The sequence below is a fragment of the Solanum lycopersicum genome, chromosome 11, assembly GCF_036512215.1.
Source record: "Solanum lycopersicum chromosome 11, SLM_r2.1".
Taxonomy (NCBI): domain Eukaryota; kingdom Viridiplantae; phylum Streptophyta; class Magnoliopsida; order Solanales; family Solanaceae; genus Solanum; species Solanum lycopersicum.
The window spans coordinates 58,823,305-58,929,926 of NC_090810.1; the positions used below are offsets into that span (position 1 = coordinate 58,823,305).

The 106,622-nt window shown below is 31.2% G+C and overlaps 18 protein-coding genes across 29 annotated transcripts; 6 read left to right on the forward strand and 12 right to left on the reverse strand.

Moving 5' to 3' along the window:
• The first annotated feature begins 3,485 nt into the window (after positions 1-3,485).
• LOC101268737 (probable CCR4-associated factor 1 homolog 11) lies at positions 3,486-4,922 on the forward strand. Its single transcript, XM_004251037.5, has one exon. The coding sequence runs from the start codon at positions 3,992-3,994 to the stop codon at positions 4,847-4,849; it is 858 nt and encodes a 285-aa protein (XP_004251085.1). The 5' UTR covers positions 3,486-3,991; the 3' UTR covers positions 4,850-4,922.
• A 4,568-nt stretch (positions 4,923-9,490) lies between these two features.
• On the reverse strand, positions 9,491-9,904 carry OFP30 (OVATE family protein OFP30). The gene has a single exon (XM_019210971.3). The coding sequence runs from the start codon at positions 9,902-9,904 to the stop codon at positions 9,491-9,493; it is 414 nt and encodes a 137-aa protein (XP_019066516.1).
• A 4,649-nt stretch (positions 9,905-14,553) lies between these two features.
• LOC101243761 (uncharacterized) lies at positions 14,554-16,876 on the forward strand. The gene is made up of 3 exons (XM_004251038.5): positions 14,554-14,926; positions 15,756-15,947; positions 16,546-16,876. The coding sequence occupies exons 1-3, from the start codon at positions 14,702-14,704 to the stop codon at positions 16,702-16,704; spliced, it is 576 nt and encodes a 191-aa protein (XP_004251086.1). The 5' UTR covers positions 14,554-14,701; the 3' UTR covers positions 16,705-16,876.
• Positions 16,877-17,075: 199 nt separating this feature from the next.
• On the reverse strand, positions 17,076-22,541 carry LOC101244053 (transcription factor E2FB). Its single transcript, XM_004251039.5, has 14 exons — positions 22,074-22,541; positions 20,469-20,652; positions 20,164-20,223; positions 19,893-19,978; positions 19,697-19,785; positions 19,514-19,568; positions 19,172-19,224; positions 19,036-19,086; positions 18,867-18,915; positions 18,700-18,765; positions 18,529-18,605; positions 18,172-18,394; positions 17,859-17,925; positions 17,076-17,669 (listed from the first exon to the last, which is right to left on the reverse strand). The coding sequence occupies exons 1-14, from the start codon at positions 22,227-22,229 to the stop codon at positions 17,536-17,538; spliced, it is 1,350 nt and encodes a 449-aa protein (XP_004251087.1). The 5' UTR covers positions 22,230-22,541; the 3' UTR covers positions 17,076-17,535.
• An 811-nt stretch (positions 22,542-23,352) lies between these two features.
• Positions 23,353-26,444, reverse strand: LOC101244341 (uncharacterized). Its single transcript, NM_001320345.1, has 2 exons — positions 26,312-26,444; positions 23,353-23,760 (listed from the first exon to the last, which is right to left on the reverse strand). The coding sequence occupies exon 2, from the start codon at positions 23,731-23,733 to the stop codon at positions 23,500-23,502; it is 234 nt and encodes a 77-aa protein (NP_001307274.1). The 5' UTR covers positions 23,734-23,760; positions 26,312-26,444; the 3' UTR covers positions 23,353-23,499.
• Positions 26,445-27,088: 644 nt separating this feature from the next.
• Positions 27,089-29,910, reverse strand: LOC101244639 (50S ribosomal protein L27). The gene is made up of 4 exons (NM_001329388.1): positions 29,864-29,910; positions 28,351-28,624; positions 27,569-27,670; positions 27,089-27,497 (listed from the first exon to the last, which is right to left on the reverse strand). The coding sequence occupies exons 2-4, from the start codon at positions 28,615-28,617 to the stop codon at positions 27,312-27,314; spliced, it is 555 nt and encodes a 184-aa protein (NP_001316317.1). The 5' UTR covers positions 28,618-28,624; positions 29,864-29,910; the 3' UTR covers positions 27,089-27,311.
• Positions 29,911-32,945: 3,035 nt separating this feature from the next.
• LOC101244927 (bi-functional orotate phosphoribosyltransferase/orotidine-5'-phosphate decarboxylase-like protein) lies at positions 32,946-38,288 on the forward strand. Its single transcript, NM_001346181.1, has 7 exons — positions 32,946-33,531; positions 35,105-35,444; positions 35,894-35,977; positions 36,583-36,665; positions 36,745-36,832; positions 36,920-37,174; positions 37,664-38,288. Exons 1-7 carry the CDS (start codon positions 33,077-33,079, stop codon positions 37,790-37,792), a joined length of 1,434 nt encoding a protein of 477 aa, NP_001333110.1. The 5' UTR covers positions 32,946-33,076; the 3' UTR covers positions 37,793-38,288.
• Positions 38,289-43,046: 4,758 nt separating this feature from the next.
• On the reverse strand, positions 43,047-44,373 carry LOC101247102 (uncharacterized). Its single transcript, XM_069291089.1, has 2 exons — positions 43,981-44,373; positions 43,047-43,883 (listed from the first exon to the last, which is right to left on the reverse strand). Exons 1-2 carry the CDS (start codon positions 44,371-44,373, stop codon positions 43,047-43,049), a joined length of 1,230 nt encoding a protein of 409 aa, XP_069147190.1.
• Positions 44,374-46,727: 2,354 nt separating this feature from the next.
• On the forward strand, positions 46,728-54,223 carry LOC101245227 (uncharacterized). 4 transcript variants are annotated; one of them, XR_002026169.3, is made up of 7 exons: positions 46,747-47,098; positions 47,193-47,394; positions 48,175-48,297; positions 49,444-49,662; positions 50,550-50,979; positions 51,139-51,247; positions 53,383-54,223. XR_002026169.3 is itself a non-coding variant. In XM_004251044.5 (6 exons), the coding sequence occupies exons 2-5, from the start codon at positions 47,224-47,226 to the stop codon at positions 50,976-50,978; spliced, it is 942 nt and encodes a 313-aa protein (XP_004251092.1). In that variant the 5' UTR covers positions 46,728-47,098; positions 47,193-47,223; the 3' UTR covers position 50,979; positions 51,139-51,493. The 4 variants fall into 4 exon arrangements, 2 of the variants coding, with proteins under 2 accessions (XP_004251092.1, XP_004251091.1); XR_002026168.3 differs by having other exon boundaries at positions 51,139-51,252; positions 53,383-53,515; XM_004251044.5 differs by lacking the exon at positions 53,383-54,223 and having other exon boundaries at positions 46,728-47,098; positions 51,139-51,493.
• LOC112940023 (probable aspartyl protease At4g16563) lies at positions 52,048-54,223 on the forward strand. Of its 2 annotated transcripts, XM_026028088.2 has the most exons (3): positions 52,048-53,561; positions 53,632-53,702; positions 53,820-54,223. In XM_026028088.2, exons 1-2 carry the CDS (start codon positions 52,521-52,523, stop codon positions 53,659-53,661), a joined length of 1,071 nt encoding a protein of 356 aa, XP_025883873.1. In that variant the 5' UTR covers positions 52,048-52,520; the 3' UTR covers positions 53,662-53,702; positions 53,820-54,223. The 2 variants fall into 2 exon arrangements, with proteins under 2 accessions (XP_025883873.1, XP_025883871.1); XM_026028086.2 differs by having other exon boundaries at positions 52,048-53,702.
• A 3,391-nt stretch (positions 54,224-57,614) lies between these two features.
• On the reverse strand, positions 57,615-58,340 carry LOC101245724 (NDR1/HIN1-like protein 1). Its single transcript, XM_004251045.4, has one exon. The coding sequence runs from the start codon at positions 58,266-58,268 to the stop codon at positions 57,639-57,641; it is 630 nt and encodes a 209-aa protein (XP_004251093.1). The 5' UTR covers positions 58,269-58,340; the 3' UTR covers positions 57,615-57,638.
• Positions 58,341-60,656: 2,316 nt separating this feature from the next.
• LOC104644810 (NDR1/HIN1-like protein 10) lies at positions 60,657-69,195 on the reverse strand. Of its 7 annotated transcripts, none has more exons than XR_011212612.1 (6): positions 69,148-69,195; positions 68,871-68,963; positions 68,704-68,797; positions 63,524-64,300; positions 62,177-62,467; positions 60,657-60,988 (listed from the first exon to the last, which is right to left on the reverse strand). XR_011212612.1 is itself a non-coding variant. In XM_069291775.1 (5 exons), the coding sequence occupies exons 3-4, from the start codon at positions 68,709-68,711 to the stop codon at positions 63,547-63,549; spliced, it is 762 nt and encodes a 253-aa protein (XP_069147876.1). In that variant the 5' UTR covers positions 68,712-68,797; positions 68,871-68,963; positions 69,148-69,195; the 3' UTR covers positions 60,657-60,988; positions 63,524-63,546. The 7 variants fall into 7 exon arrangements, 2 of the variants coding, with proteins under 2 accessions (XP_069147876.1, XP_010313380.1); XR_011212611.1 differs by having other exon boundaries at positions 62,177-62,955; XR_011212610.1 differs by having other exon boundaries at positions 62,177-64,300.
• Positions 60,870-62,731, reverse strand: LOC104644809 (uncharacterized). The gene is made up of 2 exons (XM_026028064.2): positions 62,341-62,731; positions 60,870-60,988 (listed from the first exon to the last, which is right to left on the reverse strand). The coding sequence occupies exons 1-2, from the start codon at positions 62,729-62,731 to the stop codon at positions 60,870-60,872; spliced, it is 510 nt and encodes a 169-aa protein (XP_025883849.2).
• Positions 68,999-72,442, reverse strand: LOC101247695 (methyl-CpG-binding domain-containing protein 11-like). The gene is made up of 3 exons (XM_004251346.5): positions 71,965-72,442; positions 70,456-70,606; positions 68,999-70,287 (listed from the first exon to the last, which is right to left on the reverse strand). Exons 1-3 carry the CDS (start codon positions 72,043-72,045, stop codon positions 69,212-69,214), a joined length of 1,308 nt encoding a protein of 435 aa, XP_004251394.1. The 5' UTR covers positions 72,046-72,442; the 3' UTR covers positions 68,999-69,211.
• A 7,258-nt stretch (positions 72,443-79,700) lies between these two features.
• Positions 79,701-81,125, forward strand: LOC101246503 (E3 ubiquitin-protein ligase PUB23-like). The gene has a single exon (XM_004251047.5). The coding sequence runs from the start codon at positions 79,807-79,809 to the stop codon at positions 81,019-81,021; it is 1,215 nt and encodes a 404-aa protein (XP_004251095.1). The 5' UTR covers positions 79,701-79,806; the 3' UTR covers positions 81,022-81,125.
• A 2,112-nt stretch (positions 81,126-83,237) lies between these two features.
• Positions 83,238-88,455, reverse strand: LOC101246793 (ubiquitin-like modifier-activating enzyme atg7). The gene is made up of 14 exons (XM_004251048.5): positions 88,098-88,455; positions 87,055-87,272; positions 86,524-86,715; positions 86,386-86,440; positions 86,204-86,298; positions 85,875-86,064; positions 85,671-85,776; positions 85,449-85,593; positions 85,198-85,356; positions 84,908-85,096; positions 84,574-84,774; positions 84,378-84,493; positions 84,132-84,291; positions 83,238-83,628 (listed from the first exon to the last, which is right to left on the reverse strand). The coding sequence occupies exons 1-14, from the start codon at positions 88,231-88,233 to the stop codon at positions 83,443-83,445; spliced, it is 2,148 nt and encodes a 715-aa protein (XP_004251096.1). The 5' UTR covers positions 88,234-88,455; the 3' UTR covers positions 83,238-83,442.
• Positions 88,456-89,820: 1,365 nt separating this feature from the next.
• Positions 89,821-91,345, reverse strand: LOC101247100 (E3 ubiquitin-protein ligase PUB23). Its single transcript, XM_004251049.5, has one exon. It carries the CDS (start codon positions 91,189-91,191, stop codon positions 89,920-89,922), a length of 1,272 nt encoding a protein of 423 aa, XP_004251097.1. The 5' UTR covers positions 91,192-91,345; the 3' UTR covers positions 89,821-89,919.
• Positions 91,346-96,274: 4,929 nt separating this feature from the next.
• LOC101247398 (BEL1-like homeodomain protein 1) lies at positions 96,275-102,372 on the reverse strand. Of its 2 annotated transcripts, XM_010315079.3 has the most exons (6): positions 101,730-102,003; positions 100,506-101,572; positions 98,807-99,180; positions 98,673-98,733; positions 97,785-98,073; positions 96,275-97,029 (listed from the first exon to the last, which is right to left on the reverse strand). In XM_010315079.3, exons 2-6 carry the CDS (start codon positions 101,439-101,441, stop codon positions 96,578-96,580), a joined length of 2,112 nt encoding a protein of 703 aa, XP_010313381.1. In that variant the 5' UTR covers positions 101,442-101,572; positions 101,730-102,003; the 3' UTR covers positions 96,275-96,577. The 2 variants fall into 2 exon arrangements, with proteins under 2 accessions (XP_010313381.1, XP_025884077.1); XM_026028292.2 differs by having other exon boundaries at positions 100,506-102,372.
• Positions 102,373-106,622: the final 4,250 nt, after the last annotated feature.

Sequence of the window (106,622 nt, forward strand, 5' to 3'; positions counted from 1 at the left end):
TCCTATTACCTCCCTGAAGTTATTTTATTAATAATTTTATGTCCCTTTTCGACCTACGTGGCAGTATTTTGTGGGTTCAACGCTGATTGATTTTTTTTTCAAGCTAGTTCCACGTCGACTTAAAAGGGATAGAAAATTACTTATAAAATAGTTTCAGGGACGTAATAGAACCTTAATATAATATAAATGTGTCTCTAAAATTTCAGACATAGGTTAAGACATTTTCCTGACATTAAAACTTTGTTTGGACTTTTTGAATCCACTTCACATCAACAATTAGACCCCTACCACTTATATGTAATTTTCAAACAAATTTCTCTTGAAGAAAATATATACATAAATATCAAATTGTACAATATCTGATTAATAATAATAATATTACATTAATAGCTAGCCATTAGTAGAGGGCTCATATCAAGTGTACAATTTCTGGGAATATGAGTCACATGACCCAAATAGAATTAACCTTCTATGGTTGGTATTAAAGAATTCATTCAATATTTTATTGTTAAGAGATTTACAAATATTTACTTTCTCCCTTTTTTTTATAATTGTTATGATTTTTTTAGAATAAAATTATATGAATTTAGATTAATATCTTAACGATTTATTTTATTTTCATTGTATTGATATGTTAAAAAAAATTAGACATGTATTCAGGAGCTGAATAATAAAATTTAATTTGTCGTTTGGAGATTGGATTATTAAATAACATTGTTAACTTTGAGCACTTTGAGATTATGTTGTTCAAACTCTTAAAGAAAAGGAAATAAGTCGATGAGTGTGTGCCTAATTTTTCAAAAATAATGCATTTTTAATATAGGCGTGATAGTATTTTTTACAAATAGGCCTTAAATTGTGCAAAGCCCATATGTGTTTTTGGCCTATGAATATTAACAATATAATGCAAGGACCAAAAAAACTCCAACTTTAACGGATCAAGTTTTCTCTATCAATGATGTCTCATTTCCTAAAATTCGAACTTGAAACAACTGGTTAAAGAAGGATATATACTTACTATCATATCTATCACAAACTTTGGTGATGATTTTACCCTAGTTGTACAAGGTGATACTCGTTACTTTTAAGTAAAACACGTGAAAACAAAAAAAAAGTGTTTACTTGAACTAAATTGATATTTAACGCAACTGTTGCTAATCAGTTTGATTTGTCTCAACTTAAACTCGATATTATATCGAATTTGATTGAGATTGACTCAGATTCTACTCGTCATCCAGCCTACATACACTTGCTTGAGCTCAACTGATCTTCATTCTATTGTAATTTAAATTTTATTTAATTTGATTTGAACTCAACCTTATAATAAATCAATTTGATCGAGTTCAACTCAAGTTCAACACCAAAGCCTATGGACAATGTGGTTATATATATAGTATATATACTTCAACAAAAACAAAATTGACATAATTTGCACAAGAAAACTATATTGAATATTTATTTTAATGAATAAATTAAATGTAAATGGAAAATTAAGTGATAATTGTATTAAAAATAAATAAATAAGAGTTTTACTTGGTCTCCATGAGTACACAGAATTGACCAGAAATCGACTTAAAGTCAACTAATCTAGTTGAGTCAAAATAAATGGGAAGGATAATATAGTAAATTTATATTTTTTCTGTCTCAATTTATATGATATTGTTTGAATTTCAAAAATTAAAAGATTATTTTTACTTTAAATTTAAGCATGAATTTTTTAAATTTTCAGACATAAAATTTATATATTTATAATTATTATATTAATTATTAAAATTAACAATATAAAATCTTGTGATTAAATAATAATTTATTAAAATATTAAAATTTGAAAAATGATAAATAAATTGAGACTAAAGGAATATTAATTTATCTCCATAATAAAAGAATGTGTATTCAACATATGCCAACTTGTTGACTTCTCTTTCTTCTTCACTTAATTATTTTAGTTTTTAGTCACGTTTGCAATAATATCAATGAATTATTAAACTTTAAAGGGGTCATATTTTTTTAATTAATATATTATAATTTATAAATATCATATTAAGAAATTCATTTCACGTGTGGTAAAAAAAAAAAACTTAGAGTCGGCCTTTTTATATTAATTTCTTAGACGACATGCCTTGGTATAATTTTAGGAAAAATTATATTTTAATAAATAATTACTGATTTTAGTAATGTTTTTTATTTATTATTATTTTAGTAATATTCTGTTAAATATGCTATATGAATTAAAAGTGAATTATATACAATATATATGAATTATAATTGTTTTTAAAAATATATTATGTTTGTTTGGTAAAAATATTGAAACATTGCATTATAAATATACTATCTATCATTAAAATTTGTATTATATGTGAATAATAAATTATTCTTTGTAATATGTATTAAACTTATATTATAAATAAATTAAAACTGATAAAGTGAAAGAAATTATTGTTATAAATGGTAAATATTTTTTTATTATAATATATTCATGTAAGTTTCTCAAAATTTTATGCATATATTAATTATTTAACGGATATTTATTATTTTTTATCAATATAATATCAAATAATTCTATTTATTAAAGCTTGAATAGATAAAAATAGCAATTGAATGAAGCGTGTTCCTATTAAAATTTATTCCATTTTAATTCGAATATTTGAAATAATAAACATTGGGAAATGTGTATATAATAAGGTATTTACATATTTCTTAAACCTTAGGCCTTGTCTCATAAAGTAATTTTGTTGTAGATTTTAGTACGTAATTGTTATTTTTTTTTTCTTATTTAAATGTCTTCTTCTTTTAGAGAATTTTTCAACTAATAGAATAATATATATATATCGAAATATAACATGAAAAACATATATTAATTTGAGTAGAAGCACTATATGTAATAATAACCAATAATATGTGTTACAAAATGTGCATAAAATTAAATAATCACTTTGATAGATTTAATAAATATTTAATTTAATAATATAAGATTCAAAAAGATTTATGTAATATTGTCTCATATTTTTTTAATCTTTTATGTAAAGAATGATATTTTTTATAATCGGGAATAATTTAACTTTAAAATTACTCTTTTACCCCTAACGAAATGAATCACAACCATATAAATACCTAAGAAAGTAAAAATTACATTTTACATCAAATCAAACTATACATAATTTAGACGACGTGAGTAGTATCTTTAATTAAACTTCAATTTTACATACATTTAATTTCATATCACATGTTCAAACGATCACATACACCAAAAAAGCACAAACAAGAGCACCCAAATTATTGACTTTTTATCATTAATCAAAAATCTCGAATTCAATTCCCGAATCTAGAATTAGTAGTACCCAAGCTATACACACCTTATGTCAACTCTGTACCATACTTACAACAGAATCTGGTCACTTCCAATAACAACACACTTATCACACGCAACAAACAATTTGTAGCGTAACTCATACATAAAGCCGTCTTGATGATGGTACGGAACAATAAATATTCTTTTATAAAGTCTCAAATTCAAGTTTTTATGATTATGTAATTATTATTGTTTAAAAACGTTTGAATTTTTAATGTAAATTTTTTTAATACGAGTCAAATTTTTAATGTGAATATCGATAATGTCGACTTGTTGATTTAAATAAACAATCTAGACGCGTTGAACTTAGACATAAAAAAGAAAAACAAGAATCCTTCTTTAATTCTTTTTCCTTTAGCTAAAAAACAAATCTTTTTTTAGAAAAAGAAAATAAAACTGAATTAAAAACTCTACTTTGGCCCATTAAATGAATCTTTTTTATTAACTTTTTCTTTATTTATTTTGTTTTCTGTTCTTTTTCTTGTACTTTTTCTCTTTTTTTTCTATAAAACAACCAATTCTCTTCAACATCAAGGCAAAAAAGCAAAATTTTTTGGATTCAGATCTGGAATTCACTGGAAACCCATAATTTATTTAAGTTTTTACGACGACCCATCTGAAAATCTTGCTGAATTTTGAGTTATGGCTGTTGAAATTGTTGATTCGGATGAAAACCCGATTAAGATCCGGGAAGTTTGGTCGGATAATCTGGAATCGGAGTTTGAGCTTATACGAAGAGTAATTGATCACTACCCATTCATCTCAATGGATACAGAGTTTCCGGGAGTCATTTTTAAGCCGGAGGTTGTTTCATCCCGGAAAAATCGCCGGCGATATGTGCCGCTGTTACCATCGGAGCATTACAAGATGTTAAAATCAAACGTCGACGTTCTGAACATAATTCAAGTAGGACTTACATTGTCCGACTCCGACGGGAACTTACCGGATCTGGGTACCGCCGGTGTGAATCGATACATCTGGCAGTTCAACTTCTCCGATTTCGACGTGGAGCGTGATAGACACGCGCCGGACTCAATCGAGCTACTCCGGCGTCACGGCATCGATTTCGAGAAGAACAAGGTGAACGGAATCGACTCTTATCGCTTCGCCGAGCTGATGATGTCGTCGGGGCTTGTATGCAACGAAACCGTAAGCTGGGTTACGTTCCACAGCGCTTACGATTTCGCATACCTCTTAAAAATCCTCACCCGCCGGGAACTTCCCGGCGAGTTAGATGATTTTCTGGAGATTTTCAGGGTGTTCTTCGGTGACAATGTTTATGATGTGAAGCATTTGATGAGGTTTTGTGAGAAACTTTACGGCGGTTTAGACCGGATTGCGGCGGTTTTAGAGGTGAACCGGGCGGTCGGAAAGTGTCATCAGGCCGGTTCAGATAGTTTATTGACTTGGCACGCATTTCAAAAAATGAGAGACGTGTATTTTGTAAATGACGGACCGGAGAAATACGCCGGCGTTTTGTTTGGATTAGAAGTGTATTAATTAGGAATTAGTGTATACTAATTTTTTTTTAAAATGTTAGTTAAATAAAATTTGTTTGATTAAATTTACTAAATTGTGATATCTAATATTTTGATAATCTTAAGATTTAAAGACATAATAACGACACCAAATAGTTATATCGAATTAATGCAAAGAAATTTGTTTAAAGTCAAAATATGAATTAATTATCTATGGTTAATATAGTAGGGTTTTTTTTTTTTTGCTCAATATCTAATTAATAGATTAAATTTAAATTTGATATTTTAAATTCGATTAAATTTTAATTCATGTAGAAAAAACACATATATCAAAAATAAACATGATACTATGAATTCGATTAAATTTAGAGAGGTAAAAAGCGCTTCACGTTTGTTAGTACTTATAGATCATATATTACCAGCCACCAATATTGTTGGTATTATTAATCATTTTTTGTCTCGAATTATATGTCGTAATTTTTTAAAAATAATTTATATTTATCTAAGAAGCATATAAGAGAAAAATACAATAAATAATTTAAAATTGAGCGAGTATAATTATCAATCAACTCCAATTAGAACAAAGTTCAAGGAACTAAAATTATTGTTAAACAAAAGTAAAAGTTTGGGAGACTTCAACTTTCTTTGAGTTGTTGAGAATAGTGCAAGTGGTGCTTGATTTTGTCTTTCCTTTTCGCACCACGCAATAGATTTTCGAGTTTAAATTATATATATCGTTAATTTAATATTTTTTTAAGTGATCAAATTAAATATCGTGATATTTAATATTTTAAAATTATAATTTCTATTTTGAAAATATTATCTTTAAGTAATGTGACAAAATAAACAATTGGAATTAAATTTATAATAAAATCATGAGATGTCTAGTCGTATAGATATATTCGATGAATAATTAAACTTATTGATATGATTTGACATAAATATTAATTGAAACGGGGACATTTAGTTAAAATTCCATGATACTCACATGAATAAATTAGATTGACAATGACATGCACTATAGTCTATAGCCCATGGATAAGGTAAAATATACTTGTTCCGTTTTAATTTATTTGTTTTAATTATTATGTGGCTTCAAAGGATAAATTATTTTTTTGAAAAAAATCTCAAATTATTAATTATTTTGACGCAATACTATTATCATATTACTGTAGTATATAAATATGTGGATTTTATGTTTGAATTTATAAAGAACATCAATTAGTTTGATACTTATACTTCGAATTACGTCAAACAAATTGAAACGATTATCTCCTTGTTAAATGCCATCAAATGAATTTTTTTAACCGAAAAAAAAATTAAAAAGAAAAAATAAACTGGGCTTGGTTGGGCCATCCCCGGGTCGGACTTTTTATAAATGGGCTTTTTAGCTTCTATTAGTATGAGGTTTGGGCTTGATAGGCTCCTTAGGAAAAGCCCAATATTTTGTGGTCATAAAGAAGCCCAGTATAGCACATCGGTCTACGAAAAGAAAAATAGAAATAACGTTTACAGGTCACTACGAGAAGCTGTCTTCTATTGCGAAGGAGACCTTCCAACCTAAATTCTCAATCATGTAGAGCCAGATGTAATCGCGATACTACAATTTAGGCGACATTTTGCAAAATTGAATCGAGATTGTTTGGTTACATTTATAACTAACATTATAAATAGATTTTCAATTTTACCTGAAAAAAAATACCTTCACATTATTAATTATTACTCACTTCGTTTCATTTTAATTGATATTTTTTAGTAAAGTAATTTTTTTCTTATTTACTTTTTTATTTTAGCAATTAGAGAAATTCTTACGGTATTACCCTTATGGTTTAATAACACTAGTAATTAAAATTTGTTTTCCAAAGCATGGTATTAATAAGGATAATTTTTTTTTTTTTAAAAGAAACTAATAAATAATTTCTTAAGAATTGTGTCAAGTAAAACAAACAAAAAGTAGTATAAATGTTTTGTTTTTTTTATAATATGCATTTAAGGAAAGCTCTTGATGTTTTGATTTTGTTCGATAAGATAACGAATTTCATAAAAAAATATTTTTTTTTCTAATAGAAGTATGTAAACAAGTTCTATAAATGACATTTCAATTTTATTATCTTCTCCTCAATCTCACTGCTATAATATTTTGATACACTATATATAAATATTCTAAAACTAATATTTTATTTATATTCTTACTAATTTTTTTTATGAAAAAAAAAATCCTAAAAAACACACCCTTTTATGGGTAAAAAAGAATTAAACCCAATGTCCCACATTTTTTCATGGTTAATGTAAGTGACAGTTCAGAAGGAATATGATGCATATGAAAATGAAACATAACAGCAAAATAAATGAAGAAATAAATTATGAAACTTAGGGCCCGTTTGGATGGGCCTAATAAAAGCAGCTTTAAAAAAGTACTTTTGAAAGTGCTGAAACTTATTTTTAAAATAAGCAGTTATGCGTTTGGATAAAAGTGCTAAAGTTGTTATGCCAAACGTGAAAAGGGAAAAATAGAAGAAAGAGATGTTAGGGTTATATGGGTAATTTGAAGATTGTATAAAAATATTAAGGGAAAAAACATAAAAATGTGGTCAACTTAAAACAGCTTATAAGCTAAAAAAAAAAAAACACCCCTACCCCAACTTTTAACTTTTGGCTTAAAATAAGTTTTTTTTAACTTAAAATAAGCTATTTTGAGTATTGCCAAACAATTAAATAAGTCAAAAATCAGCTTTTAAGTCAGTTTGACCAACTTTTAAGCTGAGCCAAACAGGCTCTTAGACATACAACTACTATTTATTAATTTGAAAAAATTAGGACCACGGTCTTCACAACAAATGTACACCATATATATAGAAAAGATAATTTTTTTTAAAAAAAAATCAACAAAAAATATTGGTATATTTGGAGATTTGGAGCGTATAAAAGTCGAATCGACTAATTAATTAAATATATAAAAATTATCATTGAGTTATTGAGTTAATTGTTTTAATTGTTTTATATATATATATAAAAAGAATTTTCTAGGTATTGATTCGATATTGATTTTTTGATGTTGGGTTATTGACAAATCAAAATTCGTCAAGATAATAGTAATTTACTATTTTACCCCTACGTAAATATTACTATATATTAATATCAATACCTTATTAATTACTACGTTTGTCCTTTAGTCTTCAATTCATATTTCCTTTTTTAAAGTCAGACTATAAGAATTTTGACTAATATTTTACTATATATTTTTTATTTAAAATATAGAATTGATGTAATCTAACTTAACTTTGAAAATTAGTCAATTGACTTTCGAAAAAAGCATAACATGATAAATAAAATTGGACGGGTGAAGTATTGTTCTAGCTCTTTTATTTGTGTTACACTTAAATAATTCTTTTCATTTTAGTTACTATTGTTTATATTTTATGAGCATTCTGTAAAGTAATATAATTGTTATTAGAGAAGTCATATATTATTTTATATCTATTTTTTTATTGATTGAATCGAAAATCAAATCGTTAAAAATAAAAAATGAATAAAAAAACATCTCATTAGTTTATTTATTAATATAGATATTAAATTAAAAATCAAAACAATAACACATAAAATCAAATTGATCCATAGTATATTACTTATTTACCTCAAAATATTAGGAAAATTTTATATATATATAAATATACACTCTGTTTAATACAATTTTATTTGGTTTTTTAATAGAACAACTTTCACCTATACCAAACACAAAATTCATATTTGTATATTATAACAAAGCTTGCATAATTGTATTTCACAGCAAACATGTTATGATTAGGCTATTTCCCTATACATATATACAAGAGAAGCAATTGTATAATTCGCTGGTTCCTCTTTCAGATTTATATAATTTCGCTGGCAGATCTTTCGTATAAATGGTTGTCAGTCTCTCGTTTGTATAAATCGTTGGCATCTTTTCAATTCAATTTCATGTGTTTGTATATATGTATAAAATTTGAATTTGTATACAATTGAATCGAAATAAAATATTTGTATATCAAATATCACTCTCTCTCTCTCGCGCGCTTTATACAAACACAATTATAAATTGTACGAGGAAGAGAAAAAGGCAAAAGAAAACTGGACAGGAAACTACTTGTATTGTATAATTATAAGTGTATAGAACGAAGATATATATGTATAATTATAAGTGTATAGAACGAAGATATATATATTTGCATGTGTATATACAATTTTATTTCGCTTTATACAAACAGAAATACAATTTATATATTTCTAATTGTATAGAACGAGAGAGACAGCGACAGAGGGAGCGAGCGACATAGGGATGGTGGCGAGCGAGAATTTGAGGGAGAATAATTCATCATTATTTTTTTGAGAAAAAAAAATATAGCTTTTTAATTTATCATTATATATAATTTTCCCTTTTCAATATAGCTTTTTTAATTATTTTTTTGCGAAAAAAAAACATATAAAAGTTCATCGTAATTAAAGATCTATCAAACAAAAAAAAAACATATTATTTATAATAATTATTGAATACTAATTTTTCGGAAATGAGATTTTTAAAGAATTCGACTAACTTAAAATATAAAGCATATATAAGTCATATAACATTCTACTATCCCAACCTGTTATCGTCTAAACATTTTCGAAGAATTCGAGCAATTGAGCATCAATTTGCGATATAATTTTTGCCATTATTCCAGATCTCCATGAAAGCTTGAAGAATAATATCATGATGAGAAGGCGAATTCAGCTGTAAAAAACAATTCAAAAGCTCATTCAAATCATCGTAGGAGTAAATCTCCTTCTCCATTATCATCTGCAACATCGATCGCCGGAAATCCCCAAACGGATCGTCGGAATCCTTCACCACCGCCACACTTCCGACGATCTTCGCCGGCATAATCGTCGGAGATGGTGAATCTGAATTAGAGGTTGAAGATGAGTGCGCATTGGGCTCGGGTTCGGGCCTGGGCTTGGGCTTGGGCTGAATGATTTCTGATAATTTGGGCTTGCTGCAACCACAACCTGCTGTTCCATTGGAAGTAATGCAATTCCAAATTTTTTTATTTTTTGAAGACATTTTTGAATATATTTTTGAAGAAGAAGAAGTTTAATATATATATATAGAAGGAAATAAATGAGTTAACGTGTGATATAATGTTCCAATTTTTATTTGGTCAAATTAATTAATATTTTAGAAAATATTATGGTCAAAGATTTTATTTTTTTCTGACTGTTTAATAATAATTGACCAGAAAAAAAGAAAGAGATAAAATATGTCATATTTTAATGTTTTTAAACATAAAATATATAGTGCTAAAAGTTAATTACTTTTAATATTTGGTTTTTTCGGTATTATAAAAATTCTTTTAATTTGGTGAAATTTAGACACATTCAAAACGTCTCAGTTTAAGATTGTATCAATCAACGGTATCGGTACATAGCATATGTCTTTATACATTCCATAAAGTGATATATATGATCGATATATCGCTGTAAAGTAGTATATTCAAGAATAAAAGAATGGGAGTTTTTGTAACTTTAAAATTAGAGGAAATTTTAAGGAATTTTGTTAAGTAAATTGTGTATTTAGATAATTTTTTTATATTCTATATCTGATTTATTGTTGATGGTCAATTTTGATTTTCTTTGAACTAAGAATTTTTTGAGAACTGTCTTTCTACCGTAAGATAGGAGTAAGAATACGTAATATTGTACTCTCACCCGGGGGCGGACCTACCTTCATACAATGATGTTTATCCGAACCCCCTTCGGCGGAAAATTATATTATTTATACATGATTAAAATAAATTTATAGGTATATATAATAGATGTCGAACCCCCTTCGACTATCTATTTTTACAAATTTTCGACCTTCTTATTAAAAATTTTAACGCCGCTTCTGCTCTCACCAGAGTTTAATTATAAGATTATGTATATTTGTCATTTTCATTTATTTATTTGATCCATATTGGAGGAAAAAGAGGGATTATATTGAGGATTTTTTTGCTTTTTTTCTGGTCTCTTTCGTTTACGTTTTGTCAAGTATAAAATATTGTTTGAATTTTCAAGTACTTAAATATTATCTGATGTTTTTTTTAATTATCATATTATTTGTTGTTATTTATATTCTCCTTTATATTGATTTAAACGCATCATTTTTTTAGATTTTATTTTGGATAAATTCTCAATTTTAAAAGAAAAAATTATTTCGACAAAATATATTTACTGAAATAATTTTTATTATAATTAAATTAAATCTAATATAAATTATTTTTGATAAATTTGTGTCAATTTTATTTAAAAAAATTAGATTATCCAATTAATTTGCCGTAGATAACAAGGAAGATAGACGTGTATAATAATTGTGTAGAGCTAGGTAGTTGACTCTTTAAAGGTAAGATGGAAAATACATATTTAGCTAAGCTTATTTATTTATACTCTCAATAAATATTAAAGTGCTTATGATAATAACTTATTTTGAAGTAATTTTAAAAAATAAAGGTTGGAAAAAAAAAACAGAATATATCTTATATGAAATAAAGTCGATTTCGATATACATTTGATTTAAGAAAAATATAACTTTAAAATTTTTAACGAGTCAACCCTGAATGCTCATATTAATTATATAGTATATTTTTGTCACATATATGTGTAAACACAATTTTTTTTTTAGGTTAGGCATGTAAATGGTATTTGATTATACACACGCAATTTTCAACTATCCAGTATTTAAAATTTTGAAATTTTGAGATTAGTATAAAATTTTAAGATAATGATTGATTATTTTTTATTGTATGGATTGAAATGTGGTTATTTGTGAACTAGGAGAAGGACTAAAAATTTTTTGAACAATTTTAAATAGGTCAATTTTATTTTTCGTTATATTTTTTGATAATATATAAGTCTTGTTATTAGTTAACTAGCTTAAAAATATCATTTAGTTAATTAGTCAAGTAACTCAAAAAAAAAAGAAGAAACTTTCTAACGTATAGCTGGTTTCAAAATAAAATTTAAAAAATTAATCTGTTGCCTCCTTAAACTATTTGAAATTGGATTTTTTTTAAAAGACATCATCGAAATATCAATAAACGTCATACAGTATAAAAAGAAAAATATGAAGAGCAGTGGCGAAGTCAATATTTTCAATAAGAAAGCTCAATCTGAAGAAATAAACACAGCAAGTAGCTTAAGGGGGTTCGGTATCCATTATATATACTTAAAAAATTATTTTAATCATGTATAAATAATATAGTTTTTTATCAAAGAAGATTCGAATAAACCCCGTAATAAGCTAGCTCCGCCCCAATGAAGAGTGAAGTAAATTACAAGTAATACATGATTTGAAGAGCCCACTGATAGGTCTTTTTATTATTCTATCGAAATGTGCATTTTTTATAGGAATATATATATATATATATATATATATATAAATATATAAAATGAGAATAGGGGAGTGTTTGGTGAGGGGAAATATTTTTTGAAAAATGCTTTCTAATATATTTTTTCAATTGTTTCTGTTTATCAAATTATATTATACCTTTTTTTAAAAAAAAAAACTTAAAAATGAGAAAAATGATTTACATAATTAAAATTGTGAAAAAAATTCATTACTGACCTTTTAAGTTTAGTGTTTCGTCTCTCTTTTGCTGTCTTTGAATTTGTACTTTATCTTATTTCATCCTTATAATATTTTATTCGATTATATATAATTGTTGTTGAGATAATATTGTTATACTTACTTATAAACATAAATTTTTTTCTTTAAAAAAAAAAACATTTTTCTACATTTTCATGTCCATATATCATTAATTAGTTGGTGAATGAGCTTAACCTATTACCAAAATTTTGCTACAAGGAACAACAACTATTGAACGTTTATTTTAAGATTCAATTAATTTAAATTCACGTCGAAAAGTTTCAGGTAAAACGCTTCTAATAAAGATGACCGACTCCATACTCACCATTCAAATTCGATCGAGATTTCTAATTAAAAATTGAAAAGTACTTGCTATTGCACTATAATCTTTGGAATATTTTCAAGATTTGTTTTCTTTCTTAATAGTTAATTTACTTCTGTTTTAGAAATTTTTAGATTAGTTTTCATTTTCAATTTCAAGTAATGCATCAATTAAGAGCTAAGTTGTCTTCCAAATTGCTATCAATTTATTCATTTAATTGTATAAAATAAAAGAGCATAATAAAAATAATATAGAGTAATTTAGTCACTCTAAAATTTTCACTTCAAGAAAATAGCAAAATGTAGTTCCCTTCATTACTAAGCAATGTTTGATATTTATTAAAAGAAAAAAAAAACAATTCAAAATTATCAGGTCCACTGATAATTATGAAAAATAAATTAGTAAGTTATAATAATGAAGGTATAACTAACTATTCAAAAAGTTTATATGTTTATGTAAGTTCAAAACCAAAAAAGAGGTTTAAAATTCGAAGAGTTAAGCATACGAATTAATTGAAGGCGGATTGATATTTATTATATATACATAAAAAAAATAATTAATTATGTATAAATAATAATATCTTTCATCGAATGAACCCCTAACAGAATGCTGACTCCGCCCCCTACCACCTGATTATTTGAGAAAATTTTATAAACTAACGGTAATTTAAAGAGGTAATTACGAACATAATTATAATTAGCAACAATCATTGTATATTAGTTGAATATTATTCGTATCAGGCGAAAGAATTGTATTTTGACATCAAGTATCAATTTTATGTATATTATGTATTTACTACATAATCCAAAACATAGCTATTGTTCATAATTTTTTAAAATTATAACTAGTTATCATAAATACAATAAACATTTGCCACGTCCAATATTTTTTTAAAAATTTGAGTAACTTTTACATATAGCAAACACAAAATTCATATTTGTATGTTATAGTAAAGTTTATAAAATTGCACTTCATACCAAACACAAATATGTATATTTCACTGTACATATACAAAAAACAATTGTATAATCTGTGTATGTATAAAACGAGAAAGAGAGAAAGACAAAAGAAAATCGGGCAGAAAAATATTTGTATCGTATAATTATGAGTGCATAGGACGAAGATATATATATTTGCATGGTGAATATACAATTTTCTCTCGCTTTATACAAACAGAAACACAATTTATACATTTTTGTTTCTGTTTGTATAAGCGAGAGAGGCGAGCAAGATTAGGAAGAGTAGCGAGCGAGATCTGAGAGAGGAGAACGAAAATATATGTATTTATACAATTTTCTCTTACTTTATACAAACACAGACGCATTTTATACATTTGTGTTGTGTATAAAAAGCGAGAGAGGCGAGCGAAACTGCCACCAAACGAGAGTGGCGAGCAAGATTAGGGAGTGTGACGAGCAAGATCTGGTAGGAGAGAGAGTGAAACGAAAATATATTTATTTATACAATTTCCTCTTGCTTTATACAAACACAAACACATTTTATACATTTGTGTTGTGTTTAAAGAGCGAGAGAGGCGAGCGAAACTGCTACCAAACGAGAGTGGCAAGCGAGCTTCCACTAGGGAGAGTGGCGAAAATAGCAATAACTTGCTATAGGATACAAAATCAAAGTATTTTTATAATATTTTATTTAAATTAATAGTTTATTATTATATACAATTTTAAATTCCAAAAATTTATGATTAGACTAGTAGGCCCAAAAAAGTAGGAAGCCCAATAGTAGGGAATATAGAATACCTACATTTTTTATTTGTTAAAATAAAGAAAGGCCAAAAATAATGAAACTTGTCATTCTCTCCATCTGATTTTTTGTTTGTTTATTTAATTCTCCATTTGAGTCCACTCCTCAAAGAAGAAGAGAATTAACGCCGCGTTTGGATAAACTCAAAAAAAAATATGGCTTCTGCTTTACAAATTTCTTCTCAGTACAGTAAAATTGCTCTTTGTTCTTTATTTCCTGTTTTTCCAAATTTAAGAAAACCAAACAAGGCACTAAATTCAGTTACCTCAAATTCCAATAAAAAGTTTAAAATTAGAGCATTGAAGGAGAAAACAACAGAAGAAGTTAAATCTGCTGAGGAAATTACAAAGAAATTTGGTTTAGAAGCTGGCCTATGGAAGGTACTCTTCTGTTCCGATTTATTATTTTACCTCTATTAATTAATTGATACGATGTCAAACACTTTTTTTTAAATGATATTAGTTCGATATTAATAAATTGTTGGTATAATGTTGAAAAATAATTGTCCAAAGTCGAAATTGAATTAGTAAGTATTTGACAAGTAAATTCGAAGGGAGGGTGTTTGGAATTTGGGAATTATAATATTTTATTTTCTTGGTATATAAATTTCAATGGTCTGACTAATTAAAATTCGCGTAGTTGGTTAAATAAGATAAATGTATGTGCAAACACGTGTCAATGCTTAATTGATTGATTAAATTTACTATGGTTAAGTGAAAGAAAGAGGTGGAAAAATATGTTAATAAATTGTTGTTGATTAAGTGTACAAACATGTATTGTATATTTATTGCTTTGATATAAAAAGTTGATCGCAAATAAGTTTCTATCGTTCTATTTTGCCTATTACTTACCCCGTTCAAGAAAACTTCAAAAAAGATTATCTTTTATAAATAATAATATATCGAGTATAATATCATAAGATGAGGTATGGAGATGGTATAACGTATCCAAACCTTAACCTTATTTTGTGGAGATAGAGAGACAGTTTTCGAAAGATCATCGGCTCAAGTAATGCATAGCAAATATCATCTTTTACAAATAACAATGTATCGAGTATAATCTCATAAGGTAGGGTTTGGAGAGGGTAGAACATATGCAGACCTTAACAGTACCCTACCTCGTGGAGATAGAAAGACTGTTTTCGATACACGATCGATTCAAGTAATACATTGAAAAGATTATCTTTTATAATATATTAAATGATTTCAGATATTTAGCTCAAAAGAGGATAGAGATGAAGAGAACAAGGATAAGAAATCAAAAGGGGATCAAGCAAAAGAGCTTTTGGCAAAATATGGAGGAGCTTATTTAGCAACTTCAATTACTCTCTCATTGATATCATTTGGTCTCTGTTATGCTCTCATCAATTCTGGTGTTGATGTTCAATCCTTGCTACAAAAGGTACACTTTTTCTAACACAAAAAGAGTTCTTGCACCTCCGAGGTTTGTGGCTTGACAGTTATGTTGCTCGGATTCTTCGAAAATGTTAGTCAGATCCTCCAAAAGAATGGTGATGTTGGCATGGTTGTCTATGTTGCTCCGCTTCTTCAAAATTGTTGTTGAGTGTGTTGGATTCCCAAAAGCAGTGCATTTTTTAAAATATAGCAATAAGGTTTTGAAGAGTTCGAGTAATATAGTCTGACAGTCAATGAAAATTGAAATAATATCTCAAATGGTCACTCAACTTTGAACTTATCTATCAGAAAGTCACTCAACTATGAGTTTTTTTCTTCTCTGAACTATGATTTTCAATTCAAGTCACTTATCTATTAGAAAGTCACTCAACAATGAGTTTTTTTTTTCTCTGAACTATGATTTTCAATTCAAGTCACTCAACATGTGAAGCATAGGTTGGCATGCTACAACTGTTATAACTACGTCTCAATTTCAAACAAGTTAGGATCAGCTAGTATGAGTTCTCGTCGGCCATATTGCTCCATTTAAACTCATCTCACTCCAATATTTTTATCTAATAGAAACTCATATATATATTTTGCAGGTTGGTATTTCTACTGATGAGACTGGTGAGAAAGTGGGAACTTTTGCATTGGCTTATGCCGCTCACAAAGCCGCATCACCTATTAGATTTCCCCCTACTGTTGCTTTAACACCAATTGTTGCTACTTGGATTGGAAAGAAAGTTGATAAAGAGAAGTAAAACTAGGTTGATTTTGGACACAATTTTGCTGCAGATGTAATATATGTGTTAGTAAATACTACAGGTTAATTATATTTACTACTATTTAATTGTTATTGTCAAGTATAACAACACTGTTGATAACTGCAAGATTTTAGCTCAGTATATAACTGGAAATACAGGTGTTCATCGATGTTTCTATCGTTCTTCTCAATTTAGCCTCAGTCCACAAAGTATCTCATGTTCGTGCAAGGATTGGGAAAGTTCTGTACCCCGAGGGGTTGTAGTGTACACAGATAAAAGCAAGCATCAATGGTTGATTCCACGACTCAAACAGTTTACTGTTTGCTCCAAGTCACCCTTTCTCAATAGATGCAATTCGAGAACTTGAATAGCAGAAAAGCAAACTCCAGACACATTCAAATGTAAAAAGAACTGCAGCAACTAAATAAAACTTGTCCTAAAGTATGAGAATAATCTAGGCTAAAGCATCAACCTAATTATATTGTTAGAGCTAAGATCATAGAAAGCAATGAGCTAGACGATACACGAGGCAAGATATCGACAGCTTAACCTACTGACTGTTGCTATTACAAGTGCAATCTAAGTATATCTAAACTGTACAATGAACAATCGGCTCGAGTCTTGCAATATCTTGAGCCTCAAATGCAACAGCCCTGGATGCACTTGTTCTTTCCTTTATAGAGTTGAAATGGATGTACAGGGGAATGAATCTAATGTAGAAGCTTTTGTTCAACCAATAATATATAAGCATCATCCGGCAAATGGAGCGACCATTCATCTTTTAGAAAACTAAACGACAGCATCCACACAAGCACCAGCAAATACCATTTAGCACCCGGAAGTATTAGCTGCAGAAGGTACTTCAGTTGTAGCAGGTGGCGGAGTTTGGGCTCTTGGGGTACTGACATTAGCGATTGAATAATCTTCTTGAATTACATCCAACTCGTTCCAGTCAATAGCAGCTATTTGCGAGTTATGGATGTTACATTCGGAGAAGTAATGTCAATGAAAGTTCAACTTCTATGCACAAAACAGGTTGCCTAAAATGGTAACTACATGTAACCGTCCATAATACATCGATAGTGTTAGAATCAATATATATAAAGTTAAATCCTTTTGATAAAAACAGAAAACAGATTTCAGAAGGATACATTCTGTCCTCCACATGTCAGTGATGCTAACATCTGCATCTGACAAAAGCCAGTAATCTGCTTCGTTCTGAAGATTGAAAATAATTAGCAACTGAAAACCATAGTTATTCAAATCCTATATCTTTTCATAATAAATAAGATCGTGTCTGAAACATCTATTCTTCTAGGAATGGCAAAATGCAAATGCTTTATGGGTCGTACTTTCTTACTTTTGCCTGGCATTCAATAGCACTGCAATTATGTAATGCCCATGAACAATTAATGTAATGCTTGTAATGAGAGGTTAATGCAATGCTCGTAAACAGTAACTTACATCAACATCTGGAACAATCTTCATTATTCCAGTCATAAAGTCCTGTGAAGTGCCAACTTCTGAGCGCACACTTTGATTTTCTTTTCCCTCCATGCCAATATCAACTTCTTCATTCTCCTCAGTAGCCAATGTTGGAGTTTCATTCTCATTCAGACCTGACGTTGAAGGCACACTTGGGGGTGCCTCAACAGCATTTACCTCCTCAAACTTCTCCTCAAATTGACTAAATAAAACACAACTCTAGTTTCAAATATTGAAATATATCCATTATACCCCATATAATGTAAAAAGATTAGAAACACCCCTCCCCTTCTCTCCATCCTGGGATTCATATTGTGCTAAGAAGCAGCAAAATACCTGACTAGGTAAACATCAATGGGGCCCATGGTGCTCCGTAACACTATTCTGTATCTCCTTTGTGGATAATCAACAGCCTATTAGAGGCAAGAAGGACATGCTAAGAAATGTGGTAGTGAAAGGGCAAGAAATGGAACAATATTTTTTCTGTAATAAGGAGATATAGGTTACCTCGTCAGGGTCTGGGACTTCTAAAGTGGTGCCATGTGGAGCTTTAATTGCTATCAATGTTTCATTCTGATCGAACCAATCAATTTTTAGACTAAGCGGTCAGTTATTGAAGGTTGCATTTAGAAATAAAGGGAATGGAAAAATTGGAAGGAGGGCTAAAATATTACCTGGAAACAAGGTAAGCTCTTGATATCGTCTTCAGTGACGAAAAGCCATCTTTGAAAAGAATTTTTCAGGATATCAGTATTTAAGAATGAATAAGAAAATGGTGAGCAGTTAAATCCATCAGAAATCGCATGAGCAGAATGTTGTTCTTATTTAAGCCAAAGATGCTACCTTTGATTATTTTCATCTTCACTTAGGTCCCTTAAACTTTCCTGCATTTCTCTGAAAGAAGCCAACAATAACACAATCTAAGGTCAGAGATGAAGCAAAGCACTGTTGGATTTTTTATTACTAGTTAAGAAGCTACCTTATCTGGTCATCTAATCTATGCTCTTCAATCGTCAACTTATCCACTTCTGCCTGCAAGAGTGCAAACTCTCGATAAGAGAATACCATTAAAACTGATACTGGCAGGTCTATGTTGTTAGCAGCCTTCAGCAGAGGAAGCACAGGCTAAAATTAAGAGCATTGGAATGCTTAAAACTGTTGTTTTGTGAAAAAAAAAATCCCACACATTTTTCAAGAGAATAGAGGATCTTTTCATCAGTACGAGCCCCTTTTGCTCAAGTTACTTCACTTCTAGAGGACAAATGTGTAAACTAAAAAAAACATTAAGAAATACAACAGGCGTTGGAGTAATGGTCCTTACCTGTAAACTTGCAACACTCTCGTCAGCTTCTCCTGGTTTCGAGACACCTTGACCCCTACATAATAATATTTAAAATCATATTTTAACTTATTTTTTCTCTGAATTATCCCGAATCACATTATAAATATTCATGATAAATAATTGAGAAATTTATTCAACTTGGATAAGTATATCTGCCCATACTTCCACTGGATCCTGTTCTTGAGTTTCTTTTCTATCAGCCCAATGCCTTCCAGGACATTTGTGATATCATATATACGCCTTTTCTGCACCTGTTATAAGAAATAACCACCTTAAACTGGTAAGACCTCATCAAGCATAGTAGCATCAAGATTCAAGAATACTGTCTTCTGCATCGTTTACATAAATTGAACTTCACCTCTAATGTATCAGCAGCTTTATTTAGATCAAGCATACCGTCTTCTGCATGTTTGATTAGATTGATGAACTTTTTCGTTAGAAGACCTGAATGGGAATCAAGAGATGCTGTTATAAGTACTAGTTTACTATAGCTCTTCCATTTAACAGGTAATTGCCGGAGGAGTATCCAATAAACCACAAATATGTAACACTTGAGAACAACTCAGACATCAGAGAAATAATACATTGAAGGACAAATCAACAATTATGTCATCAAAGTTTTAACTTACCCAGGGAGCTATCATATCGACAAGGACCAACTGGAGTAACATTATTGCCTGAAGGGGATCCTGTAAATTCAATAACCAAAAGTTAGAGCTAGTAATTCTCTGCTTGTATAAATAAGGTCGGTCTCAGAAAAAGTGAATTACAAAGATAAGGATCGAGAGAGAGAGAAGGGGAGGAAAAGAAGCATCAGCAGATAATCTACAATTTACTGGCTTGCAGAAGTAAGATTGCTATACTGAATGCTTCATTGAAAGTAAATGAAGTACTTTAACATTTTGAATGAAACATTTTTCTCAAAAATCCTCACCAACATTGGAGGTAACAGCTTGAGAAGCAGATCTGGCCTTTGAAGTCCTAGGAACTTTCTGTGCATCTTTTCCAGATACTGGTGTCGTTTGTAAAGGACTGTTGACATTAGCATATCCACAAGCTGGATTCCGGTCACCAACCACCTGTCCATAATTTGCTGCTGCACTCTTCCGCTTCAGTGGCTGAAAAAGACAATTGAGTACCCCAAGCGCTATCAGCAAATTATATTTTTAAGATTTAACCTAAATTGTGTCTGAAAATGAAATTGGTACATAAATGTGAACTTGTCAACCGCATGCATCTCCTTTGAATCAGCATAGGTTAAGTGCAATTTTCATTTTAGCATGCACAATGACAAATTAATCACATACTATCAACACTCCGAATAATAAGTGAAAATTAGTCATACAACACTTATTATTGGGTTAATCCTACTTAGACAAAAATTCCTTACTGATGGTCATACGAACAGTTCATAGTTTGGATAGCTGAAGACGGATGTATTCTTATGGAAAAAGCAGATGAACAACCATCAAATAGCTGCTCAGTGCGAGGATGTTAATAAGACCATGAGTTCATTGGTTTAAACATTCCACAAAACCAATAAAAGGAAAGAGAAAAATTAAATTAGAGAATGTGCCCGATAAATTAGTCTTCCTTGAGTTTGGTAGTAGTTAAATACTTCCAAATCTTCCACTAGATCAAGGTTCTCGAGACTCGTATGATAAAGAATATGTCCTATAAAACCTAATAAATAGTGTGCTACATCTGAAACATTTCTCAGATACTTGTGTATAGTCCCTTTGAAACATTTCTCAAATGCTTTTCCGAGTGGAGAAACAATTGGGCTAAATAAAGCTAGTATGACCACTATATATCCAAAATTCAACAGCACATTTAACACAGCCAGTTCCTTGATCCATTTTATACCACTGGCACCCAACAATAAAGTAAACTACATCACAGAATGATATACAGCATAGCGTTGAGGAAAATGAAGAACTTACAAGAGCCTGAATTGTAAAGCAAGAATTCCAGTCAAACCCACCTCAAAACTTCATTAAACAACATAAAACCTCAATTTTTCTGGTCGAAAATCTTAACGAACAAACAATAAAGCATCTTTCACCATTTAATATCCAGACGCCAACAACAGATTGTACATAAAACTGTTCATTTATCCCATAAACACACCTATAGTGCATCAGTAAGGCACTAAAGAATCACAAAGAAAGCTCACTAGTCTCGATATCCAAATTCAACAACATTTAACACAACCAGTTCCTTGATCCATTTCAACCACTATCATTCATCAATAAAGCAAATTACATCACAGAAAGATACACAGGATAGCATTACAAAAATTGGAGAGCTCACTACAGCCTTAACAATAAAACTACAATTCAAGTCAAACCCACCTCAAAGCTTCACTTAAACAACACAAAACCTCAAATTTTCCATTCGAACATCTTAACCAGCAATTTTCACCATAAATACCCAAACTCCAACAGCAAATTTTACATAACACTGTTCAATTTACACCACACACCTATATTACATCAGTAAGACGCTAAAATAACAGTAAAAAAAAAAAAAAGCTCACCGGAGTCTTCACAACAATTCCAGGGGGTTCTTGAGTGGAACAATCAACTGGTTCTGTGGAAAACCGGTGGTAGTCACCAAATACCGGTTTAATCGACGAAAACTGAAGCTGACGCTTCAAAGATTGTTGCTGCTGCTGCTGCTGTTGGGGTTTCATGATCTGCTAAAACCTTCGTTTTTAAACAACCCCACCTGCTAAAAACTCCCAAAATTCCCAAAAAAATCGATCTTTTTGTTTTCAGTGACAAAACAAGAGATAAAATTGAAAACCCTTTTCGATTCTTGAAGTTTTAGGCATAAGGGGTTTGTCAAAAAAGTGAGAATTGATGGGAAAAAAAGGAGAATTGAGTGGAAAAAGATGAGATCTGAAATTGGGAAAAGGGAAAAAAAAATAGCGGGAAGAGAGAGAAAGGGAAGAACAAGAAGAAGAAAGAGAGGGAATTTGGTTCGGATATATAGGTGGAGGGAATTTGCAGTTATTTGTAAATAAAAAAATACTATATATTATAAAAATTAATTAATCAAAGTAAATAAATGGTACTTTAGTACTATGTTTTTTTTTTTTAATAATATGATTATGCAATTATAGTTTAATGATAAAGTTTGGATTTAGTTTGCACCCTCCATTTTCACATGTCAAATTGAATTCTATGGGCTCCATGAAAAAAAAAATTATTGATAAAAACTTTAATATGTTTAATCAATCGGTTGAAGAAAAATTACTTGCAAAGTAATAATCATATCTAGTCATCGACCATGTATATTAGTTAGTGTACAACATGATAGTACTTATATAGTCATATAACTTTTGAGACGTATTATGTTAAACAAATAACAATATTTGTGTTATTGTAAAAAATATATATTAAGGGTCTATTCGATTAGGGATGTGGTTCGATTCGACTTATCGATTTGCAGATATGTATAATCAATCACTATTCATTATAGATCAGGTTGTCGTTTTAATCGCTAGTGAGATTTTAAATCAAAAGTCACACTACTAGATAAAAAGAAATTTTCAACGTTATCATTGAAACCTAGTGGAGAGTAAAATATATCCAGAGTTTATCTTTTATCTCGTGGAGATACAAGATAGAAAGGTTGTTTTCGAAGACCCCAAACTACTGAAAGGTCATTAGAAGGGGGAGCATTTTCTACAAGTTTTTTCTATTCCATGGTTCGAACACGAGAGTTATGATTAAGGGTAAAGTGATCCGATAGGATCGCGCCGCGACCCTCTAGGGGAAAATAATTGCAAACTCATACTAATAAAGTCACATAGCTCAAGCAAACAAGTGATATTTCACAAGATTTCCATTTCATAAAATCATACACAGGATCTGAATCTCAATGTACCAGTACAGAAAACTAAACATCAATTTGAAGTTTATACATGTTCTTAAGAGTATTGCAGTTGATATACTTCACTATTTAAGTAGATGAGCAAGGTCGGGGTCATCTAAGCTGACATCCAACCATCCCTGTAAACGCATGTATTCTATGTAATGATCGGGTGGCCTTACAGCACGAGGGTTTCTTGGAGTGAAGCCATGAATTCTCTCGAGATCACGAGCAAGCCATCTAACGTATGCTTGATCTAGAGGAGGCACAATCTTCAAAAGCACCTCATCTCTCTCCGGCTTTGCTGGCCTATTTCCCATCACTGGTCAACTTCAAGAACCTGATGACTGATGCAAACAAGAGAATGTGGCAAGACGAAAATGGATATGCTGAAGTTTAACAAACACTAAACCACAAATAGAAAGGCATCTCAATAATCTGAAGATAAAATGGACAATAAACACGCGGAAGGAGGAGCTGTGTGTCAATACTTTCAGGAGCAGTATAGAAAGTAAGAACATCTTGGTAGCATATGATCATTATCAACTTTCTTTTTTCTCAACGAAACAAATCAAAGGCTTCAAGGATAGAAATGCTTAAAGTTCAGAGCGAGAGTGTGAGATAATCAATATAGATGTCTATAAGTAGGATGACTGGACAAAACTAAGTTGCTCCGACTCTTCAAAAATGCCAACAAGTGCGAGCCAGATCCTTCAAAAGTAGCATTTTTGGAGGATTCAACACAAGTTCAATAACATTTTTGGAGAGTCTAAGCTTCATGCGCACCAATATGATTCATCACCCATGCAGCAACAGTCACTCTATTTCACTTTCAGCAATCAGCACTTTTCTACTGGCTGTGTGTAATGACTTTTGAGAACAACTTGATCAAGCATATACAGAACATGGTCTAACAGACCTATTATATAACACTAAGAGCGAGATAGGCTTCCAAATATCATCTTGGATAGCTTGCCGGTCTTATGGTTCTCGTGAGTACCATTCCATAAATTCTGAGTCACTTTGCAGCCAACAGGCACTAGATTCATAATTCACAGAAATTGTTAAGAGTTTTCCATTTTTATTCTTGCTTTGGAGTAAATTTACTAACAAATTTTCATTCAACAGTTTTCTCCCTTGGGGCGGATCTACACCACAAGCTACGGGTTCACAGAATCCAGAGAAGTTTGGCCCAAACTTTGTAATTATGTTAATAATTCACTTAATATGTGTAAATAAGATATCTATCCCGAAACCAGTCGTTGTAGTGTACTAGAATCAAGAACCCACCAGCAACAAGTATCATGTAACTCTTATCTACGGTCTACCAAAGCTCGGACACGGACAGATGGCAAATAATTCTACAAATAAAATGCCAAAAGATCGAAAAAGCATAAAAACTTGATAAGCAATGGCTGATATGGCTACCAGTGACTGCATTATTTGGTTCCTCTCAATCTAAATACAAACTGAAATATGCATCAAACATAAATAGGTACAAATGACTTTAGGACTCAAGAGCAGTTCAATTAACCTGCTGTTCAAAGATATCATCAGTACAGGTTTGGATTATGTACGCCACAAAAGGCATCTTGCACTGATAAATTCTACAATTGCATCATTTTTCCTAATTTAAACGTCTAGTGCTATTTAATTTGCAGTCCAGTACCTTCTTTTATTTGATTAGTATGTTCAATATACAGATGGTTTTAGGTTACCCTCTTAGCATTTGCCCATGGAATGAAAAAGGTTATGTAACTTTTACTAGTAAAAAGAGTTTCAAAACTCGGGAACAACCCAAGCATACCAATTAGGACTATAGTAGAATCTAATGTCATAATAGCACAGTATCAATAACAGCCTGAAATATCTTGGAAGTTTAAATAAAGGTAACAAGATGAATATCATAAAGGAATTCAAGACTAAGGCGCATTTCTATTTCACCGTATTAGGATATGCCAAAGCGTACCAAGTATAAAATGGGGAAAAAGATGACCATAGAACTAACGATTGACATAAAAAAACAACCAAGAAGAATATTATAACCAATCCAAAATATACTCCGATCATCACCAACACAAATCGGAAAAATACATTTTTAATAGTAAGTCTAGAAAAGTCTGATTGTGATTTTGGCACTGTTCAGTCTGTGACTAGAATCATTTTCCACAAATACATGTTAAAATTAGTTAACTTCAAATATAAGAAGTTATTTTTTCGTGTTTGGTTGCTGAAAATGTTTTCCACCAAAAGAGGAAAATGACTTCTCCTCACTTATCTCACAAGTCATGTCCTTTTACTGCTATTTCAATTCTTACTCCATATCGCTAGCTCCAACCAACACAACAACATACCCAGTGACAATCCCGCTAAGTGGGGTCTGGGGAGGGTAGAGTGAACGCAGAGTTCACCACTTCCTCGGCTAGCTCCAACCAATGCTCACATATAATACTCACAACTTATTTTTCGGAAAAGCATTTTCCTTCATGCCTAACACACCTAAATGGAAAAATCACCTTTAGTCCTCATTACAACTATCTCTTGCTCCTTAGCAATACACATCACATTCACATTTACTCTTCTTTTCAAGATAACGCCTAACATCATCTACCTTCCTCCATAGTCTCATTCTCAAACTCTACATCAAAAAAATAATTCCGCAAATAAAGCATTAACCAAACAATTGGTGATAAAGGGTTCACAATTTAACCAAAAAGGACAAGTCTTTAAACCACAAACACAGAGAAATCAGAAAAAATCACAGTACCAACTCTAGTTTGTTCATCAAGATTGCAGTCAGCTAAAATTTGGCACAGGGCTTGCCTAGTGCGATTTGACACATATTACAACTAAACTTAAACATGAGAAAAATTAAATAAAATAAATAGATGAACTCACCGAGGGTCGCAAATCGCAAGATGAAGAACAACCAGAATCACAAAATCCTCTACAAAGAGAACAGAGAAATGGCTGCCACAAATTTGTTCAGCACCAGAGTCGGGTTCCGGGTCGGAGTATTTGTTTTGGGATCGTATAATAAACTCGCCATAAAATGTAAGATTATTTTATTTCAATTTTGATATAGGGTATTACATAGTTTGTTTTTTTTTCTTTTGGATTATTTATCCTACTATTTTCGTCCCTGGGCTGACGAAATAAGTTATGTCGTATGGCTGATGGAATAACTTTTTTTCAAATTAACTTATTTTTAATAAGATAACCACTAAAAGGGATGAAATATTTTATTTTAAAATTAATTATAATTACACTTAATTGTTTTCACAGTCACTATTTTTATACGAGAGATGAGATAAACAAATTTATCCTATTGGATTAATTTTCTATGGTATATATAATAAGATAACTTATCATATGACCACAGATTATTCCAAATTTAATATTCCTTCTAATATCAAATGAACCCTTTTATGTACTACTCATTATTCTTTTAAATATACTCTCATCCTCCTAATTTATATGAAACGGTTGTTAAACAGTTTAAATTTGATCATAAATTTGCTGATAAAATCTTCAAATTTCCTTAAAATTAGAAGATTTCTCTTACTACTAGCTTCTGCGGCGGAATAACGTGGAAGGTCTCTGAAATTGGATTATTTTAGTTGTGATTTTACCAACTGAACACTTAAACCGAATGAAAACTCAAAACTCTTTTGGTTGTGCTATTGTGCAAAGCTGCATCTTCTGAATCATACATTTCATTCTGTACTCATACAAACTGTGACAAAGACTCATGCTTTCAGTAACACAATTTACAAACAAAAAAAGACAACAATGGCAGAAACACAGTTTAGAAAATGTGCCTGCAAATGTGTTCCCAAGTAGCTACTAGCAATAACCAAAACGACAACAGAATGTTTGAAAAATCGAAAGACCATTATCAGCAAGTGGTGATGGGATTATCTTCAGAGGATTCAGCAGCAGAAGCAACTATCAACTGAGGCTCAGGGATGACACCTTCTCTTCGTGCCTTTCTACGTTCACGTTGTAATCTGAAGGACTCTCTCTTTCGGTTTCTATAGCTGTTGGGGTTTTCAGGTTGCACCTCGCGTGGATAAACACTTATCTGCACAGTCAGTATACGTTAATAACACTCGTGTACCACATATCTACAAGCAGTAAGCTAAAGAACTCAACCTTTTTCCTGTCAGGTCCAAACTTTTCAAATTTGACTAGTCCATCAATCAAAGAAAATATTGTGTGATCTTTGCCAAGTCCAACATTCTTTCCTGGGTGGAACTGGAAATATCACCACGAGAACGATTAGGGAACAGAATATATGGCAATGCTAAACGGAGAATGCAACTTTTGAACTACTCTTAGAGCAAACAAACAGACGATAACAGGATCATATCAGAGCCGAAAAAAAGTAAAACTAATACCAACCTCTGGCATAAACCCTTTTACTATCTAACTGATAGAAGACGACATCTACTCATAGCATCATACTGTCAGAAACTGACACTTTCGGCAAAGAAAAAAAACTCAAGTCGGATTATAACAAATGTGCATTTCTTAAAGAGAACTTCCAACTATGTCTTCACGACACGAGCTCAAAACCTTAAACCTTATAGCAATCTGTTACTTCAAATGACAAGATATGTATCCCTCTAGTACCTTGTTTTGTACTCAATCTAACGCCCTCTAGACAATCCACATATTTCTAACAAATAATATACAAACCAAACGAAGAAAGCCAGACGAATGGAGCAGAGTTATTGACAAGATGCCAGGACCTAGTATGTTTGTGAGGTATTGAGCAAAAAAACTGGAATTACACTCTACTTGGGTGGGTTCATCCGAATTCATTTCAAGCACTATTAATTAATCAAAAGAACTATCAGAACTTCCACAGCAAATACGAGTTTTAGGCAAAAATAAAAAAGAGAGAGGAGATCCAGAAGAAGTAAAATTGAAACCTTTGTACCGCGCTGGCGAACGATTATAGAACCGGGCTTGGCGACTTGGTCACCATAAATCTTGACACCAAGCCTCTGTCCAGGAGAATCTCGACCATTCTTAGTGCTACCAGCTCCTTTCTTGTGTGCAGACTCAATTGTCAATGGAGATTTCAACGGGAAGGAAACGGAGAACTTAGGGGCAATGGGAAGAGAAACCCCAAGGAGAGAATTGGAAGATAAGGAGAGTCCTTTGAATGAGGAAACAAGACTCAAACTCACTGCCATTTATACGCTGCAAAGAAAACAAAGAAATTCAGTAGCCTCTCGTGGTACTTACTATCAGAGATGAGAGGCCTAAAGGAAAGGAAGTGATATTTAACAATGGGAAAAATATGAGCATAGAACTACTAAGAGGACAAAACTATTACCATAACAACTACCAAGGATCTTAATCGCCAATCTAAAATTTCCCCGGATCATCGCGAACACAAATTGGAGAAATATATTTTTGATAGTAAGTCTACAGAAGGTTTGACTCTGACTTTAACACTGCTCGGTATGACTAAAACAGTAGAAGAGTGATAAAAATGGTCCTAAACATATTTCCTAAGAAAAAAAGTTTTCCATCAAAAGGGGGAAATAACTACTCTCACTTATGAGATAAGTCATTTCCTTTTACTACGATTTCAGCTCTTTCTCCTTATCGCTCGCTCCAACCACTGTTTAGATAATATTGTCATTTCTTAATACTCAGCTTTATCAAAATATAAAACCAATTTGCTGAGCTTATTATCAATCTTCAAAAAAAATACAAAACACACACTCCTAACAATAGAAGTACCTTAAGTCCTCATTACAACTATCTTTACTCCATTATATATCTCTTGCATTTCAATACACATTACTTCCACTCATTGTTTTTCTTTTCAAAATTACACCAAACATCAACCCCCCTCCACCACAAACGCATTTCGCAAACTCTACACCACAAAATATTCCGCAAATAAGTCCTTACGCAAGCAATTGGTCATAAAAGAACCATATTTAATCATAAAGGACAAGTCTTTAAACCACAAAACAAAGAGGAATCAAAGGAAACCAGTATCAACAACAAAATAAACACTAGTATGTTCATCAAGATTGCAGTCCACCTAAAATATTAGTAGCGGTCAATAAAGTAGATTGATAACCATAACGTCTCAAGTTCAAATCCTAGTGAAGCATAAATACTAACCCCCTCCATTTCAATTTCCAATAGCAACTCTTCAATTCTAACTTTTCACATTAAACAACATTTTGATACATTCGACATAACATTAGTTTTACTTCAACCCCACTTGATTAAAAAAAAATCTTTACTTTCTTATATTATTTGCCAAAGTCGAACCACACAAACAAATTGAAATGGAGAGAATAGTAAACCAAGATTTGCGAGTCAGCTAAAATTAAATACATTTTCGAACACCCAATTAAACATAGTACAAGAAAAAAACATTGAATTTACAGAAGAGGGGAAAAGAGATGAACTCACCGAGGGGATTATGGAGCCACAATGGCAAAATCTTCGAGATAAAAAGATAAGAGAAATGTCAGCCATCCTTTTTATAATATACTTGACCCGTTTTGAATTGGGCTTTTTTTAGCTTGTTTTCGGGTTAAGTTTAATGGTTTCGTTTATCGAACATAAGTTATGGACATAAATTAATTTTGCTTATAAATATTGAAGTTGTAAATATTTTTATCGAACTTGTAAAGGGGAATAATATGATTTTAATTAGTAAAATAAAATGTTTTTTCAGATATCTTTTCTTCGAAACTAAAATCCAAGTGATTGTTTTTATATTTTTGAAAACGTTTTTTAATCTCAAATTGATATTCTGCGAAAAGTATTTTCAAAAAATGAAATCATATTTAAAAATTTTTAATTTAATTTTTATCGAGAAAATTTCATACTCCTACTTACGGGCATATATAATATGATTTTTCGATAAAAAGTATAAGAATAATTTTTTTTTGCATACCTCCATACAAGTACGGTTAAGAATGTCAAAATGAGCCTAAATATATATAACTCGTCTAACTCATTTAAAATTTTATAGGCGGGAGCTCTAGATATTTTGAATTGGATCAATCTCAACTTATTTACGTTTTAGCCCATTTTAAAATAATTTTTAATTGTGTCCAATGTAATCTCTAATTTCAACATGTTTTAAGAGTATTTTTTGTATTGGTGTAATTTATGTTCTCATATTGAATGCATAAATTAGAATCTATTTTATATTTTTTATGATTTATATATCAATTTTATAACTGTTTTTATTGAATTAAAATTCAAATAATAGTTATTAAAGGAAAATAACAATATGTTTAAATTATTGAGATTAAACATGTCAAATCGCACAGGTCATGATCCAATCCAATGTTTATCCTATTTGAGCCTAACATAATTTGAAGAGGTTATGATTCGACTTAAATTTTATTTGAACTCATTTTAATATTTTAAATTTTAATTCAACCCGATTATTTAACACGCCGACCTACAATAATGCCACATTATTCTTGAAAATTGCTCATATTATGCTTCTTGAACTAGTTAGTGGAATTGATTGCTCGAGTCAAAAGTTGTGTTGGTAAATTAAAGGATTTAAAAGAAGAATATTTAAAGTAAAATAGATTGTTTAATTTATTTACTTTTATAGGACAAGAACAAGTGGAGAATATAAATGCCATGAACCTAATTCTTTCAAAGAATAAATATATTTATTGGTTAAAAAATAATATTAGGTGAACATTTTAAATATATCTAAATTTCAATATATAAAATTAATACAATAAAATAATTAAATCCAACATCATGCTATATAATCTATATGTGCAAATACATCAATGGTTTTAACATGTAATAGTAAAATACCGATAAAGATTGTGATGGAAAATTAAAATAATTCAGAATTTCACCATTTTTAGTTAGAGATTGCAAATACAATCCTTTGTGAATGATTATTTTAATTACAAATATTGACTTTCAAAAATGATTTATACAATATACGAAATTGAATTTTAATCAGACTCAATACAAATATGCATAAAATACTAATTAAATTTATCATAGTTTTTCTCTAAAAATTATTTTGAACAAAACTTCAACTTCAATTTAAAAAAAAACTTAATTCATAAATGAATATTTTATAAATAAATAAATACACTATATACTCACTGTGTAAATAAATTATTTATACCTTACGAAATAATCATATTAAAAGTTAACTAATTATTTATATTTTTAATTTTAAATCAAATTGATTTTTCATTAAATTAATTAATAATCAAATTAATTTAAAACACGACCAAAGGGACCCTTAATCGCCGAAAGTTAATAGTGTGCTTTTTCTCAATTAGCACTTTCCTTCTTTTAATAATTGATTGGTTGATTTAATTGGTCTACGATTTATAATAATATATTTAGTAAAATTTTATAAATAGAATTAAAAAAGATAAAATATAAGTAGATTTGTTACTTTTTTATAAGCGTAAAGAGATTATTTTTAAAAAATATTCAAGTTAAGTACTATGAATTCAAATATAAAAATAAATGACTATAGAAAATATATCAACTAGATAAACCGCAATCACTTTTTTAAAAAATAAAAAATAAAACCCTACTTTGGTGGTCACTTTTTTTCTTTATGTTCTAAATGTATTAGTATTATTTAATTTGTTGAGAGATGAAATTCATAATATTATTACGTGAAATATTGTTCCAATTAAAATCATCTTAGTAAAAGCCGAACTATTTTTCAATTATTCTAATAAAATAATTTATCAAAATAACAGTAATAATTTAGGGTAAATTTTACATATATCAAACATAAAATTCATATTTGTATACTATATCAAAGTTTGTATAATTATGTTCCATAGTAAATATATATATGTATAATTCGCTATACATATACAGTTGAAGCGAATTGTATAAAACAAAGCGTAAAGAACGAAAAAAAGAAAGAGAACTGGCAGAGAATTGTATAATTACAAGTGTACATGACGATTACATAAAATTTGAATTTTATATAAAACGAAAAAGACAAAAGAGATTTGGGCAGGAAATACACAATTGAATCAAACTGTATAAAACGAGAAAGAGATAAATTATATACAATTTGAATTAGTATAAAACGAGAGAAAAAGAGAAAGACAAAAGAGACTTGGACAGGAGAGTAATTTTACTATATAATTATAAGTGTATATGACAAATATACATGTATTTGCTAGGATATGGGACTGATAAGTAATTTGTTATGAAACACAAATAAATTAAACGATAGCTACTATATTTATTTTTTATTATTAGTTTTTCATTCTATACAATTATCTCACTCCTAGCCCAGCCCTCCTCCACCCTAGTCTCAAAGGTCGAGTCAAGTCATGGGTTGAACTTGCGATCTCCCGAACCTAACCGTACCTTAACCTGACTCTTAACCTTGATTCCGACTTTTGAGTTTGAGGTCGTAACTTAATATGATAACTCTTGATTTTAACCTTAATTCGACTTTCGATTACAATATTTTTTAATTTAATATTATAATATTTGTCTAAATTATATTCGGAGAGTGTATCATATTTGCCCTAGACAAAACCTCTACCTACTTTCCCAACATGAAAGTAAGTAACTATAAAAAGTGCTGTTTTCTTCAAACTTTGAACTCTACCCAGTAGCCACCTTCAATCTAAAAGCTCAAAGAAAATGGTGTCGGAAACAATGGAGTCGATAATCCTTCAGCTTCACGACATCGCCGCCGTTAAATTCGGCGAATTCAAGCTCAAATCCGGTATCTTTTCCCCAATCTACATTGACCTCCGGTTAATCGTTTCATACCCTTCGATTCTCCGTCAGATTTCACAAATTCTGGTTGGTTCACTGCCGGAATCTACCAAATACGATGTTGTTTGCGGTGTACCGTACACGGCGTTGCCTATTGCGACGTGTATCTCAACTGCACATGACTTGCCGATGGTAATGCGGAGGAAAGAGGTTAAGGATTATGGAACTGCTAAGGCTATTGAAGGTGCTTTTGAACCGGGTCAAGCTTGTCTTATTGTTGAGGATTTGGTTACTAGTGGTGCTTCGGTACTTGAGACTGCTGCTCCTCTTCGTGCTGTTGGATTGAAGGTTACTGATGCTGTTGTCATGATTGACAGGTAGTCCATTTTCTTTTTTTTTCCGTACTCATACAGTTGAATTTGTGCTCTGTCGATCAGTTTTGTGGTGTTTGGACGATTTCTTACCGAGAAAAATAATAAAGTAGCTAACTTTATTCCAAAGAGTTTTGCAAAAGTCACATTTTTTGGCTTATGGGTTAATGAAGTGGGTTGATAACTACGCGGGCACGGTTTGAATCCCAACTAGGTGATTTTTTTGCATATGTTCTGGCCTTAGTGACACCAGGGTTATAAAAATGTTTATTTTCAAAAGATTTTAGACCTTCCATAGTAATTTTTGGGCAAAAGCAGCTTCGATGGTGGTGTTCATTTGGGTGTCTAATAGTCACTGTTTGAACTTTCAATGTAAATAGTCAAGTTAATAAACAAGAAAATGGGATATTTCAAGTTGAAATCATCATGCCAAAATTTGCTGAAAGATTTTGTAAGGCTTTGAGGTCAGCATTGTCTGGACAAGTTTCTTTTTTGGCATAATACATATACTGGACCCTAAACTTGGCGTCAAATTTTAACTTTGACCTCCAACTTTCATAATGCACAAACAAACACTTTAACTATTCAACTTTTAAATAAATAAACACATGTGTCCTACATGGTACAATACACGTAGGACACCATGTAGGACAAAAAATGACATGTAGGATGACATATATGACATTTGTGTCTATTTGTTCAAATTTATACAAGTTTAAGTGTCTATTTGTGCACATTCAAAATTGAAGGGCATAAATGTGATTTGAAGCCAAGTTAAAGGGCATATTTATGTAATATGCCTTCTTTTTTTGGGCAAAATCTGATATCATTAATGCCGCTATAAGCTTTCAAGAATTGTAAGGGTAAAAGGTTGGAATATTATTTTATTCATTTCTCTGTGTCTGATAGATCAGAGACAATAATTTATTACAACTACTATCATGCCTGCTCTCACTATACATTTAAACATCAAGTGAATCTGATCTTCACAGAGTTTGACAGGGTTTGACATGTTCTATAAGTAACTTTTTATTAAGAACTTTAAATATTTAGTATGTTTGATAAGATCTTAATCTAAAGGAATTGATAACTTAAAATATGTGATGATGGGGAAATTAGTTGATAATTTCAGTATCAAAATCTGAAATACTATAAAGAATTACTAGTAGTTTATATTAGATTGAACTATTGGGAAAACTTTTATCATTTTAAAAGAGGTGTGTGATTAGATCAAAATGATATGTCAAACTAATGGAAATGTAAGGTGTATTGAATTTTAAAACAAGCGTAATGTTTGTAGAAGTCAAGTTCAGAGATAAGCATGAACATGATTAACACAAGTGAAAAGAAAATGGTGACGTATAATTGTTGGTTTGTACTTGTTAACTTTGTCAATTTTCTTTTCCCTGTTTGTACTTATTGCTGTATAGGATAAGAGGATTGTTCGGTGCCTCAAGTCTTATTTGGTGTTAGTGTGTCATTTAAGAAATTCAATTAGCACCGATTTGTGATATATTGGCGAAATTGGAGCTAATTTTTTTTCCCTGACTGTGGCTTGTTTGGTGATTCTCTTGGATAGAGAGCAAGGAGGAAGGGAAAATTTGGCTGATAATGGAATCACATTGCATTCAATGGTGAAACTTACTGAGATGGTGAGGATACTAAAGGAAAAGGGTAGGGTTTCAGAGGAAACAGAAAAAATGGTGAAGAAATTCTTGGAGGAGAATCGCAAGGTTGCGGTTCCTGCACCAGTGAAGGAAACAAAGGTCAAGACCAGATTACCATATGACGAGCGGGCAAAGACTGCAAAGAACCCTACTGGGAAGAAGTTGTTTGAAATCATGGTGCAGAAGAACACTAATTTGTGTTTGGCTGCCGATGTGGCCACAGCTGCTGAACTACTGGATATTGCTGACAAGGTGATGAATAGTACCTTTGTTCTTTTATCTGTTATCGTTCATGAATAAGGTATAGGAAACAATACAAGTAGGCATTAGGCAACTTGTATGTGTAAAATAGTTTCTGCGAACAAGGATCAGTGCTGGCGAGATATAATAATCACTGCACCTCTGCTGTTCTTTCTTGTTATATTTGAATTTGTGTCACAGGAGTTGTAGAAACCCTATTACCTTGTCTATTGGGTCTCAAATTAACTGAAAAAATCATACATTTGAGGTTTACGAATAATAAAGTTAACAACCAGTAGCTGTATTTAGCATATGAATTGTGCTAAATCTCCTTTGTTTTGGTGTGACACAAGGAAATCATGCTGTTTTCCTCCTTTCCTATTTGATCTTTGTCCGATAATTTATGTCAGTGCCTTTCATGTTTAATAATTTGACAAGTTTATTGCAAATTTTCTATGCAGGTTGGACCTGAAATCTGCATGTTAAAAACACATGTTGATATATTGCCTGATTTTACTCCTGACTTTGGTTCTAAGCTTAGATCGGTAAGTTACTAGTGCTCATTGATCTGCTCTGGTGGATGATGATGCAATTTGTGCTTCATTTTGCTCCAGGGCAGAAAATTTTGGATCATGTTTACCGTATTTCTGTATTTCTTTATTCCTTCAACATGTGCATGATTACAAATTTAATCTTAAAGAGTTCAACTATTGCATCCAAGGAGTAACTTGTGTTTAGGTATTAATCTGAAAACTGACTTAGTTTCCTAGGCTGATAGCTAGTGATGAAGCTAAGATCTTTAGTTTATGGGTTCTGGACCATTTTGCTTACTGGGTTCTAAATAGATTATTTCTGCATATTATATGAAAATTTCAACAAAATTTCAACACAATTAGTGTTCGAGCCAAACCTACTGGGTTTTGCGGTAGCTGATAGCTAGAGCAATGGACCAAATAAAAGGGTACTACGTGTTGGAAGTATTTGTTGACTTAAATAATAATGTATGCCGACATTGGGTTTAATTGACACTTTTTGCAAGTTGAAAAGAAGATGATATTGAACGGGGCTTAAAAATAATGCTTGTTTTCCCCAAGGTAAAGGGATTTTAAAGTTTATCTGAGTCCTTTCTATTGTTTTTTTTCTTCTGTAGATTGCAGACAAGCACAACTTCTTAATATTTGAAGATCGTAAATTTGCTGACATTGGAAATACAGTGACAATGCAAGCTGAAGGGTGAGGGAATGCCAGCTTTCTTTAACATTCTTATTTTTTTGTTGTTCAAGTTGATCTAATATGATCTGTTTGTCTGCAGAGGTATCTTCCGCATTTTAGATTGGGCTGATGTAATTAATGCACACATTATTTCTGGTCCAGGAATTGTTGATGGTCTGAAACTGAAGGTTCGTTTTATTTTACTATTACTGATACCCTAGCTATTGAGCTACAGAACATTTTGTTAAGATCTGATTTGGTTCTCCTGTACTTAGGGATTGCCGCGTGGAAGGGGCCTGCTGCTTCTTGCTGAAATGAGTTCTGCGGGTAACCTAGCCACAGGGGATTACACAGCAGCAGCAGTAAAAATTGCCGAGGATCACTCGGATTTTGTCATTGGGTTCATCTCTGTGAATCCTGCTTCATGGCCCAATGGACCTGGAAACCCATCCTTCATCCACGCTACACCTGGTGTTCAATTGGTAAAAGGAGGAGATGCCCTAGGCCAACAATATAACACTCCAAATTCAGTAAGTCACATTTGCTACCGCGTCTTATTTTTCATTTCTTACATTTCAGTCTTCATACCTTACATTGAATTAGATGGTCTATTACGAAATTATTAGGTTAGCGCATGCTGGCCCGGATACCATAGTTATCAAAGAATTAAAAATTAAAATGGAATATAAGTTCTGTAAGTTTGTCAGAAGAGCTGAATAGTTTGTCCATTCCTTTTATTTTTCCTTCTCATTTTTATATGACCAACTGCCCTTTCTTGATATATAATTTGGTATCATGGATGAGCCAGCAGATTGACATTTGTGATTGTGTGGCAAGACGCCCTGCTTGTTGCAAGAACAACAACTTGCACCTGCAGTTGCCTCAACTGCAGCTTTATCAGTACGAATAAGGAAATTGTAGACCTTCAAGCTGGTTTTATTAGAACTGCTCTAGTTTTAACGCGACATAGATAGAATTGTATTAGCTAGCTGTTCACTGTGAGAAAATTGTTGTTTCAGGTAATTGGTGATAGAGGCAGTGACATTATTATTGTTGGCCGTGGAATTATAAAGGCTGCTAACCCTGCAGAAGCAGCTCGTGAATACCGGCTTCAAGGTTGGGATGCATATTTGGTTAACACCAAGTAAGAGTCAGTTGTAGTAGTAGGGAGGACGACGGGGGGCTTTCGAGCCAGGAGTTCCTTCCAGTTTTTTGTTTTTCCTTTTGATCACGCCTTTTTCGCCCTTCCACAGCCAGTTGGGGCTCGAAATTGAGTGTTGATTCTAGATGTGTGCTTTCTAGACTACCATTTTCCATCTCTGATGATTTGAATAACTAGATGCATTGAAATACAATGAGTTTGGATGAATGATACATCTTTTTTTGTGTGTTTGGTTTTCCTATACGATATCCACACTGGAGCCCGACTAAAATTGTTCGGGGTAAAAGTGCTTCCTACAATTGCATATGGAGGTTGGAGGAAAGATTGATCATATAGAAAACTATGTATAATGTGGAGATCATCTGTTAGTTTCACCAGTGGCTAGTCAATATATATATAGAGCAACTTTTACGTATAGCAAACACAAAATTTATATTTGTATGTTATAGTAAAGTTTGTATGATTGCGTTCCATAGCAAATATAAGTATGTGTTATTCGCTATATATATACAAAGAAATCAATTGTGGGAAAAAAGAAGAAGAGAAGTTTTAATCCGATTGTGTATTATTGTATATAGGTATTAATTATTCATAAATTATAAATTGTTTAGGTACTACGTATTCTATATCCAATCATGCATAAAATAATTTATAAATATTTTCATAGCTCGGATCCATCAAACTTGAGTCCTTTAACTATATCCATATAACTCAAGAGATGACGTTATACATATACAAAAGAAAGTAGTTGTATACAAATCAATTGTATAATTTGTATATGTATAAAACGAGAAAGAGAGAAAGACAAAAGAAAATCGGGCAGGAGAATATTTTTATTGTATAATTAGAAATGTATAGGACGAAGATATATATATATAATTTTCTCACTTTATACGAACAGAAACGTATTTATACAATTCGTCTCTGTTTTTATAAGCGAGAGTGACGAGCGAAATTTGGGAGAGGGGAACGAAAATATATGTATATTATACAATTTTTTCTCACTTTATACAAACAGAAACACATTTTATATACTTGTTTTTGTATAAAAGTGAGAGGAAGCGAGCGAGAGAGGGAAAGTGGCGAGCTAAAGTTCGAGGAAGAGTGGTGACTGACAAACAATTTGCTACAAGGCAAAATTAAATGAGTGGATAACATTTTTTAATTTATTAATTTGTCATTACATGCAGAGTTGAGAACCAAAATAAGCCACCAAAATATAAAAATGACCAAAATAAGCCACTATTTTAGTTAGTAACTAAAATAAGCTTAGTGGAAAAAAAAGTTCCACTTTATCAAATTTTCTAAACGTTTTCCGTTAGTGTCAACGTGTATTTTAATGTATAACGAAACTTTTTCTTCCACTTTATAAAGTGAAAGAAAAAGTTACTTTATAGAAAATTACTTTCATCTTTTCACCTTCTCCTTCTTTCTTTCACTTTAATGGCTTTTATGTTACTTGAAGATGAACATTGATGGTCCCAATCCGACAAATGAAGCGGCCCCACAATAAATAAATCAAAAATTCGGAGTAGCACAACCCGACAACATAACAATTTGTCCCTACAAATTATATAAATTAGGTATTTCTTTAACATCTCATATTTTCTTTATTTAAAATGTGTTTCATTTATCTCATCTTGTGTTAGTATAGTATTTTTGATTTAGCATTCTCTTAATTTCTGCTTGTTAGTGGAACATTAAACATTTTTTAGAATGATATATATTTTTTTTAATGTTCTTGAAATATTTTCCGGCGAGAAGCTGCTTCATTTTCCGGCGAGGTTTGTAAGATGCTTTATTTTCCGGCGAGAAGCTGCTTCATTTACCGGCAAGGGATTGTTTGCTTAATTTTTTTTTTTTAAAAAAAAACAAAAAAATTGTTTAGAAACAAGAGAAGCTTAGTAGGCACACATATGAACATTAAAGCGCGCATTTCTCTACCCCTTTTCTGATGCAGCATCACATGCCAGCTGAAAACTTGCACATGTGGATACTATACTAAAATATATAGGTTCGACTTTGTAGTATATGTTATCTCAATCTCCGTTATGCTTCGATTGGAATACTATACTAAAATATAGAGGTTTCATACAACAATAACTCCTGCCATACTTCAAAATCAAGCAAGTTGGATCGGCTATATCATTAATCTTCATTGTTCATCTCGCTTCATTATTCAAACAAAAAAATATCATAATGACTAATTTTCATATCGATTATGTTCTTGATATCTAGTCAGCTAATAGTGCTCAATTGATCGCAAATAAATGCAAATAACTAATTTAGATTTCTAATTGGAATGATAACACTTATTTTCCCTCTTTCTAAATGAGGATAATTACTATTTCTGTGATTTTGTTTTAGTAATTTCTTTTGGAGTTAGCAGACTCAAGTTATTTCACCAACTTGAGCTGAAAGCCAAGAGAGTTATATCGTTATTCTTTGTTAGATTTTGATTAATAATAGGAAGCATTCTTCATGATTATCTCATAGTTAATAACTAAGAATTTTAAACATTATTTAGTTAAAATATTCTCGATCATCATATATGTTCTCACTACTTACTCAATTAGTATTTTTTTCTTTTACTCCCCTTCACAATTCAAAAGCTAAAACCTCGACAAATAATAAGAGGTATAATATAGAATTTCACTTTTACCGTAGAGGTCCAACAAAACTATAAAAGTAAATAAAGAGCAGAACTGTCTAGGCATTAATATGTCAAAATATAATTACACGAATTAATATAATTTTTCTTACAGTATATAATGGAGCGTGTTGTGAATCCTGGACCGATTGATCGTACACTTCTTCTCTCTCAGCATGAGCATAAATCAGAATTGTTATGGAAAGGTGAGATACCATATAGTAACCTTATGAGGACGGTGCACATGAATGATGCCTGGAATTTATTTCGTTTGCACCGACCTCATGAACGTGTTGAGGAGATCTTACGTAAGTCTGGACTGTATGATGTAGTTTGTGTGGGCAGGATGCAGTATGATCGTGCCCTTGTTACAACTATGGTTGAGTGTTGGATGCCAGAGACTCATTGCTTCCACTTACCTTTTGGTGAGGTCACGATTACATTGCAGGATGTGCAGGTCTTGTTTGGTTTGCGCATCAATGGTTATGCTGTGTACATTTAGGATGCTACCCGGAGAATTCGTCCATGGCGTACTTTATTAGAGACACTCACAGAATGTACCATAGCACCTACTGATATGGATGGTGCGAGTCGGGTGAGGATACATAGCATTACCAGCTACTTGCGAGATCAGTTACAAGTAGATCCGATAAGAGATGCTACTCCAGTGGAACGAGTGGAGAGGATTGCTAGACTTTACATGCTTGTTATATTAGGGGGCATCCTATTTCCGAACACTTCAGGAAACCTTATTAGTTTACAATACTTGGCATTCCTAGATCCTATCCACGATGTAGGTAAGTACAGTTGGGGCAGTGCAGTGCTAGCCTACTTGTACCGTGCACTTTGTCGAGCATCTATCGGTAATGTGATTGACATTTGCGGATTTATTCAAATGTAAAAATCTTTAACATTATACCGTACAAGAATATTTTTTCTATATTCAATTTTTTTAAATATTTAAATTACATACAAATAGTTTATTTTCTTTGCCTGCTTCTTTCGATAGAAACTTGCATTGATAAAACACACAATGTTATTCTATTAGAAAAACTACATAGTTTTAAAAAAAGGGTCCAACCAAAGGTTGAAACTTACTTCATAATAAATATGAATAATTATTATAAAACCTACATAGTTTTAAAAAAAGATTCACATACATTTTCCTACAGAGATAAAAATATATATATGTGATTATCTATTTTTTTTTGTTAATGATGATAATTTAATTATTTTGTTTGTCACATCAAGGTTTGGTGTTGGGAGAGGATCTTGCCTGTACAACCATCAGCTCCTCCTCAACATGATGGTGACATGTTACTTCCATATGCTAGGCGTTGGACGCGTGAAATTGATAGGGATACCGAGTCACATCATGTTCTTATCCCGATTAGAGACCAGTTAGACCGCATGACGGAGGATCAGGTACATAAAATAAATTTCATTATATATGATTGCTAAATATTAAATAAAATAATACACATATAATAATAAATATACAACAAAAAATGATATTTTGCTGACTCTAGTAGTCCACATGAATTGGACTATAAATAGTTTTACTATTTTATTTTATTTAAAATAAATAAATAAAATTGCAGCATTAAGCTAGCCAAACTTTGTGTTGCTTATTTCATGTTATAAATTCACGAAAAGTTATTTATTATTAATTATTATGTTATTTGCAAACCTATCATTACTAATCAGTTAATGTTGATTTTATTTAATTGTTATATTTTAAAAATAGTTTCGATGGACACCGTACAATGAAATTTTACATACACTGCCTCATTGTTGACTTTTATTTTGCACCACATTGCATATTCCTATCATTTATACTTTTATTTTTTAATGTTTACTATCTAACTTTGTATTTGCAGACCACCTTATCACCACTCTCGTCTCCAGATGTTACGTTCATTATGCCAGTGGATGATATGCCGCAAACACCCGGAAGAAAAAAACTTGTTAAAAGAATTGTAAAGAATATGAACATAAAGGATCTTCCGGCCAAAAAGAGGAAGAGGAACAATGAAGATGAAGATGGATATACGGGACTTAGACCGCGAGATGTTTTACGGATTTCAAAAAAGGGTTGTGGAACATAATATTATTATATTTGTGTATGAATCTTTTTTTGAGGGTATATAGTAATTATTCTAATCATATATAGTTTTATTTTGGTGTATGTATCTTTTTTTTTTGTGGTGTATAGTATTATTGGTTTAGTTATATATATTATTATTATTATTTTGTGTATGCATTATTTTCTTTTAAAAAGTGAATAAATTTTTTTTAAAATTTAAACATGACTTGAAGATGATCAAAAGTTCGAACAAAAAGTTGCATAAAAATTGATACAAGAATACCATGAAAGAATATTGATTGTATTGAAGTGTTAACCTAATAAAGGAATACATGGGAGATATATATAGGGGATATAGGAAGGAAAACTAATCCTAATAGGACTAGGATTAAGGAGTACTAATCCTGATAGGACTAGGATTAGTACACAGTAAATACTAATATTATTTAATACTATTTATTTAATACAATCTGTTATTAAATTTACACAATTAAACATCTTTCTCTACCTACTACCACCATATGAGGCGTTTCGAGTTCGTGAATGACAGTTGCGCTTATCATGGCCTATTTGTTTGCACGTTGAGCACTTGCGAGTGAGTGTACTTCTAGGAACATCCATTTCATTTTGTATACGGGTGGTTTTATTTACGCCCACTTTTCGTAAATAATTTTTATTTGCTATCATAAGGAAGGGACTATCAGGCCAATACTTTTCACCGCCGAGTGGATTGAATTGTCCAAAGTAGGCATTTTTGTAGCTACGCACAGTGAATTCTGGTGTCATATGCTCCCATGCTTGATATCCAATTTGATCAAATCCCTTTATTGCATGAGAACATGGAATATGGTATGATTGCCATTTACCACATTGACATTTTCCTTGTGATGCATTTACAATGTGCTTATTACCACCACGACCATGATGCATATGTGTTTGCACCTCAAATATGTTTTCCCTTTGTTGGTGATAGTTGATCAGTGTGTGACGTTGTGACTTTTTTCGATTATCCTCAAAAATCTTGAATGGTTTAGGCATCCATTGTTGCTTTTCCTGTACTAGATGATTAACAAATTTTGATCTTGTAACAAATCGATTCACAACTTGATTGTAAGTGAGTTTTACCATTGCAGTAACTGACAGACCCCTTGCTGATTTGAGAAGACCATTGAATGATTCAGAACTATTTGTGGTCAGCATGCCCCATCTCTTACCTCCATCCCTGTGCAATGTCCATTTGTCAAGATCGTTCTTCATTAGCCACACATATGCTTCCGCATTAATCTCCTTGATCATTTCCATTTTTTCCAAAAAAAAATTTCTCCTGACAGTGATTTGCAGCTGCCCATAATAGGTTGTTCAAAGTGATATTTTTGAATTTTTTTTGAAAATTGGCCTTCAAATGTCTTAAACAAAAACGATGAAACCCAAATGGAGCCTGCCAATTCGGAGAATTATACACGGATGAGAGTATTCCGTGATGCCTATCTGATATCAATGTGACCCCTCTACGACCCTTGACAACGTGCAAATGCAAATGATCCAAAAATAAAGTCCATATCTCTATGCTCTCATTTGCAACTATTGCAAATGCCAAAGGTAATATAGAGCCGTTACCATCTATTGTAATCGCAATCAACAACTTGATATCATATTTTCCATAGACATGTGTTCCATCGATCGATATAACAGGACGACAATGCACAAACCCATCAATGCATGGTTTAAAAGCCCAAAACACATAGTTGAATACATGTTCAATAACATCGACACGCCGCTCTGTTTTCCATTCTAATATTGTTCCAGGATTGAAGTGTTTCAAAGCTTCCATGAACCTCGGTAACTCGGCAAAAGAACTCTCCCAAGTACCATAGACTTTTTAAAAAGCCCGCTTGCGACCAAGATAGACTTTTCTTCTACTTATCGAAATGCCATATGCTTTAAGAACGGCTGTTTGACAGTCTTTGATGGGAAACCTGAAAAGTAATAATAATATTAATTATCAAATAAAAATGAATATTTTCTTATTAAATAGGAATCATCTAAAGATAAAATAGTACCTTGGCATTCTTTCTATATCAACACGGAGGACGTTAGCAATCATCTCAACATCCAAGTTGAAATGTCCTTCGCGACATGTACCCATATCACATGTATGTTCTTCAATGTATCTTCCAACTTTCCACATGTTAGTATGTTTATCAATAAAAGAAGTCAACCTAAATCGGCATCCTTGTTCTACACGCCTGCAAACAAGTCGCCATGATTTTTTTGTCGATTTAATAACAAAGTACTCCCTTGCTACTTTCAAATGTAGAAGTTTAACTGCTCTTTGCAACTGCTTCTTTGAATTGAATAACATGCCTTTTTCAATATAAATAGCACCATTCATGAAATCTTTTGGTTCATGCCACGTACGTTGTGATGTATACTCATCATATGTATCACCAAAGATATCTGAACCATTCAGGAGATGATCAAGATAAGGAATTTCATGATTATGAAACGGGCTCATGGACATTGGTCTTGGCGATCGATTGAGAGTCGAAAAATCATCATCACTAGATGATGCCTCAAATGGAACATTATCTCCTGATTCCTCAGCATTAGGCAAATCATCACTATCACTAGCTGAAGGTGAGCCATAATTAGGAAGGTCACGATCATCGATATTCACAGGATCAATGGGTTCATTTTGTGTAATGTTTTCCCTATATATGTAAAAAAGTAGAAATATTTCGCTCATGCAATTTACTTACTTAAATAAAAAAATCAAACGTTGAACATACTGAAAATCATCTGCACCAAAAGTAGGCGAGACATGAAAATTTGAGGATGTCCCAACATTTTCCGTCATTTCAAAGTGTGATGACTGACCAAAATAATTATCTAATCCATAACTTGGAGCAATATTCCTATCTTGCTGAGGTAAACCGCTACAAAATATATAATAATAAGAAAAATAAATCATATAAAATAATAAATAATCGACAAAATCAACAAATAATGATTGAAATATAATTATTGAGCATTACCGATCACTTTCATTGATAGTTTCATTTAAATCAAAATCATATCGACTAGTAAGAATATTTTGATAATGAGTCATGTTAGGAAAATCAACAGATTGAGTTATTGGAAATTCATCAACGCTATTACGATTTTCTAATTAGGGATTGACATCGACTGATAAATGAGAACGTTGTTGACTAATCTTAGGCTCCTTCCTAACATAGATTTCAAGTACTGTTAACTTGATTTGATCTATGTAGTCATTTGGAACCCTCAAAAATTCGGTCAACGATTCGTCATTATAGATAATCCACTCTCCAAAATTAACTTGTCCTTGTGATAAAAATGAAGTAGGGTATTTTCTGACTATAATCAAATTATAATCAGTACTGTTTATACTCATTCTTTTATAAATTGATGAAATGAATTTATGATATCGAACATTAATTGGATATTTAGCATTGTGTTTGGAAGGACAATTATACTAAACGGTATTTCCGTCATGTATAATTTCTCCATCCCAATAAATTGAAACTTTAACTTTAGGCGTAGAAGACATTTTTTTTTGAGATTGAATGAACAAAATATAGAAGATTTTTTGTTGTAGGTGATTTCAATCATTTTAAACGACCTTAAATAGAGATTGAAAATTTTTTCAGAATAAAAAAAATAAAAATACATAGTGTAATATTTTTTTCCCCTTTTATAACATGTCAAATCAACATAATTGTATGACAACACTGAAAAAGCTTTTTCGAAACGTGAAAAATATTTCTCTTATAAACTGTAATAAAAAGTTCCATTTTAGAAAGTGAAAGAAAAAGCTCCACTTTATAAAGTGGAAGAAAAAGTTCCTCTTTATGAAGTGGAAGAAAAAGTTCCACTTTATAAAGTGGAAGAAAAAATTCCACTTTATGAAGTGTAATTTTTACTTACACTTTATAAAGTGTAAGAAAAAATTTCGTTATATATTAAAAATAAACGTTATGACACTAACGGAAAACGTTTAAAAAATTAGATAAAGTGAAACTTTTTTTTCCACTAAGCTTATTTTAGTTTCTAACTAAAATAGAGACTTATTTTGGTCATTTTTACACTTTTGTGGCTTATTTAGGTTTCCAACTCTTACATGCAATTTTCTTATAATATTATTATTGTATTTTAATATCATGTAGGTACACACTATCACACCGAATTAGTGTTACATTAAATCAGTCGATCTTTTAATTGTTACCTAACGATAGTGTTACATAAAATCGGTCTTTTCATTGTTATCTAATAATGTAAAAGTATTTTCTATTATCTATTCTCATTTTAAGAAATTGAATTTTCTTATATACATAAATAAGAAACCAGTGAGCTCATTGGATCCAAACCGGCCCAGTTCACTATCGTCGCCGGTACTGCATTCCGCCACCGCGTCTCTGCCGCGGGACCACCGCTTTCTTCCGACGGCTCTAATTTTGTACTGTTGATCGAGAACAAAACTTGCCGCAGTGTTTTAGGGTTTGGTAGCGTCAGCTACAAATCAAAGGACCTGTACTGTAAGTAATCAAAAACAAGCTTTAAACTTGTAAATTCAAATTAATATATAGAAAATTTATCGTATCTGTATTGCTATTGTGTTTCATATGATAGCACCTGAAGATTTTGAAGTTGATAGTGAATCATGAAAAAATCGGGATATGGTTTACAATTAAGAGTTCCACCATCGCAGCAGAAGAAGAAACAGCCGGCGAGGCCTCCGCCTCCTAAAGCACTTGGTTTTGGGGATGGTGATGATGATGATGTTGAGAAAGAGATTTCTCGTCATGCCTCGAAGAATAAGGCTCTCAAAGATGTAAGCTGTAGCTCTTATCTCACAATTTCCCATTTTTTTTTATAAATTCTTCTGAAAGTTTTCTGATAATCATGGTGTTTGTGGTAGCTTGTGTGCAACTTGACTAATTCCAATTCCACGCTGTACCTGCTACTAAGCTTTAGATTTATCTGTTATTTCAAATTTCACATTTGTTTTTTTTAGGGTGGCTGGTGTTTGGCATGATAGTCCTATTACTGTAGTTTTATCATTGTTTGTTATTTGCTTTTTTATTAATCTATCTTAGTAATTAGTATGTTTTTATGGTGTTTCATATATCACATGATTTTATTGTTGTTTTGGCTCCTCTCTGGTGAACTTATGCATTGTTTCCTTGTTATTTGCTATATTCTTCATTGGCTCTTTCTTCGTTATATCGGGATTTATTGCACTTGAGCCGAGGGTCTTTCGAAAAGAGCCTCTCTACCTCCACAAGGTAGTGGTAAGGTCTGCGTATACATTCTACCCTATCCAGACCTCACTTGTGGGATTTTACTGGGTATGTTGTTGGTGTCCGGGCTTAGCTTGTGTGCACCTTGACTAACTTCATGGAGCACCTGCTACTGAAAACTTTGTCCCAGGTGCTTATGAGAAGGAATCGCCTAGTGCCTAGTCTCAACTCACTTCATTGACTACTAGGTTGCTATACATTGTCCTGAACCTTTTATACTGATTTTGTTTGTCCCAAGAAAAAGCAAACGGGTTATGACTCAAGAAGGGGAAGTGACTAACTAGGGGTGTAACTCCATTTTTTTTGGGCAGATTGAAGAACAGCATAAGAAGGCTTTAGAAGAGGACCCTTCAGTATTTGATTATGATGGAGTGTATGATGATATGAAAGTGAAGGCTGTCCAACCTCGAGCTCAGGATCGCGAAGAGAGGAAGGTATTGTTTTACGTTGCATTTTTTCCAGTTTATATTTAGATATTCAGTGTGATTTGATGAAGCAAAATAAATGAAAACATTTCAAAAGTTTGGAGGGGATACTCATGATTGTTTCTGCAATTAATTGTTAAAACCATGTGAAAGTAGTTGCTATGCTGAGTAGGCTAACAGACCTTTTAGCCGGGAATCACTTGCTATGCTGAGTAGGCTAACAGACCTTTTAGCCATGAATCACTTGGTTGAAGTAATTTGTATAAAAACTTCTGTTGTGGTAGACTATAAGTGAATTTGGATTTTGGGACGTTACTTTTTACCTTGTTTAAAGCTAATTGTTTAAATTTATGCAGTTCAGTTGGGTTATTTAACCCCTGTATTTAGTACTGGACTATTTCTTGACTTTGTTAGCTCTCTTGTACTAGTTTGAAGATTGTAAAGGAGCTGACAGCTTTTGCTTATGCTCTCTGTGAGCCCTTTTGTCTATTCTGTAATTCTGCTTCTGCTTGATGCTTTTTAATAAAATACCTCACTTCTTTAAAAAAAGAAGATATATCCTGATTCAGCTCTTGAACCTGAGACCGATATGTTATGGTGGCTTTGTCAGTAAGATGTTAGGATAGGAGCATTTTCCGAGTGAAACGAATTATGGGTAGATTCTGCAACTGTTAATTTTTGAGAGTCTCATTCTTTGATTTGTTATGCTTAATTCAAGGGCCAAGTAAGCTGCTCTTTTAACTATTTTCATACTGAGGTAAAGTTTCTTTTACATTAGAGAAACTAAAATTAAGGAATTTGTTTTTTTTTCCTGATCGATTTATGCTACAAAAAAAATAAATAGGAGATAGCTCTCTTTTCGCAGTGATTATACTAATCTGCTTTTGTCTGGTTGCATTATCTTCTTCCTGAAGGTCTCTTGAAATATGCACAGTAGTTCTCTTTCCTCAAATTTTTTTCCTGCGAAACTGGCGCCATATATTATTGCAACTTTCCTTATTTATTTCTTCCTTTTCAATAATATCTAGAACGTGTTATTACTTATTACTCTTTCTGCATGAGATGATAGCATTAATATCTGCACTTTTTACTTGAAGGAAATGAAAATTACTTCCACAATTTTTGCACATTTTTGAACTGTTATGCTTGTTCCAGCCAAAGTATATCCAGATGCTAATGGAGAAGGCAAAACAACGAGAACGGGAGCATGAGGTCATTTATGAGAGGAAAATAGCAAAAGAGAGGAGTAAAGATGATCATCTTTTTGCAGACAAAGACAAGTTCGTCACTGCTGCTTATAAAAGGAAACTTCAAGAGCAGGCTAAGTGGTTGGAGGAAGAGCGTCTTCGTGAGCTACGAGAGGAGAGAGATGATGTAAGTGAAATCTTCTCATTTCTCTTTTGTTCTTTGCTTGCTTATCTTTATACTCAAGGTATTTATGTAAAAATTATGGATAGTCATAATTTAGTTTTACATCATAACCACCTGATGACCGAGCATGTTCTAGCAAGATCTTAAGTTAATTTCTGCATAAAAGTCATTGATGATTGTCAAGCTCATTTGAAAAGTTTGGCCTCACGTACTAAAATCTCAATAGTGATATTGAAACTCGTATGAAGGTATAATATAACTGAATGAGAGAAAATTACTTTATCAATAGTAAGGGTCCGTTTTGGAGTATATTATTTTTTAGAGAACATTTTCGGATAATTCTTAAAAACATTCCCAAATTTTAGATAATTACTTCATACAGTGTGATAAGTGGGCTGTGTTTGTGTCTTTTAAACTAGCACCTGATATCTGAATTGCAGGTCCAAAAACAGTTTTATAAGTTCCAATTTTGTCAGACTAAATGCAGTAGTAAAATTTATCTAATACTGGAGGACGTTTTCTTCATACCAAAGCATCTATATCTCAGATGCGGACAGTTTCAACTGCTCTAGTTATCCCTGAGCAGAAGTACTGAAGCCACCATACGACTAATAATGTCAAAAGGAAAGACTAGAACTGCTAATTATACTTAATTTATGGGCATAAGCTTGTGATCTTACTTTCCTTGTTGGTTTAACACCGATCATTTCACAAGAGATAATCACCACTAAACAGAAATACTGTGTCAGTTGACGCTGTTAATCAGTTTGTGGAAAATAGAAAGAAGCTATGGTTGTCTGTTGCATGCATTAGTTTTTCTATTTGATCTGAAAGTGACCCTGTCAGCACGTAATCCTTTTATGTTCTAATAATGTGAAATATATTGACAGGTTACTAAGAAGACCGACATCAGTGATTTTTACTTCAGTCTTCAGAAAAATGTTGCCTTTGGAGGCGAGGGCAAGTCCAAGAAGGCTGTGAATCATCATGAACCAGAAGCAGTTCAGACAGAAGAAAACCCTTCATCATCAGCGGATGTACATTCACACATGTCTAGGGAGATAAAGACACAAGATCATGAACCTTCTGTTTCTCCTCCTTGTAAGGAAAGGACTGATGGAGCCGCAGATATGAAACCTCCTTCAGCTGGTTTGTCTGAAAAGAGGGCTGAAAAACTAACTTCCGACAATGTACCAACTACTACCACTGAACCTGCGGCAAGTGATCAACCAAAAGTTGACCATCATAAAAGAAGTCTGGACGCTGTTGCTGCAGCTAAGGAACGGTTCTTGGCTAGGAAGAAGGCGAAGGAACAATAAGGTTCCAGCTGCTGCTCTTGTTCTTTTGGTTGAAGCTGATATCTTATCTTTCTACGATTAAGATTTACTCCTGTTATATACACACACTCACATTGTTGTAACAATCTTTTTCATGATTTCCGACGTTTGAATGCACATTTTCTTACTTTCTATTGAACAGGGCTCTGATCAAAGCTGCATAGCTTCCTTGTTTTTGAAAACTTCTGGATAATGGAGTAGGGTTGTCAAGGATCAACCAGAAATCGCCTCTCTATCCCGTAAAGGTTGGGGTGAGGTTGCATAAACATCTTAACTCTCCTGTCCACTTGTGGGATTAAATTGGGTTTATCGTTGTTGTCTTAAAAGTAGAAATAGTGCCCACAAGTCACTTTTTGGTTCCCGCTTTTGAATAATAGCTATTGTAATGATTTTTAAAATTCTAGAAACTGGAACCCTCAGATATTATCATGAAATATTCCAAATTGACTTTGAAACTAAAAGATAATAACTATTTTTTCATTTATTGGGGCTGAAAAGTGATTTATTTTGTGAATTTTCTCACTATTGAATGGCAGTTTATACATTAATGTTGGAGCAGAAAAAATGAGGGCTATATGTTTATCCTATAATCACATTTTCATACAAGTCTATTAAATATTGGTTGGGTTCACAAAATCCATTTCAAATTCATGACTCATAGGCTATAGAAATTATAGATTTCTCGATCCATTTCATTGACCATTGTACTGCACCCCTAGTTGTACCTATCCCTTTTGCATAGCATCCCATAGTCTTGTCATCTTCTATGGTTGCACTGAAACTTGGGTGCATATATACATATATATATATATGTGTATATATATACATAGTCTTGTCATCTTCTATGGTTGCACTGAAACTTGGGTGCATATATACATATATATATATATATATGTATATATATATATATACATAGTCTTGTCATCTTCTATGGTTGCACTGAAACTTGGGTGCATATATACATATATATATATATATATATATATATATATATATATATATATATATATATATATATATATATATATATATATATATATATATATATATATATATATATATATATATATATATAGTAGCAAACAAATGCTTGTGTAATGGTTAGTATCCAAAACAAAAATGTGTTGCAGCAAGGTTTTTTGGATTTTATGAAACTCCACCGTTCCTTTATCATTTAAATTTGCGGTGCAAAATATAAATTTCTTTGGAAGTTTGTTGATTATTAATTGTTGATTGTTGATTGTTGAATCACATGCCACAACCATCTTTTATGGGAAAGACATTCAATTTCTCTTTTTAGTTTTTTTCACTTGGTGTCTCATTGGAGCCTGACTAAACTAAGAGTGGCGCCAAATAAGTCTCATTTTGGAGAAAAGGACTCCTTGCTTAAAACGATTTCATTCTCAAATCTCGAACCTGAAACCTCTAATAAAGTACTTATCACCCCACCACGAAAACCGTTTGATATTTAAGACACTCTTAACTTCCTTCAACATACTATTATCTCCAAAGTTCCCAAGAACCATGGCTTCTTCTTCTTTACTCCTTTTCCTCTCTATCATTTCTTTCCTCTTTCCCTTCATTTCTTCATCAAAATCCTCCACAACAATCCCTCTTTCATTTCTCAACACCAACACAAACCAAGATTTCTACCAAAAACTCACTCATTTAGCTTCTTTCTCTTTAGCTAGAGCTCATCATATCAAGAATCCTCAAGATTCTTCAATTTCCAACATCCCTTTATATCCTCATAGCTATGGAGGCTACTCAATTACTCTTCCATTTGGTACTCCTCCTCAAAAAATCCCATTTGTAATGGACACTGGTAGTAGCTTTGTTTGGTTCCCATGTACTAAAAAGTACCAATGCTCAAAATGTCCTGTTTCTTCACAAAAAAATCCAACTTTTATTCCAAGATTGTCATCTTCAGCTAGAGTTCTTGGATGTTTGAACCCAAAATGCAGTTGGATTCACCCAAAAAAACAGCCCGAATCTCTTTGCCATGCTTGCGAATCGCGTAATAGAACAAACTGTAAACATGCTTGTCCACCTTATATGATTCTTTATGGTTCAGGTTCCACAGCTGGAATTGGCCTAGTTGAAACACTGAACTTACCAAACAAGAAAACACCCAATTTCCTTGTTGGTTGTTCTTTACTCTCCTCTCAACAACCCGCGGGAATCGCGGGGTTTGGGAGGGGAATGTCATCATTGCCAAACCAATTAAGAGCCAAGAAACTGTCTTATTGTCTTGTATCTCATATGTTTGATGATATTCCTAAAAGTAGCATGCTTGTTTTGGATACTGTATATGAAAAGTCGAAAAATTTAACCCGTACCCCATTGCTAAGACCTCCATTTGTTGTTGGAACAAATGCATTAGCAGGGTACTACTATGTTGAATTGACAGAAATCACAGTTGGCGATCAGATAGTGAAGGTACCATATCGATATCTGGCACCGAATTCATTAGGGAACGGTGGAACGATTGTGGATTCAGGCACGACGTTCACTTTCTTGAATCATGATATATTTGTGTCTGTGATGAATGCATTTGTGAACCAGGTAAAGCGGTTCTCAAGAACTGAGAAAATCGAAAGATTGACAAATTTAAAGCCATGTTTCAATGTTTCAGGGCATAAAACAGTGTCACTGCCAGAGATGAAGTTTCATTTCAAAGGAGGATCAGAGATGGTATTGCCATTGGTAAATTACTTCTCTATTGTTGGTGAAAATGATGTGATTTGTTTGACATTGGTGAGTGATTTTAGGCTCGAATCGTCTACTGGACCATCGATAATTCTTGGAAATTTTCAAATGCAGAACTTTTTTCTCGAGTTTGATCTCAAAAATGACATGTTTGGGTTCAGGCATCAAGTGTGCTAATGAGTAATGAGAACGATGTTGCTCAGAATCTCTAAAAACGTTATCAGGTTATGTTGCTCGAATGCTTTTTCAAAGAGTACGAGCAAGGTTAAGTGTTGGATGTGCTATGTTCTAGTCGACGTTTTTTTAAGAGTCTGAACAGTATAGTTAGGTGAAAAGTGCTTGAAAGACTTCAGCTTTTGTGTAGTTCTTTTCCTTGAACTTTAGAATATAAGATAAAAAATAACAACAAATGATGTTTTGTTCAAGTAAAAAAGTATTATCATTTATCTCATTTCACATATTAAACGATAACTTTGCGAGTGAAAATAGAGAAAAATATTCTAGAGTTTGAACTATTATTTTATGTTACGTGGTCCAACCCATTAATCCAATCTCTTAAGAAATTCATTGGACAGCCCAAATACAATTTTTTGAGTTTTTCGAAAACAATCTTTTTTTATCGATTAAAATTTATGTAAACACCACGATTTATAAAAGATTACTCATGAATAATTATTTTTTGAAGGAATGATACATTTTGCTACCTTTAGTTTTCAAACTGCTTGATCTAGTCTTAGATTTTTTTCAAGATAATTTTGCATAATATTATTTCTCAAATAAAGTTTTTTGAGTTAAAAAAGTATAATCTTGAAGATTTATATAGTCGACACCTAATTGTTTGAGACTAGAAGTCCTCATTGCTATTAATTAATTATGACATAAAACACTCCAAATATATATTTTGTGTCATATTTATTTGTCTATATACTAGATAATACAAACAAAATTCAAATGTATGAAAAACAAATTTATCTAAAGAATTACTTGATGAGATATTTCATCGTGTCGATGTCAAAGCTGGAGTTTTTGGTTAAGTATCATTTTTAGCAGAAAACACCAGTCAAGTATTTAAAAATGAACCATTTTCATCCGTCTATTTAAATTTATGAGAAAAATAATAGATCACACAAAAATCAAGTCATCTCTTCGTAATAGTTATTCTTCGAAACGCCAAAAATTCTATTGCAGACTTGTTCGGTAATTGAGTTTAGCATTACGAAAGATCTTTTAATTTGATAGTTCTTTTTCATATAATTTGATATAAAAATATTATTTGTTGAAATATATTTCTTCTCAATTGAATATGCTAGAAGTCACGTTTGCTGAAGACTTCTGCTTCTCCGATGTATTCTTATCCAACTTTTTTCCGTTACTAAATAAAAAAAGAAAAAACAAACTATATACCCTCACACCTTCAAAATATTTTTTATTTCCGTAAACAATAATGTCTAGGATTTTAATATTTTTTTAGAAACTTTTTATAGCAAAATAATGAATTATTCGAAAAAACAAATCCGATCGTTATAAATGTATTTATTAATTTTTTACTTTACCCTTTTTCTTTTTTAATTTTAGAAAAATACTAATTGCTTATATTTTTTTATTTTTTTCTTCTAATAGAGAAGTGAGTCAGTTCAATTATTAACAAGTATTAAACTTGTGTTTGTCAAGTAGCCATCCATTGAATATAACAAAGACAGATCCTTCTGTTCAATTCTGCCCACAAAAAAACAAAAGCTTCTATTCATTATTTTTTTTCGAGTGTACGTTGGAGCAATGATAAAATTATTTTTTTTATATGATTTATAAATTAATTATATAAATTGAGTCGTAAAAATAACAATTAATTAGAATATACGAACTATGTCACACCCTTTAAAGTGTAGTTCTTTATATGGACCATTTAACAGATGTTGTGAAAAATTATATCAATTTGTTACGACTAATGTAATAATCAATAAAAAGCTTTTTCATTTTTTTTTCACTCAATATCTGATATTTGTATTGAAGTTTGATAGAATTTGAATTGACGCATTATGAAATTCATTTCTTAAAATAATGGTCATCCTAGACATCTGATTAAAATTTAAGAGTGAAGAAATTCCGAACGATCGAAATAAATTCAACCATGTTGATGATAAAAAGCTTTTTCAAAAGCGCACACCCACCTTTTTTTCACGAGTGGGAATCAACATTTACCTTTCCTCTCTTTTATGATGATATTGGATGAATACGATTCTTTTATTTTAAATTAATTTTTTTGAGTTTGAGTTTAAGTTTCGAAAACAAAAAGAAGTTTTAGAGACTACTCTACCTTTAGTGACACGTGTTGCATGTCCAAAGTTCTTTGCATGACTCGAACCAAGAAAAACAAAAATAAATGAGAAAAAAAATATATTATTGTTAAACCTATTTATTGAAACTCGGTACATGATACATCCCCTATTTAGATAAGATTTATGGAATCAACTATTGATATATCATAGGTTGCTTATATCTATACTTTTTTTTCTCGAATTCTACACGAATACGAAATATTATTATACACATTAGAACAAGGATTCACTTGTATCTATTAAGGATATATATTCTTTGTGTGAATCCATAAAATAGTGTTGTAGATACTAGGAAGTTGTTGGTGAATGTCTTGCACCCTTATAACAAGATCCTAGTATCATGCCATATCTAACTCGTGAAAAACATGAATATTTTTTAAGATTACATCACACTTCTTGGTAAATCCTTTTTTCGAGGTTCGAAATAAATCGACTAAAATATTTTGTGCATTAAATTATTCGATGTCTTTTTAACTCGATTCTTTGAACATTTTCTTATATCACTAATAAAAAGGTTATGCATTCTACAAATATTCACTACCCAAAGAAATAAAAAGAGAGAGAAAAAAAATTTAACACCAAAATAAAACAATCCCCACTAAAACTTTACACTATTTTCTATTTTATTAAAGGTCTAAAACAGTAATATTTAAATTACAAAAATTCAAAACATATACTCCCTCCTTCGTTTCAAAAAGGATGAAGTAGTTTGACTTGAAACGGAGTTTAAGTAATCTTGTGATTTAAAATTAAAGTTTGTCAAATGTATCAAAATGTCCTTTAATCTTGTGGTTTTAAGCATGCTACGTGGAAAGATAAAGTTAAAAAATTGCCAAAAAAAAAAAAGAGGACATTCTTTTTGAAACATACTAAAAAGAAAATAGGAACGTTTTTTTTAAACGGAAAGAGTATTAAAAAGGGAAGTGTGTATGCTACACGGTTCTTGTTTGAGGTAAGGTTCATGTTCCCCTCCGATTACACTTTCTGAATTAATGGACATGGCACGGATCAGGTCTAACCCCCACATTAGTGACTTACAACCAATTGGTGATGATCTCGAAAAAATAAAATAAAATGATATACGATAAAATCTAGATGAAAAAATCGAGGTTAATTTTTTTTTACCTTATATAGAAGTTTCGGGTTCATAACTATAAAATGGCAAACACACCAGTAAGAAGTGGTTCCCTTTTTAATAGCTAGACACTACGCGATTGTTAATTATAGATTTCGAGTTTACACTCTTAAAATGGAAAAACTTATAAGATATAGGAAACATTTTTCTCTTTAGACCAATAAATTACAAAAATTAAAAAGGAAAGTGTATGATCAACAAACCATACATTCTAAATGAAGAAACCGTAATTAAATCATTTTACCTAACTCAGAAGTTTCGAATTCGAATCTTCATAATAATTAAGCATACACGAAATTAACTAGAAATGAACTCTCGAAATGAAAAAACTTTTGATACGAAAATGCATTACTCTATTTAGTAAGACTAATAATACTGAATACCAAATATCAGATGATTTCACGAAAGAAAAAAGGTCTTGTAGAGAGAGAAGGAAAATATGAGAAATTCTTGAATTCTTCTTCAAACATCAACATTACAACTTTGCACCAATTGATACTTCCCAACAACAACACTATTCCCAAGAAATTTTCCACCAATACCAACATAAGCAGGACAATTAACATCCAAATGATATTTACTTGAAATAAAATTCCCAACTTTCCACCTAACTCTTCCATCAATTCTAACATTTAATAAAATTGTACCAAAAATTATATCTTGACTAATTTCATTACCTAAGTAAGGTGCAATTGGTACATTATTACCATACACAAAAGGTGACCATATCGACACATCTTTGTGACCTTGGTACGTTTGTGGCATCAATGTTGGTAGTGTAACTTGTTGGCCACGATAAGTGGCGTAGACGTCGAGCCTATCGTAGTAAATTCCAATTTTATCGTTAGGGTTACGAGAGGCGATCGTGATTTGTATGTTGGTAGTGAGGAAATTAAAGGGGGTAGAGGTGTTGAACGCGTACACGGTCGCGTCTTGGAGGATGAAATGTGGTTTTGTTGGACGTAGGATGAGAAAAATGAGGAGGATTGTGAAGAGGATTAGGGTTACGAACACGATCAAGGCGGTGATTAGGCGGCGTTGGAGGTTGTGCCGCTCATCCTCGACGTGGTGGCCGCAGTCCTTTTCCGTCATGATGGTGGTGGATGGTGGTGGTGAGATTTTTTGGTTGTTTGAGAGAGTATTTGTTGAGTTTTCAAGATTATGAGAGAGTGGCTCCCTAATATAGAAGAATTTGGTAGAGTTTTTTTTTTCTTTCTATATTTGTTGCGGTGTTTTTTCGAGCGTTTATCGAGACAATCTCTTTATTTTTACGATACAGAAATAAGATTTATGTGCATTTTATTCTTTACGTATCCCACTTGTAAAATTATACGTAAAATTAACTTGATGGAGTAAAATCACATTATTAAACTGATGATGTATATAACTTAAACTCCAATTACTATCCGTAAAGAAAGAATTATAACATATTAACATGATTAATTTAGATTCATGTTATCATATGAAATCCGTATCTTCTTATTACAAAGGACGTATACATTTAACTAAGCGTGAAATAATCTCATCTATCTTGTTATATATACTTTAGTTAATGATAAATTGTGCTTAAGACCAATACAAAAGCCAAAAATGTACCTCAACAATTACTTATGAAGAATTATATGATATTGAAAGTGAATGGTGGAAAATGAAGTTTGGTGATGGTAATTAAAGTTTTGTTTGGTACAACCTTATCTTTTAGGGATAGATGCTTCTACATACACACAAAAAAAGGGTTAAAATGTTATAGAGATACAAGAATTATACCAAAAAGTTATACATATATATAAATTTTGATAATTAAAGACGATAACAATAACAATACTGATAACATATTTCGTACAATTTTAGGAATTTTATTGAGATAAATAGATCATTTTCAATAGATTTTCCGATTCAAAAAATTAGAGAAGAGAAGAGAAGAAAAGAAAAGGGTTCATGGAATAAATATTAAAATAAAATTTAACAACAAAATAATAAAATACAAATGAACCAGCAAAAGATTATAATACACATTTTTCATATAATATAAAGACATTCTTTTGTCAAGTAGTTATCTATCAAAATTTATTATTGGTTCAATTAATTTAGGTTTAGATTACATTAAATTAATTAATATCTTGTTTTAACCATACAATGGGTAAACAAACTTAATAAGTGTTATGGCATATTATCATATTTTTATCATACTCCATAGTTTTATAGGAAGGGAGTAACTATTAATATTTATATCTGACATTGTTTTATTTTTTTAATAATAAGGTATTCAAATTTTTATTTTATCTTTTTCTACAAATGATAGAAATCTTGTCTTTTAACCTAATCCTCGTGAGAAATGCTCTCTATTACTAGGATATTTTCTGTATTCATAAGTTAAACTCGAAATATTTTTTACTAAAAGAAAAGAAAATTATTCCATAATAAACACGAAGCTGCAACACAATTTTAGAAATATGATAGAAACATCTATCGTTTAATTATTTATTCGCACTCTATACATATTATGATTTATGATTTGATGATTATGGTTAAGAAACGAATATGTTTATAAAGATTATTTATAATATATTAATTTGATGTAAATATTTAATGTGGATAAAAATAATTAATTTCCTTTAATTCCTAGCAGAGAATAAAGAAACAAAAGGTGGAGGGAACAACAGAAATGAATCTGGAGCCTAAAATGTATAAAATATTAACAAAAATTTCAAAACGATATATAAAATTTTATATTAACCAAATTGAAAATTGAAACTAGGTAGCGTTTTTCAATTTTTTTTTAAAAAAAATCACATTTTGCAAAATTAACTGCAATTTTGCTTTTTCCGGTGGAAGAAATCGCCATTGTTCCAGCGATTTTGCCATTTTGGTTAATATAAAATTTTATTTACCGATTTAGAATTTTTGTTAATATTTTATACCCTTTAGGCTCCGAATTCCGAGAGAAATATTCAAAGCAAATATTAATATCATAATATCACCACCTTTCTATATATGATGACAAGGAAAACAACGATCGCTATTTCTTTAGATGCTCACATGTAACTATGTAATAGCTCGTAAATTATACTAGAAAAATAAACCGCAACTCAAGCCAAAAGACAAACCTCTTACTTTTGGATAGCAAGAAATTTCGAACTTGAAACTTGTACGGTCACCTCTTTTCTCATCTCTGAGTTAAAATTCTAAAGGATAAAAAAGGAGAGAGAGGATAAGAAAAGAATACTTTTTGAGACTAAGGACCTTTAGTAACTTTGTTAAAAAAGTTGTTCCACCCTCATGCTGTCCACAATCAATTCGGAATCCAACTAATCTGAATTTATATTGCGAAGGTGCATTTTCAATAACAAATAATTTCATACTCAAAGTTCGTATCCGAAACCTTAAATAAAAAATAGCTCCACCATAAACAGAGTAACTTGGTAAATGAAGTCATATATGCAAATCAGAGCACAAAGTTAATGTATGCGTCGATAAACATTTACAAAGAAATCGATGTTTAGATGTTCTTTATAGCTTAATTGTTTCTCAATATAGAAACGTATCAAAACAGAAATAACCATATTAGTCTACTAATCTAACTCAAGTTTAGAGATCCAACAAATTATTAAGATACCCCAAAAGCTATTGCCATTAATAAAAAAAATATCTAGAGACAACTAAGTTGTCAATGTAACTGAAACTTACTAGCAATTACTCATTGAAGAAACCTACAAAGTTATTCCTAGATGAAACAGCAACATCAGCAGAAGCCTCTGAAGTCGTTTTGGTAGAGACGCGGCAACTAAGACTGACAAAAACACCGCGTACCCCTGTAAAACACAGGAGACTTTGTTAGCTTCATAACCAAAATCACAAAAACATCATATGCAACAACTTGTCCATGTCGGTTTCTCCAAATATACACTACGTACACATGAGAGAGCCTATGCAACATAGAACTGTATTGTTTCTGTATATAAGACGGAATATACTTTGACTGCAGAACAAAACCTGAACTATAAATGCAGCACCAAATCAAATGATCAAACAAACAACAACAGGTAGTTGTGGAAAAGTAACAAATGTAACAGGTAGATCTCTTTGAGATTAATAATGCCACTCGATCCACGTAGAAAATAATCACTAGAAAATTTCAAGCCAGGACTTAAATTCACTTACAGCTGCAGAGATGTCTATACCACATCTGGAAACAAGGCTATGCATGTATACAAACATTAGCCTTACCTTAGGCGTAGAGAGGATGTTCTCGATAGACCCTTGGCTCAAGTAAAAGCAGCATCACAAAGAAGTTTGAAAAACGAAACAATGGGAATGAAGAAGCCAAGACAAAACGCTAAGCATACATATAAAGGAGCAGTCACTACTATAAATAATACGCTAATCAAAGTGCAGGAAACATTAAATAGTAATATAAATGGAAGAACAAGAAGTTCTTATAGTAATACTACGACTACTAATATGGAAAAATAAACGATCATTATTAGTTCAAAACTTTTAAAAGGAAAACCTCTATGAAAGCATAGCATGGCAGGCAAGTCCTAAAGTAAGTTTTCTCCCTTCCACACAGAAGAAGGGCAATATAAGGAAATATTAACGCTACAAACACCACATGTATAGTAGAAACTACTGCTATCGCATGCCAACATTTCAATTAAGCAATTTAGAAATAGAAAATGTGTGAAGAATATACCTATCAAGTATAAAACACAGGGACATTGGACATGAAGATGTAAATAACCATAATTGAACTAAAGGGCATTTCTACATCTCCATTTACCTCAAGATCAGTGATGTATATGACTACTCTCAATTCATATTTACTTTTTAACATAATGTATCAAATTCCACTTCATTCGTTATGCAATGGACTATAAAAATCAAGAACAAAAGCTATTAGCTTGATAAGCAATGTACCTAGCTATAAAATTATACACAATGGAAACCAATAATCAGTGATTAACCACATTGCATTAGCCAATAACAACAGATTTTTTCACCTTAAAACAAGCAAAGATCACCATCAGAGTTCAACCTTGCACTGTTGCGCACCACCAAGCAACGTACCCGATGAATTATTTGACCCAACCCCGACGGACAAATCCTTACAATAGACCATTATAAACGTCCTACTCTTACTCCAAGACCCATCCCTAAACCTAGCCCCAGCGACCACCCTCATATTGAACCCGATTGCACCTTTCTTTGTTCATCTTATCAAAAGCCTGATCATCCATATATGCGCCCGCAGTAACAAAACTTGCTTGCCGGGCCGTCTCAGTCTTCTTAACCTGAAAGAAAGGCGGAACTGTTGTATCGGAAAGCGACACATCATCATAGAGAACCGTAGTGGTGATATCGTTATAGTAAATGATCTTCTTAGATGGATTTGTCACAGTAAAACGAAGGTCCCATTTACCAGAAATCAGCGAATTGGTGTGATTAAGATTCGATACTGACAGTGAATCAACTCTGAACTCGGGGTTTCCATCATCAAGTGCACTCAAGAGAATAAATATAATTGCACCGGCGTAGGCTACACCAATTATAGTCATACCGATCAATACAATGATGGAGGCTTTGCCTTTGGTATCGTAGGGATTAGGTTGGTTGTAGACAGGTGGCGGTGCTCCACATAGGTAAGCAGTGCCTCTCGGTGGTTGTTCGACCGCAGCACCTCCAAAACCGTTAGAGTTACCGGTGGTGCTCCAGCGGAAGAGTGACCAGTGACGGGGTCGTTCATGGCGGAGAATTGTTAAGTTTTATAGAGAATGGAATGCTGCAGTAAGTCGGCACTTTTTAAACAAATAAGAGTAATATATAGTGTTTTTTTTTTTTAAAACATTTTAATATATAAGTAATTATGATTTCCCCCGATTTATACGTATAAGATTATTTTCAATTAGCAAAGGAAACCTAACATGGAACTTAATTTTCAGCACACTTGCCCCAAAACTCATTGCTTTTCTATATTCACAGAAATTATCTATCCACACATTATCAAGTAACAGCCATGATTAGGTGGTGTTGAACACATCAGAAACTGGCCACTCTACCAAGATATGAACAAGTTTCAATCCTATACCAGTAGAGAAGAAAGCAATATTAGCAAAAAAAATGCACATCAACTAAACAGGTATCAATTGATAAATGATCAACAAGCAAATTCCATAATCTAGATGAGTGATGTATATAACTACTCTCAGATCATATTTACTTTTTAAAACAACTTTCATGTCCACTTCATTCGTTATGCAATGGACTAGCAACAACAACCAAAAAAACTATTAGCTAGATAAATGTTAACCAATACCACATTGCATTTGCCAATAACAATAGATATTCACCTTGAAACAAGCAAAAATCACCGTCAGAGTTCAACCTGGCACTGTCGCGCACCACCAAGCAAGGTGCCCGATGAATTATTCGAACCAACCCCGACTGACAAATCCTTACAATAGACCATTACAAACGTCCTCATCCGATTCCAATAAACCCCAGAACTAACCCTAAACCCAGCCACTATCCTCACATTGAACCCAATTGCACCTTTTTGCGACCTTTCTTTGTTCATCTTATCAAAAGCCTGATTATCCATGTATGCGCCAGCAGTAGCAAAACTCACTTGCCGGGCCGTCTGAGTCGTATCCACCTGAAAAAGAGGCGGAACCGTTGTATCGGAAAGCGACGCATCATCATAGAAAACCGCAGCAGCGATATCATTATAGAAAATGGCCATCTCCTTGGTCGGATTTTTCACAATAAAACGAAGGTCCCATTTACCAGAAATCAGCGAATTGGTGAGATTAAGATTCGACACTGACAGTGAATCAACTCTGAACACGGGCTCTCTATCATCAAGTATATAAACGAAAATATAAATAATTGAAATGCCGATGACCGCAATAGCATACACACCGAGCACTTGAAGCATGGGGGCTTTGCGTATGGGATCGTGGATATTAGGTTGGTTGTACACCGCGGAGGCAGGTGGCGGTGCTTCACATGGGTAAGCTGTGTCTCTCGGTGGTTGTTGGTAAGCAGCACCTCCATAACCGTCAGTGTTTTGCGGTAGTGCTCCAGCGGCAGGGTAACCCGTAACTGGGTCGTTCATAAGTTTTACACTGAATGGAATGCAACAGTAAGCCGGCACTTAAAAAAAAAAAGTAAAATACGGGATTTTTTTGTTTTCGACATTTTAATAATAAGTAATTATGGTTTTCCCCCCGATTTATACGTATAAGATTATATTTGTGCGAATAAAATTTCAATTAGCAAAGGAGATCTAACATCGAACTTGTATGGAAAAAATCATTATTAGTCACAATTTATTAAAAGGAAAGCACGTCGATCCCACCCGAATTCAATGATACATAGTGAATGAAGCCATATGATATCTTTCAAACTTAAAAAGATTGAAGCAATGATGGTATCTACTTAGCCACAAATCGTGACTCAAAACCTGCCTAAACATTTATGATCGATCCAACCTAAAAGTACATTTTGTGATATCACACCCAACGCTTTTTGTCATTACACCGTAAAGCGAGAATATATTGGGACAATTACCGGACAAGTAACATTCTGAGATAGATGGGAAGAGTATGCAATCATACAAGCAGTGATATATTTGCAAATGTAGAAAAACGCACTACAGCTTAACTAATTGTTTAACCTTACCATTATGACCAAAGTACCCACAGACCTTCGAATTCTTAAACCACTGAAACTGACTCATCTTAACTCTAATTTCATCTCTAATAGCCAAAGTCATTCCCTATCCTATCCTCTAGTATTATTCACTCTTCTTCTCTATCCACACGTTATCAAGTGTGGAGATCAGGCAACTTTTAAGAGTAAGCCGAAGTCATCAGTAACAGCCATGATTAGGATTCTTTAGGACCATCAATCTAAACCTTCAAGTTTGTGACACAGACACACACCGAGCTGTCTGTTACCAAACCAGATCAGAATACAGACGCAAAGAAAGGTGATTTCCTCTATTTCAGCAAAAACTAGGTGGTGTTGAACACATCAACAACTGGTCAGTCTACTTATTATCTACCAAGAGATGAACACGTTTCAATCGTCGTGAACTTTTACCAGCAGCTAGTACTGAACAAAGCAATATTAACAAAAAATGCACATGAACTAAACAAATCCTACTCTCCTTGGAACTATTAGGTATCACTTTCTAGTTAATTATATTCCAAAAAGAGTTCTGCTGGACTTGGAAAACAAACATCTCAGAGCACCGGGACAAAAAAATTAAGATATACAGGCTGATAACAGAATGATCCAGAAGCAAATTCCATAATTGAACTAAAGGGCCTTTCTACATCTCGATTTACCTCAAGATCAGTGATGTATATACCTACTCTTAATTCATATTTACTTTTTAACATAAAGTGTCAAGTTAACATTCATGTCAACTTCATATGTTATGCTATAAATGCAAGAACAAACAAGGAAAAGCTATTAGCTTATAAGCAATGTACCTCAGAAAAACAACTACTAATAAAATTATACACAATGTAAGCCAATGAACACTTATAAACAGTCAAGTTTAACATTCATGTCAACTTCATTCATTATGCTATGAACTAATAAATGCAAGAACAACCAAGGAAAAGCTATTAGCTTAGCTTGATAAGCAATGTACCTCAGAAAAACAACTACTCATAAAATTATACACAATGTAACCAATTGAGCCCTTATAAACAGTCTTTCTTATAATAACTTAGACCAAAATTAACCACATTGCATTTGCCAATAACGATAGATTTTCACCTTAATACAACCAAAGATCACCGTCAGAGGCCAACCCGGCACTGTCGTGCACCACCAAGCAAGGTACCCGATGAATTGTTCGACCCAACCCCCACTGACAAATCCTTACAGTACACCCTTATAAACCTCCTCCTCGCTCTCCAAGCCCCAGACCTAAACCTAACCCTAGCCACGATCCTCACATTAAACCCAATTGCACCTTTTTGCGACCTTTCTTTGTTCATCTGATCAAAAGCCCGATTATTCACGTAAGCGCCCGCAGTAGCAAAACTTGCTTGCCGGGCCGTCTCAGCCCTCTTCTCTTGAAAGAAAGGCGGAACCGTTGTATCGGAAAGCGACACGTCATCATAGAAAACTGCAGCGGCGACGTCATCATAGTAAAGGGTCATCTTCTTATTTGGGTTTCTCACAGTAAAACGAAGGTCCCATTTACCAGAAATCAGCGAATTAGTCAGATTAAGATTCGATACAGACAGTGAATCAACTCTGAACTCGGGGATTCGAGGACGAAATATCAGCCAGAGAATGAAAACAAAGGTACCAGCGATGACCATACAAGCTATAGCCATACCGATCACTCGGCGGAGCAAGGTGTTGCGTTGGGCATCGTAGTGATTAGGTTGGTAGTACGGGTTGTTTTGATAGTACACCGCGGAGCCAGGTGGCGGTGCTGCATATGGGTAACCGGTGCCTATCGGTGGTTGCTGCTGAGCAGCACCTCCGTAACCATTAGGGTTTGGCGGCGGTGCTCCGGCGGCAGGGTAACCGGTAACTGGCCGATTTGGGTCGTTCATGGCGGAGAATTTTTGGTAGCATAAAACGCGGAGAATTGCCAAGTTTTATAGTGAAACGGAATGCTGCAGTAAGTCGGCAATGATACTTCTTTTTGAAACAAAAACAATAAAATACACACTTTAGGGGTTGTTTTTTGACATTTTAAGAAGTTTGGGGGCTAATAAGTAATAATGTCCACAACTTTTTTATTCTTCAATTTATCTTCGGAATAAAATTTCAATTAGCAAATGAAATCTAACATGGCATGAATTATCGAATCTATACTAGAAATAGTAATGCTTTGAAAAAACTGTGATTCATTCAATGAAAAACAAATAGTTAGAAAATACAGAAGGGACTATTCAAATTTCTGAATGAAGTTTTATTAAGTTTTATCTTGAATTAAGTGGACTAGGAGGGTGAATTTTGATATTATGAAAAGGTTGGAGTTGATATGTAAATGACATCTCTAATTAATATTTTCAATTTCTTATAAGTTAAGAAAAAATAAAATTAAGTGCTTAAGTAGGCACATGACTTGCATCGTGAAATATTTCTTCCATCATTATTTATTTATTTTTAGGATTAGCCAGATAATTTTTACTTTGTACAATTAATTAATCTCTTTATTAGAAGATTCACAAATAATATCTAAATTTTGGCTATTGTTTACAATAATTTTGTTTTAGAAATAAAGATATTATGATTATGATTAAATGAATAAAATTTTTCATAATAATAATAATCCAATGGTCTTCTAGTTATGTATTTACTAAAACATGAGGACTGTATGTTTTTTAAAAACCAAATTAGAAGGATGAAAATATAAATTTACTAAATTAAGATAAATATCATAACCACCATTTTTGTTTCCCACAAAATCCATGTTTCTAAACAGCAGTTTTCCTAATGGACAACTCCATGCTCACTCATCTTTTTTTAAAAAAATTGTTTTATGAGTATTTTGTTAGATACTTTATACATTGTTCTAGAAAGGTCATCTGGGAAAGCACACTGTTCTTTAGTACTATTCTTAAAAATAATTTTCTCAAATTATTTATTATTTTAGAAATTATATGTATACATTCATTCTTCCGAAATTTACCGTGTGATTATGCAGATTATTGTTTTTTAGGAATTCGAGATAAAATTAATTATATTTTTTCAAATTGTTTTTTGAAAACTTTTAACACCTTAATAGAATAAATATTTCATAATTTTTTTGATATTTTAAACAAAAATAAAAATAAAATGGCTAAGATCTTCTTCTAATTAATATTTTCATAAAAATACATAAAAAAAAACACGATGGGAGCACATATCATCGTGTTCTTAGGTATAGAAGTTCATTATTACCCCTCTACAATATTATTATTATAAAAATAAAATATATTTAAATATTAAACTAATACCATGAGCAATATTATGCATGTGGACAAAGTTTCTCAAACTAAGTAAAGAATAACACGAAAGAACATATGATTGAAGTAAAAAATGCACCAACTTACTCTCCCTTTTTTTAACTTAGAAGCAATTAAAAGTGAGTAAAAAGTAGTGAGAATAACAAAATATTACATAGCACACACAAAATCAATATCCCATATCTAAAAATATTAACAACATTTCACCAACAAGATCAATTTTCAGCAGAAAAAAACATAATCATATTAACTGAAGTTAAAATTAACTTCCAACAGCATCATTTCGATAAAACTTAAAGCAAAATAAAACTTGTGATTAAGTTCTTATATGATCATTCATCAGAGATGGAGATAAAGAATCATTGTATATATAAGTAATCAGTTCAAACTGAGTGAAAAACATCGATATAAGTAGCTAGAAGATCACATTATGGCATACGTCAAAAGTCAAGACTATTCAATTCAGTTCAGAACTGTAATCCAAGTATTGAAAAAAAATGATATCGAGAAACAAAAACTGAAACTAGAGGGAAGGAACTTACAGTTTCATGGAGAGTTCGATGTATACGTGAAGTACAACCAATGCCTTATCAAAGATCTTCACTCAAAGTTGAAGAACTTTTAAATCTTCAACCGCTGCACAGTTAGCATTATCAGAAAAAGTGATGAAACTACTCATTATTGCAACTTTAAGCAAACTGTGAAGTACCTCGCTGACTTGAACTGAAAAGGAGAGGTGCTACCACAATTTGAAGACAACTACTCTTGATTTTAGTAGCCACCTTTCCAGAAAACATCATAACTGTATATATTTATTAATAGAGAAATGGGCCAACATTTTGTCAAAATGCAAGAAATCCTGACACCTTAATAGAATATAAGTTGATCAATGTCGAAGATGACAGCAGCAGTACAGTTTAACACAAAATAAGCAGCTAAGAATTCTTAAAATATGCAGAGCATGCTTGATGCTGTTTGTCAGTTACCTAAATCAGGGCCAAGAAGAAATGAAGGCCAGATGATACGGTATTCTACTAAGATATAAAAAAGTTAACTTGAGGTGGCTTGGTTGATTACGGTGGCTTCTTGCTGCACAGAATTGTTAACACATGCTGCAGCGGATTCTGTACCATTGATCTCCTCAATTGGAATCTCCCTGACAATCTGCTCATTTTCGTGTACTTTACCATCATTAGAATTCTGAACCAGTGGATCTGCAGCGGCTGGAGCTTCTTCTTGGCTAACTGAGGTTGCCTTGCTGAGTTCTGCAGAATGAGATGAGGCATCTGCCCCAGCTGGTTTACTCTCTATTTTATTTTCCTCAAGCGCATCCAGTGCATCTTCAGCTGCAGGAGCTTCTTCTGCAATTTCTTCTTGGCTACCTGAGGTTGACTTGCTGTGTTCAACAGAAAGAGATGAGGCATCTGTCCCAGCTGGTTTACTCTCAATCTTATTTTCTTCCAACACATTCAACGGTAGTGTTTTATTGTCAGTCTTAAGGCTGTTATCCAGAGGCTTATCTTCCGCTTCTCGATTTTTCATTTTCTCAATGTTTCCCTCATCCAATATTTCTTCTTTTTCTTGCACAATTTCCATCTTATCTTCACTTTCCGATGGCTCCTCAGGGACAATCTCACCATCATTGGTCTTCTCCTCCTCATCCTTTGTTTCTTCTTTTTCTTGCACAATTTCCATCTTATCTTCACTTGCCAGAGGCTCCTTGGGGACAATCTCACCATCATCAGTCTTCTCCTTCTCATCCTTTGTTTCTTCTTTTTCATGCACAATTTCCATCTTATCTTCACTTGCCAGAGGCTCCTTGGGGACAATCTCGCCATCATTGGTCTTCTCCTTCTCATCCTTTGTGTTATCTCCATCAGTGAGATTCTTAGATGCCATCTCTACATCTTGGGCTTCCAGATCCTCTGCATCAGGCAAAGCAGGTTCATCATTTGCCTTAGTTTCTTTCTCAGTAGCACCCTCAGCTTTTCGCTCGCTACCATCTTCCTTGGCTTCTTTTTTGGAACTTGATTTCCTTTGTCTCTTCGTACTGGGAGTATCACTTTCTGGTGTCTCCATTGCTTCAGATTTTCCACCCAATCTACTTGATCGTCTAGGAGTGTCACCTGAATAAGTCAGAAAGTAGAGGATTCATCCAATCAATAAGGAATTTAAACAAACCTCCCAGAGATGAATCTGCAACATCGCATCCGAAGAATTTACTGGATATTTCATTGGGAGAAATGCATTCCAGATATGCACAAACAAACAAAAGGTGATTAGAGAAGATATACCTGTACCCCAATTAAATTCAGAGGCAGGAGGTCCTCCTGGATGAGATTTCAGATACTTGTCTAATTGCTTCTTGTTCTTAATTTCGTCGCCGTCAGGTGAAACAAATACAATAGCATACCTTCTAGGGGTACTGCTCTTTCCCGGAGTGAACTGGAAAGACGAACAAATACTTACTACCAACAAAATACAAACTGATTAAAATAAAAAAATACTTCTACAAGTCGGCATTCTAAATAGAGACTCAACTTTTGTATACAACCCTCTAGGGGAAATTCACTTCAGAAATTTAAGCCACGTCAGATAGGCCACAGATCCATCAAAAAGTAGAAAAGTTCAGATACAGTGATATTTTTCATATATGTTCCACACAGGTAAATATAGTTAGTGCCACACATTCAACAAACTTAATTAAGTAACCTTCAAAGTTGAAGTTGATTCAAGCTTCTGACAATCTTAAGAAATATTTCGAACAACAAAAAAGTTTCTGTACTAGGGCAGACTAGTAGCATTAGTTTCCAAGTTAGTCCTGAGTACTGGTATAAATACCTCTCCTAAATAGGAATCTATGAGTACTCCGGATGTTTCATGGTCAATACTGGAACAGCTTGCACCCTCAATTACATAAAGAGCTGTGCAGTGACTATCTTATGTCTTTCGAAAAATGGCTTGGAAACCATATGACTTAAAAAAGGTGATTAAATCAACCGACTAACACCACAACATCTTAATTATGATCTTATACAGATTAGCTAGGAGACAATTCCGCCTACATCCTAAATGCTGGTATAAATACCTCTCCTAAATAAGCATTTATTTCAAGTAGTATACATCTTTCATTGTCAATACTGAAACAGCTCTCCCTTTTTCAACAAATAACCTGGAAGCTATATGACTGAAAAGAGGTGATAAAATAAACAAACTAAACCACAACATCTTAATTTTGAAATCATCCAGATTAGCTAGGAGACAATCCCGACAGTTATGAAAATCATTAATTCTATTAAGTTCATAAAACAAACTGCATACACCTATTCATAGAACTTCTGCTATGAAGCTAACTAAATCATAATACAGGTACTTGTTCGAGTTCCACCTTACATCACTCATAATTATTTTCAGATAAAAGTTGAACTCTATCAAGTTCATACAGGAAACACATACTGAATATACTTAAATTGCATAAGTTTTAGCTAGGAAGCTAACAAAAGCATAATCATCTACTTGTTTCAGAGCTTCACATATCACACATAATCAAATCTAGATCACAATTAACACACTTAACATATCATTAATTCAAAGCAACAAAAACCAGCTAAATCGAAATTTAATCACCAAATCAGAAACCTCATGAAAACCTAAATCCGCACACTAACAGCAACAAAAGTTACATCTCCATTTTTTTTCAACCACAAACACGCAACTAAGCAACGAATAATTACAGAAATCACTAAATAAAAAACAGCTGAATCGAAATTTTAACAGCGAAAAAAGTATCAAAGAGTACAAACTCTCTTCTTCCAGCCAGGAGGAGCAGGTAATTCGATCGGACCGGCGTCGGTTTTCTCCACGGCGACATCTTTGTTCTCCATTTCTGAAACTGGAAAAAAAAAACTTTGAAGATTTTCCCGCTCAGAATGAAATTTGTAAACAGACAAAAAGGGGAAATTTTCGAATTGGGAAAATAAATAGGGAAAATGTAACAACGGACGTCAGATTATTTTCCTTAACTAAATTGGAATTATTTAGTTAAAGTCCGATCAACTTATTTTTATAATTTAAACGAAGATTTAGGATCTATTATATTCCCTTTTAGTTAATTAAAAGGGGATCTTTAATAAATAGCTTTATTTAGTGCTCATTTTATTTGTTTTTCAAAACTTAGAAAATTAGATGATCTACAAAATGTTGTTAATGAGTAATCGGCTAATGTATGAGCATATATATTATTTAATCTTAAGTGAAACATAATATGTATGTACGTGAAACAAATTCGGTTTCACAATAAAAATATTCACATATTATAATTACAAAAATCAAAATTATAACAAAAAATGGAACTTAACAAAGAAAATTATTGTAGAAGATAATTAGAAGGAGACAAGAGACCGACTCAGAGAAAGTGGATGAGAGGACTAAACAGTTTTCTTAATAATTTGCATTAACAGTTCTTTTTCATCTGTCGTCATTTTCGTTAGTTGTTAATTGGACTTGGGTCTCAGATAAGGGTGGGCGTTCGCTTCATCGGTTTAGTTTAATCAAATTTCGATTCGGTATTCGGTTTTAGAAAAGTGTGAACCATAGTTTATACCAAACTAGATCGGTTCGGTTCGGTATAGTTCGGTATTTTTTAATCAATTTTTCAGTGTAAATAAAAATAAAGAGGGAATAAAATAAAGTGTTAATAGTTTCATCATGTATTAATTAAAAATAAGATGATTTTTATTTTCTTTACATGCCAAATGGTTTCTTAGCATAGATAGTTGAATGGCTGCCAATTGCCATATTGCTAACTGCTAAGAAGTAAGAACAATCTGTCAAAGTGCTAATAGTTTCATCCTCTGCAATACTTATCCCACGATCCACGTTCCATACACTCCTAAATCCTAATCCTCTGCAATTTTCACGTTCCATACATCCTCTGCAATACTCATCCCAATTGCCATATTTCAATACAATTATATAAAGGTTCACCTCCAGACATTTGATTAACTACTCATTCAAATTTCAATCTTTTAAACTCATCTCCATACATCCCCCACACCTCTGCAATACTTTTAAACTCATCTCCATTCCCACACCTTTCACTTTCTTCTTTCATTTCTCTGACGACGAGAAGGCGGTCGGCGGCTCAGAGTCGTCGCTCTCAGACGAGACGACGAGAAGACGGAAAGCGGTCGACGACGCTCTCGGTTAAAGCTTGAAGACGACGAGAAAGATGAAGAAAGTTTCAAGACAACGAGAAATGGAGAAAGATGACAAAAAGCCAAAAGCTTGAAGAGTGAAGACTAAAGACGACTCAAAACTCAAAAGTTTAATTTGGGGCTTAGGGTTTACATATTATATTTTAATTGTTAGTGTCTTAGTGATTTGAAATTTTAGTAAAAATTAGTTAAATGTTGACTGTAGTGTGTGGTCAATTCATTATTTCATTTTAAAATTAAAAATATTTTGAGTAAAATTCAAAAATATATAATATAGGTAATATAAATTAATTATTTTTAAATTTATTAAATAAAACTTCGGTTCTTCGGTGCACTGAAGTTTCGGGACCCTTGCACTGAACTTCAAACCGAAGAATCGAAGTTCCGAAAAAAAATCGACACCGAACCAAAAAACAAAAGAACTGACACCGAAAAATCAAAATTTTTTGATTCGGTTCGATTTTTTCGATATTTTTGCCCACCCCTAGTCTCAGATCAATCTTTGTGAAGGCCTTCTAATTTTGTGCTTCTATTCGGCCCGATAACTAGTTATGTGGCACCCCGTATACGTATCAATATTAGGTCGTATTTTATTCATAACAATATGTATGTGTTTTCAAAGTCAAAATTGGATGTACACATATGTATGTGAATACGTTGATTGTATGTGCCACCAACTAGATCCAATGTATGTGTTTTCGAATGGTTCGTGCAAGTTAATCGTATGTAGAAGATATATAAAGTGTATATTATATGTATCAGGAATCAAACAGTTAAAAATACATGTCATATGTATATAAGTAAATTAGGTTTTTTTTAAAAAAATAGTAAAAAGATATTTTATATAAATCGAAATAAAGCATAAATCTTAAATTTGTTATTAGAAAACCAATATATCATTATGTTTTACAATATATATATATATATATATATATATATATATATATATATATATATATATATATACACTTTAATTTCTATACAATTTTATGTTGCATAGAATCAAGTTAACTTGTATACAATTTTATAATTGTATACAAATCGATCAAGATAACTACTTACTTACAAAAATTCTATTGTATACACATTCAAATGATATATACAACTCGCCTACATGATACAATTATATTCTCCGTTAGAACATTTTGTATGTTGTTTATATGTATTTGATATGTTTGTGTATATCATTACGTCATTTGTATGTTGCTCGTATGTATTTGATTAAAATTTAAACTTGAAATCAAAATCAACTCTGATCTTCAGCGAACTCCCTCAAAATTGATGTATAAGCTCCAAAAGATATTCTCAGATACATAATATTTTCGAAGAAAAAATCACTTCGAACTTAAATCTTCATAACATTTTTATGATTGTCAATGAAGCTTTTCAATAAATTAATTTTTAAATTCAGAAAATTCAAAAATAAAATAATAGTCCCACTGAATTGAGTTGGAGTTGCTTGTTTCAATTCATTTGACTTGTATTCAAAAATTATTTTTTCGTGTTTTGAGTAGAAATTGTAACTGAATTTCGAAATCGTGTAGCCAAAGACTAACTTTAACTTGAATTTATGTGACATTATCTAACGAACACAACATTTCATAATATTAAGTTGATTTTCGTATTATAGTCCTCTTAATTAAATGTACAATAAAAATTAAGAATAATGCACAAGTACCCCCTCAACCTATGCCCGAAATCCCGGAGACACACTTATACTATACTAAGGTCCTAATACCCTCTTGAACTTATTTTATAAATAATTTTCTACCCCTTTTTGGTCTACATGACACTATCTAGTGTGCCCAGCGTGTGCTGACATTTTTTTTCAAACTAGTGTCACGTAGGACGAAAAGGATAGAAAATTATTTATAAAATAAGATAAGTGTGTCTCTGAGATTTCAGGCATAGGTTAAGGAGGTACTTATGCATTTTCCCTAAAAATTATTAAAAAGTTAAGTTGATACAGAAAAGAATCTATTAGATTTTTAAGTAGATAATTAAATGAACTTAATTATTCAAATTTGTAAATGTTATATATTATAGGAGCACTATTTTTTTTTTAAAAAAAATAATTAATATTCGATTATTTTTTCATTGAAAATTTCATATTTTTTTATTGTATTTTTATGAGAACGTCCATGAGAATTTTGTGGTTCGTTAAGAGTTAAGAGTAAGTCAAACTTGATTTGATTGTCTAATTAATGTTGTACCAATTTGTGGTGAGACTTTGTTTTTGTGATATGCTACCCTATTTTACAACAACTTAAAATGACAAAATATGTAATTTACTAGTAATTGCAAAAGACTTTCTGAAAAATTCAAACTCCTACAATTACAACCAAGAATTTTGTAAATTTCTCAATGTCAACTACTTCATTGTATTTTAGTACCTAAATAATAGGTTTTTTCTCGTTAGGAGGTCTCGAGTTTGAAAACTGGTCTATAGAGAGTATTTTATCTTCTTAAGTGGACATTTCTAGGTAGGGCTGTGTTTTGGTCGGTTCGGTTCGATTTTAAAGTTTATCAGATTGGCTTATTGGTTATTGGTTTGTATAGATGCTAAACTGTTATAAAATAATTATAATATTGGCTTATCGGTTATTGGTTTTTGATCGTTATCAGTTCGGTTATTGGTTTAACCGTTAACATTTTTAAAACAAAAGAAAAAACATTGAAAATCACTTATAAAGAAGGTGAAAACCAAATAAACCATGCACTTGAGTTCACAAGTTACATTTTGCTCAAAAGAAAACACTTTTACGTTGTAGAATAACCAAGTCATGTTTGAGACAACCAAAAATAAAAGTATGAAAAGTCAAGGACTTTACATACAATAATATATATATATATATATATATATACATATAATGATTTAATTTACTATCGAGTTAGCGGTTAACGCGTTAACAAAAAACTTCAGACCGTTAAAAACCGATAACCCGATAACATAAAAAAATCAAAACCGTTATCAAAATCGCTAAACCAATAACCCAATACTGTAAACCAATAACTTTTTTATTGATTTTGATTCTATTTTGAACAGCCCTATTTCTAGGACAAATTTGATTTGATCACGTCTCAAAATAGGTATAGAATTTTTTAAAAAGAGATCGAGCGCTTCTTTCTTAACTAAGTGTTATGCGGCGTTAATCCAAATTAATTAGTAAGCGCCGAAAATCAGATGGTTAAAGGAAGGAAAAACTATATAATTAGACATACTCCATTATAATATACATTTTCGAAATATTGTATATCTTATCATATATTTTGAAAAATAAAAATACACTATTATACACGTATTTATGCTACTATCTACATGTATTTGTATGTATATGGGGTGAGCCGCATGTATCTGGGGTATCATATACGTGATAGAGTGGCGAGATAGATATGACAGAAGCCAGGAAGACAAGCGAGTTTTGTTATGCATTCTAAATTCATACGAATCTATTTGAATACAATATATCTAGAATAAGTTACATATAATTTTGACCCTTGTATCTGAGATAAATATATCTGGACGCACCAAAATATGGTAAGATACATAGCATTACAAATTAGAATATATTTAAGTAATTAACTTCTAAACTAACGAGATTTTTGTCAATTCTCAAATTGTTTTTTGACTTTATTTACCATTCAGGGGTTGTGTTTAATTATTAGTTTATCAAAGGTACCCCTTCAAACAAGCTGCTAATTTTTATTTATTTATTTCTAACCTAGGGTTTGTATTTTGACTTAATTAATTTTCCATGAGAATACTTCTAACATAATTTACTTATCTCATTAATATCTTTAGAAAACATCAAACTTAATCTTGAAGTTTTTACTAATTACTTGACCGTTACTTAATAAAATATTTCAATAAGTAAAGCAAGAAATTAAATATTTAAAAAAAATTATGAAATAATTAGGAAGGAAACTTTCTCTATATTAATAATTGTCAATTCTTTGGACCATCAAAATTAATTTAGATAGGTGGAACCATTAACTTTGTTATGGACCAAATCAAGAAACCTATATATAGTTTAGAATGGTCAAAAATAATAAACTTTATATTAATTTTGCAATTATGAGATAGGCCCAATTTTTCATGAGGTAAGTAGAAGAAATAGTTTGATTTAAAATCAAATATTTCACAACAATTAGATATAAGCTACATTGAAGGTACGTTCTCGAAGTCGATATAAACGAGTATTTTTACAGATTTCATTAAAAACTGACCGTTTGATCTTTTGAAGTAGCTTAATAAATTTAATAAATCATGTTAGAAAAAATGAATCAATCAAATCCAACATACACGATTTTCATAGTACAATGGCTAGTTGTATCTATAAGGTCAATATGGACATCATATTATGAAAATCCCCGAAAAATCATATTTTATAGGATAACATTCACATATAGCAAATAAAAAATTTCATATTTGTATGTTATAGCAAAGTTTGCATAATTGTGCTCCATAGCAAACATAAAAACTGTATAATTCGCTATACATATACTATTGAAGCAAATTGTATAAAACGAAATGTATAAAACAAGAAAGAGAAAGACACTTGGGCAGAGAACTGTTTAAATTCGCAGTGTATAAAACGAATTGTATTATTATAAGTGTATAGAACAATTATATACAATTTGAATTTGTATATAATGAGAAAGAGAGAAAGACAAAAGAGACTTGACAAAGAATATACAATTGAATCGAATTGTATGAAACGAGAAAGAGAGAAATTAGATACAATTTGAAAATTGTATATAACGAGAAAGAGAGAAAGACAAAAGAAGCTGGGCAGGGGAGTATTTTTATTATATAATTATAAGTGTATAGGACGAAAATATATGTACTTGCATGTGTATATACAATTTTCTCACGCTTTATACAAACAAAAACGCAATTTATACATTTCGCTTCTGTTTGTATAAGTGAGAAAGGCGAGGGTGGCGAGCGAGATTTGGGAGAGTGGCAAGCGAGACTTGGAAGAGAGGAGAGAGAGGAACAAAAATATATGTATTTATATAATTTTCTCTGTTTTATACAATTAGAAACAATTTTTACACACTTGTGTTTGTATAAAATATGAGGAAGCGAGCGAGAGATTGGAGGAGAGTGGCGAGCGAGATATTTGGAAGAGAGGCGCCTGACAATTTTTTGCAAACGTTTGGTATGGAGCACAATTAAATCAAACCCTAGCTACTCTATTTATTTTAGGTTATTAGTTTGCTATTATATATAATTTTTTTCCGTCTTTTTATAACGTTGAAAAGTTAATATGGAAGAACCCCAAATTGGCCCATTGATTTCTGTCTGTACAACATGTGTTCACTTTGTTACATTAAAAGAAAATATATTTAAAAAATGTACTTTATAAAGTATATTATTAATTTGGTACAATTAATTAAAGATTGTACTAAAATTGGTCAAAATGTAGACATTATCTACACAAGGCAACACCGACGTCCTCCCCCCTATGTTTTAGTCAATGCCATAAGAATTAATTTAATCGATAGATGTTTTCTGTATCGTTTTGATTTTATTTTATATCTTTGAAAAGACAGTTATAAATTTTTATTTTTCGTTTGAGAGGCTAATAATATTATGTTGATAAGTTAGATTTTATCCTCTAGTAATTTTACAACCATTATCATTGTTCTAGATTATTTATAAAGAGTGAGAGGTTAATAATATTGTGTCGATCAATTAGATCTATCAACGAGAGAGAAATACTTGATGTAAATCTAAAAAGATAAATATAGGTGAAATTTGAATCATATCGATGTGACGTTCGAGACTTTTATTTTGAGAAATGAGAAACATTAAATAATTAAAAAAAATTAAATAATTATCATATAAATTGAAATAAAGTTAAAAATTAATTCAAAGATATCATGTTTGAGCTTAGGGTATAAGAAATTTTGTTGAAAACGTCATTCTCAAATAGACCCTGCAGTATGCGATTCAATATGAATTATGAACATCAAATAAAAAATTATTAAAAAAATAATTATTACACATTATTTTTGATACTATCACTTCTAAATTGAATTGAAGAAAATGTATACATGATGTTTAGCATAATTTTATCTTTGTTGACCAAAAAGGATGCAAAATATATTATATAATTCAATTTTATTTTTTCCAAAATATTGAAAAAGTCTATTAAGAGCCCCTTTCTCCTTGTCTCTCTCTCATATGAATTTTCTTTTGTTGACTTTCTCATAATTTAATAATCAACTTGCATCTAAACACGGCCCCTTATTAATTACTATATACTATACACTTACTATATATATACTTCTTCACATTCACACACATTATTATTATTATATATAATATAAACCAATAATTTCATTTGCATCTTCATTATATACATACCCTTTCTTCTTCTTTTTTTTCTTTCAAATTTGATATATTGTATAGTGGAAAATATGGAGGAAATTGATATTCCTTCTTATTTTCTATGTCCAATCTCAATGGAAGTTATGAGGGATCCAGTTACGATATTAACTGGAATAACATATGATCGACAAAATATAGAAAAATGGTTATTTTCATGCAAACACACAACTTGTCCTGTCACAAATCAAGATCTAAAATTCAAAGATCTTACTCCAAATCATAATCTACGACGTTTGATTCAATCGTGGTGCATGTTGAATTCTTCAAATGGTATCCAAAGGATGCCAACCCCGAAGCCTCAGGTTCAAAGGGCTCACGTTGTTAGAATATTGAACGAAGCACAAAAAAATCCGGATATGGAGTTAGATTGCCTTAGGAGGATCAAATCAATAGCGCGTGTAAGTGAGAGTAATAAAATGTGTCTAGAGTCAGCAGGGGTAGTTGATTTCTTGACCTCGATTGTGATGAAGAAAAAAGAAGAACCAGAGGCGAGTGATGAAGCTTTGAATATTCTTTTTCATCTAAACCCTTCTGATACTGAGTTGAAAAAGTTGATCAACTCGCATAATGATAATCAATTCTTGGATTCTTTACTTCAATTCTTGAATAATGGTCATGTTCAATCGCGAACAAACGCGATAGCCCTATTGAGATCAACCCTTAGTATGGCTGATCCAGCTCAATTAATTGGTATACAACCGGTGTATATCAAGGGTATAGTTTGTATATTAAATGACAAAGTCTCTCAACAAGCAACAAAACTAGCACTAAAGCTCCTAGTTGAATTATGTCCATGGGGAAGAAATAGAATAAAAGCAATTGAAAATGGAGCTGTATTTGCCCTAATTGAACTTCTTCTTGACACAAATGAAAGAAGGGTTTGCGAATTGATACTAACGGCTTTAGATCATCTGTGTACCTGTGCTGATGGGAGGTCGGAGTTGTTGAGACATGGTGGAGGTATAGCCATTGTTTCTAAGAAAATTCTTAGGGTTTCACATTTGGCAAGTGATAGGGGAGTGAGGATCCTTTATTCAATTTCAAAATTTTTAGCAACTTGTTATAGTACTAAAGTTCTTCAAGAGATGTTGCAAGTGGGAATTGTGTCAAAGTTGTGTTTGGTTCTTCAAGTGGATGTTAGTCCAAAGACTAAAGAGAAAGCTAAGGAAATTTTAAGGTTACATTCTAGGGTTTGGAGAGATTCTTCTTGTATTCCTCCTCATTTGCTTTCTTCTTATCCTTGAGACACAGACAATTTCTATCGTTAAATAACAAAAATTTAGATTAAAATTATTATTAAAAAAAAAGAAAATTTTATTAGCTATGAACTATTTTTGATTAGCAACGACGAAGTTTGTAGCTGATTTCTTGTTATTTTAGTAGTGTTAAAGATTTTTTTTTTTTTTTTCTTTTCATGTATATATATAGTGTACTAAGATTCAGAGTTTGTGGTATTTATCTATCGAGATACATATGTTTAGAGTGATAAAGCAACAATCATATGAATAAACAAAAAACAAAAAAATAAAATAAAATTATGTAGTTAGTTTTCTTGGCCTTCTTATAAGTATTTACTATTAAATATTGATGATTTGAATTTTATAAATTTAGAATCATTGAATAGAGATCTCAAGTACTAATATTCGAGGAGGTTTTATCCAAACTAAGCCGTTATATAAAGTCATTCACCAAAATAATATGTTTTTCTAAAATTTTACAAAATTAGTATAAACGTATTTCACAGTAATGTTTTAGGATATATTTTATTTTTTTAAAAGTTGATGATGTCAGATTGATATACGTTACTCATAATAACGTCTTACTCCTAAAACGTTACTCATAGTAACATTTTAGGAGTAAAACGTTACTGAAAATAATGTTTTAGGAGTAAAACGTTACTGAAAATAACGTTTTAAAAGTAAAACGTTACTTACAGTAGCGTATATCAACCTAATGCTGTTAGTTTTTAAAAAATAAAATATGCCCTAAAACGTTATCGTGAAATACGTTTATACTAGTTTTGTAAAATTTTAGAAAAATGTATTACTTTGGTAAATTATTTTATATAATAACTTAGTTTAGTTAAATATTCAATATTCGAGTTTGGATTTTTATAGGCTGAAGTCATAAATTCCTCTCTTTTATTTTACTTGACGTATATATATATATTTAAAATTAGATGTTTCATTTCTAAAATTTCAAAATAGATAAATTTAAAATTTTGAAATATATTTTTAGTTAAATTTTTTTAAGAGACGTGTCAAGTCAGATTAAATAATACTGTTCTAAAAAATACTTGTTCTGTCTTGGAGCTGTATTTGATCTGTCCAAAGCTTACACACCTACCCAATACATTATGGGTACACACACTTTTAATATAATAATTGAGGATACATTTATGAGACAGGGTGCAAAAATTGAATAAATAAATAAATCATTTTTTACATTTATAATAATTGAATAATAATTCATTATCTTGAAGTTTTAGCTTCCACAAACTTGAGAATTAAAGTGTAATAATTATTTTTATTAAAGACTTGGGATTAAAAAGTGATTACTAAATGCTATTTTACGTGTAAAATTTAGCTCATAAAAATATAATTTATTAATTTATTCAAATAATAAGCAAATTATGATTCAACTTCTTTATTGCTTGATACATTTTAATTCATCTCGAAATTGCTTGACTCGTTAATTTAACACTTCTACTTTCAGAGAATGGAGAATATATATGTAGATTCAAAACTCAAATTTTATGAGTTCGATTTTTAAGATTCTTAATATTAAATTCATGGTGTTCGTGATTTCAGATAAATCTAGTAGTTTTTTTCGTAGATCGGATATTTGTGCAAGAAAATTAATTAAATATATATATGTATATTAATCTGTGAACCTGACAAAATTAATTAACAATTCTAATAAAATTTTAAAACTCTTAATTCTGACTCCGCCTACGATCCGTAGCCAAAAGGTTAAATCCATCTCGGATGGCAAAAAACATTATTGCTTGGTCAATATTTCTTTTGATAATTGAGTGATTTCGTTTTCACAAAAGACTTCAATTTTTTTTTTTTAAAAAAAAAAAAATTGACTTTAACCTATTAATATAGTCAAAACCTTATTTAATAGTATCGTAAATAAAAAGTATTTTATTGAGAGAAAAAAATAGTAATATTATTGATGGTCATTCTATATATATAGAAAATAAAAATTATTTAATTGAAGAAGTATACTTTTCATACAGTTGCCATACTGACACAGATGTAGTTAGTTGGAAAATTGAATTATATTTTCCAAGATATACAAAAAAAAAAAAAAAAATACATGTAGGGTATTTTCTAATATCCCTACTTCCCGAAAATAGAGAGACTATTTCCGATAAAACCTGACACAGGTAACGCAAATCAAAGAAGATACATAAGAAAAGAGATTAAAAAAAAGCACTAGAGAAAGAAGACTGTAACAACAACAAAATAATGCGATAACTAAAACAGAAGGCCATATTTTCTAACAGAAATTTACATGTAGAAACTATCTAAAGTTTTTGAGTTCTCATAGCAGAACATAGTGGTACCTAATCAGTGCAGTTATGAAAATCCGGTCAGGTGAAACACAGACAATCAGATTGATTGTAAAAGAATGAATCTAGTTATGTTACAGCAAGGTTATATTTCTACACAGTCATCATCATCGTCGTTGTCATCATTTTCACTATCGTTATCCCAGTCAAGCGTGTAAGATCCTGCTGATTTCATGAGTTCTGTTAGTCCGGTTAGATCCTCCAGATATGTAGGATGATTGATAGCTTGAAGTATGAAGTCCATCCCTTTCGTTCGATATTCTGATACAACCTGAGCAATAAGGATTTTCATGTATATTTGTTAAGTTATGATGCTTTCGATAGTCAAGTTTGTAAAAGATACCAGGGAAAACTGAGAGTCCAACGACAACATAAAAAGGGCAGTTGGATGCACGAAACATCCCAGAGAGGCTTACACCCTCAAGGAGGTGTAGTGCAAGCAGCCTATTGAAGTATCAGTGGCTAATTCCACGGATCAAACCCTTGACTTATCAGTCACCTGGAAACAACTTTGTGTTGCTCCAAAGTCAAACGCCAACATAGTTGGGCGTTACTTAATCTAAAGTGTTTTTTTTTTTAATGATAGGCATAATATAATCTAAGTTAGTTAAAGATGTTACATTGTGTGGTGCAAGTGCAACGACTATGAATGAATGAATGGTCACATGACTCAAACATATACGCGGAGGCTACGGGTTAGGCAAGAAAATGACATCAAATTGTACAGTATAATAATAGTTCAGGATGGAATTGGTTTAAAACATTTTAACTTACCGTGCTACAACAAGCAGTGCAACAAGTTGAAGCATGACCGACAAGTGTCATCTGAGAAAACTGAGATATGGAGCCCCGAATCTGATGAGGTAGAATGCCAAGAGGTTGTTCAGTGCTGCCGTTATCATTAGAGTTTGCAAACTCAGCTTTGGCACATATTCTGCAAATGTAGTTAAAAAAGAAATGCTTAAAATGTCGGGATACAACATAATTTGCATGTATATCACAAAATAGTTAAGGATTTACCCAGAAGGATGATGCAAGACTCCAACCAAAAGTTCAACAGCAAGGGCTGATGCAATAGGAGCCAGCCCAGGACGAGTAACTGTACATTGTTGGTCCAGGGTACGGTTAGCCGTTGACTGCACCACAGAACAAAAAATGATTCATATTTGCAGATATTGCAATCGAACAATTACTATCACTTTCACAAGAATCTTACATCAATTGGTGCAACCACATCATTGCAGAAGTAACATCCCAATCGCACTGACTCTTTTTGGTTCGAAAGGGAGAGATTCTCCATACTGGCAGAGAGCTTATTCGAAGTTTCAGCTTGTGAGTTGTGTAGAGCATCCAAAGGGCCTGCTCCATGACGCATCACTAGAAAGCTATCGAAACCTAAGGCTGCAGTAATAGTGATCTGCAGAGAGAAACAAAAGACGTGTAATAATCAGGAAGAGTTAGTGAATTCAACATCACATGCAACATACTAGTCTCGGAAAAGTAAACAAAATTTCAAAGGAAAATCCACAAGAGAAATAAAGGAGGAAAACCTTGTTAGCACTAGCACAAAGTAGACTAGGAAGCCACCGACTTTCCCGTGTATCAGTTAATAGAAAGATTGCATCATGTGAGTTGATCAAATCACTCAAATGTCTGCAGTCCTGAAGTATATTACTTTCTTCTTGGCTAGACACTGGATGTCCAGGCATCGGAATAGCCATCACAACTCCTTCTGCTTCCTGTCAAGAAATTAAGGTGCATCGGCAAATGAATTTATCTTTTCTCTACATCTTAAATTATTTTATTTTGATTCTTTGAGGTCTTAATAATGGATCAATACCACTGCTGGAAATATTCGCTTGAGACTTTCAACTGCTGCAACGGCCTTAAATTTGCCACCATTTAAACAGTCATCAAGCGCATAAAGAGACTGCCTTATTGGATTAGACATTGAGACCTTACCACTGTCAACCAATGTAATTTTTCGGACACCCCATGCCTACAAAATTTAAAATGTTTAATAAGCACTTCCAATTTTTTTTTTAACACGATTATTGCTTCTATTTTTTTCCCATTTTCTTGAGCACTTACCATAAGCATTCGAGCAACTTGGCATCCGAGGGTACCTGCTCCCAGAAGGAGACATCTTGTGGAAGCCAACATTTCTAGATTCAATGACGGCAATGTCCGCCACCTCATTAGTTTCAAGTTCAAATCAGCAGCTGATACAGCTAACCTGGTAAAACATGACAGCGATACCTATAATGACCATTAAAATATTCATAGAATACAGCTGTAGATGTTTATGCATACCTCGTCGGATCCATAGTTTTAGCGAGGCTGATGCATCTCAAACCCTTCTTCCCTTTATTTAGTTCCCATCCCACAACATTGGGCATGTTCTGATGATTCCTCCCTCCTAAACAAATTCATTAGGGTGATGTAGAAGATATGACTTTCACCATTTATAAAGGAAAGCATAAATCAGAAACCAAAACCTATTACCAATAGATCTACCTTGTGAAAGAGATATTTCAGCTTCTCCAACAAGGGACAATCCAAGATCTGCAAAACCACGGTTTTCGCGGTAGCAGAAAAAGTGAATCTTTCCAAGGCCCCACCTTGAGCAGAAATAGGCAAGATAATTGCGAAGTGGCCATCCAGGATTATGTGGAAGATGACAAGGGTCATAAAAACCAAAAAGAATCTGTTAATTGTAAACAGTAAAATTATGTCAAAGACACTCCTGTACCATAAATATCACACATATGAAGAGATAACACGGAAACTATACAGCCTTTATACTAGTTAAGATTCCAAACAACATCAAGAGAAAACAGACGAACCTTTTGACCATTATTTTGGCAGGTTTCCCACTCCCTTAGATGCCTGAGAGTAGCAACTGAATTTGAACCAATAGACACCAAAAAGAATGGTATATCTGCATTCAACAAATGTTTCAGGTCCCCGAAAAAAGAAATGTCAAAACTTGAGACCTTTAAGGATTATGTGATAGTTAACTTTTCACCTGCTGTGGAGCTCTTGCTACGCCACTCATTACAAGCACTAGACACAGATTCAGCCTGTTCACCAGTACAACCAATTTGAGATAATTACATCTAAAATGTGAATGAATGAAGTAACAGATCATTCGAGAGAAAAGAACCTCTACAGAAGTGAAGCACTGGGAAGCTGGTTTCAAATTAACTAGAGTTGCAGGAGGATCAAGCACCAAAGCAGGGAACGCAAACCAATAATGAAAGCTCCACTTTTTCAAGTCTGCAAATGATATAACTAGGAATCTTAAGAGCACAGAACTGTCCTCCTCAACTTTGCCTGAGTAAATGTCATCCCATATCTGATTCGCAATAACAATTCAAAACTATCAAGGTGAGATGACACTAAAGTTCAACCTCTTCCCATGCATGATACATACTATTAAGCTACAGAATAACATAACGCAACAGAGCTTTCATACAATATGTGAATTTACCAAGGTCATCATAGCTATGCTTTCACACAATATGTGAATTTACCAAGGTCATCATAGCTATAACTTCTTCATGAAATTGAAGAAGACAAGATGTGCTATTGTTTTTCTCTTACTCTATGGCCAAAGATTAACCTATCCAAGTGTTAGCAGATATAGCTCAACATATAAGTTGCAATTTTTTGAGAAAAAAATGGTTTACTATACCTTCTTGGCTTCTGCCTTAAGTAGGCTCTGCTTATCAAGCGCATAGAAACTTTCTAACGTGTTTGTGTTGAGAAGAATGCCAGGAACAGGACACCTATTTCTATTCCCCTGACTAGCTAGAAGAGACGATGATTCTTCATCGGAATCAGCAGGCAAAGATTCAGCCAGGAGAGTCAAGTGATTTGATACTTGAGGATGCGAGCAAGGTGCATAAAAGCCTGCACAAAAACAATTCAGTCCAGCAGGAACAAACACTAAAGCCCAAAGGCTAAAATTGCAATTCCATCAAAAAGGCAATCGTTCATAAAATCGGATAAACTTCAGTAACTCTATTACGAAATAAGCCCCAAAGGGCTACAATTTCAGTCCCAACAATAATGCAAACGATTCATACACCACCAACAACTACTACACCTCAGTCCTAAATGAGTCGGGAACAGCCTATACAAGTCCTCACTGACCATGTTTCCCCGTTTAAGCTCAACTCACGTTATAATCATACCAAAACAATAAATGTACTACTAGATAACATTCAAAAACTCTAAATCTCACCCCTAAACAAAGACTGAAATAAAACCCAAAAAGATTACATTTTTATTTCTAAAAAAAATAGTAGGAAACACACTAATCCAATTATGGGGGACAAAAGAAGAAGAAAGAGCTCAAAACAATGAAAATGACAACGATATAAACTGAAACATAAACACTTACTGATTCTAAGAAAAGGGTAAACACTAAAAAGTAATAAAAAATCATAAACAAAGATCTACATTGTTGAATCCCAACAAAAGGGTAATTTATAAATAGCAAGAACAATCCATTAATCACCAAAAAGCTGCAAAAGAAGAGAGCTCAATACAGTAAACAATCACAATCAAATAAACCCAAAAAAAAAAAACACAAAATTATCGATTTTAACAAAAAGGGTTACTTTTAAATATCAAACACAATTCAACAAAATCACAAAATCTATGTAATTTACCATAACAAACAAATAGCCAACAATTTACCAAAAAAGAAGTTAAAGGGGTTTAGTATTATACCAGTAATTGGAATTGGGGATTCATCAAGACGCAATTTATTAAGCTTGAAAGAAGATAATTTATGCCAAAACCCTTCATCTACAAAACTCTGAAAAGGTGCAAATTGAAGAATTGTTCCTTTTCCAGTATCCGCCATGGATAAAACTCGACCAACAAAATCTTGAGCTTATTGAAAACCCACTAAATATGTTGTTCGTTGACCTATCTTGCTGAGAATTGAAGGGTTAATAGTTAGATATATTTGCAGAAAATAAGCAAAAAAAGATCGGAATTTTTTTTAAGGAAGAAGATGACAACTACAAGGAGAGAGGAAAAAAATTGAAGTGGCTTGATTTGCTATTTTAGCAAAGTATAGGGTGCAAATTGCAAATATAGAAACTTTTATTTTTAAATAAGTATTATTTTGGGAAATTGCACAATTACCCCTAGAATATGATCAAAATCTAAGAGAAACACCTTAACTAAACTAAAGTACTATCATTTCTAAACTTATTCTTTTTGTAATTTTATACCCCTTTTGTCTTACGTGGAACACCGTGACTCCACCCAATTGAGGCATGTGGGATAGGGTTGTGCATCGGCTAGTTCAGTTCGATTTTGAAGTTTATCGGATTGACTTATTGGTTATCGGTTTGTAGAGATGCTAACCGTTATAGAACCATTAAGATATTGGTTTATCGGTTGTTGATTTATCGATTTTTTATCGTTATAAGTTCGGTTATCGGTTTAACCGTTAAGATTTGACACAAAAGAAAAAACATTAAAAATCACTTAGAAACAAGGTGACAAACCAAATAAACCATTACTTGAGTTCACAAGTTACATCTTGCTCAAAAGCAAACACTTTTAAATTGTAGAATAATCAAGTGTTTGAGACAACCGAAAATAAAAGTAGGAAATTAAACTCCTAGTCGAGGACTTTATATACAAAATGGTATAAATATAATTATTTAATTTACTATCGGGTTATCGGTTAATCCATTAAGAAAAAACTTTAAACCGTTAAGAATCAATAACCCAATAACAAAAAAAATCAAAACCGTTATCAAAACCACTAAACTAATAACCCAATACTATAGACCAATAATTTTTTATCGATTTGGCTTATCGGTTTTGATTCGATTTTGAACAGTCGTAGTGTGGAAGATATTTGGATGGCACATGAGCCAAAAAGGTGGACAAAATTACAAAAGAAAATAAGTTCAGCGGATAATAGGACCTTAATTTAGTTAAAGTGTGTTTTTCTGATTTCAATCATAGTCTAGGAGAGTATTTGTACATTATCCCTCTTATTTTAGCAAAAATCACATTTACTATGCGATTAATAAATACAATACGTAGACAAGTATATCATTCGTATTTAATAAATATTTCTTTTGAAAACGGAATACTATTAAGAAGATGGAGTATAACCGTATAAGAGTGTAGTTGAAATTAAGAACAAACAAAAATGTGTTACAATTCCCAAGTTTGACATTTCTTAAATTTAAAACAATTATATATCTAAGATATTCTTACCAAATATCATATGAAACATTTCCTTAATATTTTCTTCCAAACTCGATCAGTAATTAAATATTTTTTTATTTTTAATTAAATGTTCGATTATAAATATTATTTTAACTGATAAAAAGCGTTTTATCATAAAGCATGAAACGATCAAATTAAATAGATTTCAAAATAAATATCATACATCAGATGCTTAAAAAAATAACTTAGCAAGTACTTTACAAATATCATTGTGATTTCCAACTTTCTATGTATACAATTTTGATTGTTTGTTTTACAATCATAAAAAATAATTTATATTGCTATAATTATACTATTCTATTGTTTTGTCAAAAGATAAAATTTGTATACATGGTGAATTACACCAAATATGTGAATGTGATCTTAATATCTCTCTTGCTTTTTTCTTCAAATGAATTTCACAATTTGCTTGCATTACCATACAAATTTTTGACACCCCCCCAACTCTCAACATCTCCAATAAAACTTCTTTTGTGGCTGAAAATTTACAAATTAAACCAAATATTTGTATTGCATTATCATCTATACTTGCACTAATTCTCAATGTCCTCTTTGTTACCAATGCAATTCCAGCTGCATGTTCCAAAAATTTTGCCCTTCCATCAGCCAAAACACACAAATTAGCCAATAGACAAAACCCTAATTCACTAACCCTTTTCTCAGGGTTGGTTAATTCGAGCTCTATGAGCTCGAATATAGCTCCTGATTCGATGATCTTAAGCTTGTTGCGTCCCCACGTACTTACGGCTATCAGCACTTGTAGGGCCGCTCTGGTTGCTTGATGGTTGTTTTTTCGTAATGCGTGCACCGTCTCCTGGAAGAATTCTGAGTCCAGTCCTGATAGAAGATTTGAAGTTGAGACCTCTATCACGTCCTTCAAGACCAACATTGCACGTGCTGTGACGACGTTACCGGGACAGATGTTTTTCGTTTCGTTTTTTAAAATCCATAAAATAGCTTTGACTAAATCATGATTATCCTTCACATGATTCTTGTGATCTTCATGTGAGGGATTCCAAATTGAATGAAAAATCCTTAAAGCTTCTTCAAGGCCAGGAATTAATAATTTCCCAATTTTGTAACTTTTTAGAATAAAACCAATAATAGCCTTAATTGCACCAACTTCCTCCATGCACTTTATATTTTTCTCATTTTCAATAACTAAATCATCCATTTTCCTTAAAGCATTAACACAAACTTGTTGATCATTATTACTATTACTATTACTATTATTTACCTGGCGAATTAATCGAAGTATATTCGATTTATCCATCGGATATTTTGGCGTTGGAATCCGGTCAACACCTTTTTCCGCGTTGACTATGCACCATGCTTGAATTAATCGTCGGATCATATGATTTGGAGTCAACAACTCGACGTCTTTAGGCAAATATTGCTTTGTCACCGGGCACGTGGCGGTCACCACCTCTTCCTCCGCCGTGTACAACCACATTTCGATACTTTCACGATCGTACGTGATCCCCGTGACCGTCGTTACCGGATCTTTCATAATTTGTAATGATATAGGACATAAAAAATATTGTGGTATATCTAGCTCTTCCATATAACCTTTTTTTTTATTTAGATACAAAAATAAAATCAAGAACCTAAGTCTATATATATAATATGAAAAGAGAGAAATAAGATATGTTCAATTTTTCATTTTTTGGTTTATGATAAAGTGGCTAATATAGTGTATGAAAGTTTGAATGAGAAGGAAGAATGAAGACTAAGAAAATTCTAGATGATATTTAATTATTAAAAAAAAACTATAGTATTATTGTTGGTGGTTTTTTTTTTTTAATTTTAAATTTGGTTTTAGTAGTCAAAAGTTGAATAGGACCAAGGAGGTTGTGGCTAATTAAATCCCCACGATAAAAATTAAATAATTTAAAAAATAGATATGAAAATCTCACATTTTTGTTGACTTTTTTTAATATTTGCCACATGGAAGATAAATCATAGTCGACATGTAAAAAAAAAAAAAGTAATTAACGGAGTGTTTGATATATTTTTTGAATGTTTTTTTTTTCTGAAATTGAAATGATAAATTGAATTTGAGTGTTTGATATATTTTTTTGTTTAATTTGAATTAACTTATTTATTTTGTTGTCCATCTAGTCTGATTTTCATATTATATTGATTATTTTAAATTGATATCGAAAAAATTAGTAATAGATTCAGTATTTATTATTCAAGATTTCTTGAATATTTTTGTGATTCTATTACAGATAAATTTAGATTCATATTAGATTTGAAAGTGCTAACTGTATTCTTGGAGATTTTTTTGTGACTTTTAAATTTAAACGGAGATTTTTTGTGACTTTTAAATTTAAATTTGTTTTGAAGATCAAGTGAAATGCACTGTCGAAAGTAATTAATTCTTGAGACTCAAATTAAACCCTTATTAAGAAAATATAATCATCACATTATCATTATAATATTTTATGGTCAATAGATCCAACATTTATGAGTTTATATATATGGATTTCAAATTAATATTATGATAATAATAATTATATTTATATACTAAATTCACGTAAATTTATAACTAATTTTCTAGATTCGTCCCAAATTTTTTAATTTAATTTTCCATATTCTTACACTTTTGGCCCGTTTGCTTTAACATGTATAAATCGTTTCATCATGTGAATAATATAAAATATAAAATATAAAATCAAAAAGTAATTAATTTCGGCTTGACTCACCGTTACTTTATTTTTTTCGAATATATGCTTTTCTACTTATTTATTTATTTTTCTTTCATTATCAATTAAAGATAGAAACAACATGTTTTTCACCATTTTGCAATGTTATTAGTATATTTTGTAGATATAAAATATATTATGTTGAAAATTGTTTTTTCTCTTGGTAAAATAGAAATAAAGTTAGAAAAAAAAATATTTACTTAAAAAATATAATATCGGGCTAAGTAATTTTTTATCAAAAGTATTCAAAATTTAATATATGTGTTAAATAATTTATAACATCTTCACATTCTATAATTTTTATATAAATAATATTATTTTTTCAAAAAAAAATAAATCCAAATACCTCTCTTATCTGCAAATTAAATATAAATTTAGTCTTTTAAGTTTATCTATGGACAATTTCAGTCAAACAAATCAAGCTTCCATTTTTGACTTAAAATGTTTGATTTTCAAAGTACTATTTTATTGATCTTTTATTATTTTTGTTTTTTTATATGAACTATTCAAAATATGAAAAACAGATCATATATTATGTTTGGTGCATTTCATCATATATTACAACTAGCATTCATTGAAAGTCAACTTAAAGCATACCTATAAATTATAATTTTAGGGAAAAAAAGAACCAAATATTTGTTTAAAAGATTTTTTTTTTAAAAAATATTAAAATACAACCATCATTGAAGAAAATTAATCAGAACCAAATATTTCAAAAATTGTTTTATATATGTATGATATTGGCAGCTGGAAAGAGACTTGTTTAGCACTAATGTCACAACACAATTTATGTATTTATTTATTTTTTTTAAAAAAAAAACTCATTTGATACTTGATTTGCGATCCGATTAATTTAAATTTGTATTAAAAAATTCTACGTGAAAGTAAAACACTCCCTACTATTTACAAAATTATATGTATGGTATCCGTTTGACAAATTTAATTTAGGATTTCGTCGATTAATATGAAATCGCACAAAAAAGTTTTCATTTTGGAGGGCATAGTGCTATCAAATACGGAATCATTTTCAACCATTTAGGAATTTACTTTAGAAATCAAGTAATCTCGAATTTCGCTAAAAAAAATCTAATTTAAAGAATAAAACGCTCCCTATTAAAGTTAATTCTGATTCTTTTTCTGAAATACTTACTTTACATCTAATTAATTCAGATTTACGCTATGAAAACAAAATATTACAAACTCAGTTTATATAATTTTTAATTACAAAGTGAGATCATCTTAAAATTATTTTTATATGACACAAACGTGGGCAATTGAACAGATTTATTGATATAAAATAATTTAGCTTAATAATATTTATCTAAAAACAAACAACATGTAAACTGGTTATTTTAAAAACAATTAATATTGGTAAAATGTCCCTACAATGAATTAATTTAAATTGTTAAAATTTAAAAGTATGATTGTTCAAATGTGAAATAAAAAATTTGTTAATCATGGTAGATTTGTATACTGCACTTTTTTATTTTTTTATTTTACGGTCCCATTATTTATACTTTTGGTGTTTAAATTGTGGAAAATATTTCAATCAGTATGATTTTTCAACAGTGAATTTTGAAAGTACAAATTCCAATTATTTGGCATACGTTAAAGCAAAGAACACATGTTTGAAAAAAAAATATAATCCACTTTTATGTCCTAATTAAATCTACGAAACAATAAATTTAAAATTCTGAATTCATAATTATCGTAATATATTTTTTAAATAAACTTATTGGTGTTTCTTTAATATAAATATTTAATCTTTGCAATAAATTGTTTGAACTTAACAAAGTAGGGCGGACGGTAGAGTTATTAATTATAAAAGAAAAAGAATAGAATATAAATGGTAAAAGAAAAAAAAACAATAATTCGATCACATCAAATTAATTTTTGCGTAAAGTTTCATCATCACGTAACAACTATTTTAGTAATACGATAAAAAAAAATTAAGTAACACTCAAAATACTTTAAAAAAATGACACAATACAATAAATAACAATTGTTAAAATAAATTGTTACTTGGAGATACTTTGATAAGATTAAAATTTATATATACTCTATCTTTTCTAAATTTTTCATATAATATACACTGAGTTTATTATTATTGTTATAAATTAAAATACACTCTCACTCCTCAGACACACAAATATTTAGGAACTAACCCCTAATGGATTAAATTTTATTTTATATTAATTTAAAAGGTGACAAAATTTTAAGAATTTACATATAATATATGAATATAATTTAAAAAAACGAAAAGAATTGCTCAATTAATAAACAACGATTCTTTATTTTAAATTCCAAAGTCTTTCTCCGCCAAATAAGACTTCTAGCACCAATTATGACCGTTACTATACCATTTTTTTTATAAAATTACAAAATAAGATAGACCAATTTTTTTTAAAAAAAATAAATAGACTATAGATTATTTTTTTTTAGGTTAAATCAATTTAATATTTGGAAACTAGACTATGACGTGTTGGTATAATATATAGTCCCAATCACTTGAAAAATAGTGTATGGAAACTATCTAGAAGGATTCGAAATAGCTTAAACTATCATTATTTGACTAAGCATATAAATTGATTAAATTAATTTATAAGCAACTTTGATATATTTGGATAAAAAATGAAGCTAATAATTCACGTGGAACTTTTAAGCCAAGTTCGACGATTATTAAGGATCTAATTAAGACTTATTAATAAAAATTTATTCAACACTCAAATTTTGCACCAAATAAATCTAGGGAACTTGCACAAATTTCATTAATTTAGGAGTTAATTACTTAGACACACTCTAATTTATAATATTACACGTTTTATCAAATTTTGGTGCCTCTTATTACGTTCAAATACATGTATCTCGAAAGCACGAAGTCAAAATTAAGTGTAATTTGTTCTGAATACATTGTGTCAAAGTGAATTCACGTGTATATGAAAAACATACCAAATCTCACCTCCCTCACATCTCTTCCATATAGCTCGTCAATATTCTCCCATGTATATGTATTTGATATCTCAGATACATGCGAATCACATTAAATACATACATATACATGTATGTAAATGTATTTTCTTTAATATATTATATGACAGGAAACTCACAACTCGTGATAAGATACAAAATATTTTTAAAAAATATAGATAATAATAGTATATATGATAGTAAAATATTTTTAATTATATAATTTTTCCAATTTGCATAGCATGTATTTGCACATTTGATCTTTAACAGTTAACACTTAATCATGATTAGTCATTAGTGAGCTTTGGATATGAGTATATCCAAATTTGACATAACATATATTCATCCCAGTCCAAAAATAATGATAAGTTGCTTCAATTCTTTGGAAATGTTATCGTGCTTATATTGAATCGTACAAAAATTACATTAATTATTTTTAAAGAATCTGACACACGTGATAATTTTGTCCCTTAACTTTTGTTACTGAACAAGAAGATGTTCCCTTCATAACAAAAACGACAACTAATAACAGCGGTATTCGAGTCAGTTTGTGCACACCTCAACTAATTTTACGTGATACCTACTTTCTCTCACCAATACAGAATAATAATCGGGCACTCATATCCAAGCTAGCTAAAATCTGTACCACTATATACCCTCTTACTTCACTGCCCAAATTTTACAACCTAATTAACCATTGTGACCAAATATAAATTCAAGTAAAATGGTTAAGAAGGTGTAATTCCATAGCTTAAAAAAAAAAATCAAACAAGAGAAACGCAAAATAACAACTTCATCAATCCCCATTTACATGACCTAAAGCAACCCAATAACAACATAACTACTGTAATAATACAAGTCGAGTCTGCAAAGGATAGTCATGTATATACAATTCTCAAGACATTTCTTTCGAACTTTTTGGGAGATAATCAAAGAAGATATATGGAAATTGAAACAAAAAGAAGCACAAAATTTACAACATATATACTATAGTTTGCATATATATATAGATAATTTTTTCTTCATCTTTAGTTGCATGCAACAACTATAAATAATAATCCAAGCTAGCTAGTTATCTCAATACAAAAATAACAACAAAAACTTGTATCTTCATATAAGAAAACTAATAGTATAACCTATATATACTAACTAAAATTTCTACCTATACATATACATGATGACTAAATCTCAATTCCCCTTCTTTTATTCAAGGCCTTTTACATGATGTAATTTCAAGCTGATTTACCTGCAAATTATATATATGTATATGTATGATCAAGAAACATAATCTTGTAATAGTTGAGTCGCGTAACGCTTCCCACTCTGAAAATCAATGTTTTCATAGCTAATATTTGGATGATGTGTAGGTTGATTGTAATGACTTTCCAATCCAATGTAATTGTGTTGGTTTTCAGAATTTGGTGGAAGCCCTAAAGTAAGAGAAACATGACCATTACTTCCTTGATGAAAAGTTGTTGCTAATTGTTCATGATTTTGATTGTTGAACCTTGTTCCAAATTGTTGATCATCATCCATTGTGTAACTTGGAGTCATTAGAGTGTAACATTCTCTTGTTTGTGTGTTGTTGAACTTTTCACTTTTCACTTTATTCATGATTTCTCTTTCCATTGAGATAATAGTACTACTTTGCATCTCATTTCTTGCCTTCTTGTTGTTCCTTTGGTCATCAATGTTGTCCATGTTTAATGACCTAATCAAGGAGAAACCTAATATTCAAAAAAAAAAAAAAACATGTTAATTAGTTAGAGAATATAGAGTCATTCACATTATTATTACAATAGAAATAAAAATGCTAGCTAAATTTATTGTCTTTTGAGCTATCCTAGGTATTTTAGGGTGTGTGACCATCTAATCATCCCAGATTGTTTATTAATTGAGGTATAGTAGTTATATACTTCCTCCGTCCCTTTTTACTTATCTACTTTTGAATTGACACACCTATTAAGAAAATAATTAAAGACGTAGTAAGTTTACCATTTACCCCTACATTGGATGAAAAGTTCTACATTTTTCAAAGTAATTAGTCAATTAATTGAGGGTATAATAGATAAAAGAAATTGTTCTTTCTTGATTTGTCAAAATCGACAAGTAATTAAGGACAACTATAAAAGGAAAATGGACAAGTAATTAGGGACGAAGGGAGTAGATGCTAGTCAAGAGTGTAGTCCCACATTCACGTAAGATTCGAAAAAAAGTTGTATTTCAAGGAATGTGATGTCGACAGTTATTCTGATAAGAGATCAACCAACTCCACAACTTGAAGTTGTGTGACTGATATAGGTCACGTGGAGATGACTTTATTGTTACTTCAAGAGTGCCTACATGGTCCATGAAAAGATCATATCCCATGGGGACAACCTATCTTTATGTAAAAGTAGTGACGCCTTCCACGACTCAAACCTATATTATAGGTCAGACGATGACAACTTTTATAGTGATTTTCTTATATATTCCAACTAACCTCCAACCGTCTGAGCCGGCATCGAACCGCCACCACCTGTGGGAGATGTTGAAATGGTGGAAGTAGAAATATCATTTGAAGTAGCATCATGAATAATATTGCTACTAATTGGTAATTTTTCTTGTGGAGCACTTGATTTTGACCCAACAATTTCATTGTTATTAGGTTCAATAATTTTTTGATCTAAACCATTTTGTTCTTGATTGTTTTTCTTCACTTCTTCCATGTACATTTCTTCTACCATTGGCTTCCATAGTCTAACTCTAGCATTTATGAACCAATTTGATACCTGCATTTTCAAAAGCATTTCAAGAAAGAACAGACGATCGACTTTTAAAATTTGTAGTCTAAAATACGTACGCTTATGTATATATTTGTGTGACTTACTGACATATCTTTTTATAACATCATTGTTTATTCTAGATATTTTTTGTCTGCTATAGTGAAATATTGTTCGTAAAGAACATATACTGCATGACTTTAACATAACATGAAACACTACATTAGAATTATCCTCAACATTAATTAATTAATGACAATAGCATAATTATCGATAAATATATATTTTCAGCGGTAATTAATACTTTTTTAAAAAAATGTATCTATAGCCTATAGCGATAATGGATCTAATGAAAATTAACTAATACCGATAAAAGCGTTAGTATTCATTATTAACGTGCCGATAAAATTGATTTTTATTTTGTTATAGTGAAAGTTGGTTTCAAAAAAAAATGGTTGTTATAATAAGATGTTGTTAGTGTTATATAGATATCGAGGTACGATGGTTGTTGGGAATTTTAAAGTTATATTGTTCCTAAATTGGAAAGAAAACATTTTCTTTATGAAAAAATGTGTCACATAAATTGAATATGAGAATTTTTCAAGAACCTGGCTCCTTGTTAGCCCTGTTTGCTTAGCAAGCATGATTTTATCTGAATCTTTAGGATACCTGTCAAACAAAGAAAATTTCGTTTAAAAAATTTAAATTGTTATACTTAATTACGTGTTCAGGAGATACTTACGGATGAAGAAAATGCTCGAAAAGCCAAGCGCGGAGAACCGAAACCGCTCTTTCGGGCAAACCTCTTTGTGGCCTCCATGCATTGGTTTGCATCATCCCTAATTGTTGTAGTGCACGTTGTTGGCGTAAATGATGATCCACAAATTTCAACTTTGATCCTTCAATTTTGCCACCAATGTTCTCTTCTTCCCCTAAAGTTTTATTTGTGTCCTTTATTTGCCCAGAAATTGCATCTTTTAAACATCTAAATTGCTTTGAAATTGTGTGCAAAGCAAGTTGTGTGTATGATTTTGATGATCCAATTCCTGTTGTTTGCTCAAATGATGTTGCAATCATTTGCATTTGGTGATGGTATTGTCTATACCTTTGATCCACCTAAAAAAAAAATTCAAATAAATAAAAATAAGTGGACTGGTATCGATCATGTCTCAACAGTATCTGATTGAAGTTTAAAAAAGTATAAGAATATATGAAGTTGAAGTTGAAAAAAATATTTTTTAAATCGATTTTCAAATTTCAGATTCTTTATTTAAAGTTCAAGCTGAAATAACTTATGAAATTGTAAAATAAAACTTGATTTGCAAAATAATATTTATCACTGTAAAAAAAAACTGTGAATAAATAAGAATTTTCCTGGGGTTAGTTTGAAATATCGCAGGAAATTTATTTTCCTACAAATTTTAATACTAATTTACAGGAAAATCTCCATGTAATTTACAGTTTTCTTGTAATGTTTCATTATTTTCCAATAGAAATTTATTCGAGTACTGAGTACGAACGCTCTTTTATTAAGCACTTTAACCTCCTAAAGTGAGATGATTTAATAACACACATATGAATTAAGTTTCAAAACAGATATCGAATATCAATACGAATATCAAAAAAAGAAATTATTCCAAAGATTTTTCTTTTATGTGATTCTCAAAAGAAAGGTAAAGAATATTTCTAAATTTGAAAGGTTCTAATTAATTGATTGAATAAGACCACGTGCCTTTGATTTTTTGTCAACTCAACAAGACATATTAGGTGTATTATCTTTAACTTTAGTTGGACCCCCAATAGAAAAAAAAAAAAATTAGAACCACAATTGTACCTTTTAAATAAATCAATAATTATTGCTAGTATATGAATCAATAGTAACTTGACCCCTCCCCCTTCCCAACAAGAAAAATAAAATGAAACTAAATAATTAAATAAAACAATGAAATTAATATGAAGATATATAAATTTGTACACTTTTTTGTATCATTTAACAGAAGTTGATTTCTTAGATTGTCATAATTAATCAATACTTTATTATTATCTCATAATTAAAATTACTCCTTTTATTGAAAAAAGATTAAAATCGAAAAGAAGATAAAATAATAACAGTTAATTGGGTAATCAATTCGATTAATTGATTTTACTATTGAAAAAAAAAGAGCAAAATTTGGACAAAGGTTTTGTTGTAAATTCTATTGAACAATTTTTGGTTTATTTAATTAAATTCACTACTAAAAAACATGAAATTTTAATAGATGTTTGGTTGAAAATGGAGAATTTTTTACTGACTAAACGTCCGTTAAAATTCCGTGTTTTATAATAGTGAAATTTGCCTAAATGATCAAACTCCAAATCAAGAAACTTGATATTGATATTTGATAGGAGATAAAAATTGATGACTAATTAATTAATATATGAATAATTAGAAGTATATATACCTCATCAAGCATGCTAACAAGCTTTGCTTTCTTCATTTGAAGTTCTTGTCTTTGAGCTGTTGTAAGTTCAACACCACTATTTTTTTGGGTGTTACTTTCAATATCATCACTAGCCAAAGATATTAATTCATTCTCCAATTTGTGTTTCTCCTTTGCACCACCAACCTCTGATAATTTGATGTTTTTTCCAACACTAACAACTTCATCAAGAAGATCTTGTGCAACTTTTAGGTACTTAGAACCCAATATCATCCCATTAGAAATCGAAAAAGACGATAATGCCCCTGATCCTCGAGTATGATCGATATTACTGGTATTTACTCCTGGTGATGATGATAGTATTCCAACCTGATGATTGGTTGTTGAAATTTCGCGATGGTCTAGTGGAAGACTAGACCCGAAATTCATTTGTTGTTGTGGAGAAAGGCTTAGAGAAAGACCTTGATGGTGCGCTTGTGTTGGTGACACCAACCCCGGTCTTTGAAACCCTAATTGGGAAGCAAAGTCCGTGGTGGTGCCTCCAACACTACCTGAGTTGGGAGAAACCACAGTGGATGACGGTATATGTGATTTGCTTCCATTTCCTTCTCCTCCTCCTCCACCACCTCGAGGGGTACTTTGGTCACCAGAAGTCCACAAACGCGATAAAAGGCCATGATGAGATGCCGAAATTTCCTGGATGGAAGGACGGTTAGAATCCTGAAAATCACCTGGCAGGGGCACTCCAACCAAGTGCCCCTGTGCATGTGCTTGCAAAGGGAGGGACACGTGGGGGAAATTCCCCGACGCCACGGAATTCAAGAGGAACATATTGGTCGATTGTTGTTGATGATGATGGTGATGATGTGTGTCATTATAGCCTATAAAATTAGGGTTCATCAAATAAAGTGTTTGTAGACCATCAGCTTGGATTTCTGAGCCTCCTTGATAGTACATAGCAATAAATTTCACAATCAATCAAGAAAATTAACAACCTCTTCTTTTTTTTTTGGAGTTCAATTTTATTTATTTTTTCAATAAAATCTTGTTAAAGGAAGTGACTTCTAACACTAGGCTGATGATGAAACCTGAAATTAAAAAATAAGATGGAAAATATTTATAATAAATTCATGCAATACCTTAAAGATAGTAAACATTTTTAACAAAAGAAAGTTAAAATAATATATGATGAATTATATATAATTAATGTTAAACTAAGAAAATATGGAGAAAATTTGTGCTTACATGAGTGACATATATCAAATATCTTCAACCATATACTAAATTATAATATTATTTTTTAAAAAAAAAAACAAGGAAGAAAGAAAGTTTTCTTATTATAATTGGGAGAAAGAGAAAGTGAGAGATTTTTCTTAAAACTCCACAAACACATAAAGGGGAATATGAATAAAGAAGACATGTTTATTTAGTGTAAGTCTCCTAACATATCCCCCACCCCCACCCCCACCCCCTCAAAAAAAACAGTAAAAAAATCGTTGATATAAATATTTTTTACATTATCAGGTAGGTAATTTAAAAAAATATTTATAGATAAACTTTTTTAAACGTGAGGCTTATAATTTTAAAAATAAAAGATTATTCATAGAAAAAGATGACACAATGATTGAATTCTTTCGACAATTATGAATTTAATTTATATATAATATAAATTATTTTGTATATTACGTGTTTTAACCCTTCATATAAAAAGTAAAATTGCAATTTTAAAGATAAAGACACTTTACTTTACTTGTTATAACATATAAATATTAGTTTTTATACTAATAAATATTAGTTAAACACTATAGTAAGGGGGTGGGGGTGGGGGTTGTTGTTCTTTGGATATTTTTTTAATAAATTTATTTGGTGTTAGGTACATAATTGTGATGGAAAAAATAAATAGACTCAACTTTTCACTATTATAAAATGATTTGATACTGGCATAATTTAGATTTTTTTTTTTGTCAAAATATCTTTAGAGAAAAAGTGTGTATAGTGAATTTAACAATAATAAGAAAGAAACTAATAACGAGTAATGGTGGAATGATTAAAAATTTTCGTCTTTACTTAGAGGTTACAAGTTCGAGTCATGCGGAAAAAAAATCACCAATATGTTGAGCTTTCTCTTTTGATAAGTTTTTTTAAAATGTGAATTTAAATTAATCAGAGCTTCAAAATAAATAGTCGACTCTAAAATTAGATGAAAGAAAAAAAAAACATTAAGTTAAAGGAAGTAGGCCATAGATAAATGAAAAATGAGGAAACATCTTTTTCCACCAATTTGTTGGGTCCATCTATGATACATAATTGATTACATTAGTTGCTAGAAGTCCCTTGATTTTTCATTATTTCCACTTATGGCCCTTTTTCCGATGGTGGGGACGGGGGTTCGTAATTGATTTGTTATTCTTTTCTCTTTTTCTTGGATGGATCGAATCTGGGATTGAAATCGAACTCCTTCTCAAAAGGATAAATAAAGTGATTCGATTGAGATTAAATATAGATCCAAACTTTTGTGTGTAGTTCTAAATGTGTAATAGTGTAACTAATGTGTTAAAAAGCTTTTCATTAAAAAAAATTGTTCTTTTTGAAATATAATAAAAAGAACATAGTGGTGGTTGTAAAATTAAAAAAAAAAACACTTTTTTAATAATTTAAACTAAGAAATTCATTAAGTGTAAATTAACAAGTGACATTCTTGATTATATATAATATGTTTTTTCGATTAAAAAGATTCAAATGAAATCCTTTCGATCGATAAGTACCTAGGTCATGGACCATATGACAACTTCAACATTTTTTTTTTAAAAAAAAAGTGTCCCTCCATCCCTATCTTCCAAGTCCAAGAAAGATTTTATAATTGGATTTGTTATATACTCTATGAATAGTATATAATAAGTGACATTCTTGAAGTACATATAAAATCAAGGACCAAAAATATACTTTCATAACTCATGTGCTTTGATAGGGAAATTACTCTATTAAAATTAAAGGGACAGTTAGTTAGTTACTCTTTTTATGATATCCAAGAATCATCTTCCATAGGATTGATTATTTTATTGAGAAGAATAATTTGAATTTTTATTTTTTTTAGGTTTTATCATACAACTTTTTGTAAGTATGTGTCATTTTCTTTTAAAGAGAGAACTACGTAAGTTGTATTGCTGTTTTGAGACTGTTTCAACTTTAACTAGATGTTTCGTGTTTGAATTTTAGATTTGAAAAAAAAATAAAAATTAATAGTATCACATCTGATTGGATTTTGTAGTCTGCAATATGAATTTATTCAGGACTTTAAAGTGAAATCCGAATATCGAGCGAGAAAAATATGAAAAAAATATTGATTATCATGAGACTTTCAGTTGTTGTTCTTTTTTTATGATCAAGTATGTGAAAAATCTTTTTATAATGGGTAACATTAGGTATCTGTTATTTATTTGGTGATAATGAGATTCAGATTTACGATATCTATTTGTTTTCTTATCATATTGAAATATGTGAATGATCTCACAATCAAAACGCGTACTTAGATTGTTAGAGAGAACTAGAGAACGTGTTTTTATTTACTTTATCACTTGTTCAATAACTTTAAATTAAAGAACATAATTATTTAATATCATTTGCAAACTAATACTATATAAAATAAAATCAATATCCATACGATTATTGATTTGAACATCACTATTATCCAAAAATAATTATTTTGGGCACCCCCTTCATAGAATGTGGGTGGGTAGGGTGTCACTAGAAGGTATTGCAACTTATTTGCCAACAAAAATCAAGAGTCAAATTAAATAGACATCAACTCAATTGATAGAAATATATATATATATATATATATTATATTAATTTTCTTATAGATTTTATGATAAAAAGACTTCTCAAAAGACAATAGATATGTATTATTATTTTATAAAACAAAGATGAACATCTCAAACAATTTTAATATGAATAAATTTATGTGAGTGAAAGTTTATTAAAATCGCAATAAGTAATAGATCAGAATTTGTCATTTAAATATATAGTTGCTTCAATATTAAAAACCTAAACATTGAATTCATAAATTTTAGAATTTAAATTTATCTTTAACCTTTGAAATGATTATTTTTTATTCGATATTTGATATTATATAATACTCGCTTTACATCCCTAATAAATTTGGATGCTAAGTGCTCTATCCTTTAATTAACTCAAAGTTTTATGATAACAACTGTTCATCTCTTTAACATCAACGTCAATATCAAAATTTATTTTAATTGGATAACTTTTTCATAATTAATTTATATACTATTAGTCTATTAATTATTATTTCCAAATAAAAATAGAAAAGGATTTTGATTGAAAAGGATGATTTAACAACTAATTTTTTATTTATTTATGTAACATAAAAGCATAACATTTTTCATTTTAGATGGCCATAATGGACACAAAAACTTTTTTAAATTTTTTTTCTTCTTTAATTTTTTTTTTTCAAATTCACCTCGTACCTCTTTTCATCTTTCTTTTTATATTGTTTTTTTGGAATTTCTATCACTAGCTTTTGTCTTTTCGTTATTCTTTTTCCCTTTTCAACTTTCATGTTTTAATTAAGGTGACGTAATTTAATTTGATACGAAATTTATAAAAATAATAAATAATCAAGGAAAACATAATATAGAAAAAATATGCTTCAATCTTAAATATATTATATAAATCATCACTGGCTAAATATACGTTTGGCTGACAGCAACCTACGTAAGTAAGTTCACACATAAATAAAAAATAATAAAATTAAATTTTAAATAACAAATCTAACTAAAATTCAAAACTCGAAGAATAATGAACTAATTATGATTTTTTGGATGTACATATTGCTAGAATTCTCTTTCTTTTTTTTAAGTGTAAATTATGGTCCAAAATGCATCACTTTCATAATGAGATAAGATACGTGCAAAAGCAACTTACGTGATTAATAATAATAATTCTAAAACTTTGGTGGACCTATTGATTATATATATATATATATTCTTTCATTTCTTGACTTTATAGGCAAACTTTTGGGTCCACTTAACTATTGAGTTTTTGGCTATCATGCAAAAAGTTTACTAGGGTTTGGAGGTATTAGCTTGGATAATATCCTATGGTTTGACACGCAATTGATTTTTTAATCTTTCGAAAAAATAATTTAAATACATAACTTATTTTATTATATTTTTAAAATTTTCTATTATTTGAAAAATTACAAAAAAAAATCCTACTTTACGTTATGTATTAGTCGGATACCTCACTTTACACGATGTATCAGTCGGACACATTACTTTATGCAATGTATAGGGACGTGCGCAACGTGTCGGGATGTTACTTTATGCGATGTATCATTGGGATAAATCACTTTACGCGATGTTTCGATTCGGCCATTTGGGATACATCACTTTATGCAATGTATAGGGACGTTACTTGACGCAATGTATCAAGATGTTAAGTGATGTATTCAAAATCGAAAGACAATAAATCAGGATGTTAAGGAATGTATTTGAAATCATAATGTGATGTGTCAGAACGTTTTGTGATGTATCCGGGTATCCATCAAATTTAAGAAATTTTTATAATTTGCGAAAGAGTTAAAATATGATATAATTAGCTCTTGACATTATAAAATTAGTGTAAAATCTACATCATTATTTGTTTTCTTATTTGTACCTGAGCTCGTTCATATTATCAGTTTTAAGTTCAAATAAAAAAATATCAAGGATTGTAGTTAACTAACAATTGGGATGTAACTAGCCAATTCATGAATTCAGAATAGTATATTTGGTACGAAGAAAATATTTTTTTTTGGAAAAATAGTTAAAAGTTTTAAAATTTTCTCTAAGACAACAACAAAAATTAGGAAAAATAATTTTTCTAGTGAAAGTAGGAAAGACGAGCTTGTGATTGCACTATCAAGTCTCATGAACAGATCGAGCAAATTCGAATTAACGTAACATGATCTATCAAATCGAAAATTCTCCCATCCCACACTCCTTCCTAATACCTTTAACTTTAATAGTATTTATCTAAATTATATACAATTACTTTATAATCTAATTTAAATTGAATAATTTTATTTTTTATTTAACATTTTTAATCAAATATAAATACAAAAATATCAAACTTCTA

Excerpts from the sequence above, each read along its gene's own strand:
- LOC101268737 (XM_004251037.5), top strand. The coding sequence starts at position 3,992 with ATGGCTGTTGAAATTGTTGATTCGGATGAAAACCCGATTAAGATCCGG.
- OFP30 (XM_019210971.3), bottom strand. The coding sequence starts at position 9,904 with ATGTCTTCAAAAAATAAAAAAATTTGGAATTGCATTACTTCCAATGGA.
- LOC101243761 (XM_004251038.5), top strand. The coding sequence starts at position 14,702 with ATGGCTTCTGCTTTACAAATTTCTTCTCAGTACAGTAAAATTGCTCTT. Across the intron at positions 14,927-15,755 it reads TAGAAGCTGGCCTATGGAAG|ATATTTAGCTCAAAAGAGGA; the intron begins GTACTCTTCTGT and ends AAATGATTTCAG. Across the intron at positions 15,948-16,545 it reads TTCAATCCTTGCTACAAAAG|GTTGGTATTTCTACTGATGA; the intron begins GTACACTTTTTC and ends TATATTTTGCAG.
- LOC101244053 (XM_004251039.5), bottom strand. The coding sequence starts at position 22,229 with ATGAAACCCCAACAGCAGCAGCAGCAGCAACAATCTTTGAAGCGTCAG. Across the intron at positions 19,225-19,513 it reads AGAGTGTTGCAAGTTTACAG|GCAGAAGTGGATAAGTTGAC; the intron begins GTAAGGACCATT and ends GCACTCTTGCAG. Across the intron at positions 19,087-19,171 it reads AGATTAGATGACCAGATAAG|AGAAATGCAGGAAAGTTTAA; the intron begins GTAGCTTCTTAA and ends GGCTTCTTTCAG.
- LOC101244341 (NM_001320345.1), bottom strand. The coding sequence starts at position 23,733 with ATGGGAAATAGGCCAGCAAAGCCGGAGAGAGATGAGGTGCTTTTGAAG.
- LOC101244639 (NM_001329388.1), bottom strand. The coding sequence starts at position 28,617 with ATGGCAGTGAGTTTGAGTCTTGTTTCCTCATTCAAAGGACTCTCCTTA. Across the intron at positions 27,671-28,350 it reads TTCGCCAGCGCGGTACAAAG|TTCCACCCAGGAAAGAATGT; the intron begins GTTTCAATTTTA and ends TGATATTTCCAG. Across the intron at positions 27,498-27,568 it reads TTGGACCTGACAGGAAAAAG|ATAAGTGTTTATCCACGCGA; the intron begins GTTGAGTTCTTT and ends CTGACTGTGCAG.
- LOC101244927 (NM_001346181.1), top strand. The coding sequence starts at position 33,077 with ATGGTGTCGGAAACAATGGAGTCGATAATCCTTCAGCTTCACGACATC. Across the intron at positions 35,445-35,893 it reads TACTGGATATTGCTGACAAG|GTTGGACCTGAAATCTGCAT; the intron begins GTGATGAATAGT and ends TTTTCTATGCAG. Across the intron at positions 36,666-36,744 it reads GTGACAATGCAAGCTGAAGG|AGGTATCTTCCGCATTTTAG; the intron begins GTGAGGGAATGC and ends GTTTGTCTGCAG.
- LOC101247102 (XM_069291089.1), bottom strand. The coding sequence starts at position 44,373 with ATGGAAGCTTTGAAACACTTCAATCCTGGAACAATATTAGAATGGAAA. Across the intron at positions 43,884-43,980 it reads ATAATTCTCCGAATTGGCAG|CTGCAAATCACTGTCAGGAG; the intron begins GCTCCATTTGGG and ends TATTATGGGCAG.
- LOC101245227 (XM_004251044.5), top strand. The coding sequence starts at position 47,224 with ATGAAAAAATCGGGATATGGTTTACAATTAAGAGTTCCACCATCGCAG. Across the intron at positions 47,395-48,174 it reads AGAATAAGGCTCTCAAAGAT|ATTGAAGAACAGCATAAGAA; the intron begins GTAAGCTGTAGC and ends TTTTTTGGGCAG. Across the intron at positions 48,298-49,443 it reads AGGATCGCGAAGAGAGGAAG|CCAAAGTATATCCAGATGCT; the intron begins GTATTGTTTTAC and ends TGCTTGTTCCAG.
- LOC112940023 (XM_026028086.2), top strand. The coding sequence starts at position 52,521 with ATGGCTTCTTCTTCTTTACTCCTTTTCCTCTCTATCATTTCTTTCCTC. Across the intron at positions 53,703-53,819 it reads CAGAGATGGTATTGCCATTG|AACTTTTTTCTCGAGTTTGA; the intron begins GTAAATTACTTC and ends TTTCAAATGCAG.
- LOC101245724 (XM_004251045.4), bottom strand. The coding sequence starts at position 58,268 with ATGACGGAAAAGGACTGCGGCCACCACGTCGAGGATGAGCGGCACAAC.
- LOC104644809 (XM_026028064.2), bottom strand. The coding sequence starts at position 62,731 with ATGACTATAATTGGTGTAGCCTACGCCGGTGCAATTATATTTATTCTC. Across the intron at positions 60,989-62,340 it reads ATATGAGGGTGGTCGCTGGG|GGGTACGCGGTGTTTTTGTC; the intron begins GCTAGGTTTAGG and ends TGTGTTTTACAG.
- LOC104644810 (XM_010315078.4), bottom strand. The coding sequence starts at position 66,760 with ATGAACGACCCAAATCGGCCAGTTACCGGTTACCCTGCCGCCGGAGCA.
- LOC101247695 (XM_004251346.5), bottom strand. The coding sequence starts at position 72,045 with ATGGAGAACAAAGATGTCGCCGTGGAGAAAACCGACGCCGGTCCGATC. Across the intron at positions 70,607-71,964 it reads CTCCTGGCTGGAAGAAGAGA|TTCACTCCGGGAAAGAGCAG; the intron begins GTTTGTACTCTT and ends TCGTCTTTCCAG. Across the intron at positions 70,288-70,455 it reads TGAATTTAATTGGGGTACAG|GTGACACTCCTAGACGATCA; the intron begins GTATATCTTCTC and ends TGACTTATTCAG.
- LOC101246503 (XM_004251047.5), top strand. The coding sequence starts at position 79,807 with ATGGAGGAAATTGATATTCCTTCTTATTTTCTATGTCCAATCTCAATG.
- LOC101246793 (XM_004251048.5), bottom strand. The coding sequence starts at position 88,233 with ATGGCGGATACTGGAAAAGGAACAATTCTTCAATTTGCACCTTTTCAG. Across the intron at positions 86,441-86,523 it reads AGTGCTTCACTTCTGTAGAG|GCTGAATCTGTGTCTAGTGC; the intron begins GTTCTTTTCTCT and ends ACTGGTGAACAG. Across the intron at positions 86,065-86,203 it reads GCCAAAATAATGGTCAAAAG|ATTCTTTTTGGTTTTTATGA; the intron begins GTTCGTCTGTTT and ends TACAATTAACAG.
- LOC101247100 (XM_004251049.5), bottom strand. The coding sequence starts at position 91,191 with ATGGAAGAGCTAGATATACCACAATATTTTTTATGTCCTATATCATTA.
- LOC101247398 (XM_026028292.2), bottom strand. The coding sequence starts at position 101,441 with ATGTACTATCAAGGAGGCTCAGAAATCCAAGCTGATGGTCTACAAACA. Across the intron at positions 99,181-100,505 it reads TTGTTAGCATGCTTGATGAG|GTGGATCAAAGGTATAGACA; the intron begins GTATATATACTT and ends TTTTTTTTTTAG. Across the intron at positions 98,734-98,806 it reads TTCGAGCATTTTCTTCATCC|GTATCCTAAAGATTCAGATA; the intron begins GTAAGTATCTCC and ends TTTGTTTGACAG.